Source organism: Leptinotarsa decemlineata, unplaced genomic scaffold (assembly GCF_025532065.1).
Source record: "Leptinotarsa decemlineata unplaced genomic scaffold, Ldec_3_MD MMD2_tig00000232_RagTag_RagTag, whole genome shotgun sequence".
Classification (NCBI taxonomy): Eukaryota; Metazoa; Arthropoda; class Insecta; order Coleoptera; family Chrysomelidae; genus Leptinotarsa; species Leptinotarsa decemlineata.
Window position 1 is genome coordinate 614,952 of NW_027412546.1, and position 119,002 is coordinate 733,953.

General features: G+C 35.9%; 1 protein-coding gene and 1 long non-coding RNA gene across 3 annotated transcripts; one reads left to right on the forward strand and one right to left on the reverse strand.

Moving 5' to 3' along the window:
• The first annotated feature begins 907 nt into the window (after positions 1-907).
• LOC111504026 (calcitonin gene-related peptide type 1 receptor) lies at positions 908-118,405 on the forward strand. 2 transcript variants are annotated; one of them, XM_074173377.1, is made up of 10 exons: positions 908-1,563; positions 69,834-69,944; positions 85,655-85,890; positions 85,965-86,056; positions 88,849-88,975; positions 94,297-94,517; positions 101,406-101,482; positions 101,579-101,796; positions 112,169-112,375; positions 116,394-118,405. In XM_074173377.1, the coding sequence occupies exons 2-9, from the start codon at positions 69,848-69,850 to the stop codon at positions 112,370-112,372; spliced, it is 1,272 nt and encodes a 423-aa protein (XP_074029478.1). In that variant the 5' UTR covers positions 908-1,563; positions 69,834-69,847; the 3' UTR covers positions 112,373-112,375; positions 116,394-118,405. The 2 variants fall into 2 exon arrangements, with proteins under 2 accessions (XP_074029478.1, XP_023014267.1); XM_023158499.2 differs by lacking the exon at positions 116,394-118,405 and having other exon boundaries at positions 909-1,563; positions 112,169-113,300.
• On the reverse strand, positions 35,844-38,222 carry LOC141481604 (uncharacterized). Its single transcript, XR_012465051.1, has 2 exons — positions 37,513-38,222; positions 35,844-37,410 (listed from the first exon to the last, which is right to left on the reverse strand). It is a non-coding gene; the product is annotated as an uncharacterized lncRNA (long non-coding RNA).
• Positions 118,406-119,002: the final 597 nt, after the last annotated feature.

Here is a 119,002-nt window from a genome sequence, read left to right on the forward strand (position 1 = left end):
AAACATAAAGATGAACCATATATATCTTAATCTGACGCGCTTGAATATTTCAAAATGGCGAATTTTTTTGCACATTACAATAATGGCCGCGAGTTTGCGTCAGATCGAAATCGTCAGATTATTGAATGAGAGCTTTTTTTGTTACACTTAACACCCCCTTAGAAAATCTGACGCCCTCGATTAAATTTTATTTCTTTTCACTTTTAATCCTTATGTAAAACCACCCACATCATGCAAACGATCAGATTAACATACGAACATTATTAAAAATACGTAGGACATTGATGCTATCAATATCTGATGCGCTTGAGCATGTCCATGCATTAGAATTTTTGTACATATTTGAAAATCTATGCTTCCCCCACCGATGAAAAGGTATATATTATATAACATTTTTCTTATCATCTAAGCTTTGCAACCTAATATGTCTCAATGACGCTCAAGTAAATCCCCATTTTGCATTGTGGGCTCCCCTGCTATTAGGTGATGCACAAACTTATATCAAGAATGACTTTTTGTCAAAAAACCCTCAATAAATAAGTTTCCCATATGGTACATACTTTGGGGATGACACTGTAGATATACTTATGAATGAACTTATGTTCCAACACTAGACAACACCGTTTCGACCCGACAAGGTCTCATCAGTAGTGCTCGGCTAAACCACTGAACTGTCCTAAAAGCAACAAGTTTGAAAGTAAAGGAGATGTCGTGTCCCACTACGAAAACGCCATCTATTGGATCGATCAAGAACTCAGTCCTCAAAACTACTTTCCAAATTGATCAGTTGCAAATCCAAGCTTCGTCTGTCTTTCACTACAAAGCTAGTTCATTTAGTTGAATATTCTTTTGTGTGAAGATGGAGGAGTGCAAAGCCAAACAAGTTTTCCAATTAATGTTAGACTAGTTGATAAGGCAACATTGTGATATTCAGTAATATTCAAAGTAAAAATTTGCCAATGGAAATTACGAAGCCCGCGAAATTTGAGCGTTCACCTTATTTTTTGAACGGACCTCGTATATATTGATGCACAATGAGTGTGTGATGTGTATGTCTGTATAATTTTATTTAGGTGCTTTACCAAAATGATCAATGAAGATTATTCTTATTAATAATCCGTGAAACCAAAACCTACGCTCGGGTGAATATCTCGTTGACACTATTCCGTTTATATTTTCGAATTTTTTTTCGATTCGGGGCTCACAGACGGCCTTAGTCACTCTGGCGTCGCCTCTGTCACTATCCTCTCTGGGCGCTTAGAAGCGGGAACAGTTTTCATTCGATCGCGAACAGAACATCATCCGAACGGCGAGAAAGTTCTGCAACTTCCGAAAGTCGCATCAACTTCGTGTGTGATAACGGAAAGCAATTATTTTTGAGCTAAGTGCAACACCTGCTCTAATGATTCACTCAAAGAATTGATTGTACTGGAAATGGGAACAGCGAATTTATATTCGAACCTTCCGTGAGGAAACGTGTTTCAGAAAATTCAAAAAATATACTGTGGAAAGTGAAAAAACTCAATCTTAGATCCAGTCCACCTTGCTGAACATTTTCCGAAAGTAAGTACAAATATACAGACGAGGAAATTAATTTCTGGGAAATATCTCGTAAATTTGATGCGATTTCACATTTTATGAGGAATGAATTACAATTTGGAAGCAGTAAAGCAATAAATAGGATACGGATTTAGTGTTAATCATCATCTTGAAATATATGATGTTCAATTATGTTGGGCGTAACTGTTTTTAGGAGGAATGGCTTCAAAAATAATGATTTGTCCGTATCATTTCATCATTATTTCACAGAAAAATATTTATCAACATACCTGGACGATTTTTCTTCTCGTTATTATTGATCTTACCTCAAAACTTTTTGACGAGTCAGCATTAAAAAAAATCAAGAATATTTTCTCTCTGAAATTTTAGGTTTTTAGAACCCTAAATTATTAAAGTTACTTGATATATTAAAAATTTCAGTAACTCTTCTAATAATAAATGATGTGTGCATACTCGTATTTCAAAAAACTGAAAATTCCACTTAACATTACGTAAAGTCTGAAGTAAAAATTCCCATAGGTTTTTTCTAATGTTTCTGAAGCGAGTAACGATATGCATATCGAAATAGGGTACAGAAAATGTTATTTCTGGATAAATAATAGTTTGAGAATCTAAGAAAACATTCTTTGATAGCAACACATACTAGATACATAGATAATAAGTCCTATGGCTTGATGTAACTAATGAGTCTTAATGAGTCTGAAATCTGAATAAATCTATTAACAATAAAACTGTTTAAAGCGTAGGGTGCTGAGTATCCATTGGTTCAAATACTTGATTAGGAGTTGTTTGCCAGATTGACAACCCACGCTTCTTCACTACAAAATTAATTTTATATATTTATTCTTATTCTGGAAAAGAAAGTTTTAGGCTTCCTACTACTCCATCTTGATACAAAAAATGTGGGAATCTTCCAAAGGAAGGAAGAAAGTAATCAATTTGAAAATGAGTAACTCCATACATGGAAGAAAGCCCATCCTGAAGCAGCTACTGTCATATTAACATTGTGTCTGGAAGTTGCTGCTTTACATGATCTACACAGTCAGTCAAAATCTAGTCCAAAGGAGTCTCAGGAACGGGATTTTTGTTTTGGTCCCTTTTTTGATCGTTAGTACACATGTATTTGACAAGAAATGTAAAGTGTGGCTGAATATTTCACATGTTTCAAAATGTGTGACACACTTTTTACGTAATTGCGATTGAAATAGTATCATTTTCTGCCTGAAAGATTTGATATTGGTGTATGAATCAGGGAGAAGCTGATTTTCTCCTTGCAATCTCAAATTCAGTTCGTTCATATGATTTGTCAAATCGACATAGAAGGCTAACTTCCACATCCAATCACTATTTTCTAAATCGGCAAAAGGGCGCTGCTTCTCATTTAAAAAAATAATCGATCTCTGCTCGAAGTTCAAAAAAGCGCTTAAGGACTTTTCCGCAACTAAGCCAGCATACGGCAGTATGATATGGTAAATCATTTTCTCCAATCTGTTAAATAGACTCGCGGAATTGTCGGTGATTCAGCCCAGTAGATCTGATAAAGTTAACAACTGATATGACTGGTTTTAGAACTTCAGACATATCCAAACATATTCCGCACAAGGACTGTTGATGAATGATACAATGTAAGACTAATGGTTTTGAACCACTATCATTTTCTACAGCCTTTGACACAAGTGCAACCACTCCTTTATTTTTACCATACATATTTTTGCCTCCATCAGTTGTTATAGATTTCAAATTTCTCCATCGAAGGTTCTTTTTATTAATGGCATTTTCAACTCCCTTGGAAATATCTGCCCCAGTTGTCGTGCCGTGAATACTATCAATATCAAGAAGTTCTTCATACACTTCATAGTTTTTATCTACTCCGTGAATAAAAATCAACACCTGAACAGTATCTGACACATCCGTTGACTCACCCAATGCTAGAGAAAACCACTCATGATGTCCATTTTTGTCAGACAGTTGAGATGATATATTTTTTGCGATGTCTTGCACCCTCCGAGCCACGGTGTTTGCTGACAAACTGACACTTTTAAATAAATTTACATTTTCGGAGCATATTTCTTCGGCTACTGTTATCAAGCATTCTTTTATCATTTCTCCATCGGTGAATGGTTTGCCACGTTTTTCGATTTCAAGAGCCACACGAAAGCTGGCGCGAGTTGCGGACTCACGTTCAGTATTCACTTTGGTAAACAAAGATTGCTGCGATTTGAGTCCGCGTTTCAAAGATTCAAATTTTTCCTTCCGCAAACTTCCTGTATAGTTGGAGTAAGTTTGAAGATGTTTCGATTCATAGTGTCGTTTAATGTTATAGTCTTTGAGAACAGCTATGGTTTCATTACAAATTAAACATAGCGCCTTATTACTGGACCCAATCACAAAATACTGAAAGTTCCATTTTTCTTGGAACGTTCTACGTTCACTGTCGATTTTTCGCTTCTTTTCCATACTAACAAATCACACATAAAAACAATAAGTCAAATCAAAATACTTTTATTGACGGGTGTTACTTTATTTCACAATTGACAGTTTCGCTTCCTTCGCCTTTCCTACGCAGACTAACTCGCAGTTGCGCCGCTAGCCTTTTTATATGCAATTATTACTGCCATCTCGAGGGGATCGGAATACACTGGCTAGTACCAGAACTTTCGCGAACCAACGCGGTAATTCCAAATATTTAATTACGCCTAATGCCACCTAGCGGGTAGCTGAAAAAGATAGTACATAGTACCACTACTCGCCAATAGATGTCGTTAAGTGTTACAATACACAATAATAATTGAAATGCAAAACAGCGTAAGTTTGCTTAGGTCACGAACTTTGCGACTATCCTAGTCTAGAAATATAGTTAAGGGCAGAAATTGGCCCTTGGAACAAACTGAAAAAATCATTATGACCCGAAGGCTTGGAGACCCCTGATTTAAACGATCGGCAGAAATTGTCAGGTTACGATGTCTGTTTTTTTTGTATAAGGTTGGCACCAAACCATCACATCAGAGTCCTATTGAGGGGTAGTCGATGAAATGTATCAAAAACTGCATCAGCAACAGCCGGTATTGGTCAAAGAAAAAAGTCCAATCGGCTGGCAAGGTTATGTTATCAGTATTCTAGAATGCACATGATATAATATTCATCAACTATCTTGAGAAGGAAAAACATTCAACATCGACTATTAAATAGCGTTATTGGAGCATTTGAAGGACAACTTTGCGGAAAAATGGCCCCATTTCACAAAAAAAGAAGTGCTGTTCAATCAAGACAATGACCATATCACAAATCAATGAAAACGATGGCAAAATTGCATGAATTGTGCTTCAAATTGCTTCCGCATCCACAGTATTCTCCAGATCTGGTACCCAGCGACTTTTTCTTTATCTCAGACTTCAAAAGAATGCTCGCTGGAAAGGAATTCAGCCCCAATGAAGAGGTTATCGTTGAAACGGAGGCCTTTTTCGAGGCTAAAGACTAATCGTACAATAAAAATGGTACCGCTATAAATTGGTGTATCGCTCTCAGGGACAACTATGTTGAATAATAAAATAAAATTTGAAAAAAAATCACTAAGCATACGAAATTATCAGCCCAACTTAACTCTCCACCAAACCAGTTGATAAAGTTATTTCAAAGTTACAAGCCACATCGAAACGTTCCCCAGCTTTTAGTCTGTATACATTTGGGATTATCATTGAGAAAGTAATGTCTAAAGGACGAGATGAGAGAGGAGAAATAGTTTGCGAACAATTTTATCAATGGATGTTTGCATGGATGGACAAGCTCTGGAACATTGTGGCTAAACAAACTTTCATCAAACTTCATATCAAACGTTTGGGATTGAAATCGACCACATTTATGCCAGGATGTTACGAAAACGATTACCGCTGCCTTTGGTATTTCACAAGCCTTATTCCTTGAGGGAATGATGTAATTTACAGAACTGGACCAGCTTTTGATCGATTATGGGAATAATCATTAAGGCAGTCGCCTTTTCCATGTAAATATCTCTCTTGATTTCTCTATTTTCTCGTGACACATTTCGAACCTTCAGCTTTTGATAAATTGGTTGAGGCTTCAGCTTTTATTAGCATTCCATCGTTATTAATCCGGGCCTTCGACAGATTTAAGCTTTAGGTTATTTATCCAGAAATCTCATTGTTGGAAGCAGTGCACGTTTAAGGCAAAACCCTTGAAAGCGGGGAAAATTAATAAAATTCGCATTCCCCGAAAATAAAACTAAAAATTAATGCTTCAAGAACCTCTTCCATTCAGTTTACCGCGAGATGTGTTCGCTGAAGCAGCAATATTCAGTAACATTCTCTGTAATTGCTTAAAGTGTTAGCCGACGGAATTCAAGGAACGAAAAGTGGAATTTCTTGGATTGGAATTGGTTATGTGAATTATAAATTTTTCACTTCAACTTCATCATAATGTAGGCACTTTAGTGTTTCGAAACAGGTTGATTAAATAACGTGATGAGCCACTAAACACGTTACTGTGTTGGAAAAAGTTTTCAAGTGTCATGACAGGTGTTTTAGATTGCTTCTTACATGACAATTCCAGTTCAGATTGTCATCCAGTGGGATACTAAGTAGATTAGCTGAGTATCCATTAAATATTACTGGAGTTTTCTCCCAACACCAAACCGTTATTTTAACACCTCGACACGTTTCGATCACCAAGTGATCATCTTCAAGAGGAAGCTCAAACTTATCTTCCTGGGTCTCAGACCCAGGACTGTATTTCAAGCGGAAATTTACGCTATTGAATTGTGTGCCGAGAGATTGGAAGAATCCAAACTCATACACAAGTCGATTAAAAATATTCTCAGACAGTCATGCGGCGTTGGAAGCTTTTGGTTCCTACAGAGCAACGTCTAAATTGGTAGGAAATTGCCAAAAACAACTCTCTTCGATTGGAAAACTTAACAGATTCTCTCTGAATAACTTTTTACGAGATCAATTGCCGTAACACCAAACTGATATTTTTGCACCTGACGCGCGTTTCGCCAACAAAGTTAGCATCCTCAGGAGAAGAGAATTGTTACCTAGTCTAGTCTGGTTAGTCTTTATATACTAAAATTTGTTACCTGAAGTCCAATATGGAATTTCTCGGTAATTAACTACCTGCAAGTTCTTAGTAATTATTCTCTTCCTAACAGAAGATTAAAAAGCTGGCTAAACGGGATGGGTCCCTTATCGCCATTCATGCTGTTATTACATTTTGCTATTTCAAGACTCTCACATGCATCGAGTAGTCTGGTGTCATGCACATGCTTAATCAGTTTCAGATTGTTTGGATATCCTTGTATCCACTATAGCAAATATATCATCAACATACCTGATCCAGACCCTAGGGAAGTAACTGAGTTCTTTCCCAGCTTCCGTTTCAAACCTACCCATGGATAGGTTCGCTATAAATGAAGACAATGGGTTACCCATAGCCGTTCCTTCACGCTGTTCATAATATGAGCCATTGAATTGCATGGTATAAGTGCAAGCTTCCAGTAAATGTGAACTATAAACTGTTAATACACCAAGAGTTATAAAGCATTGACGACAACTGGTTCTCATATCAATACTTTCCATAATTTGAATTGCGTATTCTTGAAGAATGAAGATCCGATTCATAGCGGCACTATTTCCCCAATTCAGTATACCGTACTTCATGTGGGAGTGGAAATGTGCAAAGTAGAGCGTAAGCAAGATATTTTTGCTGCAGTGGTCTTTCATATACTTTATGCTGTAGCAACTACTTCTCAGTTTATTAGACAATAGTTCTATATGACTTGCCCATTGCTTATGTTTGTCGAAAATTACTCCCAGAAATTTAACCTCATCACTACAAGTTATTTGTTTTTCTGTATTTTTGAATAACACAGGTGATCTTTGTTTGGAGCGCCCAAAGAATACTGTGACTGTTTTGTTATGATTCAGTAACAGACAATTCTTTTCAGAAAAACGAATGATATCTTCATAAATCTTCTCAGTTTTACTCAGTAGCATGTCTATGTTTTTTACAAAAATTAGTAAATTAGTATCGTCTGCGCAACACACTATTTTTATATCGTGGTTTCTTTCTATCAGACGGATTATATCATTTACAAATATATTGAACAATAAAGGTCCCAATACAGATCCTTGTAAGTACTCAGAACTCCATTCAGCCTAACCACCTGAACTTCTGCCATTTTAATATGATTCAAATAATTTTAGCGATATCCCTCTGATTCCATACGATTCTAACTTACTACATAAAAGCTTATGATTGACTAAGTCGAAAGCTCTTGAAAAGTCAATGAAAAAACCCAGAGCAAATTTTCCCTTATCAAGATTGTCTAGGAGACATTTTTGAAAATCACACAGAGCAGATTCTGTGCTCATATTTTTACAGAATCCATGTTGATTTCTGGATAACAGTCTCTGACTCCACAAGAATGATGAGAGTTGATTAGTGATGTCCATTTCAATGAGTTTAGAGAGACTTGATAATGAACTGATGGCTCTATAATTGGAAAAGTCATGAGAATCACCTTTTTTGTATAATGGCAGAACCACAGCTAACTTCAAGCATTCTGGGAAAATTCCTTCAGAATAACAAAGATTAATGAGGAAAGCCAATAGTTCACATAAGCCTGCATACGATTTTTTCAGTAGGAAAAATCGAATTCCAGCATGAAATTGTTGTGACAGGATTTTTCTTTCTATGAGTTTCGATTTATTTTTCATTCATAACCCCATTTGACCCCCTTCGACAGGCGGTCTCATATTGTGATTTCCACAGATTGTTATTATGATCGAATTCGATTTTTCCAGCATGAAATTTTCGTGACAGGATTTTTCCTTCTATGAGTTTCGATTTATTTTTGTATTCATAACCCCATTTGACCCCCTTCGACGGGCGGTCTCATATTGTGATTTCCACAGATTGTTATTATGATCGAATTCGATTTTTACAATATGAAATTATTTTGACAGGATATTTCCTTCTACGAGTTTCAAATTATTTTTGTATTTGTATCCCTGGGCGGTTTTATCTTTTGCTTCTCACAGTATAATTTCATTTTCAAAATCGATTTTTCTAACATATAATTAAGGTGAGAGGATTTTTCCTTTTATGACTCGATTCAGTTTTGAATTTTATCCCCATTTGACAGGATTTTTTCTTCTAGGAGTTTCGATTACTTTTTATAGGTATGTCTACATGTGACCCTCTTCAATTATTTCACTATTTGAGCCCTTCTAACTGCTGGTCTCATCTATTACGTCTGATAACAAAACATGTTTCCAGTGATAGATCATTTCTTGCAAATGTACTCATCCCCTATTTATAATTTTTTTTTTATTCTGCTTTTTTAGTAGGCACATTAGAAAGAGTTGCCGAGGTGTTTGTTCAGCGATAATAATAGAGCTTCTAATGATTTTCACCTTTTTAATGTTTATTTCTCCGTAATAATTTTTCGACGTACGTCTATGTGCGCTCGGGTCTTTTGGATTTTGGCTTTCAGCTGCCAAGTTCACACCGGTGATGGGTATATTGTTTTTACAACGTCCTTACAAATTATTAATAATTTTCCATACAGTTTTTGATTTATTATTTGCTTTCATTATCAAATCATCATTATATATTTTCTTGGCCTCTGGCAATGCTTTGCAGTAACGTTTCTGTAGCTCTGCACTTGGTTGATGATATATAAGATGATATATAAGAAGTTGCTAAATCCGATATAAGAGTTAATTGTTGCTTTAAATACAGAAGTTCCTCGTTGAACCAAATTCGCTTTTCAGCTCTTTTATTAATGAGTACAATTTCAATTTCTTCCTAAAAAGTTTTGTTATCTGAACAAATTTTGCTTTTTTCATACGTTGCAAATTCAAAGAAACCTTCGCTGGACATGAAAAACGTTATGAAACACGAAAGCATAAATTCGAATCCAGTGTTTATAAATCGCTGACACATTTTATAACTTTTATTGCTCGTAATGAAACTGTTTATTTGCACTTACCGTTTCGAATGGTATTTGATACAAACATCATACAAGCCTACTATTTCTCACGAGAAAGTAATTAAAGCCGGTTATTTTCAACTCTAGCGAATTGAATTAAGTAAAACGAAAAGAATACGTAGATGAATCAAAAGTTTTCTGTGCAGGTTGCAGTAAACGGAAAGGTATTGTTACTTTACAGATGGGAAGTGAATTTTCATTTTTCTCAAAAAGAATTTATTCATTTACCAATTTCTATTTTGTCCCTTCCAAAGTAGTTCCCTCAGATATGAATATAGGACAGGGAAAAATAACTTTAGTCTAATTTCTACTGGGATTTCTATTTGATACGACTGGTTTCAGTTTATTAAACCATTTTAGAGTAAACTGGTGCAGATTGACAAATACTTCCTTGAATATACAATGATATGGTCAATGTCCTTCAGGACTTCTAAGGGTTGTCGTTCGTAGGGGTGGCTGGTTAACGGAAAAACATATTCTAAACATATTTTTCTCAGACTTGATAACAATCCAGCAAGAAGAAAAATGGAGTTAACATCCCAAATGTTCCTGGTACCTTCATATGAATTATCCCAGTGGTCGCCAACCTCTTCAATGTGTTGAGCTACTTTGTTAATTTTGGAATAAACAGCGAGCTACCCATACGGAAGCCACGTAACGCAACGTAAATGAAATAATCCACAGTTAATTTATCATTATATGGTAATACATAATACATAAGTACTAATAATAAACTAATAACAAAATAACCAATATTACTAGTACGTACTTGTTCATAGCTACATTTCTACCTATCAAACGAAGGTGTTTGAAAAATAAACACAAACTTTTATCCAGCCACAACGGCATGTCACGTATGATTTAAAAATAGTTAATAATAACAACAAAAAAGTAACGCACTATCATGACCATAAACATTGAAAAATAAAAAAGCACGTTCAATGAGAAGGCTGACACTCAGACTCATCGATAATTTTTTAATGTTTGCAGTATAATTTGATGCAGCCATTCGAATACAATTATCCAAATGTTCATCTGTATGTCGATTGCGATATTTGTTCTTATTAAACTTCATATTGGAAAAAGAAGATTCACACAAATAGGTTGAACTGAATAATGCTTTCACTTTCAAGGCATCACGGCATTGAACTGAATATTTGTCTTTACTTACAATAGGCCAGATACATTCAGTACTTGAGACTAACGATTTTAAGGCTAAATCATTTTGAAACTCAATTACTTCCATTTCTGTTGCAGCGATGTCTTCGCCAAAGTTCTGCATAACACAAGTTGCAAACTGTTGGATATCAATTTCCATAAAGGGTGAAACAACAAACTGCGCTAATAAAGCCATTTCATTGAAATCCTCAAAACGATTTTTGAAGTTATTCTTCAGGGTAGACATTATTTCTACATAATATTTGTTGTCATAGGATTTTGAGATATTTTTTCTGAAAGAATAGGAAAATGCTTGGCATCGCTGTTACTTAGGTTTTGTTCCCAAAACTCCAGCTTCTTGATGAATGCTTTTATATCAGAAATCATTTCCGCTAGTTCTTTGTCTCTCCCCTGAAGCTGCAAATTGAGTTCGTTTAATTTCTCTGTAATGTCCACGAGAAAACCAAAATCTCTAAGCCAGATTGAATTTTCTAGTTCCGGAGTCGGTTCATCGCGTTGTTTGAAAAATTGAACTATACCAGATAGGACATCACTAAAACGGTTCAGCACCCGTCCATAGGACTTCAGAGTGAAGGAGTAGGTCCCCGTATTGACAGTCAACTTCATCGGCCAAGGTTCTGAATAATCTTCTTTGTAACGCTTGAGCTCTAATCTTGTTCACAATTTTTACCACCAGTTTCATAACGTTGTTTAGTTTCAGGAAATTTCAACATAATGCTTGCTGATGGATAATGCAGTGGTAACAGAGAAATTGCGGAAAAGTTTCATCTTTACGACAGAACGCCACCAGACCCTTATCACAACCCACCATAGCTGGAGCGCCATCGGTTGTCAAGCCTACCATTTTCGATATTGGAATTTTCTCGGAAGAAATAATATTTTTTAAATGAGAAAACAACTCATGTCCAGTAGTGTGTCCTTTCAGTGGAATGAACTTCAAAAGATCTTCTTTAATCGTAAAATCACTAAAAACTATCCTGACGAACACGGCCATCTGGGCAGTGTCAACGACATCTGTTGATTCATCCAGTTGAAGTGAAAAATAAACACAGTTATCTGAGTCAGTTCTTAACTGTAAAAAATATCATTGCTCATTACTTCTACACGTCTTATCACTTATCACTTTATTAGCATAAAGTTGCATTGATTTTATAGCTGAAACTATCTTTATTTCTAAAGTTGGCAAATAACGAATCAGCAGCTTCTAAAAACGCCTGTTTTATCATTTCCCCGTCTTCATAAGGTTTCTTTTTTTGTGCAATTATCTGGGACACACGGTACGATGCTTCAGTTGCAGCCTTATTTTTGTCGACTGTTCTTGAAAATATTGATTGTTATCCAATTAACTGCTTTTTTAACTGTTTCAGCTTCTCCTTTCTGGCGGCAGAATGTAGTGGAAATGATTTTTCAAAATTAGAATGTACAGTTTCATGATGTCTCTCAATATTTCCTTTTTTAGCAACGGAGACCGAAGTATTACATAACAAACACACATTTTTATCTTTAACTTCTGTAAAAAAGTATTGTTCTTCCCATTCCGAATGAAAGTGGTATGTCTTTACCTTCTTACAACTGCTTGCCATAATATTATTTTTATTGTTCTCTACTAACCCAACCGCTGGACGTTGGTTACGCGTTCAGTTTTAAACTAAGCGCAATGCGCCGCGCCGTGCGTATTTATCCCGTTCAAAGCAATCCAGATCGTTCTCGAACACTAACGCGCTGGTCCGGCTGGTCGGTTCTAGCCGATTCTAGCTTGATGGCATCAGCGGCAGATCGCTCACCGCAACGTTGTCGCTGTTTATATTTAATATTATGACAATTAGATTTTTTTGTGGAATTTTCGGAAGCTTCTCTGATTCATGCAGTTTGAATTTTTTAAATTAAAATCGTTGTGAGAGCTACCAGAATTGCCTCCGCGAGCTACCGGTAGCTCGCGATCGACAGGTTGGCGACCACTGAATTATCCAATAGAGCTCATTATCATAATGAACGAACTGACCCGTTAGTATCCATGATAATAATCACACACTTCTACAAACATGTTTATTTCTAGACGCTTGCGTAAATATGCTCATTATTATCAATATTAAGAGAAATACAAACAAGATTAGTTTCGAAGAGAAACCATTTGAAAAAATAAGAAAGATAGACCTAGGAAAACTTGAAAAGAAGATGGCATTGCTGTAGCACGAGAAAAAAATATTTCAATGAAATTAAACTCTCTACATATCCAAACCGAAGCAAAGCATATTCGCACCATCATAGTCCGTATTTCACAAATGTGTGGATTATCCCAAGTTTCGTTTTGTGCGTAACCAAATAGTTTCATCCAACACTTAATCCCGTATCAAATTGAGTCCCCCGCTACGTTCGGAAGGGTCCAAAATTAAAATTCGGTTTGATAGATGGTCGGACATTCTCGCATAGCTCGGTCATTCAAGGAATGACCACTCGTTGATAAAAAACATTCCGCGCAGGGATAAAATTGATAAATGACCGCATCCTGTGTCGGCTTAACAGCGACATGAGTGGAGTCGCTGTCGTTTGGGAGTACATCAAGGTCTACAGTCGAGTGGAAATTTAGTGGGAAATTTTGAGTTTTTGATTATTTATTCACCGCTGTGAGAAATACATAGCTTTTGTAGTAAATGAGCATTAGGCTAAAGGGCGTTATTTCTTATCCCACCAACATATTCTTTATCTCAAATGAAATTCCCACTATTCAAGTACTTAACACTAGATTTGCCAAGCTGTAAAAAGTTCGAGTTCAATTGAACTTCACTTTTCGAACAGGAAGAAATCGGTATTGAAATCGCTTCATAGTGACCATGTTCATAAAATGGATGACAAACAACATTGTCATCCATTTTCAAAATTTCAAATTTTTCGCAAGATACTTAATAAATATAAACTTCGAACTTATAATAAAACTAGCTGTCGCTCGCTGCTCCGCCCGCGCAGAGTTTGGTTCGTCACATTAAGTTTCGTGACACACCATTTTTTAAACATATAGTTACAATGTTTGTTTGAATGTGATTGACAATATTTCATGATGAATTTCACTAGTTCGGACTTCCATTGTCTACTATATAAAATGATTTGAAATCCCTGAAACAACTAAAAAAGAAGAATTAAAAATTAATAGCTGAAAATAACAATTATATTGAGCAAAATAAACCTGAAATGAAATAATATCGAAATAAACTACAAGTAAAAATAGAACAATTGAATAAATGAAAAACAAAATAAAAATAAAGGAATGAAAAAAAATAAAAATAAAAAGTGTAGAGATTTCAAGTCACGTTAGTTCACGACGTTTCGATTGTTAGTATCTACAATCGTCTTCGGGTGATGACTGGACTGATTCCTCCGAGAGATGACTATTTATAGGTCGTTCGAGTGCTTTCACTTATCCCCGCTTTCCATTTTCCGCTTCACTGGTTCCGTGGGAGATGACCGTTTGGCGGGAGTTGACCATTTTTCGCTTGATGATGGGTTTCCATATGTTGCGTATTTCTACGCTGGCCTGGCTGAATACGTTGTTGGACAACATGTATGCGGCTTCCTTGAATTTTCTCCTAAACCAATGTTCCTCTCTGTGCAAGATCTCAGCTTGGGACCACTCGATGTTGTGTTAATGAGTCCAAACATGGTCTGCTATTCCTGATTTGCTGGTTTCCCCTCGCTGTGTGTGTTTCTTGTGCTCGGCAATGCGAACATTCAATGGCCTCTTAGTTTCACCAATATAGGATTTTCCGCACTCACAGGGTATCCGGTAAATGCAATTCTAGGAATCGCAGTCCGCGTTTGGTGGCCTGGTTTTCGTGAGGCTGCTACGGATAGTGTTACCGGATCTGAAGCAGGTTCTGATGTTGTATTTGGAACCAATTCTTCTTATCCTCTCCGATAAACCTCTGATGTAGGGAAGTGCAAACAGTTCATCTCGAAAACGGTTCAAAATAGAAATAGTATTATCTGAACAAAGTTAATCTAAAATTGGATGTAGAGCTCAAAAATGTTGAAATATACAGGGTGTTCCATTTGAGAAAATTGAGTTCCACTCAATTTTTCATGAGATCAAAGTATCTGCATTTTTTGAAGACCCTGTATGAGGCAAATGAAAATATGACTCGGAGTGAAGATTCTCATAGTATCACTCCACTCCATTTCAAATTTGATCGTTTTAGTGCAAGAGAGTTCAAGATTATCAGCATTTATAAAAGTTCATGTTTGGTAAAAAAAATATCGAAATTAATTTATATCTTCTAAACGGTAACAGATAGGTATAGAGAAATAGTATATGAATTTGATGACAAAGTGATAATGAATCATAATATGATATTATATACGGGGTGTTCCATTTGAAAAATCAAAGAAGCCACTACTTTATAGTAGAAGCGACAACGCAGCTTCGTCTGAAATTTTAGGCGTGTAGGTCATATTGATTTATGCATACTGTGAAATTTTCAGCTTGATCCGTTGAATAGTTTGTCAGAAACGGCTAATTAACGCTCATCATGAAAAGCCCTGTATACATTTATCCATCTTCAGAAATGTTCACATTTAATATTAGTACAGATATAGATTCTCATAAACATATACTTCAGCAAGAAACTTTTCAGAGAGTTATGTTGGCATTTCGACAGCTGGTGACTATCAAGAGAGTTAAACCACGCAGAAAGTTGACTTTGTGTCTGTTTCCCTCTTTTCGCAAGTTGCTTCTCGTGGAGTTGATTTATGACTTCATTAATATTCATTCTTTCTCATTCAATAGTGCCGAACAATAATGTTTTGAGGCACGACAGGCATATACCAGTATACATTATTTTGGTTGAATTATTAATGAGCTGTCGATATAGGTATCGCGAGAAAATGTTATGAATATGTTTGTTTGACTCGATAAAATGAAAGAAAGACTTACTGAGATTCGTTTCACTGTGTTAATGATTTTTTTCTGTGAAATGAACTCGATTTTTCACCAGGAAATAATTTAATTATATCTGTTTCATTTTTTATCAATTTTATGAATTCAGAGTGCTAACAGAAATCAAATTTGTCTGATCTCTGTATATCACAAGGAACGACCATGATAAAAGGTCATAACGTGGGCTTCTGGTGAACAAAATACAATTGATTTTCGATTGTGGTTTCAACAAGATGGCGTAGTTTGTAAACGGAACTTTTCCATATCAGTGCATGTAAAGAAAAAGTAACAGTGGAGAGGCCCGCTAGACCTACCGAATTCAGTACCTCAGACTACTTTTCGAAGAGACTCGGACTGTCGGAAGACAGTGTATGTCGCCTCTGTTTGGAAAATGATGAAACAGCAGAGCATTTACTTTGTGCCTGCCCCGCTGCAGACCGAATCAGTACCAACATAAACAAATTCAAAAATCGCGAAATTTGAACACTCACCTTATTTTTTCAACAACTCTGGTATATTTAATATGTATGTGAAATAACTTCATTTTGGATCGCTGAAAACTTTCATATTCAAATATTCATCAGTTTTTGCTTGCTAAGTGATACGAAAACGAAATTTGTTCTTTCTAATATCTTCAATTCATCGGCAGGAATACAAATTTTCATTGATAAAGAAACGTATTCTGATTAGCTTGAAGAAAATGATCTACTACAAACATATTCATGATGTTCAATGCATTTCATTAGTTTGGAATTCCATTGTCTAATATGATATAAATTGATTTGAAATCCCTGAAAGAATCTATAAAAATTAAAAATATTAGCTAAAAAATTACAATTATATTAAGCAAAAATAAAAGAAATTACAATGAAATTAAATACAAGCAACAATTAAAAATTGAACTATTAACAAGAAATGATAGACTGCATGCTCAGGGGAAGATTGGCATACACAACCATTATGGGGGAAACAGTCGTGGCACGGGTAGCAACGGGCTGTCCTCAGGGGGGGTTCTATCCCCTCTGTTATGGAACCTTGTAATGGACGAGCTACTATGTCTCTTGGACCATAATCCTGTACAGCGTGACTCACGGTCGATGGTAGGTTAGACGTTTCTGGAAAACGCAAAGCATGATTTTTCTGAAAATTCCACCTCTCACATTTCCTTACCTGTTCTATCGATCTAAAATATTTTCAGCATTGCGGCGTTGCCACTTCCATCAAAAAGTCCTAGCAACTTTTTTTTTAATGGAACACCCCATATATTAATACATTTTTGGAATCGCTCTGGTATTTTAATACTTTTTTGTTACTGATGTCCTATACCTATCTCTATCTGATTTCGAGATAAAAAATAAATTGTGCTAAATATGGTCCAAAGCATAGCCTTAATTGAAATTAAGTACATCAGTACTCTCATTTCATGAAAAGTTGATATTTTGATGATAGTTTGGACAAACTCGAAATATTCAAATAACACCAATAAATCGACTGCATATCATACAGGGCGTGCTAAAATTACTATTATTTCAATTGTGCATAAAAGTAGTCAAAAGTTCATTTTTCCAAATGAAACCCCCTGTATATTACTCGATAAATTGAAAGATAGTGAAAAACGCTTCAAGATGATATATCATGTCCCTATACCTAAATCGTCAAGTTTTCTCAATAAATTCGCTTCTTCTAGAAACATAATTTTTTTTTAGAATTTGGATTTAGGTAGCAGTGGAATTATCAAGCTTATAGCAGTTCGGTTACTTTTATAAGTAATTTACAAAGAGTTATCGACGGTGTCTCGAATCATCTTCCAAACTGAATGCAAATATCGATTATTCAAACGAAGTTCTTATGAAATTATTTATTATACACATGAACAAAGTGATCAAATCATTGTCAGAACGTGTAAAAAATCCAACCAAATGTATCCTGAATTAACACCAATGAACGAGAGGAAGTTTGTAAGGTTACAAAATAATTTCCTTAACTATGGCTCAAATTTTCCAGGGAACAACTGTACCAAAAATCAGTCATTTTTAGGTAAAAAGTAAGATTTTGTGGACTAAAACATGTGAAAGTACAGACAATAACGGAATAGGATGATTCAAAATAACAAAATATCATATTTTCACAATAAATGCTGAAAATGTTGTCCATTACATTCTAAACACTTCAAAACGTTTTTTGTACGCGACTTGTGGTTGCTTTTTCAATTTCCTGGGGATCCAGATCTTCAATACTCCGCACTATTCGCCGTCGCAATTCTTCTTTGGTAGGCACTGGAGTACTGTATACCCTTTCTTTTAAAACATCCCATTAAAAAAAGTCAAGTGACGTGAGATCAGGTGATCTCGGTGGCCAATCCCACGGCCCTGTACGCCTAAACCAACGATCGTCGAAGAGTTCGTCAAGTTTCCTGGAAACTTCCTGGGTGGAATGAGCTGGCGCTCCGTCCAGTTGAAACCACGAATTCCTATATTCCTCTAAAGGCAAATTTTCAAGAAAATCGGTTACAGTCGTCCTTAATATTTGGAGATATCTCTCTGCATTCAGTGTGTCTTCATAAATAGAAAAGCTAATTTTATTTTTCTTCAGAATACAGAAAACATTCAGGTCAAATGTTTCTTTAAAACCCATTTCTTTTGTAACATGAGGATTGTGATCAGACCAAAAATGTTTATTCCTTCTATTGAAAATACCATCTCTCGTAAATTTAGATTCGTCGCTCCAAATTATTTTTGACAAAAATTCCCGATCTTCCTGTGTATGAATCAAAAGAGATTCACAAAAATGCATTCTACGTTCGAAGTCTTCTGCTTTTAGAGCTTGAACTTTGGTAAATTTATACGGATGCATGCAAAATTCGTTGTACTGAAGCATGTGATACACCTAAATATTTTTCTGCACTGCGAATGGAAGCTTCTGGATATGCATAAAAATATGCCAAAACGTTAACAGTATTGTCCTCATTTGAAGTAACAGGTTTTGGTAATGTTGAAGGCGCTTTTAACATGGAGCCATAGTTAAGGAAATTATTTTGTAATCTTACAAACTTCCTGTCATTCATTGGTGTTAATTCAGCATACATTTGGTTGATTTTTTTACACGTTCTGACAATGATTTGATCACTTTGTTCATGTGTATAATAAATAATTTCATAAGAACTTCGTTTGAATAATCGATATTTGCATTAATTTTGGAAGATGATTCGAAACACCGTCGATAACTCTTTGTGAATTACTTATAAAAGTAACCGAACTGCTATAAGCTTGATAATTTCACTGCTACCTAAATCCAAATTCTAAAAAAAAAATAATGTTTCTAGAAGAAGCGACTTTATTGAGAAAACTTGACGATTTAGGTATAGGGACATGATATATCATCTTGAAGTATTTTTCACCATCTTTCAATTTATCGAATAATATAGAGGGGGTTTCATTTGAAAAAATGAACTTTTGACTACTTTTATGCACAATAGAAATAATAGTAATTTTAGCACGCCCTGTATGATATGGAGTCGATTGCTTGGTGTTATTTCAATATTTCGAGTTTGTCCAAACTATCATCAAAATATCAACTTTTCATGAATTGAGAGTATTGATGTACTTAATTTCAATTAAGGCTATGTTTTGGACCATATTTAGCACAATTTATTTTTCATCTCGAAAACAGATAGATATAGGTATAGGACATTATTAACAAAAAAGTATTAAAATACTAAAGCGATTCCAAAAATGTATTAATATACGGGGTGTTCCGTTTGAAAAAATATAATTGCTAGGACTTTTTGATAGAAGTGACAACGCCGCAATGCTGAAAATATTTTAGATCGATAGAACAGGTAAGGAAATGTGAGGGGTGAAATTTTCAGAAAAATCATGCTATGCGTTTTCTAGAAACGTCTAACCCACCATCGACCGTGAGTCACGCTGTATAGGTCCTGAACCAGCTCTGGGGGTACCAAAATCATTGGTACGAAACCAGATTGGGACATGGACCAATAAGAAGCACACAGAGTACTGGCAAAAGTACCTGGCAACACACACAGTAGAACCTTCATTAGGGAACCGTCCTAGAAAAGAACCGAAGAACTACTTCAATATAGTAGGGATCGGCTCAGAATAATTACAGGGTTACTAACCGGTCATTATCCGCTTAGAGGACACCTGAATAAAATGGGGCTGTACAATGGAGACCTCAGCTGCAGATTATGCAACGAAGGGATTGAAACAGCTCTGCACATCTTATGCAAATGTGAGGCACTGAATCACAGGAGGCAGGCAATATATGGACATACAAAATAACGCTCAGAAGAATATGACGAACATCCAACACGAAACCTGTACAAACTAGTACAGGGAACGAGACTGATGAAATGGGTGTCATGAGAAGATGAGAGAATAAACGCAGTGTTTCTGGAGACTTCAACTAAATGGACAAATCAGACAGCTCCCAAAGTACAAAAAAAATTGAAAGATTCTAAGCCAAGTTACTTCTCGACGTTTCGAATGTTAGTATCCACAATCGTCTGCGGGTGATGACTGGACTCCTCCGAGATCTGACTATTTAGAAGTCATTCCAGTGCTTTTACTATCCCCTCTTCCCTCTCTCCCCTTCATCGAAGGAAACTTGTTGACTCACCCTGTATAGAAAATATTTCAGAGCCTACGAAACCTCTATTACTACTGAAGTGAAATTATCTGAACGACAACTATGAGAAATGGATGGATGTATTCGCAACTTGCGTCTAAAATTTTCCAGCAACCACTTCCGCACTTGCAAAAATAACACCTGCTTTACCATTTCTAATTCACACACTTCAGAAACGGATTAGCGAAATAGATGATGCTGGTAAAATCCTTCAATTAATATTCATAATCCTTGGAATTGCATAAATGTGGATCGTTAGCCATTTCCACCGCAGCTGGAAAATATGTTTCTAATCCAAGACATCCATTAATTCCAATTCAGAGCTTCACGTAACTACAATTATAAGAGATGATATATTTTGTTGGGAAGTGAATTTTGTTGAAGCTAACAATACGTAAGCGGATCATGTCGAACACTTTATTGTACGCTACAAGACCAGAGCGTGCCACAATTGTGTGTGATTAATAATAATAATTAGTATGATGAAACTTTCCTAATGGAACACGAAATTCAGCGTTTCGGGGAGCTTTCAAAATGCCTATTGTTTCCTTATGAAAAGCAGTGGGACTGAAATAATTGGAAAGTTAAAAGTTCGCTTTGTAGGTATATTCAAAACAGCTTTGATAATTCCGTTGCCTAAAAAAGGTGATAAACAAGAAATACAGGGTGTTCCTTAAACACATGCAAATATTCAAGGAGGTAATTCTTAGACCCATTTTAAGGAAAAAACGTCCTATGGACGTATGTCCTAAACGCCTTAACTTTTGAGATACAGGGTGGCAAAGTTTCCAAAAATAATCAGTTTTTTAATAATAACTGAGATAATTTTGTAGACATCTTTGGCATATTTGATACATATGTTTCACGCCTCAAGGCGCATTTTCTGATGTACAATTTTCTTAATTTTCTCTGCCATTGCGTACGTACGAGTTTTGAAATGTATATTTTTGGCGAAAAAAATACTACGCCACTGCTTTATCTTGAATTAAAAATTATTTTTGAAATCTCCATACATTTTTGAGCACATTTGATTTGTTGGGTTTTCTTTGTCCGACGCATGGTTTTCGCTCAAAAAATTAAAAATCGCTTTACTTAAGGATAAATTCCTTAAAAATGTGATGTGGTATCGTGCATCGACTGAAAGCAAACTAAGAGATCAGATTTGTTGCAAAATAATTGAGGATCGAAAAGGTATTTGTTTGTTGTCAGATGCACTGTTCTCAATTAAAATTACGTCATAACGCAGCACCGCTTAATAATTTTTGAAAACATAAATTTAGTTATCCTGGAATAAATGACGTGTAGCAGAATTTATTCACTGCACCTCTTGGAAATATAGAGTTTGTCGATATGTGATTTCTTTTAAAGATTAAAAGCAGAAAAAACAGCGTACACACCATAGCAATAAAAAACGAATTCTCTGTATATACAAACGTCAGTAGCTAATATTGATGTTGGTTTAAAGTAAGGTGTTGGTGTTAAAAACTGTCACAGCGCGTTTTGATTGATTTTGAAGTGTTATTGAAGTTATTTTGGTAGTCCGCTGTTTTTCTGAATATCAGTAATATAATATCAGTATACGAATGCGGAAATGGCGCAAATGCATTACGTATATGGCCTTGCCGATGGTAATGCAACAGAAGCCAGGCGCATTTATCAGGAAAGATATCCTAATCGTGCCTTACCAGATAGCCAAACCTTTTCAAATATTCATCGTCGACTTGGGGAAACTGGTAGTTTCAAGAAAGGGACTCCGGAAGGTAGACCTCGTGTAGTAAGAACTCCTGAAATTGAGGAAGCGGTGCTGCAAGAAATTGAGGAACATCCTGAGACGAGTACGAGGAAGATCGCTAGAACTCTGGATATTTGTGATCAAATTGTTTGGCGTATTTTGGTTGATTTTTTGTTATACCCATACCATATTTCAAGAGTGCAGGCATTACTCCCCAGAGATTTTCCACAGCGTGTGAACTTCAGTTAGTGGTATCTACAAAGTATTGCACTAAATCCGCAGTTTGAGACACAAATTTTGTTCACAGACGAAGGAAATTTTTCTCGGAATGCCATTCAAAATGCCCAAAAATATTCAATGCGAAACCCGTAGGGATGCCACTGTTTGAAAAAATAAAAATTTGTTTACATCAGAAAATGCGCCTTGAGGCATGGAACATATGTACCAAATATGCCAAAGATGTCTACAAAATTATCTCAGTTATTATTAAAAAACTGATTATTTTTGAAAACTTTGCCACCCTGTATCTCAAAAGTTAAGGCTTTTAGGACATACGTCCATAGGAAGTTTTTTTCTTAAAATGGGTCTAAGAATTACCTCCTTAAATATTAGCATGTGTTTAAGGAACACCCTGTATAAACGGCTTGTTGCTACTTAATCATGTTGTGCAAAAAATTGATGATGTAAATCAGGTTGTATTCCCTGTATTTGACCTGTCGGAAGCTTTTGATACTGTGGATCCTCATAAATTTCAAGCTGAGTGATCTAAAGTTTCCTAAATATGTGATAAATTGGATACCTGAACACATGACAGCACGAGAGTTGTTAAAGAAATATGATAATGTTAATTCCAAAAAAATATCCTGTGAAACTGTGAGTCCCCCCAGGAGACTTCTTTTTATCATTTTCATTAACAACCTACCCATACGTATGAAGGCTCACATAAATATGTACACTGACTATACTACAATTACAATTGTTGTTGTTGAGGAATTTGGATCCTGATGTCAACGTAATTCATTAATACTTGATGGAGATAAGACAATGACAATACGATATACAATGAACTGGATATCAAACCATCTGAGAAATTTTTTAAATCACAGATAGATAGTCAGCCAGTGACGGCTCGTGCATTGGAGAACAGGGGAGGCTAAAGTCATAAAGACTATATACACACAGAAAAGCCCGCCGGAGACGCGAACATTTTTTGGGGTACCGCACCTATTTAAAGCAAAATACGTAATATTTGCATAAATGCAAACAAAAATTGAGTATTGCCGAAAATTATACGTATAAAACTGACCATTAAAAAAAACAAGGAAAAAGGGTTGTCTTTGAGTTATTCAATATAAATGAACTCTTCTTAGTCAATAAATAATAGTTTTCTCTTCTAATATAACAGTTTTCTTAAAAATTTCTAAAAACGATTGAAAGTTGTGATGTACAGGTAATATCAGTAGATTCATCAATTTCCCATGCAAAAAAAGAAACACTTTCAATCTCCTTGCTTATATTTTCCTTAATAATATATGCCACACTGTCTATAAGCTAATTTTGGATGGTTTTTGAGGTGTCCGAAGAAACGCTACCGTTTGAAAAAGTGCCAAATTGTGAATCATATTTGCCCCATAACATTAAAATTTCCTTGCAATTACCGCGATTAATCGAATCTTCGGTTTCATCGTGTCCGCGAAAAGCTAATCCTTGCGAACCCAAATGAATCGTAATATCGATGAGTCTTTTTAAATTCGACCGATTTTCCCTAACCCATATTTTGTTTGCTGAACACTTTTAATTTACAAGACGAAAATATATTCTCCTTAGATTTAAAATGTCTTTCTGTAGAACGAGGCTAGCCGCCTCTAACACTATAATTTCTGCAACTAAATTTACAAATCGGGACGTATATCGCTGGTGCCTGTGGTGCCTGTGTTTCTTGAAGCAGTCGGAGGCTTGACTCCCTTGTGACATTTGTCATTTATTATTTCGGGTTAATGGTTTATCATTTATTCATTCATGGGCGATGCGTTTGAGTTTTGTTGATGCAGGATACAGTGTGGTACGTACTACGTAGTGAGTGATAGTGTTTTTTCGGGCATATCATGTATTTACATTGAAAATTAATGGAAAAGTAATTATACCCAAGCATTTTTAGAAGAAAATAATCATAATTGTTTGTTAATATCTTTTAATTTATTGCGATGAATAGCCTAAAATTTTATGGGGAGGCTAAACCTCCTCATAAAACTCAATCTAGTAGTTTTATCAACTGCTAATTGATGAAATCCTAATGAAAATCCGTTAGCTACTTTTTGAGTGTGTCACGTTTAGACGAAGAGACAGAAGCGGCAAGGGAACTTTGTTGTTTGATATGTAATGACTGTAATGCCTTTTTTCTGCTTGGATTTCCAACCAGCAGCATACTTCGGTCGGTCGGTCGGTTGAGCCCAGATCAATTCCATCGGGCTCTACTCGCAATGGTAAGGAGGAAGTCTCAAAATGGTGATGCCTTCAGCACGAGCTACTGTATAAACCACATGCTGGCGATATCTGTCACGATGCTGTTTGATGACACTCATAAACTTCAACCATGTCCTCGGAAAATGGAATTCCTTCTTGTCCTAACCAACTCTGCATGTCTGCTTTCCTGGTGGTCATAGATGGCAGCTGTGTTATTAATCGGCTGTGATAAGAAACGTTATCCATTACTATTACTGAATTTGGCTCGACTCGTGAAAGAAGGGATTCAAACCATCCTTTAAAGCGTTGAGCGTCCATGTCTTCGAGATAATCCCCCGTTTTTTTTCTAATAAAAAAATTAGTGCACTATTATCAAAAAAGCCACTCTCGCTACTTATATGGGCAACAATTAGTCGTTGTCCTTTACCCGTTGGTCCGCGTAACCCTGTTGATAAACCGTCCACAAAGGCTTGACGATAACTATAGTCCGTTCATAATTTGTTGATAGCTCACTGCAAGTTTGACTCTCATTAGAGAACTGAAATACAGAGAGGACAGCTAATATGATATAATAACAAAAACCAAACTAAAACTGGCAGTTTAGATGTTTTCGACTAACCCACCTTGTATCTGAAGAAATACAATACAGCTATAAAACTTTTAATCCGATTATGTAGGTATTTTGAGTGGAAATGAGTGACCAGTGTCGTAGAGTATATGATTAAAACATTAGTTACTTTAAATAAATAAATATAATAATATTCTTAAACTGTAGGTACTGTAAACTGTATTTTTATTTAAAAAAAAATCTTTATTTTATTCAAAAATAATAAGTTACTTGCAATTTGTAAAAGATACATTTATTTAATTAATACCTATTTTTAAATGATATAAACTACGATTACTTACAAAACTATTCAAATTCAAAATAAACAGGATCATCTTCGGAATCCGAGTCGTCTTGCAGGTTAATAATTAGCGGTTGTGTCTCTACAGTCGCATCAATTATATTGTCAAGATCCCACATTTTTTGTTCTTCTTCTATTGCATGTCTTACTGCATCTCGCCAATTTTGTTCTGTAATATGTTGTAAAGACTCATATAACAATTCACGTACAGCTTGTATTTTATATGACGTATTTTTTCTAGCCAGATAGCTTTTCATTTGTGCCCAAATGAGTTCAATTGGATTTAATTCGCAGTGTTAGGGTGGAAATCTGAGGACTGTGATGTTTCGTCTTTCCGCCATTTTGTCAACTACGTATTTCTTGAACTTAGATTTGTGTTGCCGAGCAATTTTTAAAAGTTCTGCTTTAACCATTCCATCTTCGTAAGGCAGGGACTTATTCCGCAGCCAGTCAATGATATCCTGTTTCTTCCACGCAGTCGTTGGAAGTCTTTCAACTAGTCGTGAATGATAAGGTGCATTATCTAATACTATAATTGAGTTTGGTGGTATATGTTCAATCATCTGCTCAAAATACTCTTCGAAAACATCAGCTGTCATCTCCTCGTGATAGTCTTTTGTGCTTTTGGATTCAAATTCCAACAAACCATGCTTAGCAAATCCTTTTTCACTGCCAATGTGAGAAACTATTAATCTACTGCCTTTACCAGAGGGTGGGGAAATACCAGTAGACCAACCTTCCATAAAGGCTTGCCTGGAGCTTGATATATTTTTATCTGTCCAAATTTTTGTGAGAGTATGACCTGCGTTTACCCACGTTTCGTCCTGATAGTAAATTGGCCTTCCTTCAGCCCGAAATTTTCGTATAGATCTTAGATACTTTCTTCTCCAACATATTATCTCTTCCCGGTCAATCAAAAGTGATTTTCGGTCTGATTTCTCCCACCGGAAATTTAATTCTTTCAAAACTTGCTACAATTTGGTTCGTCCGACATGAGGCAAATCCGGGTCGTCTCTAACTTCTTGTAAAATTTTGTCTAAGTTGGGTTTTTTTTTTTGTAAAAAAATTCGTGAATTTTCCTTCGAATACCATTTTTGGCAAATTCATCAATTTCAATAGGTTTTCTCCCCCTCTTTAAGTATTCGTTTGTATTTGGGTTAGCTATACCTTTTTTTTTTCTTTCTGATAGGAACCTATATATTGTTGACTCCCCTACGCCCGTCATGTTGGCACAACTCTTGATTATGTTCTGAACAGTGTTTGTGGGATTCTGAGAAACCAGAGCATCGTGAACGTTCAAAACAATAGTCTTCTCTCTTGGTGAATAGACAGACTTACTGACTATACGCAACAGTACCGGTGTAAAACTTGATGATGTTGATGATGATGACGAAGCCATCGCAAGCAATCAAACAAAACAAGCAGGAACGAAAGGTACGTATATGTTTGTAGGAATATGAAAAAAAGTTACTCACGCACTGCACAAAATTCGCAAAATAAATATTAGAGACGTTAATTACTGCCGTAGACGCCGAAACACCAACGAGCCGTAAATTAAATGCGATTGAAAAATGTACTAAACCAAAAATTATTTTCGTTCGTAACAACTTCACCCTTTCAAGGCAAGTTTCGAATATAAACTGAAGCTTTATATTTAATGAATAAACACCTCAGGAACCTCCGCCTATGATTTTACGAGTTTTACGACCGTTTTATGACTTGGGCCCTCATTTTGTGCTATCGACAAATTATGAACGGACTATAGTTACAGTAGTATCTTGCCAGATCTTAGATATTGAATGACCGTCATTCACCCACGTTTTGTCCAGATAATAAATCTATTAGCCATTAGACATAGCCATGTCCTCCGAAAATGGAATTTCTTCTTGTCCTAACCAACTCTGCATGTCTGCTTTCCTGGTGGTCATAGTTGGCAGCTGTTCTATTAATCGGCTGTGATAAGAAACATTATCCATTACTATTACTGAATTTGGCTCGACTCGTGAAAGAAGGGATTCAAACCATCCTTTAAAGCGTTGAGCGTCCATGTCTTCGAGATAATCCCCCGTTTTTTTTCTGATAAAAAAATTAGTGTACTATTGTCAAAAAAGCCACTCTCGCTACTTATATGGGCAACAATTAGTCGTTGTCCTTTACCCGTTGGTCCGCGTAACCCTGTTGATAAACCGTCCACAAAGGCTTGACGATAATTAGTTACAGTAGTATCTTGCCAGATCTTAGATATTGAATGACCAGCATTCACCCACGTTTCGTCCAGATAATAAATCTATTAGAGAGCAGAACGCATTTTTCTAATAGAGCGAAGATATATCCGTCTTCTCTTTCTATTAAGACATATTTACGGGATCGTTTGGCATATACAGGGTTTCCCTGGACTTCCTCTTTTCCTCTCGGGAATGTATAGATGGTGTCAAAATATCACCAGTACTTCATATAACTTTTTTTCCTAAAAGTGTTCGTAACCAAGTTACGGGCCCTCGAAGTTACAAAATGAAAAATGTTTTTCTTTGATAACTTTTCAAGTGAATATTCAAAATCATCCAAATTTTGGTAATTGACCAAACAAATGAATTCCGTCGATGAGCTTTCATGCAGGAGTCAGTTGTTTTGCTACAAAGTCAGGAACGGACTACCCCCGATGGTCCACACCCCAAAACTTTGAAATGACAGATATTTTTCAATATTTTTCAACAAAATAAGGTTACTTGGACAATTTTATGAATAAAAGTACTGGTGTGGAAAGTCGATCGGAGCAACGAGTCTTGATAAAAATGTAGTTCTACTCGACGACATCAAACCCGCTCGTCCACCATTATTTGAAATGAATAATTATCAAAGCAGAAATAATAATGATAACGTTAATTCAACAACATTTATAACAGGAATAATACAAAGTATGCTAAAATGAAGTCGTAAACAAAAAGTACAGTACCTATATGGAAGTTTAAGTCACAATTGTGATAGCAGATATTTTTTCAAAAGAAATATCAAGTTCTGTAGATTCGTGGTGTTTTTAAACTAACAAGCTACTCTACTATGAAATATCGAATTCATTCCATATTTTGTATGTACATAATACGTGTGGAATAATCACGTTTCGTGTTGATCAGTTATCTGAATCTCATGAAACTCAACATTCGAATGTTTCAAATTCTTCTTTACAGCTAAACTGTTGAGGAGTTTCACTGATAATTATAATTTTATGGGAGAAATTCTTCAACACGAATCTAAATTTAGCTGAAAAAACGCACATCGGAAAAATATTTACTATACTAATAAAAAGCAAACGAATGAACTACAAAAACGGCTGCACATGATCAGGTGAAAAATATCCAGGGAATAATTATGTTCCATTTCTTTCACAGATGTTGACAAAAAAACCTTTTAGAAAGTTTTGATAAAAAATGAGAAACTGGAATGCGATTTTGTTTTGTTGAGTGGTGCGTTGTCATATGACTATCATTGTATTGTCAATATTCTATAGGATATTTTGATTTTTTTTGATATGGCCGAACAGTTTACATTCAATGAATATGCAGATATGCATGTATTTTATGGACGAGCATTTTGTAATACTGCAGAAGCTCGTCGTCTGTATTCCGAGCATTTTCCCAATCGAACGGTACCGTCAAGAGAAACATTCGAGCGTGTCGATCGCAGCTTGAGGGAGACAGGTATGTAATAATTGATAATTAATTTGAGCACGTTGTTTTATTTCGATATTATTGTAGGTACAGTTTTGCCAAAACGAGGTGGTGAGGGCGCTCCTAGGACTGTACGTACCGTTGTATTGGAGGAAAATATTTTGGAAGCCGTCGCTGATGATCCTTCAATGAGCATCAGAAATCTATCAGAACAGTTCCATACATCCAAGTCCACTATTCATAGAATAATTAGGGAACAACTGCTCCACCCATTTCACATCCAGAAGGTACATGCCATGACACCTCAAGATTTTCCAGCACGACTGGAATATACCAATTGGTTCATGGATAGGCAAAGAGAGGATATGACTTTTATTAATCGAGTTTTATTCACTGATGAAGCAGGTTTCAGTAGAGATGGAGTTATCAACTCTCATAATCTCCATATATGGGCCGAAGAAAATCCCCATGGGATATTGCAAACCAAACACCAACGGAAATTCAACGTGAATGTTTGGGCTGGTATCATAGGAAACCATCTTATAGGACCATTCGTTCTACAGGACCGATTGAATGGAGAACGTTATTTGGAGTTCATTCAGAACGATTTGAATGGACTTTTGGAACATGTTCCATTGCAAACCCGAGAGATATGTGGTTTATGCATGATGGCGCTCCTCTTCATTTTAGTTTGATTGTGCGTGACCATCTGAACCAAATTTTCCACAATAGATGGATTGGTAGAGGTGGGCCATATTCATGGCCATCGCGGTCCCCGGATTTAAATCCATTGGATTTCTTTCTGTGGGGGCATCTAGAAAGCCTTGTTTACGCTACACCTATTCACACAAGAGATGCATTGTTGAATAGAATAACATTACAGTGTGAAGCCATACGAAACGACCCTGGAATGCTATTTCAAGTACAGAGAGGGTGTCTTCGCAGACTAAGAAAATGTATAGAGAGAGAAGGTGGTCATATCGAGCAGTTTCTGTAGCGGATTTTTCATTTCTGTTTGCTCTTGAGGCTCTTGAGTTTCGTTAGTTAAACGTGTTTGCATTATAAAAATTCGTTATGAACATTTTACCTATCATTTCCATTTTCCTTAAAAACTAATATTTTCGAATAATGGTAGACATCTCAGGATAAATGTTGTTGAATTAACGTTATCATTATTATTTCTGCTTTGATAATTATTCATTTCAAATAATGGTGGACGAGCGGGTTTGATGTCGTCGAGTGAAACTACATTTTTATCAAGACTCGTTGTTCCGATCGACTTTCCACACGAGTACTTTTATTCATAAAATTGTCCAAGTAACCTTAATTTGTTGAAAAATATTGAAAAATATCTGTCATTTCAAAGTTTTGGGGTGTGGACCATCGGGGGTAGTCCGTTCCTGACTTTGTAGCAAAACAACTGACTCCTGCATGAAAGCTCATCGACGGAATGCATTTGTTTAGTCAATTACCAAAATTTGGATGGTTTTGAATATTCACTTGAAAAGTTATCAAAGAAAAACATTTTTCATTTTGTAACTTCGAGGACCCGTAACTTGGTTACGAAGACTTTTAGGAAAAAAGTTATATGAAGTACTGGTGATATTTTGACCCCATCTTTACATTCCCGAAAGGAAAAGAGGAAGTCCAGGGACACCCTGTATAAACTTCAAATCTTCTTTCATTATTTTCCTTAACTTCTCTTTGCTCATTTTTGAAATGAGATCATTATCCATTACCTTTGTCCTAATTGAGTCGAGGGTCGAGAAAGAATGGATGGTACAGCATACAACATTTTTCTGGTACTCGCCCAATTCATTTTTTTCTACCACGACAATATACTACAATATATACGAATACAATTCGTATATATTGTAGTTCAATATAAGTGTCAGCAAGTCCCACTTTCATAACGTAGTAAATCAGGCCGCAATCATATTGCAAACATGAGCTTTCATGTGAACCTCAATTTATAGTTACAGTTTCCCAGAGCCGTAAACACGAAAAGCAATAAAAAAATAAGCACCCGCGAGGCGGCCACCAAAACGGTACCTAATAATCTTTTATGTATCTACAAATATTATTCTTAGTTATCATTTTGATATAAATTTATCACGTAATAGTAACTTTGTAAATATTATTGTTGAGGGTTATTTTGGCCGCAGGTGATCTAAAGGGCGCACAAGTTTACTCTCAAGTATTTTTATTGAAAGTAACACAACAAAACCTCAAAATCTCATCGATACATTTCTGTTTTTCACCGAAACCTGTGTTATTGAGCAATACAATGGTTTCATTTATTTGCTGTTTTTCTAAGGACAAAACATAAGCACTACAAGAAAATACTCAAGGTGCTCTAGAGCGGTCTCTCCAAATGAGACAGTTTTTAAACAGTGAAATTCGAGGTGTATCCAGTTGAACCTCAAAACGATGAGCAGCCATAGTCGATCTCGTATTCCTGATATGCACCGCTCTTGGTGGAATCAAATGTACAAAGTCACTTTAAGACCTCTCTTGAAAGTATCCATAGAAGAGAGACAAATCCCCAATTGAGGCTGAGCCTATGGCAAGAAGAATTTACTGCGCAACTTCTGCTGCAGGCAACCAGTGATGTAATTGAACCCAGGTTTGTGTTTAATAAACCCCAGAAAATACAAATAAAACAGAATACAGATGCTATAAGTCAGATGCTATAAATGCAATACGAATATGCAGGGTGTAACTGAATAAGTGTAAAACATTTAAGAAGGTTATTCCTCATCGAAAAAAAAAGGATCTTCCGTATGAAAATATTTTATTGGAGCATTCCTTGTTAAGATACAGCTCCTTTAAGGGGGTACATGAAATTTGTATAACAATTTTTTTACACGAGCACTGAAAAAAGTACAATATTGAAATCAACCTGACGTTTTGTACTACCAAAAAGACACTTAGCCAGTAATTTATTTGGTTTACTCCTTGGTTGTATGGGGTGGAAAACGCAACCCCTAAAATTTATTTCCAATGTAACTTTTTGTCTTATTATTTCTTTACCATTTGAAAATTTATTTCCGATAGCCTGTTTTATTCTAAACAAAAGATGTCTCCTGGGTTTTTTGCCCAAAATAAACCAGTTCGCAGCAAAAAGTTATTTTACGAAAAACTACAGAGATACATCGTCATAAATGCGAACTGGATTCATTGTTATTTTATAGTTAGTACCTGCATTAAACGATTAAAGGGTAATGAACAAAACTAATTTATTAATAACAAAACCCACAACATGTAGAAATCATAGTAAAGGTTCAATATGTCTACCTTCAGACATTACACATGCGTCTTGACGTCGGCGCATTTATTTATTTATTTATTTATTTGAACTTTGGTACATTGAGTACATGTGCTAAGTCATATTAAAAAACAAAATAAAACTACAGAAGTTGAACAATACAAAAACAATAAATATGGTTCACGTCCACAAACTTTCACAACATAGAAGTATTATATAAAAAAAATTGGAGAAGCTCTAGCAAATACTCTCAAAATGTCATGAAAAAGTGTCGTGCAAGAATTCCTCAAGACTGTAGTAACACTTCTGTAAGAGAAGCTTTTTCACCTCAATTTTAAAAAGTTTATCTGACTCGATTTCCCTAATAGATGCCGGCAAGTTATTATAACAGTTTGTTGTATTAAATAGTGGGGAGCATCTAAAGTGAGCCGTTTTGTGTGAGGGGGTTCTTAACAGTTTCCCATGACGGGTGTCTCTACCATGTATATCCGCATTTGTGACAAATTCAGTTATATTGTTACGGGCAAAAGTTACACTTCAAGATAAATAAAGAAGGTGCCGTCAATAGGCCCTCTCTTAAGGAAATTGGTCTACAACTATCTTGAAAATCTATATTAAAAATTAGTCTCAGCAATCTTTTCTGAGCAACAAAAACTCGTGGAAATTCCCTTGCACATCCCCAAGAAATGATATTAAAGCTGATGTGAGAATAAGCCATAGAAAAATAGACATTCATCAATCCAAAATTATCTAGAGTGTTTTTCAATTGTTTGATTGAGTAATATGCGGAATTGAGTTTGTTGCAGACCTTCTGAATATGACCGCTCCAGGTCAAATTTTCGTCTAAAGACGTTCCTAAAAACAAGACTTCGCTGGAAGATCGAATACCATTTATTGTGGAAGAGTCACTGCTGAAATTTTTCCTAATAAATGATTTCATTGAAACAGATTTGGATTTATTCAGAATAAGTTTGTTACGTTGACACCAAGCACTGAATTTATCTATTATTTTATTCATTTTGTCTGACAACTCAACTTCGTTTTTGTCGGCCACAGTAATTGCAGTGTCATCCGCAAACATGGTTATGTGACACTCAGAAAATAATTCAGACAGGTCATTTATGAAATTGAGGAACAACAATTGAGCCACGTATTCGCTCAAATATTCCTGGACGCTCTCTGATGACCCTGCACGCATCGATGATGCGGTTTCTTAAGTCCTCTACATCGCGAACAAGAGTACGATAAACCAAATGCTGTAAATGGCCCCAAATAGAGAAATCGAGAGGATTGAGATCCGGGGATCAAGCGGGCCAGTTCTGTGGTCCTCCTTGACCTATCCACTGATTTGCATATGTTTCAGTTGAGTGCCGACGTGCTACTTGACTAAAATGGGCGGGAGCCCCATCATGCATGAAAAACATATCCCTTCTGACGCCCAAAGGAACTTCCTCCAGCAGTACTGGATGCACCTCTCTTGAAAATTGAACGTATGCCCCACCATTTGATCGAGGAGGTAGAAAATGAGGCCCAATTAAATCATCCCCATTAACTGCGAGCCACATGTTAAGAGAAAACTGTTCTTGATGGTTAGTTTCGACAATAGCGTGAGGATTTTCATCCGCCCGAATGTGGTAATTATGAAAATGAATAATCTTGTCCCGAGAAAAACTACATTCGTCTGTGAATTATATCTTCTTCAGAAAGTCTCAATTTCTTCTAGTCATTTCCAGCATCCAATTGCAAAATTCATGACTGTTCGGAAAGTCTCGCGGTAACAGTCTCGTTGCAGATGGTAACGGTATAAGAGTTGTTCCTTTAAAATTCGAAACACCGTCATATGATAAACATTTAGCTGGAAAGCAATCTTTCTAGTACTGGTAGTAGGTTGTTCTTCAATCAAATTGAGTACTGCTTCCTCAAGCTGTGGTGTTCGTACTTCTCGATGGCGACCACAATCCTGCGTTCTTTTGTCGAATGAACCATATTCTTGTAATCATTGATGAAGTCGAGCAAATATTCTATGTGAAGGATGCTTTCATTGAGGATAGATTTCAGCATATCTTCTAGAAGCTTCTAACCCATTCCCTTGCGACAGACCATGTGCATATGTGCATATCAGTCATGTCCTCATTTGTATATGTCATTTTAATAACAGGTGAATTTTATTGAAGTAACAAATTAAGAACAGAACAACAACACAAAATTAGCATTAATTCAATTTCGAAAATTCACAAACTGACAGCGTCATACCAATTCAATTGTCACTATAGCTAATAGCGACCTACTAGATAGATTAGTTTCGTATTTTCACATTTATGACGGTGTATCTCTGTAGTTGTTCCTAAAATAATTTTTTGCTGCGAACTGGTTTATTTTGGGTAAAAAACCCAAGAAACATTTTTTGTTTAGAATGAAACAGGCTATCGGAAATAAATTTTTAAATGGTAAACAAATGATAAGACAAAAAGTGACATTGGAAATAAATTTTAAGGGTTGCGTTTTCCACCCCTTACAACTATGGGGTAAACCAAATAAATTTCTGGCTCAGTGTCTTTTTGGTAGTACAAAACGTCAGGTTAATATCAATATTGTAACTTTTTTAGTGCTTGTGAAAAAAAATGTTATACAAATTTTATGTGCCCCCTTTAAGGGGCTGTATCTTAACAAGGGACGCTCCAATGAAATTTCTCTATATGAAAGGTCCTATCTTTTTTCGATGAGGAATCACCTCTTTAAATGTTTTACACTTAATTAGTTACACCCTGTATACAGACGGTTCAAAAACCAAAGAAGGCTCAGGATCTGGAGTGTACTCCGGATCATTGAGCTTTAGTCCGGCCGTACACGGACCACAGATTTGCAGTTGAGGCAACCACAACATTGTGGCCACGTTTACTGCACTTCGCGGTTGACCCAACCACATTTTTGTGGTCGACCAGCGGTCATATAAACCGCACTTGTAGTTGAGGCAACTGATATCAATTACTGAATGCTGTGAGACCAATACGAAAAAAAGTACACGACGGTGTACGCGGTTGGGTATGACTGCAAGTTTGTGGTTAGTGTACGGCGAATGCCGCGATGACATCTCGGCGGAGATCAGCAGCAAGTTGACTGCAGACGCATGTTTTGACTTTTGTCAAAGTTTACCGAATACTATAAGTTGGTTCACTCCAAGGAATTCGTTTGTCGGTACGGCTCAGGATTGCATTTTTTGCGATTTCCATAAATCATATCGCCGACAGACGATGTCTGGAAGCCGCCGGCCGCATGACAGTTATACGACGGCAGTTCCTATTCGCGATATCTACAGGGGACGTTCCGAAGTTGAAACTTCGCTTGCTCGGTTGTATCAGACAGATAAACAAAGATACGAAAGTAGTTGTTTGTCGATCAACTTCTAGAAACATGATAGATAAACTCATGAATAAATGATCTAAGAAACAGATCAGAGTGATTTACTGATGAAATGATAAACATACATTCAGAAAAACATGTTTTATTAACAAAAATAATACAATTATATAATGTTATATGTTTATAAATGATTTAAAATATTCAATTTTACATTGCATGATTTATGTTTCCTAACAATCTTCATGTCCTGGTTCATGAATTTTAAAGTAAAGTATATCCGAACTCTTGTATATAAAGATATATAATAATCGAAGAGGAATTTTTGACATGGATGTGAGAAAAGAATTTTCGAATATTTTGTTTTCAAATACTGTCCAATTCCCTTCTCACTGCCGATTTTATCAAAATTTTCAATGAATATGTTTTCCATCTCTATTACATGGTCAACAATATCTCTTGATGGGAACTTGGGAAGCCAACGTGACTTTCATTTTTTGAAAATTATTTCGATAAAAGTGGTCATTATTAAGTTTAAGAGCCAATTTATATTGTTTAGTTCTATCATAATTATACATTGTTTCTATGTAATGTTTTCTTGTTTCTCCACCCTGAAGTAAAAACTGATAGGAAAACAAATTGTTTCGTGTCGACTTCAGCAAGTGCGGGATATCAAACAAATATACAAGTTTATGATCGTCTATCAGAAATATGGGATTTTCGTCTGTAACATTCAAAGTTTTCACCAACTTCTGAAAATTTGAACCCTGATCGGAAACCACCCCCATGACATTTAGGCCTATACTTTTGCATCTTCGTACCGTTTTGAACAAAATATCTTTCAAATCATCAGAAGTTGCTGATGTCTTATAGAAAAAGTATGCAAGTGGTATTTTCCAATTGCTTGCCAAACCTCTGAACATTACTGTTAGAGCACTACTTGCTATGTCAGTAGAGGTCCCATTCAAACTTGTTTGGAAACCTACTATTTTGTCTCTGGAAATATCATAATAAAGATGAGATTTCAAAGATATTTCGTCTAGGCATAAAATACAATATCTTTCATTCTCCTTCATGAGCCCAATCCTGAATTCAATAACACGAAAAATAAAATCGTTGAAGCCTGGTTCAACAATTCAATTTTTCGTGAAACGATGAAGTGTACTTTTTGACGGTAATCTACAAATTGTTGAAAATTTTTTGTATGCTTTCGGACCAAGAAAATAAAGAGTCAATGCAAACTGTTTGAATTCGTCACTATACCTGGACCCTTCTGGTGCTTTATTTATCAAAGAAAGCTGTGCTTTCAAGAGCTTACAATATTGCTCAGGATATTTTCGATCCAGAAACTTGAAAACATCATCCAGAGTAATTCCGGTTTCGTCCAGTGCTCTTTTTGATGTTGAAGCTACTGTTTTCTCTAGTGATACAATTTTTTTTCGTAATGCCACTTTTCTTGGAGTTCCCGAAGAGAGTTTAGCAGATGTTTGGCTGCATTCATCTAAAAGAAAGATGTACGTACTTTCAATAATTGTTTTCTTGTCATCGTTTTTTTTTTCCGAAGCATATAAAAATAGATCAGGTAAGTATATAATATAACGAAAAGATATTTCACCTCGTGATCCTAATTGATCCGTTTGAACCTGAGCATCAATGTAAATAAAATCCTTGCTAGTACCGGCAATGGCATCATCATCTGGAAGGTTTAAACAACAAAATTGATATTGTAAATTTCATATGTTAAAAAGTGGAATAAGATTTTTTCATCATTTGAATCTATAAACTTCACTGAACCAACCTTTCTGAGAACCATCTTGAGGCAGACGCAATGAAGGAACATCATAGCTATGAATACGAGAATTCACAATATCATCGGCTCTAAAATGTAAGCTGCAAATTTTAATTCTATTGTGACTCTGCTCTGGGGTAAGAGTAGCATATCTATGATTCCCAATGAAGCCTAATACATTTTTCCAACGTTGACACCTAAAAAAAAATTCAAGTATATCAATCGATAAACTGAACATTTTGAAAAAAGATTGAAATGAGTTTGGATTGGCAAATGCCGGCGGTATATTTCGTTATGAATAATTTTATACAACAAAACCATAAAAGGTATAGATAGGTAAAATAAAAATTGATGGTGAATATATTGAATGCATACCTTTCACTGTACTTTGGGCAGCGGAAAAACGAAATACCTGGGCTTCCCACCGTACTCAGACAACCATCCACTGAGCAATACGTCGACATTTTCACAAAATAAATATTTCGAACTCCGAACGAACACAACACTATCACAATACCAAAGTTTACTGATTCTGTAGTCTTTGACAATACCAAACAATACGGACAACCTTTATATCTCGTGTGCCGACGAGAACTGGTAACTTCAAGCGATACACTGTACTACCTCGGCTGGTAATTACCCGCTGTCGCTAGCGGGCGGCGAGATTTCTCAGATGTCGAAAAATGAGCGAGTGACACGTCTTATAGTATTCTGTAGTCTTTGCTTTTGTGAACGCCCGTCTACGAGTAGTACAGTATTTCTTATGGGCGGCTTCAGTTCGCTGGAACGCGACTGCATTTGTGTGGTCGATCCGACCGCAAAATGTAGCTCGTGTACGGACGCTCTAAGGATTAAGTGGGGAATGGGAAAAATACCAGCGTGGTCCAAACAGAACCGGCTGGTATCTCAATAGCCACAGAAGAAATAACCAGGAATGGAATTCTGGCAAAAACATTACAATCTGCACTGGCAGCAGACGAGTCCTATTAGCCTTGCACAGACAACGTGTTACCTCAGGGCTAGTACTAGAGTGCCATCAAGGTTTAGCCAAAGCCTTGGTCCCCATACGAACCCATACGAACCCATACGAACCCCCATACAAACGACAACTCTCAGAAGTTGAGAAACTTGTGCGAGCTAAGGACTAACGCGGTCTTACCTTTTAACGTGTGATTCCTAACACGGTAGATAATAACATTATCCTGAGGTGGGTTGAAGGGTCCGACAGGAGTGAAGGTAATCGCATTGCTGACTCTTCAGCCAAGGAAGCGGTTGGACTAAGAATTTTAGTACTCAGTGGCACGTACGGCCTGTTGACTTCGACAATTGCGGAACCAGCCAATAGTTACACTCACTCACCCTTTTTACTCCACAGATACAGAATGTTCGGGTATATGGTAGTTTGGGGCTTTCTTCATTATTATTGATATCACTGATAGCAAAGCGACTGATTTTTCTTGTTTTTTTTTGGGAATAGGCTGAACTAGAGCAATTTTCCAACAAGAAGGAAATAATTAGGGAGTATGAAAAAAGTTTCAGATTATGGAAACGACAAAAAAAAGAAATACAATCATGACATGGAATTTTTAATATTTATTAAAATAAACTCTTTGCTTTAATGATGAATATAGCATAGTCGGACTCACACATTACAAATATCTGCGACTTTTTCAATAAGTTTCTCCTAGGATACTTATTGTAGAAAGCCTAGATTGTGGTATAGGTGGGTCGAAGAGCAAAGCGACTGGTGTTGTTTTTGGCCAAAAAATCACGAACAAGTAATGTTAGGTTAAGTTAGACCCCGTTAGTCCTCAGCTCGCATAAGTTTCGATTTCTGAGGGTTGTCCTTTTCAAACTTTACATCCCATAAACAACTGAACGTCGCCTTGTACAATGGTTATGTTATCTGGTATTTCATTCATGAGAGAGCTAATAGTAAAACTGAAACCATAAAAATCGAAATATAACCGAATAACCTGCACCAAAGGAAGTTATCAGATCATATCCTGAAATGAATATCCCATTTACAAAAGTAGAAGATCAACAACATCAACGCCCACTATAACACATTCAAGCACTGAACGACGAAGCTTATCTCTACATTAAACCAGATTTAGGATCAATTTTGCTAATCCATCATGTGGATTAACGTTGTTGAAAGTTCTAATGGCTGGAATGAGCCAATTTGTTAGACACATAGAATCGAGTTCGAAAAAAGGTTAATTCTCATCAGCTCAAGTGTGATCATTGCAAAAACATGTGGAGCGGTTCATTTCCTGCATGAATTTGCAGAGTTACTGAAGAGTTTCTACAGTCCATTTCCTTGAGTAGCTGAGTAATAAATCATTTTAAGATAGCGTACATAATTGAGTCGAATTTCACTAGTTCGGACTTCCACTGTCTATAAAATGATTTGAAATCCCTGAAACAACTAAAAAAGACGAATTAAAAATGAATAGCTGAAAATAACAACTATATTAAGCAAAATAAACCTGAAATGAAATAATAGTGAAATAAAATACAAGTAAAAATAGAACAATTGAATAAATAAAAATAAAGAAATGAAAAAAGAAAGAAAATAAAAATATTTTGGTTAATATAATTGTTATTTTCATCTACTCATTTTCAATTCTTCTTTTTTAGATTTTTCAGGGATTTCAAATCATTTTATATAGTAGACAATGGAAGTCCGAACTAGTGAAATTCATCATGAAACATTGTCAATCACCTTCAAACAAACGTTGAATACCCGGTACGGACCCGGAACCAGCGACTTATTCCGAGGATATGAGAAAACTATGGTCAAGCTTACAAAGGAAGAAACTCACCTCAGTTTTCTGTGCAGAGCGAGAGACAACAACATCATCCCCAAGGGTTTTCTGCTGAAATCGCCAATCCCAGGAGAGAGAGAGAGCTAAACGCATATTGGAACGCGCCAGTCGAGCACTAATAAGGTCTCAAATCAATTATCACCGTTGGAAGAGGTCAACTTTGTTGCAGGATGCCACGGAACGATTTGAAGGGATAAGAAGAGAAACATTGGAAGATGATCATGGACCAATCTTTGCCAAGATTGAAAGCACGTGCTTGAAGATCCGCCAAGACATGGATAATACCCACAACAGAAAGTGGGGGAAGTTAGTGAGGAAACAATGCCCAAATATAGATCGACAACAGGACAACTATGAAGCCGCCAACGTCATCAACATGAGTTCCCGCCCGCTCACGGGAATAGAGGAATCCTTGTTGAGATTACGCCATTACGCCAACATCTGTGCCCACTTTGGAGATAATTACTGCAGTGGAATCCACCAGTTCCCTTATTAACCAGACTGAGGCAGAAGAGTTCAGATGGAAGATCGTACGGGATCCTACTGCATCAATCGAAAGGAAGTTGTACCAGATTTAAAAAAAACACCAAGTGTTTTTTTTAAATCTGTCTCCGGACAAGGAGAGATCATCGCTAACACCGCACCACAGTAAGCCCCCTCACTTATATGGACTACCCAAAATCCACAAGAAGGACGTTCCGCTTAGACCGATCATCAGCTCCAGAGATTCGGCTACTCAAAACTTGTCTAGATTTTTACTTTCCTTAATACAACCATTACAAGGAGAAACATCGTCTTTCGTGAAGAATTCCAGGCATTTTGTCGAACTACTGGGGTCAATTGAGGTCACACAGGAAGATCAACTAATTAGTTTCGACGTGGAAAGCCTTTACACCAACGTTCCGGTCGAAGAAGCACTCCAAATCATCCAGAGAGAGCTATCCGAAGACGGGATCCTAAAAGAGAGAACGAATCTACCTATAGAAGTAATTATGAAATTACTAGGATGCTGTGTACGTAACTGTTATTTCCAACTGAAGGACGAATTCTTTACACAAGATGAGGGACTGCCAATGGGATCGCCACTTTCACCAGTCATAGCCAACATATATATGGAGTGGTTTGAAACTCTAGCCATTGAAGAAGCCCACAAGAAACCTCGAGTCTGGTTGAGATATGTTGACGACACCTTCATAATATGGAACCATTGGAATACTGAACTGAAACACATCAACAGCGTGAGACCTTCCATCAATTTCACAATGGAGAAGGAAATTCACAACTAATTGCCATTCTTAGACGTTTTGGTGAAGAGGACCGACACTAAGTAGGAAACATCTGTATATCGAAAACCCACTCATACGGGACAGTATCTGAACCACGAATCCAACCACCATCAATCGACTAAAAGAGGAATCATCAAGACTCTATTAGACCGTGCTTTTAGGCTCTGTAATACGAAGGAAGGTGTCGAGAAGGAACTAGACGTCATCAAAAATGATCTTCAATGGAATGGCTACTCCAAAGCGATGGTAGAAAAGACTTTGGCTAGGCAGGAGCCTTGCAAGGAAGAGAAGCCGTCACAACCAGTGCTTGCACGTCCCTACATCAGAGGATTATCGAAGAGGATAAGAAGAATTGGTTCCAAGTACAGCATCAGAACCTGCTTTAGATCCGGCAACACTATGCGTAGCAGCCTCACGAAAACCAGGCCACCAAACGCGGACTGCGATTCCAAGAATTGCATTTACCGGATACCCTGTGAGTTCGTAAAATCCTATATTGGTGAAACTAAGAGGCCATTGAATATTCGCATTGCCGAGCACAAGAAACACACACAGCGAGGGGAAACCAGCAAATCAGGAATAGCAGACCATGTTTGGACCCATCAACACAACATCGAGTGTTCCCAAGCTAAGATCTTGCACAGAGAGGAACATTGGTTTAGGAGAAAATTCAAGGAAGCCGCATACATGTTGTCCAACAACGTTTTCAGCCAAGCCAGCGTAGAAATACGCAACATATGGAAACCCTTCATCAAAACGGTCATCTCCCACGGAACCAGTGAAGCGGAAAATGGAAAGTAGAGAAAGTGAAAGTATTTCAACGACCTATAAAATAGCCATCTCTCGGAGGAATCAGTCCAGTCATCACCCGAAGACGATTGTAGATACCAACAATCGAAACGTCGTGAACTAACGTGACTTGAAATCTCTCCACTTTTTTATTTTTATTTTCTTTCTTTTTTCATTTCTTTATTTTTATTTATTCAATTTTTCTATTTTTACTTGTATTTTATTTCACTATTATTTCATTTCAGGTTTATTTTGCTTAATATAATTGTTATTTTCAGCTATTCATTTTTAATTTTTCTTTTTTAGTTGTTCCAGGGATTTCAAATCATTTTATATAGTAGACAGTGGAAGTCCGAACTAGTGAAATTCATCATGAAACATTGTCAATCACCTTCAAACAAATAATTGAGTCGGTTAAAAGGTGAAAAATATATTATTTATTTTGAACATTCAATTTCATGATTTGATAGTCTCAAAAGACTTTTTATAGCTGTTTTGACAACGTACCGTGCGCTTCGTCCATTTTACGGTCGCCATAATAGTCCTATCGAGAGAAGTATTCGCAATGTGGTGGTCTACTGGTTCAGTAAACGATCGATCAACACTCGTACGTCGACGAAGTGCAAGATCTGCCGAAATAATCGCTAACGTCTGTGAGAGTGTGCAGGAAAATCCGTAGCAGTCGATTTCACGTCGCTCACAAGACCTTGGCCTTTCGTAGACCATAACGTGGCAAATTTTGTCACGTGACTTGGGCCTGCACCCGAGCAAAATTCAATTAACTCAGGGAATGAAGGTAAACGATCATAGAAAACGCTGTGTGTTCGCTAATTGGGCTCTGGAGCAATTGACAACCGACCCTAATTTCCATCATCTTCAGCCATAACTGCCATGAGGCCCATTTCTGGATGAATGGCTGCGTGGACAAACAAAATTGTCGAATTTGGGATGATAAAAATCCACATCCAAGAGCGTCCAAAGCATATACCCAATCATATACCCAAATTCAAACATTTTAGTCATGTTTATCCTAAATGGTTTCATTCTGATATCATAAAGAACACTAAACAGAAGGCTAATTCAGAAGAAAATTGAGGAAATTTAGATGTGATGAGTATAGATTTGAATTCCAACGTTTGCGTGCTTTGATTAAAACCCAAATAAAAACCGCACATGATAACTATCTTGCAAACATACAAACAATGTTGTCTAGAGATCCTAGCAGATCCTCTCATATGTTCACTCTAAGAATAACAGCACAAGAATATCAGGATCAGTAACCTACTTAGGAAACAAACTCGAGAATCCTCAAGATATTGTTGATGCCTTCAGTAATTTTTTCAGTGAGGTGTATTCAAAATCTGGCTCACTTTTGAACAAAGTTGGTACAGTGGATAATAATGTTCATATTCATTTTTACCCCATTCAAGAAAATGAGGTTGTATCTGCAACTAAAAAACTGAAGGACAAGCTGACATCAGGCCCAGATATGATCCCATCATTTTTGTTGAAGGATTGTGCAGGAGCATTGGCAAAACCTTCAACGGGAATTTTTAATTCATGTCTGATATCTGGAACATTCCAAGATATTTGGAAATTAGCTAAAGTATGTCCTGTATACAAAAGTGGTGAAAAATCATATATAGAGAATTAGAGACACATATCTGTTTTATGTATGTTTTCTAAAATTTTCGAGATTATTTTATATAATTGCATATATGCTTCTGTTCAACGGCAACTATCTCAACATCAACATGGATTTGTTACTAAGCATTGTACTGTTACAAATCTAGTCATTATTATTCAATTTATTTCCTAGGCATTAGATGACAATGGCCAAGTTGATGTTATATACACGGATTTATCTAAAGCATTTGATGGTTTGATGGCATGGTATCTTGCTCAATAAACTGATGAGTTTTGGTTTTTCAAATACTGTCTGTCAGCTGATGCAATCCTATCTGACATGTAGAAAACAATTCGTCTCCTACAACGGTTATAAATCTAGAACATATATAGCTTCTTCTGGTGTGCCTCAGGGCTCCAACCTAAGTCCTCTTTTGTTTCAATTGTTTATTAATGACTTATGTGAAAGTTTACCTTGTGAGTGGTTATGCTTCGCGGATGACTTGAAATTATTTTCTATAATTAAGGAAGTAGGTGATTGTGTAAATCTTCAATCTCAATTTAGACTTTCTTGAAACTCAATGTGGAGAAATGTAAAGTAGGGAGTTATAGCCGAAAAAAGAGGTTAATACATTGCCGTATGTAATACAGGATTCAGATCTGCTGACATGTATTGATATCAAAGACCTAGGGGTAATATTCGATCATAAATTAACATTTGGAAGACATATTTCCAAAATGTTTCAAAATCTCTCAGAGCTTATGGTTTCATTGTTAGAAATTGCAGAAACTTTCATAATATTGAAGCCATGAAGCTGTTGTATTTCATCTACGTACGTTCGAAGATGGAATATGCAAGTATCGTCTAGAGTCCATTCTATGAGATTCATAACATAGCCATTGAGAGAGTTCAAAGAAAGTTTTGTAAATTTCTAATTTTCAGAATAGATAGTTCTTACCCTGGGAGACGTATCAGTAATGATGTCATATATGAACGTTTGGAACTTTTTAGTTTAGAGCATCGCAGAAAATGTGCGTCGCTCATATTTTTATTCAAGTTAGTGAATGAGAGAGTTGACTGTCCTATAATTCTTGAACGAATTAACTTTAATGTACCACAGCCAGCTTCACGATCCCAATCCATTTTCAGACCTCTCAGAGCAAGAACTAACCCAAGTCCCCAATATATGTTATGTGCACAAATTTCAATAGTATTTGTGCCCGTGGTGATTTATTTTTCACTGACCTTTATAACATTATTAGAATTGCTAACATGTACTTGAAGTAGGTTGTTAGAATTAGTTTTTCTTTTTTGTTCATTTTATTTTTCGTTTATGGTTAAGTATTGTGAATAAAATTTTATTTGTCCTGTAAATGGGTAACTGTTGGACAATAAAGCTACTATTATTATTATTATTATTATTATTATCCTGAAAAAGTCACTGTTTGGGCTGGCAACGTCATCAGTCTATATTTCTTTGAGTTGAAGATAGGAAACGCCTAATGATAGAACCTATATTTCACTGAAGATAGACTAAAAGCAAGAGTAGTTTTCAAATAATCATCCTCTATAGTCATTCGGCAATAAACTCGCAATATTTTCGTTGAAAGAGCAAACTATAAATCAAGATGCGGAATAAATATTCAATGAACGAACAGTGACAGGAGCATTTACTTCGACGTGGGAGAATTCTCAGATGTAATCGTTTGTTTGACACATGTCTCTTGAACAGACGAAACTAGAATAGATTTTGGCTGAATAAATACATATCGAATCAGTCACCGTCTGGAATGTTTCTCGAATTTTGTTAAGACACCGATAAATGCATTTGTCACGTGAAAAGAGTTTGCATGATCGTCAATGGTGATTTATTTTCTGAGGCTTGGATTGTCATACCTAGTTCTGGTTATACTTCGGTAAATATTCGTTTTGAGGGCATCCGGCGATTTTGAAAAAATGTTTGAGTGTACTTACGTATTTTGATGCGTAGATTACGAATCCGAAAGAAAAAAGCGTTGCTCTCCCTTATTTACAAAGTCACGGCCCTTCAAAGTTCAGAAAAGGGCAACTTTTCAGCCTTGTTTTTCACGAAATAAACTATTTAAAAACACAAGCATTTATTCACTAGGTCACCATTACACCTTATTTCTCCTTCCTTGACACTTTTCACTTCAACAGTCAACACTTTTCCAATAAAAATGTTAAAAAATGTACGGAGCTGCTCTTTGTTTATATTGTATTTCACGTGTTTAAGGTTAATGGCATAGTTGGTACGACTGATGCTCTCAATATTACTAAAGTAATTCAAATATTTTTTGCCTTCATTCTTTACATCGTAAATTGGCTTTTGGTGGTTTATAGCACTTTGTTTATAATTACAACAAATGTACTGAGCTTTCTCCTTCAGTATTTTGATTTTCCATTTTTTGTTAGGTATATCTATACAGTAAAGTGTCATAATTCAATTTGCACTCTTCATTGCATTTGGTACAACGTATTGTTGCTGCAAACACTCCTACTTGAACTAAATGAAGAATTAAATTTTCTCTTACTTTCAATAAATTATTAATTTCGTTGAAGTTCATTTTGTGTTTTCTAATCACTAATGTCAAACTAAAAATCCAAATCCACGAATTTGAAATAGTAGGTGGCGGCAAATACCAACCGCTTTTTTCTGAAACGTCACTAGTAGGTAACTAACCTAAAAATAGAAAAATGTCACCAGAAGAAGAATTCACTTTTAAATTAAGTGTTTTATAAGAAAAATGTTGATTGTTGAATTGAAAAGTGTCAATTAAAGAGGAATAAGGTATAAAGGTGACCTAATGAATAAATGCTTGTGTTTTTAAATAGTTTATCTTGTGAAAAAAAAGGCCCTTCTCTGAACTTTGAAGTGCCGTAACTTTATAAATAAGGGGGAGCCCCGATCTTTTTCTTCGGATTCGTAATCTACGCATCGAAATACGTAAGTACACTCGAAATTTTTTTCAAAATCGCCGGGTGTCAACAAAACGAATATTTACCCTTTAATCGTTATGTGATTTACTTGATCTCACCAGGTGATGGAATCATTTCTATCAGCAAAAAACCAGTGTGCTTCAGACCACACAACTGAAGTAAAACTTCTTTAGTTCCATATTAATTGTGTACAAATATTTAAATTCATTATGGATTTTCATTGATTATTTATTTATTATTTTCATCATCGTATACATCAGTAATCACTGTGGTTGATTGTAAGACCGAGACACTAAGCTTATAATATGAGAAATAAAATACATATGTTTTCAAAAATTAGAAATATTTCTAGAGAAAGCAGTGCATCCAATTTTATTCAATGTCTTGTGTTAGGCTCATTTCAGAACACATTGCAAAAATAAATTTGGATAGGCAATATTGTGAAATTAATTTTTATATAGCTGAAAATTGTTTTATACAAACATATATTGTAAAATAATAGATAAGGAAAAATTGTAAAATTAATTTAGGTTGGTATACCTGTATGGTTGGTACGCCTGGATAGTTTACCTGTATGGGTTACCTTTATAGCATAAATAGGATTAGCTCGCATTAGTTTCCAGTTTTAATCTTCCTCTTTGAAGATGATGACTTGGTGATCGAAACACGTGTCGAGGTGTTAAAAATAACGATTTGGTGTTGGGAAGAAACTCCAGTAATATTCATTATGTAGAGAAACAAAAATTAATTTAAGAAAAAAGTCTTGCATCTTTGTTAGATCTGAAACCTATCAGACCAACCTCATATGTGCATTTTTCCAAATAAAAAATCCAAAACGCTTTCCAACCCGCGATCGATTCATCACGATGGAATGTATTCAAATATGCCGGACGCCGAACAATCTGTCTATCGGGTTACACTTTTGTGAAACCTCGTAACATCTGTCAGCACAAGCTGTCCGTCCCTTTGTATCATTAATTCCGGAAACCTGAATTCAATTCTGATTTATCGAGTTAATGCACATGTGTTTGCATGGCTATCTCGATGACAATAAACCAATTAAGGGCTGCGATTTGGGGAATACATGAAATAGTCATTTGTGAGACGCACAATTACTAAACAGAACGTAGATGGTAATGATATTTCATATATGATAGACAGATGGAATGTTTATTTCCTGAAGTTAAACTATCACAAATTCCTATGATGATACTATTTCTGTCAGGAAAAATACCAGGAATCGATCATTTAAAAAGCCTGAGTGAAAATTATTTTTGTAGCTAGGTTGGCACAACTGTCCTCCATACTAGCGCGGTGTTTGAGAGTCATCCATCATTTAGTTTATTCACAGTATCCAATATGTTAATTAACTTCAAACGTGTTTGGCGATTTTTACAATGGATAAAAATATCGAACAAGGAATTTGTCTATAATGTTGCATTGCAGTTGGGATTTCGTTTCTACAATGATCGTGATGGGTTTTGTGTAGGTGTAGGTTTGTTCTATTCCTCTTCTCCTGTCTTCAAATGCATCATCATATTCGTTTTTTGAAATTGTCGTTCCGCTTCTCTCTGATAAACATCCAAAAAAGGCCATTATTACAATCCCTGATGACAAACATTAAAAAGGTTATACAAGTTTCGAAGTCTGTGGCAAAAACTGAGATGAATGATTAGGGTTCAGGTTAGGTTAGGTTATGTTAGTTTCAAGTTTGATTCGGATTCAGCCTAACAGCGATTTTGAGCAATTTTTGTGGGGATGATTAGGGTTCGGGTAAGAAAAGATCAAATTCAAGTGGAATTCAGTTCTGGTGGCAAATATTCGTTTTGAGAGCACCCGGCGATTTGGAAAAAAATTTTGAGTGTACTTACGTATTTTGATGCAAGATGAAAGAGAAAAGCGGCGCTCTCCCTTATTTACAAAGTTACGGTCCTTCAAAGTTCTTTTTCACAAGATAAACTATTCAAAAACACAAGCATTCATTCACTAGGTCACCTCTACACCTCATTCTTCCTTAATTGACACTTTTCAATTTAACAATCAACATTTTTCTTATAAAAACTTAATTTAAAAACGAATGCTTCTTCTCCCGGTGACATTCTTCCATTTCTAGGTTAGTTACTAGTGACATTTCAGAAAAAAGCGGTTGGAAATTGCCGCCATTTGAATTACTTCAGGAATATTGACAGCATCAGTCGTACCAACTACGCCATTAACCTTAAAAACATAAAATATAGAGATATACAGTGTCACACATAAAGTCGGCAGGAAATGGGATTTTTTTTGTGCATCTTTTCAAGCAACTTTTGATATCTCCATTAGGTTGTGCTTTAAAAAAGTGATTTTTCTTCCCTGTCCAATTTGACATTTTTTCCAAAAAAAAAAAGTTCAGAAAAGCAGTTATTGCTCGAAATTTCGAAAATCTGTGAAGAGAAAAGATTATTGTTTTTTCATTTTTTACCCATATACCAATTTTTAGCTCTCTAGTACAAATTCAGTGTTTTTACAGTTTTTCGAAAATTTGACATTTGCCGATTTCTCAAATTCAGCCAAACCTCAACAAAGTTAGTGCTTTATGTCTAACTTATATTTCCAACGCATTTTTATCACCAATTGCAATTCTAAATACAACTTATTTCGCAAAAATTTAAAACACCAGAAAAAAGTATGCCAAAAATGATGCCTAATGATACAGTTTTTAAAAACAGATAAAATTTGATAAGGAAAATGATAATTTTCTTCTTTTTCCCCTTGATACCAAAAAGAAAAATACAAGCGCATATCGAAGTCCCTTCCTTTTAATGTATTGATAAATTTCGGTTTATAAGGCGTAAATTTATTTTTGTGTAAAATACGTCGTACACTCTCTCGGTTAACATCTGTTCTATCTGCAATATCTTGAATACTTGTTTTTTTATGTTCTGCGACATCCAAACATATTTCAAATTCCACTTCTTCAGTATGTCTAGAAGGCTGATGTGCTTTTCTAAAAATACTCTCAACCGAGCCAGTAGATTTAAACTTAGCTATTATCCTACTAACTGTTGACTGATGAATATTTCTTGCAGGATGTCTGGGCATTGAAAATATCAGCTACTTGTCGGTGACCGGTATTCTTGCCGCATATTAAAACGATTTCAATTTTCTCTTGAAGATTCAGCATTTTTAACAACACACTAGACAACGAATAAACTATTTTAAATCTAAAACTGATAAACACTATTTTGAGTTATTCAACAAATGTCATATGACAATAAAATATTTTGCTTATTCAGTTCAGTTCAATTGTTTCCACAGTATCCTTAGTTTAATTGCGTTGTAATTTTTCGTAATTAGTAAATCAAAGTTTAACTGCTTGAAAAGTGCAGTAAAGAATAAATTATTGACTTTTCATTGATATTGTTTTTTAATTATGCTTATGTTTCAAGCTATTTCGCAAAAAGTAGAAATAAAGTGAAATATTTATGTTTTTAAGAACTGTATCAACTTTGCATCATTTTTGGCATAATTTTTTCATGTGTTTTAGATTTTTGCGAAATAAGTTGTATTTAGAATTACAATTGGTAATAAAAATGAGTTGGAAAGATAAGTTAGGCATAAAGCACTAACTTTGTTGAGGTTTGGCTAAATTTGAGAAATCGGCAAATATATTTTCGAAAAACTGTAAAAAAACTAAATTTGTACTAGAGAGCTAAAAATTATTATATGGGTAAAAATTGAAAAAACAATCATCTTTTCTCTTTACCGATTTTCGAAATTTCGAGCAATAACTGCTTTTCTGAACATTTTTTGGAAAAAATGTCAAATTGGACAGGGAAGAAAAATCACTTGATCGGTCATATGCATGTCATTTGGCATCATTTTTAAAGCACAACCTAATGGAGATATCAAAAGTTGCTTGAAGAGATGAACAAAATAAAATCCCATTTGATGCGGACTTTATATGTGACACTGTATAACCAAAAAGCAGCTCCGTATATTTTTTACATTTTTATTGGAAGAATGTTGATTGTTGAAGTAAAAAGTGTCAAGGAATGAGGTGTAAATGAGGTGCCCTAGTGAATAAATGCTTGTGTTTTCAAATAGTTTATCTTGTGAAAGAAAAGGCTGAAAAGTTGCCCTTTTCTGAACTTTCAAGGGCCGTAACTTTGTAAATAAGGGAGAGCGTCGCTTTTTTCTTTCGAATTCGTAATCTACGCATCAAAATACGTAAGTACACTCAAAACATTTTTTCAAAATCGCAGGGTGCCTTCAAAACGAATATTTACCCATAGCTATTTCTTCCAGAAATGAGTAGAAATACAATAAGCAAACTTTAAAACTCCTATCAATGCTTGAGGTCCTACTTGCTCACACTATTTGCAACATCAATAACCCAGAATTAATCTAACGTGAAAACTAAGTGGGAATATCTCAGCAATACCAACTGTAGTGTGTCAGAAAACATTAAAAAAACACCCTAGGTATTACATCACGCCCTGATTTATTTGAACCACGGTGACAAAGATCATTAACAGTATGCACTGGATACCCAAGGTTTAAACAACGAAATCATAGTGTTGTTCTTCTGTGTATGTGACAGTGACAATGGCTTTATATGAAGTACGAAGTACAAGGACTGCAGACTAACTAACTAACCTAAGATAATCTGGGAAGAGCAGGTACAAGCTTTAGATTCGGAACATAGCAGTAACTAACAATTGAAACTGTCAGTTTGCCATAATCCTGTCTAGATTTAACACATTTTCTCTTTGTGAGATCTGGCATAGCATTTTGTTGACTACTATCCATAATTTTCCAAAATTCACAAATGCCTTCTTCCGGCAAATTCTGAATGCTCAATACTCTCCTCCTTCGATACATCCATTTACAATACATTTTCGTCCCAATCTAACCGACTTGAAACAGAAGTGAATAAATCATACAAAGTGAAGTTATTCCTCCAGATATGCAAAGTAACCTCTAGAAGAAACGAATAATGAAAAATGGAATTCAAATTGGTAACATTTCGTTAAAATCCGCCTGTTTGCCAAAATCTCCACAACCTCTAGACTCATATTTCAAATTCACCGGCATGTACCGAACTAATGAATAATTTATAAAAAGGATTTTCGATTCTTTCTGTGAATGAAAAATGTTTCAACACAAGATACGGGAACTTTATTCTTCAGTAGCTCGCCTGTTGAGTTTCGAAAAATAATGAACGGAAAAGCCATTAGTGATTGTCAGTAAGACGGATACGTTTCCGATATCGTTACTGAGAGGAAACTCCAACGAGCAAATTTAAAATGTTTGTGACAGCAAGATATGAAACATTCTGCATGATATGTATTGAAAGTTATGCAATTATGCAGCGGATTGGATATTTGAATATTCGCTATCTCCTTTCTTCTTTTTGCGTCATTGATTTAGCAGAAATCTATCGCTATCTGCTTGATTACAGCTTTCCATATGTTGCGTATCTCTATGCTAGCTTAGCTGAATGAGTCGTTGGACAACATATGTGCAGCTTCTTTGAACTTCCTCTTGAACCAGTGTTCATCCTTGTGGATGATCCCAAAATGCAATGCAGTCTGCGTTTGGTGGCCTGGTTTTCGTAAGGGTGCTACGGATGCTGTTTCCGGATCTGAAGCAGGTTCTGATGATGTACTTGGACCCAATTCCTCTTATCCTTTCTGAAAATCATCTAACGTAGGGAAATACAAGCACTGGTTGTAACGGCTTCTCTTTTTTGCGAAGCTCTTGGTGTATTTTAGCCAAAGTCTGTTCCACCACTTTGGAGTAACCATTCCGTAGAAGATCATTTTTGATGACGTCTAGTTCCTTCTCGAGACCTTCCTTCGTGTTACAGAGCCCGAAAGCACGATCTAATAGAGTCTTGATGATTCCTCTTTTGGTTAATTGATGGTGGTTGGATTCGTGATTCAGATACTGTCCCGTGAGTGGGTTTTTGGTATACAAATGTTTTCCACTTAGTGTTGGTTCTCTTCACCACTACATTTGAAAATGGCAAATCGTTTTGGACATCCTTCTCCATTGTGAAGGTGATGAAAGGTCTTATGCTGTTGAGGTGCTTCAGAAAGGTGTCTAGTTCTGTATTTCCATGGTTCCATACTATGAAAGTGTCGTCAACGTAACTCAACCAGACTCGGGGCTTCTTGTGGACTTCTCCAATGGCTAGAGTTTTAAACCACTCCATATATATGTTAGCTATAAGTGGTTAAAGTTGTCATACCATGGTAGTTCCTCATCTTGCGTAAAGAATTCGCCCTTCAGTTGGACATAGCAGTTCCATACACAGCACCCTAGTAATTCCATGAATTCTTCTATGGGTAAGTTTGTTCTATCTTCCAGCTCCTTGTCTTCGGATAGCTTCTTCTGTATGGTTTGAAGTGTTTCTCCGACAAGAACGTTGGTGTAAAGACTTTCAATGCGAAACTGATCAATTGATCTTGCTCTATAACTTCTATTGCCTCTAGTAACTCGACAAAATTGAACCTTGAATTCCTCACAAAAGATGGAGTTTTTCTTTGACATGGTTGTAAAAATCTGGACCAGTTTTGAGTAGCTGAATCTTCAGAACTAATGATCGATCTGAGCGGAACACCCTTCTTGTGAATTTTGGGTATCCATCACAACAGTAGCGTTTCCTTTATCTTCAGATAGGATTTTGAAGGTGATATCTCTTCGTAGGTCATCCAGAGGTCTTCCTTCTTCATCACTGGTGTTGGATGTTGGAATTGGTTCTCGATACAGCTGTTCTCTGATTTTCCATCTGAATTCTTCTGCTTAGGTCTGGTCAATGAGGGAACTGGTGGATTTCACTGCAGTAATTGTCTCTAAAGTGGGCACGTATGTTGACGCAATGGACCTTTCTTTAACAAGGATTCCTCTATCAACTCCCGCCAAACTGTCAACTCCCGCTAAACCGATTAAGCGAAAAGAAGAAAGAGAGGGTAGGTGAAAGCACTCGAATGACCTATAAATTTGTTTTATTTGTTCTTTTACAGAATTTGAATCATATTAGACAATGGGAGTCCAAACTAATGAAAGTTCTCGAATTGTTGACGAAAAGCGAATGTTTCGTTTCTATCATCTTGATTCGTTGATAACGAATAGAATTTTGGGGTGCTGTAAAATTATCGAACCCCATTTTGTTGCAGGTCATTCCTTATACAATCAGCCGTCTCTCATATTCACGATATTTATCTCTGTTGAACTAGACTATAATCAAAACAAGAGTACTCCTGAATGATTTTTTTTTCAACCTGTTCTCAGAGTTTGGCTAGGGTCGAGCGAATATAATGAAGTATCGACCATCAGGCACAATACTACGTCGTCCCTCACTGCTAAAATAATTTCGAATACATTTTCCGATTTGGTATGGAAGCATGGCTCTACATTCCGAAAACTCCGGAAAGGGCTTTATTATTTGTAGAACGCATCAGTGGGAAAGGAAAAAAAAACGTTTTATCGGCCAACCCTTTTAGGAGAAGGATTCATTGATGTTTTTCGCTGCCGGAATCTTGGGGTCAGTTATTATATTATCACTGAGAACGCTTTCATCTCTCCTGTAAAAGTGAGAGCTACTAATATCAGGGATTGAAAACCGAACCAGACTTATATGAACGCGAAAAGAAGATGAGTTGAGGATTAAGAGAGGAAAGTGACAAGGGAGGTACAAAAAAACAGAAGATAAAAAAGCATCGTTCATAATCAAACAAAGAACAATTCAAATACAGTGAATTAACGACAAAAATAGTATACATTTAATTCACCATTCACAGTCATTACATTCTTAAAGTATATTACAAAATGAATTCATGCAGCTTGTATAAAAAAAATGAATATCGCGATTGTATATCAATTTGAAATTCAACTTGAGTTCAGTATTTATAATCCTCCGAATATTTGCTGCCACTTAAAATACAGAAATGTTTGACTGAAATGGAACAACCTGAAGTAAAACTAATTTCGTCATCTCCTGATGGTATTTATTAAGGGTGATTTTTTAAGAGGTATAGGATTTGATTTTCAAAATAACACAAAAAATTTGAAAAAATTGATGTAATCCAATTTTTTCTAGACATTTCAAAAGTTTCTCGTGACAGACAGTATCAAATGCCTTAGCTAGGTCGACGAAAATGCATAGGGAAGGTCTAGTTTTATATAAATCTTTGTATATTTGTGTTGTTACATATACCATTGCATCTTCCGTCGACCTACCCTCTGTAAACCCAAACTGTTTGTCTGATAGAATTTTGTGTATATTTAAATAATTTGTTATTCTTTCTTTTAGGATTTTCTCGAATATTTTAGCTAGATTGCTCACGAGCGATATTGACCTATAGTTAATTATCTCTTCCATACTTCCGGATTAGTTATTCAAACATTTCCCATAACAATTTTCTTCACTTTCTCATGATTTTAAATGGTCGTTGATATGCTAGGGCGTCCAAGGCGAGCGTCGTCATTCACATATTCTCGACCTTCTATGAGCAGCTTGTACCATTTGTAAACATTTTTCTGACTCAGGGTACAATCACCATATGCCACTGTCAATATGCTGAATAGCTGAAACTGTGACCATATGTTCGAGACGAGTGTACCACCATAAAAAAAAAGCTGATCGAATATATCTAGCCGCAAAATTTGCTTATTTTTTCAACATACCTTGTACATTATCTATATTAAGAGTTATTTTGTTCTCTAACCCTTCATTCACTAACATTTTAATCATTATTGCCTGAATTGAATGTTTGAAATGATACGAAATAAGCTCGTATTTTCTGTGAATCACAAAACTACGAAAGCTTGAGAAAGCTAGAGCCTAATGGAAATCAATGAAGCTATTCGACGCTCTTCAAGATCAGCAACCCACTGATGTAGTGCTGATAAACCCCGTCGGGGATTAAATCCGACCCCGTTTTCTGCGTTTGAAGGAAATTTATGTTTATCTGCTGAAATGACATGAAGGGTTAATCAATATCGACTTTCAGCGATCATTTTTCATCAGTGTCTTGCCCCTTTTCAAGAAACATCATTTGGTTTATTTTGATGAATGCTGCTCACATCATTTTTCAGATTCCATCATTTTCTCATAGTGAAATGAATATTGAGTTCGATTCAGTCTGATTTCAATGGAAAATTCAAACCTTGAAGATTCACAATCTTCTGAATATACCACTGTGAGAAGACGATTTTCAAAAAGAACTGATTTTCAATAGGAGATTTCGGGAATTACTTAAGCGCGACAGATTAATATACAGGGGGATACCTTGTACCCGGTTAGGTACCTCCACCAAATATGAGCTCCATATATAATTGATCATCAGAAATTCTCGAGCGCGTCAGATCAAGGTAGGGTGAGTTAATTACCTACTAAAAAGTGTATATTCCAGTAATCGCATTTGTGGGGATCCCCTATACAAGATTTAAGAAGCAATTACGTTGCTGAGTGGGTGTACAACTTGGACCTAACGGTATTTATTTTTTTATTTTTTTTTTTTAATATTTATATTCCAAAAAAGACATAGTACAATATGTATAGGAATAGTCGGGACAACAAAAGGTAAAAAAGTAAAAAGATTGATAAGCTAGACAGTAACAGGCTCATCACCAACTACATATTAAAATATTCATCCAATGAATAAAAACATTTTTCAATTAAAAATTTTTTCAGTATCTTGTTGAATTTCCTACATTCATTGACATTTTTTATATCGTGGGGTAGTCTGTTATAGATTCTCAGCCCCATATGATCAGGTGAGTTATAAGTGATTTTATATTTGCAAAATGGAATGTAAAAATGATTTTTTTGACGACTGTTAACGTCATGCAGGTTTGCATTTCTGTTGAATTTAGTTTTATTTTCATGAACATAATTACAAAGTTCATATATGTGGAGTGAAAATAATGTCAATATGTAACGATGGAACGTTATTGCAACTACTTTTTTAAGGAGTATTTGGTTTGTTTAGGAAAATCGTCTCCAAACAAAGATGAAGGAAAGAAGTAGTTGACATCTTTAGTGTTGACTACGAATAAAACGTCAGAAATATGAATTAATCGATTGGCTATTGGCACGAACTGGTTGTTGATTTGTGGAAATCTATCCTGAAAAACAAAAGTTCAACATAAACTGCAGGCGCAATCTCAACAAACTCAATATTTTACTCCCTGACAGCTGCAACTAATTCGTTTTCCATTTTCCTGGAAATTTCACTCGCTACGCGATAATATCGCCGGGTTCGCGAGACATGAAAAATCGAGTCGGTCACTAGGTCTGGCTCGTGATTCACTAATAAAACTTCCATCAAGAAAAATTTATTCAGGAAATATTTGAACGCTACGACATGCGATCCGCGTAAGGTTGATTACGGGCTTTCTGAAAGCTTTTTATGAAAGTTCAGACGGACTGGATGATGCGAGAAGTGAAACCCGAGATGTTTAGCTAACGAGGCGTTATAAAGCTTCGTTACAGCAGATTGCCGCTTGAATAGAGGTCACCTTGATTTAATCCACTCTCTAAATATGTTATTTTCATAACCAGGTTATGATGAACATGGCCGCAAGAAGTCGCTGATGACACTAGCTTCAAATGTGCATTTTCTAGTTTTCGAGAAGTTGGTTTTGAAAAATATCATGCAAACTGAAAAATTTGTTGTGATTTTCGAAAGAAAAATGACTTATTGATATTATGTTATAATACTAGCTTAGTACAATGAAATTATTTTTTACGAACGAAGATGGAAACGTTGAAGCTGGTATAAAAATCCACTGGATTGGGATTTGAAGGGGAAGGACTTTGAACTCGATTAAAATTTTCGTACAGTTGATATTAAGCAAAAATCAATACAAAAGAATTAATTTTAAAATTTATTATTATTTTTATTTGATTTTGTAACAAATGAGTAATATTACAAAGTTGTTAGTAAATAACATGTGACACTTAAACTTATGAATGAGGTAGGTAGGGAAGATAGTCTTAAATCTCTAACAATAATATTCATCATTTTGAATTACAAATACTTTTAATTTCAATTTAATTCAGCACTAATCGTTGCACAATATTTTTGGTTAACCTGTCTTTAGCCAACACAAATAGATTCGACAGTTTCTCTACACGTGAGCATGCAACATACAGTTGCCTATGAGAAAAACATGAATTTTCCAAAATCTAAATCACAAATGGACATTGTTTGGCCTTGAGACTCATTTATAGATATGGCAAAAGCTAAACGAATTGGAAACTAGACTTCTCAAGGAATGGTGGAATCTGACGGTATACATGGTGTTACCATAGTTCCGGCTATGGTAACACCAAACATTTATAAAGTAAAAACTATTGAATTTGACTATTGAATTTTACTACGAAATGAATTTAACTTATACTTCAGCGTCAACAACACGTGGTGGTTATGCTATTGAATTATAGCTTATATGACACGTTTGTAGGTTTAACATAGCAGCGCCATCTATTGATTACCTACTCAATCCAGTCAACAGATATCGCCATCTGTTGAAATCGTTTGGAGTTAACAGATAATTGTGAATGTCAAATAATAGACAAATAATTTGTAATAAAATAATATTGCGGCTATGAATTGAGATGTAAGCTATTCTATCTTTCAAGATGGCTCAGACCGCACACGGTGTGCGAATTTGATTGAATTCGGTCGAATAGTTTAGGAGTCCATCGCGGACAAACAACGTGACACGTAATTTATATATATTAGAATATCATATCCTATCATACCATATTATATAATTCGATGGTATAATTGCGTTCTTCGTTAAAAATTCTGACATATCTTCTACATTCATGGCTTTTACATCAGGAAAAGGCACTGCTTTTTAGTTATTTTTTCAACTGAAACAGCACTGTAATCATGTCTCAGCCACCGTATTCACCAGATTTGCCCCCTTGCTAAGTTTTCCTGTTCCTAATATTGAAAAGACCCGTGAAAGGGCGACGTTTTGCGACGATTGAGGAGATGGAAAATGAATCGTTGAGGGATCTAGAAGACATACCAAAAAGTGCAAATCAGAACTGCTTGAGGGTAGGGAAAAACGCTGACACAAATGTTTGAGTATCTGAGGGGGCTACTTCGAAACGGGAAAAATAGAAATTGATGATAAAATCAATATTTTTTGAGAAAAATCAAAATTCTTCTTATTTTTTCATTACACGCTTTATATTAGCTTCACCTGTATGTATGATTGTATGTATGTTTGTTTATTTGTCAGTTTGTTTGTAACTCTCAAGCTCGGGATCTAAATTTGACACAATTATCGACGAATTTCACTAGTTCGGACTTCCATTGTCTACTATATAAAATGATTTGAAATCCCTGAAACAACTAAAAAAGAAGAATTAAAAATCAATAGCTGAAATTAACAATAATATTAAGCAAAATAAACCTGAAATGAAATAATGGTGAAATAAAATAAAACTAAAATAGAACAATTGTACAAAAATAAATTAAAATAAAGAAATGAAAAAAGAAAATAAAAATAAAAAGTTGAGAGATTCCAAGTCACGTTATTTCACGACGTTTCGATTGTTAGTATCTACAATCGTCTTCGGGTGATGACTGGACTGATTCCTCCGAGAGACGACTATTTATAGGTCGTTCGAGTGCTTTCACTTATCCCCGCTTTCCATTTTCCGCTTCACTGGTTCCGTGGGAGATGACCGTTTGGCGGAAGTTGGCCATTTTTCGCGTGATGATGGGTTTCCGTATGTTGTGTATTTCTACGCTGGCTTGGCTGAATACGTTGTTGGACAACATGTATGCGGCTTCCTTGAATTTTCTCCTAAACCAATGTTCCTCTCTGTGCAAGATCTTAGCTTGGGACCACTCGATGTTGTGTTGACGAGTCCAAATATGGTCTGCTATTCCTAATTTGCTGGTTTCCCCTCGCTGTGTGTGTTTCTTGTGCTCGGCAATGCGAACATTCAATGACCTCTTAGTTTCACCAATATAGGATTTTCCGCACTCACATGGTATCCGGTAAATACAATTCTTGGAATCGCAGTCCGCGTTTGGTGGCCTGGTTTACGTGAGGCTGCTACGGATAGTGTTACCGGATCTGAAGCAGGTTCTGATGTTGTACTTGGAACCAATTCTTCTTATCCTCTCCGATAATCCTCTGATGTAGGAAAGTGCAAGCACTGGTTGTGACGGCTTCTCTTCCTTGCGAGGCTCCTGCTGTCTTCTAGCCAAAGTCTTTTCTACCATCGCTTTGGAGTACCCATTCCGTTGAAGATCATTTTTGATGATGTCTAGTTCCTTCTCGAGACCTTCCTTCGTATTACAAAGCCCGAAAGCAAAGTCTAATAGAGTCTTGATGATTCCTCTTTTAGTCGATTGATGGTGGTTGGATTTATGGTTCAGATACTGTCCCGTGTGAGTGGGTTTTCGATATACAGATGTTTCCCACTTAGTGTCGGTCCTCTTCACCAAAACGTCTAAGAATGGCAATTCGTTGTGGATTTCCTTCTCCATTGTGAAATTGATGGAAGGTCTTACGCTGTTGATGTGTTTCAGGAAGGCGTCTAGTTCAGTATTCCCATGGTTCCATATTATGAAGGTGTCATCAACATATCTCAACCAGAACGTGCTTTCGGGCTTTAAACATATTTTTTTTTAAATATTTTTAAATTTTCAGTTCGATGTTCCTTTAAAGCGTATTTTTTAAACTATATGTTTCAAGGGGCAGCGAATACCTACCCATTTCTATTAAGAAACAAGAAGGACATTTCAGTTTGGCTAAATTTTCTCAACACCAAAACCTTCAAGTATTTTTTTTCAGTTCTATTCCATCAGGAGCTCGTTGGAATGAACTGCCACTCCAGTTGAAAGATCAATTTTATAAATACAGGTTTCATCTGCCGCTATTTTCTGTTTTGTATACATATGTCTATTTTAATTGATCATTGTTAACATTTCAATAACTCTTTCGTATACATTTAGTTCAATTTGATATATTCAGATATACTGGAATTGCAAAACAAGCAATACATTTTGTGAGATGTTTGATTGCTTCTCTAAAAATAATTTCAGATTAATCGAATTGCTGCAGGATCGAATAATTCCTTCAAGTCCGAGCTCTTTCATTGTTGGATCAACAATCAAACAGTTTTTTTTTTGAAAAATGGTTGATGTGTCACATATTTTTTTCGTTTTCACCATTATGTAAATCAGACTTACCAGCTCTCTCATGTCCGGAGAGGAATATTATGTTTGCTGTTTCAAGTCGTCTAAAAATACAAGAATGTTTGTTCGCATCAATTTCCTTCTTAATGCGAAAATAGAATATTCGCGTGTTTATTTTTCTGGTAATTTTTCAACGATTTCTTGGAGCTCCTGTGTGAATTAATATAAAAATAAAGCATTTCTTCTGATGTTCATCATGAGTTGACGAATGAATTATTGTTATATAAACAATTGAAAGGTGATACCAGAAGCCTAGTCGATAAAACGGTTTCCTTTCCGATATTTGAAATGTCATGGACCGTATCGGAAGAATTTCCAGCAAAATTTGATGTTCGGTTCATCATTATAATAGGGGAGCCCACGATGCAAAATGGGGATTTACTCGAGCGTCATTGAGACATATTAAATCATCTAAAAGAACAATTCGTTCAGGCCAGCCTCAACACCCTACACAGTAGGTTAATGGACTGACACCTATCAGAAAACAACTACTCCCCTGGCTAATACCACGAAGGGCGTTGGATTATATCCGACAGGTGTCAGTGCAGGATTCTTCACTGAAGTTATTCCTGCATATGCTGTTGGCGATACAACTGCCGCAATAGATTTTCAATTATTGGAACACACTTGCAGACCGGTTTCGGGCTGTTTGGCCACTCGTCAGTGCAAGGTAGTGTATATCATCAACATAAAGTCGATGATTTCCGATAATTGAAAATCGAATTCCGTCAGAGTATCATTCCTCGAACTAAGCTGAAGACTACAACAAACAACAGGTTTGTCGTCGCTCCATCTGCCTGCGAACGAGGTAACCAACTGCATATCCAAATTTGCCCAATTCCTCGTAAAAGGAAAGAAATCTTTCACGTATAGTCAGTGGGCATACTTGAAGACTGGCTATAAATCAAATCATCTAAAAGAACAATTCGTTCAGGCCAGCCTCAACACCCTACACAGTAGGTTAATGGACTGACACCTATCAGAAAACAACTACTCCCCTGGCTAATACCACGAAGGGCGTTGGATTATATCCGACAGGTGTCAGTGCAGGATTCTTCACTGAAGTTATTCCTGCATATGCTGTTGGCGACGCCCTTCGTGGCAACGCCCTTCGTGGTATTAGCCAGGGGAGTAGTTGTTTTCTGATAGGTGTCAGTCCATTAACCTACTGTGTAGGGTGTTGAGGCTGGCCTGAACGAATTGTTCTTTTAGATGATTTGATTTATAGCCAGTCTTCAAGTATGCCCACTGACTATACGTGAAAGATTTCTTTCCTTTTACGAGGAATTGGGCAAATTTGGATATGCAGTTGGTTACCTCGTTCGCAGGCAGATGGAGCGACGACAAACCTGTTGTTTGTTGTAGTCTTCAGCTTAGTTCGAGGAATGATACTCTGACGGAATTCGATTTTCAATTATCGGAAATCATCGACTTTATGTTGATGATATACACTACCTTGCACTGACGAGTGGCCAAACAGCCCGAAACCGGTCTGCAAGTGTGTTCCAATAATTGAAAATCTATTGCGGCAGTTGTATCGCCAACAGCATATGCAGGAATAACTTCAGTGAAGAATCCTGCACTGACACCTGTCGGATATAATCCAACGCCCTTCGTGGTATTAGCCAGGGGAGTAGTTGTTTTCTGATAGGTGTCAGTCCATTAACCTACTGTGTAGGGTGTTGAGGCTGGCCTGAACGAATTGTTCTTTTAGATGATTTGATTTATAGCCAGTCTTCAAGTATGCCCACTGACTATACGTGAGAGACATATTAGGTTGCAAAGCTGAGATGATAAGAGGAAAAAAATGTTATATAATATATACCTTTTCATCGGTGGGGGAAGCGGCTATATATTTTCAAATATGTTGAAAAATACATGCTCGAGCGCGTCAGATATTGATAGCATCAATGCCCTACATATTTTTAATACTGTTCGTATGTTAATCTGATCGTTTGCATAATGCGGGTGGTTGTACGTATAAAAGTGAAAAGAAAAAAATTCAATCGAGCGCGTCAGATTTTCTAAGGGGGTGTTTTGAGTGCAACAAAAAAAAGCTCTCATTCAATAATCTGACGATTTCAATCTGACGCAAAATCGCGGCCATTATTATGATGTGCAAAAAAAATCGCCATTTTGAAATACTCAAGCGCGTCAGATTGAGATATATATGGTTCACCTTTATGTTTTAGATGTGCTGTCTCATAATCTGACGATTATCTAGAGGGATTCGTCCAATCTGACAACAATTTTTTTTCATCATTGAAATTAATCAATTGAAAAGTTTAGGAAATAGCATGCAAATAATAAGTGTATGTTTTTTTAAGTAGAATACTTGTATTTATGAGAAAATAATTTTTTTAAATGCTCAAAAAAATTTCAGTTGAATAATTAATCATCATCTTCATCACGAACGAGTCTCTATGATCGACTGTGATGACGTCATGGCAATAGAATTCAGAGTGGGTACTGAGTGAGAGATTGATAGATAGAGAAAAAATGAAAGAGGAATAGAAACTCGGAGAGGGAAATATAGGTATCACACAGCGGCACGCATTAAACTTTAACGACGAATTTTTGTTATTTCGGCTTGCGGAAATCGTCAGATTATATATTTTTTGTTATCCTTGAATTATTTCCTTCAAAATGAAAAAAATTAGCTCGGGAATGTCGAAATGACGTTATTTCCTCACAACTTTGCTGACCTCCCCTTTCTTTACGTCACTCTCAAATTGTCAGATTACTGGAATATACACTTTTTAGCAGGTAATCAACTCACCCTACCTTAATCTGACGCGCTCGAGAATTCCTGATGGTCAATTTTTCTTAACTAATCTGATCCTTTATCCCTCACAGGCGGCTTTATATATGGGGCTCATATATTTGGTGGAGGTACTTAACCGGGTACAAGGTATCCCCTGTATATTAATCTGCCGCGCTTTAGTAAACCCCGAAATCCCCGCTTGGGCTCCCCTATTATTATTATTTTTCCAGCGCGACGACAACCACAGAAATTGCTTGGATTTTGTGATGCTATTTTGCCTTTTTTCTATGTTTTTGTCGTTTCAGCTAACCTAGCCCAGTGTTTCCAACTTAAGGATTTCTTCCCCAAATTTAAGGGGTAAATAAGTGAGATGGGATTTTATAGGGGTATTTTCAGGTATTTTTTGACTTTCATTTTCTATTATTCAATCGTATTTTTGAATAAGAAAAATGAAGGTATGAAAATTGGGGCCTGGAGTTATTTGATCTAGCCAATCACATTCATTTGCTGATCAACCGGTTCAGCAACATCTAGTACTATTCCTCATGATAACCGTTGTAATCAGTGTTCATTTTATGTTGATGTTTGTTCATCTCTATATCTGTAGCATAGAGAGGGTGAGTGTAAGCCCACGCACTTAGGCCACATGTGACCCATTGAACATCCTCCCGAGGAGTTGTCCTCCTAGGTCGTCGTCCATCCTGTCCCTTCCAGGAAGGTGGACAGGTCGCTGGGAGACATCTCCTTTATATCGGCAGGTGTAGGCCAAGACTCGCCGAACACACACTCTCTTATTGACGATAACTCCGGGCACTCGCACAGGACATGCCTGATAGTCTCATCTTCCTGTTCACACTTCCTCTATAAAGGTGTGTCCACCCCAGCCCCATATTATGGAGGTGTTTCCTTAGTCGACAGTGACCAGTCAGAAATCCTACTGTTAGGCGTAGATTTTTCCTGGTCATCGCCAGATATTTCTTCGGCGCCAGCTTCCCAGGGTCGCCCAAGGTGATCCTGGCAAGATTACATCCTTCAATTCCATCCCATCTCTTTAGGGATTGAGCATGGGTATAACATTTGGCTAGTTCCGCAATTGTCGAATTCATCAGGCCGTAGATGCGACTGGGTCCTAAAATTCTCAGTCCAGCCGCTTCCTTGGCTAAAGAGTCGGCAATGTGATCACCTTTACTCATGTCGGACCCTTTAACCCACCTCAGGATGATGTTATTATCTACTGAGGCTTTGGCTGAATCTTGGTGGCACTCTAGTACTAGCCCTGAGGTAACATGTTGTCTGTTCAAGGCTAATAGGGCTTGTCTGCTATCAGTGCAGATTGTTATGTTTTTGCCAGAAATTCCTTTTCTGGTTATTTCTTTTGTGACAATTGAAATACTAGCCAGCTCTGTTAGAACCACGCTGGTATTTTTTCTCTTTCCCCACTTAATCCTTAGGCTCAGTGATTTGTAGTACACTCCTGCCGTGCCCTTACACCCACCTCAGGATAATGTTTTTATCCACCGAGGCTTTGGCTAAATCTCGGTGGCACTCTAGTACTAGCCCTGAGGTAACACGTTGTCTGTTCAAGGCTAATGGGACCAAGGACTGAATCCTGCGGAACCTCATTTTTAGAGTATTCCAATATTTCATATACGATTATCGATTTGAGAGGTGATTTATATGACTACTCTTATACTGACTGATGTCAGCATATTTCATTTCTTTTATTACCTCTGTCACTATCAAACAATAGTGTTGAACCAAATAGCAACATGCAAATGAGTTCGTGGGTGATGAATTGAATTATGATGTATCAATAAGTCTGGTGAGAATTATGCGAGGCGTGTTGTCAGATCGCAAACCATCTAGTTGAACGCGAGCATCAAAGACCTGTTATTGAAACTAATCAAATTTAGCCTCAGCGTCGATCCATACCTTTCTGCTCGCTGAATATTTCAAATTGCGGTGATTCGTTGTCTTTGTTTTCGAATTGGCTGCGAATAGGCGTGCGACAGCACGTTCTATTTTCGTGACATCGGTGTAAGCACTTTCCAAAACTTTGATAATTAGTCTCCCACGACTACTTCAAATGACAGAGACATGTTCCTGAAAATATTATCTCAGAAAGAGAGTTTAATGGTCTAAAGAGTGAAAATATTATCTCAGGATCGATCAATTTTCACTTGTTATCATCCAACCCGTGTTAGGAATCACACGTTGAAAGGTAAGACCTCGTTACCATCAAACGCGGACTGCAATTCCAAGAATTGCATTTACCGGATACCCTGTGAGTGCAGAAAATCTTATATTGGTGAAACTAAGAGGCCATTGAATGTTCGCATTGTCGAGCACAAGAAACACACACAGCGAGGAGAAACCAGCAAATCAGGAATAGCAGACCATGTTTGGACCCATCAACACAACATCGAGTGGTCCCAAGCTGAGATCTTGCACAGAGAGGAACACTGGTTTAGGAGAAAATTCAAAGAAACCGCGTATATGTTGTCCAACAACGCAATTAGTCAAGCTAGCGTAGAGATACATAACATATGGAAATCTTTAATGAAGCGAAAAACGATCAACTCCCGCCAAAGGGTCATCTCCCGCCAAAACCAATGAAACGAAAAGAGGGAAGAGGGGATAGGTGAAAGGTGAATAATATTTTTAATTTTTCAATTTTTTCAGCTTTTACTATTATTTCAATTTTTATTTGTTTGGTTGTTGTTGTATGATATTTCTTTGTAATTTCAGTTTTTTGTTTAATAAAATTGTTATTTATGGTTAATCTTTTCTATTTTTTTCAGGGTTATCAAATCAATTTATTGATAAATTTCTCTACTAGTTCGGACTTCCATTGTCTACTATATAAAATGATTTGAAATCCCTGAAACAATTTAAAAAGAAAAATTAAAAATCAATAGTCGAAAATAACAATTATATTAAGCAAAATAAACCTTAAATGAAATAATAGTGAAATAAAATACAAGTAAAATAGAACAATAAAAACAACAAAAATAAATAAAAATGAAGAAATGAAAAAGAAAATAAAAATAAAAGGTTGTGAGATTCCAAGTCACGATAGTTCACGACGTTTCGATTGTTAGTATCTACAATCGTCTTCGGGTGATGACTGGACTGATTCCTCCGAGAGATGACTATTTATAGGTCGTTCGAGTACTTTCACTTATCCCCGCTTTCCATTTTCCGCTTCACTGGTTCCGTGGGAGATGATCGTTTGGCGGGAGTTGGCCATTTTTCGCTTGATGATGGGTTTCCATATGTTTCGTATATCTACGCTGGCTTGGCTGAATATGTTGTTGGACAACATGTAAGCGGCTTCCTTGAATTCTCTCCTAAACCAATGTTCCTCTCTGTGCAAGATCTCAGCTTGGGACCACTCGATGTTCAGTTGATAAGTCCAAACATGGTCTGCTATTCCGGATTTGCTGGTTTCCCCTCGCTGTGTGTGTTTCTTGTGCTCGGCAATGCGAACATTCAATGGCTTCTTAGTTTCACCAACATAGGATTTTCCGCACTCACAGGGTATCCGGTAAATGCAATTATTGGAATCGCAGTCCGCGTTTGGTGGCCTGGTTTTCGTGAGGCTGCTACGGATAGTGTTACCGGATCTGAAGCAAGTTCTGATGTTGTACTTGGAACCAATTCTTCTTATCCTCTCCGATAATCCTCTGATGTAGGGAAGTGCAAGCACTGGTTGTGAAGGCTTCTCTTCCTTGCGAGGCTCCTACTGTCTTTTAGCCAAGGTCTTTTCTACCATCGCTTTGGAGTAACCATTCCGTTGAAGAGCATTTTTGATGACGTCTAGTTCCTTCTCGAGACCTTCCTTCGTGTTACAGAGCCCGAAAGCACGGTCTGATAGAGTCTTGATGATTCCTCTTTTAGTTGATAGATAATGGTTGGATTCGTGGTTCAGATACTGTCCCGTATAAGTGGGTTTTTGGTATACAGATGTTTCCTCACTTAGTGTCGGTCCTCTCCACCAAAACGTCTAAGAATGGCAATTCGTTGTGGATTTCCTTCTCCATTGTGAAATTGATGGAATGTCTCACGCTGTTGATGTGTTTCAGGAAGGCGTCTAGTTCAGTATTCCCATGGTTCCATATTATGAAGGTGTCGTCAACATATCTCAACCAGACTCGAGGTTTCTTGTGGGCTTCTTCAATGGCCAGAGTTTCAAACCACTCCATATATATGTTGGCTATGACTAGTGAAAGTGGCGATCCCATTGACAGTCCCTTATCTTGTGTAAAGAATTCGTCCTTCAGTTGGAAATAACAGTTTTGTACACAGCATCCTAGTAATTCCATAATTACTTCTATAGGTAGATGATTCGTTCTCTCTTTCAGGTTCTCGTCTTCGGATAGCTTTCTCTGTATGATTTGGAGTGCTTCTTCGACCGGAACGTTGGTGTAAAGGCTTTCCACGCCGACACTAATTAGTTGATCTTCCTGTGTGACCTCAATTGACCCTAGTAGTTCGACAAAATGCCTTGAATTCTTCACAAAAGACGATGTTTTTCCTTGTAATGGTTGTATTAAGGGAAGTAAAAATCTAGACAAATTTTGAGTAGCCGAATCTCTGGAGCTGATGATTGGTCTAAGTGGAACGTCCTTCTTGTGGATTTTGGGCAGTCCATACAAGTGAGGGGGCTTACTGTGGTGCGGTGTTAAAAAAAACAATTTATATTATATCAGACAATGGAAGTCCGAACTGATGAAATACACCACGAAACATTGTCAACCACCTTCAAACAAACCTCGTTAATCCTTAGCTCGCACAAGTTTCGACTTCTGAGGATTATCGTTCGTAGGGGTGCGACAGCTGGTTAACAGAAAAACATTTTAAACAGATTCTTTAAACAGGAAGAGAATTTAATTGTCTAATTGTACAGATGTTCTGATCTTTCAGTATCAACTCCTCTACTTTAGAGAGACATGATAGAATTGTAATCAGTCTCAGATCAGAAAGGGCTACGGGTGAGTTACACTTAGCCAGAAGGATAACCAATTCAAACTTCCAAAATTTTGAAAATCGGCAACCTGTGATGATAGAGTTTATGAGAATGGTGAAGTGATTTATCAAAAAGGAGTCAATGAGATTGATCATTTTGAGGAATTTCCGGTCTAACCCCTCAGCCGCGAAAGTCTGAACCATTTTGTGGCTCTCTCATAGCAGATGGAAAGTTTGGTACTTTAGATTTCATTTTACCATGGCCTACTAGCTCGGATTTCATTCTCTCCAACATGACTCCGGCAGGGAAAGTCTATGTTAGGCAGGAATACAATTCACTACTTTATAAATGCAATACTTTTGTAGAAAGTCACTTCTTGAGGAACTCAACTATTTTCTAAAATAAACTTGTGAAAGCAAACAAGCACCAACCTTTTGAAACAACTCTGCTTGATGAAATCAGCCGTAGGGACTCTTACTTATCTTGGATATGCAAGGTTCAAGTTTTCTGTTTTCTGTATATAAGGAGAAATGAGCATGCTCACTCAAAATGAGGGTTGTCCCTTCAGGACATCTGAGTCCAACAATCAATTCGCGGTTCTGCCTAACATCACTGATGAATCCTGTGGCAGGTCGAAACGGCGCTGTCTGATGTTTGTTGTTTTCAGTCTCTGATTTCGTCGACAATTCAGGAGTCAATTGTCGGAAATGATATGTATTCGATGAAATAAAACTTGAAAGAGTTATATAAACGACATTCGCGAAACATAACAAAAGAAACTCCACTATATTCGATAATATTTCGGGAAGAGAGTGTTCCTTCTTATTAGCCACCAGAATAAGAAGACCTTTTGAAATTTGATACCAATTTTGTATTTGTTTCAGGATACTCCTGAGTCATGGAAAGCATATCCCTCAACGGTTCGCTTGAAGAAGAATCCTTGAACATCAGCCAAGTTTACAGAGACTGCGGAAACAATCAGAATGTAACGCCAGGTGAGGAATTTTATATGACATGATCAAAGAAAGTAAGCTTTTACGGCTATGAATAACTATATCAAAGGTATTTTTTGAGATTGTTGATCACTGTCTGCAGGATTTTATACCTGATGCTTCGTCTAAAAATGTGGCAAACATTTTAGAAGACGATGAAATGTAGTAGTTGGGCACACAGCTTTTACTTGGTCAAAATTCAGCAATTTTTGAACAAATTTCGCTGCCACACGCTTCATGACCAAAATTTCCGAAGGAATTGCATGAAATGAGCCAACTTATATGCCGACATCCTCAGCAATTTCTCTAATAGCGATTCGATAATTGTGTATAACAATTTTCTACACTTTCTACACACGTGAACCACTTGTACCACCTCTAATTATTTATGACTCAGAGTACAGTCACAGTATGCCACTGACAACATTTCAAGTGTTTTTGAGCGTATATTTCCATTTTTTACACAAACTTTGATGCTAATTCTCTGATCCATGAACATATGAACAGTCTACGTAAGAAACGGTCCAAGTTGTGGAAGAAAAACTCGTGGATATTGCACCAAGATAACGCATCTGCCATTACGCGCTGTCTGTGTAGCGGTATTTGGTCGATAAACGCACTCCAGCGCCGTACTCGCCAGATTTGTCACCGTGCGACTTTTTTTTGTTTCCGAAGATGAAATCTGCTTTGAAAGTGACCCGATTTGAGTCGATGGAAGCGGTAAAGTAGAAAACGGCAGAGCTCCTAAAAACAATCTCCAAAGAAGACTTCCAGCACTGCATGGATCAATGGAAAAGACGTATGGAAGAGTGTGAGGCGAAGGGAGGGAGTATATTGAAGGGGAGCATTCGAATGTAGGATAATTTTCATAATGAAAACCTTTTTCATAACTGATCTCGAGTGGCGTAATATTCTGTCTGTTTCCCCTTAATATTATTTGAAATCATGAAGCAGAAGGCATAGTAAACTTGTACTAGTTTTATCATAACATTTTGTTCAATATTTATTATAAATTCAAATGGAAGAGTTTTTATTACCATGTGAAAACTAACAGAAAAATTTGCGAAGCGTGCAAAGTTATGTTCCTATTGTTCCTATTGAATGTACAGAGTATCGAAGGTACTTGATTGGATAAGGTTATAGAAAATGGTTATCATGGGTTATTTTTAAGATATGGACATATCTGTTATCTGTAGAGGAGGAACGGTGAGTGTAGACTTACTGCACTTAGGTCACATGTGACCCATTGTACATCCTCCCGAGGAGTTGTCCTCCTAGGTCATCTCCTTCATATTGGCAGATGTAGGCCAACACTCACCGAACACACACCCTCTTTGGCAATCTTGAGGTGCCTCACGGTGACCTCCACGAAGGTTCTGGAAGGTGCAACGTTATTGCTGTCGTTGCCAGAGGTAGGCTGATTACAATGAGGTTTCGCTCAGTTCTCCAAGGGGATCGTTCGTGACCGCATTTCTCCCTGCGCTGCGGCCATTTAGCTGTCGGCACGATTACTTACACCTTAGCTTGGGTGCCATGTTTTGCAAAGGCTTTTGGGGAGTTTCAGTTCCACTCACCATATTTATTTCTGCCACTGACCAGGAGTCCGGCGACCCCGTCCGTAAGGCCATATTGGCTTCCCAAATAGGGCCTCTAGTCTCCTGGCCGTTTCCCTATCCTCCACCTGGGGACGCGCCCGAAAGGTAGCCCAACCCACGGGAGATGGACATACAGTGTGTCTCACTTCTCATGGAAACATCCCCGTATCTTCCGTAATATTCAAGGTAGAACGATGAAACTCTCAGGACTGATGGAAATGCTCAAAATGAACCTACCACCTGGATGGGGTTGGCCAAAGTGATATACACTGTCCGCCACTCGCGATGGAACACCCCATTTTTACGGTAAAACATATTAGGGGGCAGAATAGGCTCAAAATTCCCTAAGATTCGTGATCCGGACTACCAGCTTACTAGGAATACACTTTTTTCCTGAAAAAATTTCAGTCCTGAAAAATCCGAATTTGTCTCACTTCTCATGGAAACACCCCCGTATCTTCCGTAATATTCGAGGTAGAACGATGAAACTCTCAGGACTGATGAAAATGCTCAAAATGAACCTACCACCTTGATGGGGTTGGCCAAAGTGATATACACTGTCCGCCACTCGCGATGGAACACCCCATTTTCACGGTAAAACATATTAGGGGCAAAATAGGCTCAAAATTCATTCAGATTCGTGATCAGGACCACCAACTTACTATGAATACACTTTTTTCCTGAAAAAATTCCAGTCCTGAAAAATCAGAATTTGTTTCACTTCTCATGGAAACACCCCCGTATCTTCCGTAATATTCAAGGTAGAACGATGAAACTCTCAGGACTGATGGAAATGCTCAGAATGAACCTACCACCTGGATGAGGTTGGCCAAAGTGATATACACTGTCCGCCACTCGCGATGGAACAACCCATTTTTACGGTAAAACATACTAGAGGGCAAAATAGGCTCAAAATTCCCTAAGATTCGTGATCCGGACTACCAGCTTACTAGGAATACACTTTTTTCCTGAAAAAATTTCAGTCCTGAAAAATCCGAATTTGTCTCACTTCTCATGGAAACACCCCCGTATCTTCCCCCGTATCTTCCGTAATAATTGAAGATTTTTTTTTGGTTTTGACATCAAAACATGAACGGAATTGTTTAGAAACTTGACTTTTGTTTTCACATAAATAATTTATTTTTTGTTTTGTTGTCAGGAAAGTTATTCCTTCTCAATAAGAGAGAAAATGGTAATTTTGTAAGAGGAACGGAAACATGTAATCAGTGAGGTTTTAGGATGGTTAATGTTAGTTCATATTCTCATTTTCCCATTAAAAAAAAAACAAGGATATTTTGTGGCGAAAAATGTTATGTAGTTCAAAATTCTTTCGAAGTACTACTTTCAAAATCACATTTTCAATTGAAAACAAAACAATCAATTTCAAATGATTTAACTGTTGACAATTTTATATTTTCGTGCCTTCTATGAAATTTCCTTCCAATCGAACACATTTTTCTATGCGCCTTCTATTATTTCCTCCAACTCTTCTCAGTTCTCTAGGTGTGATTTCTCCACACGCTTGTAAAATTCTTGCACGGAGATCTTCCTTATTTGTTGGCCTATCCTTATAAACTTTTTTTTCAAGTTCACCCATAAATAAAAATCCAGTGAAGTTAAATCTGGGGATCGTGGTGGCCATACTACGAGAAGGCTATTGGGTCCTATCCATTTCATAGGTAGATTCCTATTCAACCAAACTCTTGTTATGCCACTATTGTGAACTGGTGAACCATCTAACTGAAAAATCATGCTGTGTCTCACATCCAAAGGTAGTTCTTCCAACACATCGTAAATGCATTGTCGAGAAAATCAACGAATGGTCGTCCGTATAAATTTTGATCGAAAAAAAATGGCCAGATAATATTTTCGTTCAGGATACCACACATTAACTTTCTGAGATATTTGTTCTCTACAATTCACCACCCAATTTGGATTTTCTTCAGCCCAAAACCTCATGTTCTGGGAAGATACAACACCATTCGTGGTAAAGGTAGCCTCATCACTGTATCAGATACACTTTAAAAAATTCCTGTCATTGAGATAATTTCCCTGCATCCATAAACAATACTCCATACGACGGATTTCATCTCCTTTGCGCAAAGTATGTAAAAATTTGGGTTTGAACGCATGCATTTTATGCCTCTTTAAACACCTCCATATTTTACGGCGGCTCATATTGAGTTGAAGCGATAAGTTTCTCAAACTAACTCTAGGATCAGCTTGATGAGCCGCCAATATCGTATCATCATCAATATGATGTTTAACAATTTATCTGTCCTTTGTTACTTGGCCGGTGCTCACGAATAGATTATCTATTTTATGTACAGTTCCAGGGTGTACATCTACCTCTAGCGGGTGTCTTCTATTAAATTCAGCGGCCGCTTCACGATAAAACCTCGCCCCTTCACCAACAATTAAAACAATTTCAATTTTTGCTTGAAGTGACAGACGTGCCATGTTGAACTTTGTCAATCAAAATGAGCTGATATCAGTTAAAATGGGAACTTCAGAAATATTAAAATATGAACATGAACTCAGGAACAGAAAACAACTGGAACACAGGAACAATATCCAACACAAATACAGGAACAATAAACACAATGGGAACAAAAACACGGCAGAAACAACAACGGTGATTCAAAGAACAACAATACTACAACATGTCGCGTCTTCGAATACTTGAAAAATAATAAAAATGAAAACAAGAGTGGACTGTAAGAATTGTGGCATGAAGCGAACTCACCGGATTCCTCGCGCAAATCCCTGCTTCTGAAAGGGCCCTTTCTTGGAGTGTTCTTTCTTCAGCTTCACTGGATTGTACAACAAAACGGGAAGTTGAAAAGAGGTACCAAACAGTCGAAGATGACACAGAGTCTAGAGCACACGCGGTGAAATAAGTAATTAGCAAAAATAATAGCGATTCACGTAGCGTACTTAGCATGAGATCGTAGGTAGGTCTCTATTCATGTGGTTTAGATAGATAAGCATACTTCAATTGAGTTTTGAGCATGCGCCCTTAGAAGTCGCTCCATGCCAACAATAATAATACTAATAAAAATAGAAAATTACAAATAAAGACGCAACACAACAAATGCAATGAAAACTGGTCTGGGGGTTAATACAACAAGATATTTCAACAATATTGTCATGTTGACATTAAATATTAATGATCAACTGTTTTCCATGGTGATTTCAGGACACCGCATGATTCAATGAAACTGATGTATGTAATTCAATCCCTTCTAATGATTTCAGACAACAATTCAGCAAGTAGGTAAAATAATCTAAATTCTACCTGTTCACCGAGTGCGATTTTTTCTTTAAAAATTAACAGTTGTTTCGGTGTTGCAATGAGTATGAAGATTAATTTTGTTTCGGATGGTAAAATGTTTTTTCAATATTTTGATGAAGAACCCCGCACATTTCTTATGAGAAATGGCTTGTCTTGAATTTTGCCGAAATTTTGATATGCTGTAGTTCTTGATGTGCTGATTGAAAGTGTCCACAGCCAAAGCTCAGAATTGTACTGTTTTCGAGATGTGAACCTTTGAATATAGATTTTTTCCATTTTTTGCAATTTTTGCTCATCAATGGAGAGCTCTCGCTTCCGGTTGGGATATAATTTGGATGTTCAGCAACCAGAATTAGTTTTACGAATAATATTCTTCAGTTATAATAGATGCCGCCATCGATAATTTTTCATACACTGCTTCACACTATCTCGATAATCTGAGAATGTGGTGCTGTGACATTTTCCTCAGATAGGCTCAAAATGGATGATAGCATCTTACAGCATCTGTATCTTTCATATCTGGAAGTACTCTCCAGATGGAATGAAGGGGTTCAGGTATTGGAAGCGAACTATTTTGCGCCGTAATATGTTTTACCTAAAAATTGGGTGTTCCATCGCGAGTGGCGGACAGTGTATATCACTTTGGCCAACCCTATTCAGGTGGTAGGTACATTTTGAGCATTTCCATCAGTCCTGAGAGTTTCATCGTTCTACCTCGAGTATTACGGAAGATACGGGGGTGTTTCCATGAGAAGTGAGACACACTGTACCGGGTGTCCCACATTTTATGTGACAGGCAATATCTGGTTTGTTGAAGAAGATACACAAAAATGTTTCATACAAAAGTTTCAGGAGTTCATGAGAGCTATATTTTGATATAATATATATATATATATATATATATATATATATATATATATATATATATATATATATATATATAGTGTGACCCATTTAAGATGGAAGCACCCTTATAAAACTTACTTTTTTTAACCGATTGGAATGATTTTTTTTTGTTAGGTAGATATTCAAAAAGTCTATTAGGACACCAAATATCATGAATAAATCTCAATTTCCAGGGCCAACTAATCTTATTTTTCAAGGTCAAAAATCTAAAAAAATTACTAGCGATTTTTTTAGAAAAACTCTGACTACACCACTGGATTTGTGACTTTTCAAATGGGTAACATGTAAATTACGTTGAAATGCGTCAATCAATGAAAAAGTTATAAAGGAATGAAATTTGAAAAATATGCCGTTTAATCAACCCACCAATTCATGTTCAGGAATTTTATGAAAATTCTGTATACTCCACTGGATTCAGGATGTCTTGAAATATTACTGATCACAGTTTCATCGAAATCTGTTCGGTAATAAAAAAGTTATAAAGGAATAAAATTTGAAAAACATGTTGTTCAATGGAATTTTAGCAACGTTCTTACTACACCACTGCATTAGGGGCAATATTCAACAAAATATTATTTATTCAAATAAAATTCATGAAACGTTTATGGAGAATCAATTTCCTTTCATAATGTATGTCGAACCATATCAATCAATCAGTTTATCACAACAAACTTTAGTGTCAATAATTTCAAATGAATCTACAAAAAACTAACTGTAAGTACATTTTTCTAATTGTTACAAACTAGCGGAAAACAATTTTTCATTCACAATCAATGTAAAAATAGAAACCAAGAAGATACCGAATTGAAAAATAAATGAGTGCAATTCATATTCTGGTGGCCTCCACCAAACTTCCATCCAATTCAATGCATTTATCATATCGCTTACGAATATTTTTTAAAGTATTCCTCAATTGTTGTGGAGTAATTGCATCGCAAGCTTGCTGAATTGTGGTGCACAGTTCCACTCGATTCCGTGGTCGTGATTTGTAAACCTTTTGTGTAACATAACCCCAAAGGAAAAAATCGAGTGAAGTAAGGTCAGGCGATCTTGGTGGCCATCCAATTAATGTACTCCCCCTTCCTATCCAACGATTAGGGTAATTTTGATTCAGCCAACTCTTCACAATTCCCGCATTATGTATGGAACAACCATCTAACTGAAAATATAAATTTCTTGTTTCTGCAAGGGGAAGTTCATCTATTGCGTCCAAAAATTCATTCCTTAAAAATTGTAGGAAAATTGCGCCATTCATGTTGCCGTCGAAAAAGAATGGTCCAATTATCCTTTCATTCAGTATTCCACACCAAACGTTAACTTTTTCTGAATACTGCCTTTTACAGTTTATCACCCAGTTAGGATTTTCAGTGGCCCAATAGCGAATATTTTGTGATGAAACCACTCCATTTTTTGTGAAACTAGCTTCATCACTAAATAAAATTTTCTTTAAAAATTGCCTGTCATTAAGATACTCGCCCTGGGCCCATAAGCAGAATTCCAATCGTTTTTCTTGATCACCTAGTTCCAGAGTATGTAAAAACTTTGGTTTAAATGGCCTCAATTTATTTTTCTTCAGACATCGCCTAACATTCTCCCTAGGTAAGTTTAAATCTAAGCTGGCATCCCTCAAACTACTATTTGGATTATTTCTGAAGTAATCTAATATAGTCTGGTTATTTTCGTTCCTTCTTCGTATATTGTTCTTTAAAATATATGTGGTTACTGCTCCAGTCCGATTGAAAACTTGGTTTATTTTATGTACCGTGCTGTTACTTATGGCTGGACGATTTGGGTGTCTTTCATTGAATATTCTAGTTACTTCTCTTTCACTCCGGTAATCATCACCGGAAAGACGTATAATTTCGATTTTTTCTTGAATTGACAATTGAGCCATTATCTGTTTTTATTTTGAAACACAAATTATTCAGTTCACTAATGGTGCGTAACAAAATGACAATTTAACAAAATGACAATTCATGCGCGAATAAATAGATGAGAAACTGTAAGTCACAGCTAACTTGTTTATTTCATTAATGCATTCTGAATAACAGGCAGTTAAAATGGCAAATCTCATTTTTTGCTATTCAACAAAAGGAAGAAATCACAGCTGATGTTACCTACTGGAATGATAATAATTATTATCCATTGCATATTTTTTCCGTTATAATTTCTATTGGGAGTACATTAGACTTATCTTATATTGTTGAAATTGTTTTCATGAAGATTAACCAGGAGTTCTCTCCTGATTGTACTTGTTTATGTATCCACTCCACTTCGAGAAATACCTATAGACTATTTTTACCATCATGATTTTCAGATGTTATAATTGTACGACATTGCAATAATCACCCCAATAATTTTTTCAATAATCAACAGTGGTGTAGTAGGAACGTTGTTAAAATTTCATTTTACAACATATTTTTCAAATTTCATTCCCTTATAACTTTTTTATTACTGAACAGATTTCGATGAAACTGTGATCAGTAATATTTCAAGACATCCTGAATCCAGTGGTATATTCAGAATTTTCATAAAATTCCTGAACATGAATTGGTGGGTTGATTAAACGGCATATTTTTCAAATTTCATTCCTTTATAACTTTTTTATTGATTGACGCATTTCAACGTAATTTACATGTTACCCATTTGAAAATATCACAAATCCAGTGGTGTAGTCAGAGTTTTTCTAAAAAAATCGCTAGTAATTTTTTTAGATTTTTGACCTTGAAAAATAAGATTAGTTGGCCCTGGAAATTGAGATTTATTCATGATATTTGGTGTCCTAATAGACTTTTTGAATGTAAAAATTGTAAGTTTTATAAGGGTGCTTCTTTTGGAAATTTATCTTCAAATATCATAAAACTTTTTCATAATGAACAAAATATCAAAATATGCCAAAAAAATATTAAAACTATAAAGAATTTGAATACCAAATTTAAAGATAAAACGGATGCTACCAAAAAGTCAAATGTGATTTATAACATTCCTTGTAACAATTGTAATTTGGATTATATCGGAACAACATCTAGAATTCTTAAAGATAGAATAACTTCACATAAAAGTGATATAAAGCTTAATAAGAAATCATGTGCATTAGCGCAACATTCTATAGAAACAGGACATAAACCAAATTACTCTAATATCACAGTTTTACATACAGAAAAAAATATTTCCAAACGCCTTTTTCTTGAAATGGTTGAAATTAATGAGTCTTCTAATTGTATGATAAGAGAACTGACATTGATAATCTCAGCAGTATATACAGTAACTTGCTGGAACTATACCAAAACTCATATTGATAATAATGAAAATTGTATCAATCAACTTTCTCTTTAGAGTCAAAGATTGTCAAATCATCATGCCCATTGAAAAATAACATTTATGTGAAGGTATGCCATTTGTCAAACCAAAAAAACTCCATTAATGTTTAACTTTTTTCGTCGATTTATATGTATAATTAATTGTTTTTTACTCATTTTTACTGTATGATTTGTAATTTTATTCATTGGCAAAAAAACCCACAACTCAATAAATTATAGGCCCTGAAGAAGCTTCCCACTAGAAGCGAAAGCTTGGCAAAGTGAAGCAGAGTTTTTGATTTTTTGACTGAGAGACCCCGTTATTCCATTCTACTGTACATTTCTCCAGTCGCTAAGATTCTCAACTTTATATATACACAGATATAGATATATATATATATATATATATATATATATATATATATATATATATATATATATATATATATATATATATATATATATATATATATATATATATATATATATATATATATATATATATATATATATATATATATATATATATATATATATATATATATTATCATTAGATATTATACAGGCTTCGAAACGTCGAATCACTTCTCTCGTACAAGTCGCTCTTATAATATCAGGCGTAATATCACTGCACGCTAGTCGAATTTTCATTTTCAAATCATCCACATTCAAAGAGGGAGTAGTGAAAACAATATCTTTTGAATAACCCCATAGGAAAAAATCAAGCGATAATAAATCTGGGGAACGAGCCGGCCACCGAATTGGATTCTTATTACCAATCCATCTATTTGAGTACGTTCTATCCAGATATGCAGTAACAACTTGTGAATTGTAAGGAGGAGCACCATCTTGTTGCCACCAAATTCCTTGTCGTTCTGCTGTGGGAATATCTTCCATCAACTGGATCAAATCATTTTCTAGAAAATGTAAATATCGCAATCCATTGAGATTTTCATTGAAAAAGTAAGGTCCTATGATGCGGCCATTGAACAATCCACACCATACATTAATACCCCAAGTAGTTTGAAAATTACTTTCGCGGACCCAGTGGGGATTTTTTTGAGACCAATAGTGACTGTTATGTCGATTCACAACTCCATTATTGTGGAATCGCGATTCATCGCTCCACAAAATTTGACTGAATATGTTAGGACTTTCATGTAATATTACCTGAATACAAGCAATGAATTCAAGTCGTCGTTCATAGTCCGTGGTTTTCAAACCTTGTACCAACTGAATTTTGAATGGGTGGTATTTATTTTCTTTCAGAATTCTCTGTACATTAGATTTACTCACACCGACTTCTTCTGCAAGAGTACGGATAGAAACATGTGGATGGATAATAATATAAGCCAACACATTGATCTCTAAATCTTCAGTTCTAACAGATCTCGTATGATGACGATGCTTTATAGTAGAAGGAAATGACCCAGTTCGTAATTTTTCTATAACTCTCGAAAAAGTCATTCGTGACGGAATGGGTCTGTCTGGAAAACGTTCTTGGTATAGACGTTGTGCTTAACGGCAGTTTTTCTGACATTCCCCAAAAATTAATAACATATCAATGCAATCACTTGGACTAAACGCGAAAGGCATACTGGAGTTTTCGCACAAAGAACACAGTTACTGTTTTGCAAAGAATCACTGAATCGAACTGACAAGTAGATACAATTCAACAACATTTGTTACTATGGCATCAACAAGCATAAGCTACTTGATGAAATTGTGCAATATAAAGCAATTCACCCTCAAGTTAGTCACATTCTCAAGAATTTCAATATTATATTCAACTGATATCGATATCGTATCGTAGAGGTGAGAATAATGGTTTGTATTCAGTAGTAGTCTAGTTCAATTTAATAAAAGATATAGACTGGATTCGTGTACGAGTAAATAAGTTTTTTTGAAACTTTATATTTAAGGAAAAGTGCAATAACTCAACAACGCCGTAACCGAATTTCAAAAACCAAACATGAAATGATATCAGAATTTAACGTAGCATCTGAATATGTAATGATATACAGGGCGTTCTATTTTAAAAAATGGAATTTTGGTCTGTAGCACCTACACCAAACACCCTGTATATTTAAAAATTATATCAAAATATAGCTCTCATGAACTCCTAAAACTTTTGTATGAAACATTTTTGTGTATCTCCTTCAACAAACCAGAAATTGCCTGTCACATAAAATGTGGGACACCCGGTATACTATCGCGGACTTTTTTGTAGATCTTTTCAAGGTGTAATATACTGTAGTACATTTTATGATCTATCTCATATAGGGTTCAGCCGTCGTTTGTAATGTAAGTGCAGAGAGATGTGTTTATTTACATCACATTGGAGACCTATAAAATTATAAACTTTTCTGTTGAATCAATCATTCTATTAAAAACCCCGCCTCAAATTCCGTGTTGAGTAGTTTTAAAGATCTAAGCATACATAGGGGCAGACAGCGGGAAGCGACTTCCTTTTATACTATGTAGAGATTTCATTGAAAGCGGAACTGCAAAATATTGGCGGCCATTCATCTCGCCATTATTGTTCTCCATCAGACTGCCTTGTGGTGAATATAAACTAGTGAATGAATGGCGTGAGAAAAGATCAATTTGGCTGATAACAAATAGCGAAGTATTCAACGGAAGCCAGAGGGAAATGAAAATAATCACTTATCGAAAATAAATTTACTTTATACTTCACAATCCTTATTCAATTCGAAAATAAAGTGGTGTATTTTTGGTTTGAGTTGATGAATTGGCCGAGAAGTGATATCTCCCACACACGAACAGTTTTGGCAATTATTTTGAGAACAATTTTTCTAGCTTTCAATAATCAAATAATTTCAGTGGCCAACACTTGTAGCAGATTATGGAGATTGAATGTGTGTGCTGTGATATTAGTCTGGTTCAAATGTGAAATTTTACAGGAGGGTCCAAAAATCAAGACCAAGGTGTCATTGGATTCGTATTTTTACCTATAGTCCGTTCATAATTTGTTGATAGCTCACTGCAAGTTTGACCCTCATTAGAGAACTGAAATACAGAGAGGACAGCTAATATGATATAATAACAAAAACCAAACTAAAACTGGCAGTTTAAGATGTTTTCGACTAACCCACCTTGTATCTGAAGAAATATAATACAGCTATAAAACTTTTAATCCGATTATGTAGGTATTTTGAGTGGAAATGAGTGACCAGTGTCATAGAGTATATGATTAAAACATTAGTTACTTTAAATAAATAAATATATTAATATTCTTAAACTGTAGGTACTGTAAACTGTATTTTTATTTTAAAAAAATTTCTTTATTTTATTCAAAAATAATAAGTTACTTGCAATTTGTAAAAGTTACATTTATTTAATTAATACCTATTTTTAAATGATATAAACTACGATTACTTACAAAACTATTCAAATTCAAAATAAACAGGATCATCTTCGGAATCCGAGTCGTCTTGCAGGTTAATAATTAGCGGTTGTGTCTCTACAGTCGCATCAATTATATTGTCAAGATCCCACATTTTTTGTTCTTCTTCTATTGCATGTCTTACTGCATCTCGCCAATTTTGTTCTGTAATATGTTGTAAAGACTCATATAACAATTCACGTACAGCTTGTATTTTATATGACGTATTTTTCCTAGCCACATAGCTTTTCATTTGTGCCCAAATGAGTTCAATTGGATTTAATTCGCAGTGGTAGGGTGGAAGTCTAAGGACTGTGATGTTTCGTCTTTCCGCCATTTTGTCAACTACGTATTTCTTGAACTCAGATTTGTGTTGCCTGGCAATTTTTAAAAGTTCTGCTTTAACCATTCCATCTTCGTTAGACAGGGACTTATTCCGCAACCAGTCAATGATATCCTGTTTCTTCCACGCAGTCGTTGGAAGTCTTTCAACTAGTCGTGAATGATAAGGTGCATTATCTAATACTATAATTGAGTTTGGTGGTATATGTTCAATCATCTGCTCAAAATACGCTTCGAAAACATCAGCTGTCATCTCCTCGTGATAGTCTTTTGTGCTTTTGGATTCAAATTCCAACAAACCATGCTTAGCAAATCCTTTTTCACTGCCAATGTGAGAAACTATTAATCTACTGCCTTTACCAGAGGGTGGGGAAATACCAGTAGACCAACCTTCCATAAAGGCTTGCCTGGAGCTTGATATATTTTTATCTGTCCAAATTTTTGTGAGAGTATGACCTGCGTTTACCCACGTTTCGTCCTGATAGTAAATTGGCCTTCCTTCAGCCCGAAATTTTCGTATAGATCTTAGATACTTTCTTCTCCAACATATTATCTCTTCCCGGTCAATCAAAAGTGATTTTCGGTCTGATTTCTCCCACCGGAAATTTAATTCTTTTAAAACTTGCCACAATTTGGTTCGTCCGACATGAGGCAAATCCGGGTCGTCTCTAACTTCTTGTAAAATTTTGTTTAAGTTGGTTATTTCTTTTTTGTAAAAAAAATCGTGAATTTTCCTTCGAATACCATTTTTGGCAAATTTATCAATTTCAATAGGTTTTCTCCCCCTCTTTAAGTATTCATTTGTATTTGGGTTAGCTATACCTTTTTTTTTTCTTTCTGATAGGAACCTATATATTGTTGACTCCCCTACGCCCGTCATGTTGGCACAACTCTTGATTATGTTCTGAACAGTGTTTGTGGGATTCTGAGAAACCAGAGCATCGTGAACGTTCAAAACAATAGTCTTCTCTCTTGGTGAATACACAGACTTACTGACTGTACGCAACAGTACCGGTGTAAAACTTGATGATGTTGATGATGATGACGAAGCCATCGCAAGCAATCAAACAAAACAAGCAGGAACGAAAGGTACGTATATGTTTGTAGGAATATGAAAAAAAGTTACTCACGCACTGCACAAAATTCGCAAAATAAATATTAGAGACGTTAATTACTGCCGTAGACGCCGAAACACCAACGAGCCGTAAATTAAATGCGATTAAAAAATGTACTAAACCAAAAATCATTTTCGTTCGTAACAACTTCACCCTTTCAAGGCAAGTTTCGAATATAAACTGAAGCTTTATATTTAATGAATAAACACCTCAGGAACCTCCGCCTATGATTTTACGAGTTTCACGACCGTTTTATGACTTGGGCCCTCATTTTGTGCTATCGACAAATTATGAACGGACTATAGAAAGTTCAAGGAAAGGCCCGAAAAGACGCTGAAAAAAAATTACAAGAGTTATAAACAATTAAGTAAAACAAAAATGGAGCTTTAGTTTTTTTTGAATATCTCGAAAATTTTTCAAAATTTTGGAAAATTGAAAAAAGATCTGAAAAGATCAATAAATTTGCGAAAAAAAAGTTTGGAATCCCGAAACTGTATCTCAATTATTTATAAATTTTACAGAGCCCTGAAAATAGAGCGAGAAACGGGTAGTATGGCTTCCGCGAGCATTCCGTCACTCTGACATAAAAACAAAAAAATGATTAAAACATATTAAATGCGAATATTAAAGAATGAAAAAATTCATGTAATGTTGGGATACATCAATAAACAATAATCCGCTGTCAAAAATTTTTCATCTCAATTTTAACATTAATCATGCATTTGTTAATTAATAACTTTTTTTGAATTGAAAGTTAATATAAAAACCCCTATAATTAATAAACTAAAACACTGCCATTTTTTTCCTTCGGTGAAGTTTTTCTCAATAGGCTAAAAAATAGATTTCCGTTGCCAAAATTAAAAAAAATTCATTTTCTACTTTTTTATTACCAATTGAAAATTATAAATTAAAAAAAAATACATATTTTTTTTATTGTTTCAATGTCTCATGGTTGAAAACTACCTCAATATTTCTTTATTTTTTACTGCTATTATTAATGAATTGATTATAAACAAATACATTGTTTTTAAGAAATTCGAATTTTTTTTTTGCATTATGTTAATTGAAATAAAACATCATTTTTAGAAAAAAAATGGTTCCTTAAAAAATGTCTTTGCTGCAAAAAATGCGTTTGTTAATTAACAATCGTTTTTTGTGACTAAATATTAAAATTAAGGAACCGTTTTTTTATCATGAATTCTATTGTTCTTCAAAGTTCTGAAAAAAGTTTTTTTAATTTTTTTTTCAATGACTACCAATTTCCACATAAAAAAACATATTCATCATGTAATTCAGTGAATTTTTCCAATTCGCAAATCTATCAGTCTATTAGTCGTTGTTGAAGTCATACACCTCTGCCAAAACGTTGTTTGCAATTGTGAAATTGGCCCTGTGTTCTTTTATTCTTTGGAAAAAGGTTTTCCCCGTTTGACCAACATAAAGTTTTGAACAAGGAACACGAGTCAACCTGACCTACCAGACATTGAAGATTTGTCTATACAGTTTTTGATTAATTTGCTTGGATTATAAGTTTTTCTGTGAGCTAGGTTCCAGTCTTTCTTTTTCAAAAAACGAGCGGTGTTATTAGTGGATTCACCAGAGTATGTTGGTGTTGGTTCCATTCCATTCATAACCATGTATATTGACTGTAGGGTTTCCTTCACCTCTTCCTGGTGAGAGATTTGTAGAAGATTTTGTAGGAAGGTTTGAGTTTCATATCATATGTGTCATACCAGTAGTTTTACTTATTTCCAGGTTACTGTCCAGAAGTTTTCGATACACTTCTATACCTTTACTTGCACTCTGAGATATGCTGGCCCGAAACAGCTCCAGGAACCAAAGCCAGCCACAGTTGCCCAAGAATCAACCAACTGGGGTTTGACTCTTCCAAATTGGCCTACAAGGAGTGTTTGGAAAATGGCACATGGTTCCAAATAGAAGGCAAACAATGGGCAAACTACAGCGGATGCGTCAATATAGAGGAATATGAGGTGACGATAACCACTAGAATATATACCAACAGAAATTAAGTTTGATTTTGAATTCATTTGCTGTTTTTTTCCAGTTTTACGCCATGATCAACAAGCTACACGTCATCGGATACTCGATTTCATTAGTAGCTTTGAGTGTGTCGTTAGCCATATTTGTGAGATTCAGGTGAGAGCGATTTGACGTTCAAAGGATTTTTCACACTTCCAAAATTAATCCTCACCATTCATGTTCATTATGAAATTCTTGCGATATGATTTTTTCATGGAAATTGTTTACAGAGCTGAGGATTATTTTTTCTAAATTCTACATAAATCCTAATATTTCAAAAGTTCTAACACTATGGATCTAGATTTATAATACTCGAGATATGTTGTGTTATTTTTTTATTTAAATGTCTTTAAAAAATATATTTAATTTTCATTGAATTCGGCCCAAATAACATTGTACAATGACAAGAAATAATGCTCTTTTTATTGAAAGAAAGGTTTCAGTTTCCAATGAATTGATTGAGGAAATTTTCGAGTTTCACTGGTGGACCACACATAATTCTCCAAAGTATATACAGGGCTATTCAAATTCGTTTCTGTACATGGGGATCTCGTAAACAATAAGAGATAGAGTGTCGGTTAAATTGTGGCAAAGTTAAGTATTTTAGAGACCTATTCAATGATGGGAACAAATCAAATATAGCTGTTTCTGTTATGAAGATATACAGGAGAAACCAAAAAATCCCAAATTGTTTTTTGCCTATATTTTCTTTATTCGCAAACATATTGAAAATCTGTCCACATTTTGCTATTGGCACTTGATGTGGGCTATCAGAATATATCCATGAATTTTTTATACAAGGTGTCTTTTGGGGCACCCCCATCTTTGAATTTTTGAATACGGACCTGTATTTTTTGTTGTAGTTTTTGGATCGTAGACGTTCACTTTATACTGAGAAATCAAATTCAATTTTATATTTCGGGAAGTTTCGGTAATATTCGATTATAATGGTGTGAATTATTCCCTTTCAAATTACGGCCCTGGAAATTGGTTGAAGAAATTGAAATGAAGTGATTTATATAGGTATCCAAAAAAATTATTGGCGCAATAAATGTTCGAATTGGAGTCCTACCATTTCGAGACATTTTTAAACTCGGTGTTTCATATTATTTATTGCCCTAAACACACTTATTTGCTACGTTTTTACGAAATCATTCAAAATCCGCAATTTCGATTCTTCCACATTTTATATCTCTCTGCTAGCGTAAATCCTATTTTTCAATGTCCCCCATAGAAAATAGTCCAAAATAGTAAGATCTGGTGATCTTGCAGACCATCTTATTGTCCAATTATTATTTGTCTCGAAATGGAAGGACTCCAATTCGAACATTTATTGCTCAATTATTTTTTTTGTGTACATAAACTATTTACTTCATTTCAATTTTCATTATAATTATAGTGTTCGTTTCGGATATTATTATTGCTACCATTTTTTTTGCTCGTCAAAACACATATGATATATTTTTGTTGTAGATATGTTTCAGATATTCATTAAAGGTTTTCTCATTCGAAGTTCATTGTAGAAAACGCTCAGAGCAATGGAAAAAATATGAATAGATACCTAAAAATGTAAAAAAAAGCTCTCGAAAAACTCTACGGTACATAGGGAGACGTGAAAGTTGCTATTGTGTTTTTATTCAACTCAATCGAATATTACCGAAACATTCCGAAATATAAAATTGAATTCAATTTCTCAGTATGAAGTGAGCGTCTACGTTCCAAAAACTACAACAAAAAATACAGGTCCGTATTTAAAAATTCAAAGATGGGGTGTGGCCCAAGTCAGATGACACCCTGTATAAAAGATTCATGGATATATTCTGAGAGCCCACATCAAGTGTCAATAGCAAAATGTGGACAGATTTTCAATATGTCTGCGAATAAAGAAGCTATGCACAAAAATATAATTTGGGATTTTTTTGTATTTCCTGTATATCTCCAGAACCAAAAGAGCTATATTCGATGTCTTTACAACATTGAATAGGTCTCTAAAATACGCAACTTTGCCATAATTTAACCAACACTCTATCTCTTATCGTTTACGAGATCCCCATGTACAGAAACGAATTTGAATAGCCCTGTATATGTAGACATATTGTTTGAAGAACTAGGCAAATCTTCTCTAAAATCGTCCAGTACTTCAATATTCACTATGAGTGGGGAAAGAGTATCTTCAATGACATCTAACAAGAGAAAAAAATGATTCAGAATCATCTGTTGTAGAACAAAAAATCTCAAACCGCTTTGAACAAAACCTCTCTTACTGTATGGAGAAATTTTGAATACTTGTTAGAGCTTGCCGAACAAGGAAACATGTGTTACGCATTCATTATACAACAAATATCTTCTACTTGATCGAACAGAATGAAAATTATTTCAATTATATTCCTATTCATGATTTTCGAGTGGCGTTTTTCCTATATAGGGGTTAGGTTAGGTTAGATCCAAAGTGAGTGGGTCTAATCGACCCTCCACCACAACCCGCAAGGGTTCATTGTGGCTCACACCTATTTACACTCGGACAAATAAACCCAGCTGCTTAAAGAAACCGAATAGTTTGCATGGTGCATGGTCTGCATTGAATTGATTGGTGAGTTCCACATTCCGTAACAGCGAAATAACAGTCGCATTTCTTTTTTAACTTTTTTGTTCAGTAATAAATTTCTGCGCTACATTGACTGAAATAGTCAGTCATCCGTTTTTGTCAACTTTGACGGTATTCGAGTTCGTCAAAAACACTGAGATTTATCAAAAGAATAGGTCACCCTGTCCATGGGCAATGTGTTTTCCTCTTCAACGCTTTTCCTATTTTTCTCGACTCTCCAATAGCCTGCAAACTCTTGATATCCCGCTGTGTCAGATAAACCGAGAGCGCTATGAAAATAATTTCATACAACATTCATTTCTAGGTCGTTGAGATGCACCAGGATCCGAATTCATACGCAGCTGTTCATTTCGTTTATCCTGAATAACATAACCTGGATATTGTGGTATAAACTGGTTATTCCGCATCCAGAAGTGACGCAAACCAACCCGGTGAGTAGAAAATATAAATACATACAGTGTGATACAAAACAGATGAGTTCAAATGAGAATGGAACAGACGTATCTTTCCCGCCGTAACTGTTAGTGGCTCAGGCTCAGGATGTGGAGTGTACTCCAGTTCACTGAGCCTAAGGATTAAGTGGAAAATGGGAAGAAATACCAGCGTGGTCCAAACAGAACTGACTGGTATCTCAATCGCCACAAGGGAAATAACCATAATAGGCCCTATTAGCCTTGAACAGACAACGTGTTACTTCAGGGCTAGTACTAGAGTGCCACCAAGATTTAGCCATAGCCTTGGTAGAGAATAACATTATCCTGAGGTGGGTTAAAGGGCATGATAGGAGTAAAGGTAATCGCATTTCCGACTCTTTAGCCAAGGAAGCGGCTGGACTAAGAATTTTAGGACCAAGTGGCACCCACGGCCTGATGATTTCGACAATTGCGGAACTAGTCAAATGTTACACCCATGCTCAATCTTTAAAGAGATGGGATGAAATCAAAGGATGTAATCTTGCCAGGATCACCGTGGGCGACCCTGGGAAGCTGGCGCCGAAGAAATATCTGGCGATGACCAGGAAAAATCTACGCCTTACAGTAGGATTTCTGACTGGCCACTGTCAACTAAGGAAACGCCTCCATAATATGGGGCTAGTGGACACACCTCTATGCAGGATGCGTGAACAGGAAAGTGAGACCGTCAGGCAGTCCTATGCGAAAGCTCGGAGTTATCGCCAATAAGAGAGTGTGTGTTCGGCGAGTCTTGGCTTACACCTGCCGATATAAAGGAGATGTCTCCAAGTGACCTGTTCACCTTCCAGGACGGAAGGACGGAATGGACGATGACCTAAGAGGACAACTCCTCGGGAGGCTTTACAATGGGTCACATGTGGCCTAAGTGCTCTGGGCTTAAACTGACCCTCTCTACTCTACAGATACAGATCACTATAATAATAGGTATGAAAGCATTCCGACCAATTAGTCTCACATCGTTTTTCTAAAAAACCATGGAGAAGCTATGTGAGCGGTATATAAGAGATGAAGTACTTGTTAACAACCCACTTCATCCGAATCAGCATGCATATACCCCGGGAAGGTCTATTGATTCGGCCCTTCACCATGTGGTTGGCAGAATCGAGAGATCATTGGACAACAAAGAATCCACCCTAGGTATATTCATAAATATTGAGGGAGCGTTTGATAAAACAACCTTTCCAACAATTACCCAGCAACTACACTCCAGGAATGTACCCCTGGTAGTAGGAGAATGGATACTCCAGATGCTCTCTAGCAGAGCAATAAGTATTAATGTAGAAGACATCACAGTAAAAGGACTGGTCATGAGGGGATGTCCACAGGGAGGGGTCTTATCACCCCTTCTCTGGAACATAGTTCTGGATACCCTAATTAATCACCTTAACAAAAATGGATTCTACACAATTGCATACGCAGATGACATAGTTATCTTGCAGACCAGCAAATTTGTAAACACACTGTGCGATAAAGCGCAGGATGGGCTCAAATTGATAGAAACATGGTGTAAGGAACACTCACTGTCGATCAATCCCAAGAAGACTGAGATGGTCCTTTTCACCAGGAAAAGAAGTTTAACGGGCTCAAAATCTCACGAAATCTTCAAAAGCCAACTAAACTTCTCTGAAGAGGTGAAATACCTTGGTATTATCCTCGACAAGTAGCTAACATGGAACTCTCATCTACAGAGTAGAGCAAAAAGAGCATACGTGGCTTATGAGCAATGTCGGAGGACAGTGGGACGCGCATGGGGTCTTTCACCCCGTGTAGTCGCCTGGATCTACACTGCAATAATAAGATCTATGTTAACGTATGGAGCCATTACATGGGGACCGAAAGTTCTACAAGCAACGGCCATTCAAAAATTATATCAAATACAGCGACTGGCTTGTTTAAACATCACAGGAGCCATGAGAACAACACCAACCGCGGCAATGGAATTAATCACGGGTCTGACCCCTCTGGATCTGTACGTTAAGGAGGTTGCGTTAATGGCCATGGTACGATTGCACACGGCTGGTGTAAACCTAGAAGTAGGAATGGGTCGATTGAGGCTGGGCCTAAGGCGGGAAGCGCTTACTGCGTAACCTCTGCTGCAGGCAACAAGTGATGCAATTGAACCCAGGTTTGTGTTTAATAAACCCAACAAAATACAAATTAAGCAGAACACAGAGTCAGATGCTACAAATGCAATACGGATTTATACAGATGGCTCAAAAACCAAAGAAGGCTCAGGATTTGGAGTGTACTCCAGATCACTAAGCCTAAGGATTAAGTGGGGAATGGGAAAAATACCAGCGTGGTCCAAACAGAACTGGCTGGTATCTCAATCGCCACAAAAGAAATAACCAAGAAAAGAATTTCTGGCAAAAACATAACAATCTGCACTGATAGCAGACAAGCACTATTAGCCTTGAACAGACACCGTGTCACTTCAGGGCTAGCACTAGAGTGCCACCAAGATTTAGCCAAAGCCTCGGTAGATAATAACATTATCCTGAGGTGGGTTAAAGGGCACGACAGGAGTGAAGGTAATCGCATTGCCGACTCTTTAGCCAAGGAAGCGGCTGGACTAAGAATTTTAGGACCCAGTGGCACCCACGGCCTGATGACTTCGACAATTACGGAACTAGTCAAATGTTACACCCATGCTCAATCTTTAAAGAGATGGGATGAAATCAAAGGATGTAATCTTGCCAGGATCACCTTGGGCGACCCTGGGAAGCTGGCGCCGAAGAAATATGTGGCGATGACCAGGAAAAATCTACGCCTTACAGTAGGATTTCTGGCTGGCCACTGTCAGCTAAGGAAACACCTACATAATATGGGGCTAGTGGACACACCTCTATGCAGTATGTGTGAACAGGAAGATGAGACTGTTGTCAGGCATGTCCTGTGCGAGTGCCCGGAGTTATCGTCAATAAGAGAGTGTGTGTTCGGCGAGTCTTGGCCTACACCTGCCGATATACAGGAGATGTCTCCCAGCGACCTGTTGTCCACCTTCCTGGAAAGAACAGGATGGACGACGACCTAGGAGGACAACTCCTCGGGAGGATGTACAATGGGTCACATGTGGCCTAAGTGCGTGGGCTTACACTCACCCTCCCTACTCTACAGATACAGATACAGATACAGAATAGATATGAAATGTTCGCTACAACAGCGTATATTGAACGCCCTTGAACAATCTCAATTTCTTATTCAGTAATCGATATTATTATTATTCATCGTTTACCAGGCTCTATTGAATTTTAGTTTTAGTTTAGTACTTGAATTCTCCAACTCCAAAGACGTCAACATCTGAACTTTCAATGTGGAAATCGGTTGTACAAAATGTGAAGACCTATCGTAAATTGGAGATACAATGAAGCTCCCATCATATTCATAATCAAATTGCATCGTGTCCGAAAATATGGGCTACAATGATAACTTCAATTTTTGGAACTATAATGACACAGAACTACCATGGATCAGTATCTCAACTACGAATACAACTACCAAGAAGAGGATCATGGGGAAATCAATAGACCAGTCTCTGTAATATCAATGAAAGTCTGGGCAATGAAATGATTACTCCAAGAATCTGAAGAACAGATATGGATATAGCCCTATCAAAAATCATCAAAGGATAACATATCCTTAGAATAGTCCAAGGAATAGTCCCTTATTTTTGCCGCATGTTTAATAAACACCCTGTATTTTGAGAATAATACTCTTTTCGTTAGCAGAAATAGTACAATTGCTTATTCTTTTCACTGGAGAGGAAACTTAAATAGCCATTTATAATCACACACTGATTATAATTAACTGATAACAACACTGGATAAGACGCATTATTCTTCAGGTGTTGAACCGCTTTCATAGAATGTATCGAAAATTTTAATCGGAATTCAAAAGTATAAACAATTTGAACTATATAAACAAAAATTAAAAAGTATTTCAACATTTGTTATACGAGTATCAAATTATACAACAATGTTCAAAATTAATATATTTTCAACTCTTCAACCGACTCATTTATGTGCGCCTATGAAACAGCGACTTGAAAATGATTTATTACTTCGTTGCTTGAGGAAATATGCTATAGACCCCTATAAATATGTCACAATTTGAAAGCCCAAAGAATATTTCCGGATCTACAATGTTGCTAAGAATGAATGCTGTTGATAATTGTCAAACAAATCGAGACATGAGATTGTGATTGTTAAAAGATTCACTTTCGCCCTACTCGATATTCTGAAAGCTTTCTTTCAATTTAACTTCGAAAATATTCCCTTCAGATAATAAAGGAACAATTTATTCAAGAGGTTCTAAAGTAAACACCATCGGAACTTATTTTCATGAGACGCCGTGGAAAATCTGGAATATTCGGGACACTTGATTACGGATTCCAAAGTAGAAAGCAAAAAAAACTTCTCAAGAAGAGCAAACGTCGACGTTGTTTTTTAATCTCCAGACGATGGAAAAAACGAAATCAAGCATGGTGCAAGAGACGAAACGAGTCTCCTCGAACAATCTGATTTGTGGGGCACTCGAAAAACAACGGAATTCCTAAACAAGTGAAGTTGAGAAAATTGGAGAGGTTTCGGAAACATCAGTATTTTCTTTCGCGAACGGAATTGAATAAATCACCAAAATCGTCAAATTTGTTTTCTTTTTGGCACTTACGAGGAGTGAAAACAGTATGGACGTCCGCAGCTTTGGTTCTAGGGGAGGGCAGCCCCTCTTTAAATTACATATATGAGAACATAACAACAGCAACTATTTCAAATTACAAAATTTTTCATAAAAAAAACATGGGATTGGGAAAAAAGCCTACCGCGCCGACGACCGGGCTTCAATTCTCTAACGGATAATTTTTTAAAATTTAATTTCCCTGAAATTTCCAGCCGCCGATGATCACTAGGACCACGTGGCGGGTGAGCTTGGATAGGTGGGCTGTGTCGTTGAAGTGAGAACAATTTGAATTTCCCGATGTATGCGCGGTAGCTTCTGATTGGTCGAGTGAATGACGGCAAAAGTGGAGGAGTGGGGGTGACTACGTCACACATCTTTGCCAGTCACTAACGTCTCTCTCTCTCTCTGAATCACTTAACAATGACGCTTGACCTTAAAGTGGGCTTTGAAGGTCGAAGGTCGTAACGTAACCAGAATGAAGCGCCATAAGAAAAAGCATGGGATTCTGGTCTAGAACTCCTATGGCTATACTACTCCTACTCTTCAAAGACGCCCTTGCGCATAATTATATTATTTAACTTTACCCATTGCTTCAATTCTAGATTTGGTGCCAAGTGATTCACGTCATGGCAGAATACTTCATGGTGGCAAATTACATGTGGATGTTGTGCGAAGGACTTCATCTCCATTTGGCTCTCATCGTGGTTTTTGTTAGAGAGGAAAGAACCATGAAGTGGTTCTTCGCTATTGGATGGGGAATTCCCGTTTACATTGTTGCACAACATAGTGCCGTCAGGCTGTTCGTTACAGAAGACACCTTCATGTGAGTATTTTTGAAGGCGAAGAAGTAGAATCTTATATGACATCAAAATCAGCAACATATGAGACTTCTTTGTTAGCTTTTTGTTTTGAATTAGACCAATAGTTCGAACACTCATCGTAAATTTAACAGACGATTTATTCAGGTAATTTTAAGACGAAATGTTCATATAAACATGGGTCCGGAAATCCTTCGTTCTCAAGATACGGGGTGTTAAAATAAAAATAAAAAAAGTTATTCGTAAATATCTTAAATATCCTTTACCTAATTTTGTTGTAATTTGGCAATAGTATTTATAACATCAAGAAGCTAATTTAGCCCGAACGTGATTCAATTTATTAAGTCCAGTGGCGTCTTGAGCGGGATTTGAACGAATATTTTTGACTTGAAAATGTATGCCACTGACTTTCGTGCATATTATTTAATATTTGTTGTTATTGTTACATAATTAGTAATGAAAAATTGTAAAAATAATGATTTCCAAAAAAAACATTTAATTCCCCATATTATTCCTTGTGAGGTCCAGGAATATGCAATTAGGTCGACTTTTTTTTTAAAAAACTAAGCAAGAAACGAAAAAAATTCAAGAAACAAAACAGTTGTATTTCTAATTGCTTAATCCAATGAAATAATGAAAATGACAAAAAAGTCAGTGGCGTATATTTTTAAGTCAAAAATATTCGTTCAAATCCCGCTCGAGACGCCACTGGACTTAATAAATTGAATCACGCTCGGGCTAAATTAGCTCCTCAATGTTATAAAAACCATTGCTGAATTACAACAAAATTAAGTAAAGAATATTCCAGATATTTACGAATAACTTTATTTTTATTTTAACACCCTGCATCTTGAGAACGAATGATTTGCGGACCCATGTTTATATCAACGAATCGTCTGTTAAATTTATGGAACATACTTAATCAACACCCTGTATGTGTCAAAACCGACATGTTTTCATAAAAACATTCAAATGTTCCAATGAGTGATTTAAAAAGTTGCTTCTTATGCAATTTTATGTTCATATTCCAATGGAGTTCATTCAAAAAAGTTTTCCATTCTAATATATACTTTCCACTTGAAACAATTTATGAAAATCATGAGAGAAAAATTTATATATTTCACCCGAACTAGAATAAAGTAGATTTGACTAATGCTTTTTCAGATTTTTTTTATTATCTGATGAATTGGAAGGCTGTACAAAATTGTTTGAAAAAGATTTTTATGATGTACTGATGAATCTTCTACTCAAATCAGGAATTTATGATGCACTGTTTGGAACCATTGGTGTAGTAACGAATATTACGGGAGTTTTTTCCCAACACCAAATCGTTATTTTTAACACCTCGACATGTGTTTCGATCACCAAGTGATCATCTTCAAGAGGAAGATAGAAACTTTTATCTCTTTATCTTATTTTTTATCTTCCTCTTGAAGATGATCACTTGGTGATCGAAACACGTGTCGATGTGAAAATAACGATTTGGTGTTGGGAAAAAACTCCAGTAATATTCAAATCAGGAATCTTTGCAAACAGTCAACTCGGACTTTGGAGAATTAGTCTTTAGACAGAAGTACTCGGCCTGACCTAGAGATGGCGGTAGTTGTTTGAAAAGTATCACGGTATTATTAACCTACACTGTAGGTTAATGAACTGATGCCTATTGGAAAACAACTACTCCCCTGGCTAATACCACGAAGGGCATTAGATTATATCCGTCAGCTGTCAGTGCAGGATTCTTCACTAAAGTTATTCCTGCATATGCTGGTGGCGGTTCATCTGCCGCAGTAGATTTTCCTGAACGGCCATAAAAGTTTAAATTATAAATGATTGTAATGTTTTGAATAAAAAATCTATTTGAACCAAAACTCGTAGGCATTTACCAAGACCTCTGAAATGTTTATGCATCCATTTTCTGCTTGCTAATGAGAAATGTCTGAGTGAGCTAATTTCTAATGATGATGGATTGACCATCTATCAAACGTTGTCGAAATACTCCCGAGGGTGTCAGAAATGTTGAAGACAAATTATATTTCCAATTATGGAAGGGATTGGGGGAAGCAAGTATAATTTCCTTCCGAAATGTTTATCCGTATATATTTTGTCGCCACTTTGGTGGAGAGTATCTAGAGCAAGTCGGTCGTTTATAAATAGAGTCATAAATAATGGATGTCACTCTCAAATATGCCATAAACGTTAAAACGTGATTATATCCCCAGATGATCAAGTGCTAGGGGGATGGAATGATTACTATCTGGATGAATATTCGTTTTGAAAGCGGTGATATACGTATCCACGATGTGCTGATTGACAACATTTCTGAAGGTTTGACTGAGTAGGAAATTATCGCATTTGATTTTAGTTGGACGTAGGCTCTTGATTTTTAAACTGAACTATACCATAAAAAATTCTCAAAACATATAATTTAACTTTTAACTTTGATCAAAGAGTGTAAACTTTTTCGGCTTGAAGTAACTATAGCAAAGCTATTATACGGGCTTTCTGGTCGCAGTCTGCACATTTTTATGCGGTAGACATCATCAAAGGCGAAGTGCTCGTCTCGTTCGTAGTTTCCACTATTATTGCTGAGTTTGAATGTGCCGATATAAATTTTCAATTAAGTTTTAATATCTTGAAACCTTATTTTGAGTACTGATTATTTTGCTCAATGCACGAAAACGACGGAAACATTTAAAGCTATGAAACTCATTAAGGATTGTGCAGCAATCGAACAGATCTGCAACCAAGTTAAATGAACCTGTCTCATAGATCTTTTTTCTGGTATTTTCACCTTTCAAATCTTGGCTAACCATCTTATAGTGGGATACGCCTGGTTGTCCACAGAAAATTCAAATCTCCCGCCACGATGTTCTGAGATGCAGAAGCGTGCACTCTGATTAGCTGGAGAGCTGCTTGACAATTTTAGACCGCTACATGACAATTTGGTACACTCTGATTGGTTCACCGCTCAGCTAGCTGGGTGACAGGACACCACGTGATAATTTGGTGCACTCTGGTGGGCGAGCTGAGAGGCTGCCTGACTGGTGTATTGACGTCACTGGCTGCTTGGCTACGTTCGTTATCTTTGAAACGGATCAGTTCGTTGCCATCTCCATCTCTCTCTCTCGCCTCTCACACCACGTGACTGTGTACTCTGGCTGGATTTCTGGCTGGTGTAATAGCGTCTCGGTGAAGTGGGGTTAGATCTACTGGTTCTGGGTACTGGCGAAATTGCAACAGACTAATTTTGAAAAAACTCAATGTAGGTACTACATCACATGTTTCAAAAGTCAAACAACAACATTATCATATGTATTTCATATCTCAAAATCTCGTCAACATCTGTCGCGGACATTTTGAAATAAAGTGAATGAATTAAAAACTGTAAATATCATTAGATTTTCCAATTCTGCAGACGTAGGCGAAGTTTAGCCTCCGAAACATTAAGATGAGTATCTGTGTTTTCTTTTCAAGAAAAAAACACAAGCACTACAAGAGAATCTTTGAGGCGCTCCAAGAGCGGTGCCTTTGGGAAAGTAGCAATTCACATTCAATTTGAACCGCTGAAGATTACATCCATTTGGAACAACGTTCCCAGGAAGTTTATTCCACATCAACGCAGCTCTCTAAATGAAAGAGTTCTTAAGCAGTGAAGTTCGGGGTGTACTAAGTTGAACCTCAAAACGATGAGCAGCCACAGTGCGTCGTATTTCTGATATGTACCGCTGTTGGTGGAATTAATTGGTGGAATCAAGTCACTTGAACACTCCCTGTGAAAATATCTATAAAGGAGAGCAGTAGATGAACAAAGATATTTTCATTACATCGGAAATTCAACTGACAGAAGCAAGGTATAACGGTCGAAAACTGTCGAAATCACACGCAAAACAATTGAAGACGCACGCAAAACGATCGAAAACGGTCGAAACAAACGCGAACGCGTGCGTCTTCGATTGTTTTTCATGTGTTTTCGATCGGTTTGCGTGGGATTTCGACCGTTTCTAACCGTTATATCTTTGTTCTGTTAGTTTAATTTCCGGTGTTATGAAAATCTCTTTGTTCATCTAATGAGAGACAAATCTCCAAGCTTTCTTCGATGTTCCAGACTGCCGAGGTTGCATGTTCTCGTCTCCAATCAGGCGGATGGCTCCTTTCTGGATGAAATCCAGCATCTTCAGGGTATTCCAGCGACCGGAGTGTGCCAAGACATATTGGTGGGCATCTTAACTCCCAACAAACCTATCGAAACAGAAAGCGGAACTGTCTGTCCTGACATTACTATATCAGGTTCAGAGACATTAATCTTTTTGGCGAAAACCCATGCCTGGGTTTTTTGGCATTGAATTGAACCTAATTAATTTCACCCCAATTGGAAATCACTTCTAGATTCTCATTAAGATATGCAACCTCCTGCTGCCGGTGAAGATGTGCCTCCCTAACCGATGTCCTGGAATCCAAATGAAATAACAAGACAATTGTGCTATCGTCAGCAAAGCAATATATTGGATTCTTCGTTTTTTCCAATAAGTCGTTGATATACAATAAAAAGAAGGTTGAAGACTTCCCTGCAAGTGTAGCGGAATGCAAATTGTCCAGCCAGTAGATTTTTTTATGGCTGTTGTTGAAAACGAACCATCCGCTTGTGTGTAAATTCTTAGCTCTAGTTTTGTTTGACGAATACTTCAAATAACTCATGAATAAAACACATTTCATTCGGGAAAAAAACTTCTGAATTTACACAGTAACTCATCGGGCTGATCTGAAGAGTTTTCCTGTTCTAAATTCTCCTCCATTACAAATAACAGGCATAATTGAACTATACCGGGTGTCCCACATTTTATGTGACAGGCAATATCTGGTTTGTTGAAGGAGATACATGAAAATGTTTCATACAAAAGTTTTAGGAGTTCATGAGAGCTATATTTTGATATAATTTTTAAATATACAGGGTGTTTGGTGTAGGTGCTACAGACCAAAATTCCATTTTTTATAATAGAACGCCCTATATATCATTACATATTCAGATGCTACGTTAAATTCTGATATCATTTCATGTTTGGTTTTTGAAATTCGGTTACGGCGTTGTTGAGTTATTGCACTTTTCCTTAAATATGAAGTTTCAAAAAAACTTATTTACTCGTACACGAATCCAGTCTATATCTTTTATTAAATTGAACTAGACTACTACTGAATACAAACCATTATTCTCACCTCTACGATACGATATCGATATCAGTTGAATATAATATTGAAATTCTTGAGAATGTGACTAACTTGAGGGTGAATTGCTTTATATTGCACAATTTCATCAAGTAGCTTATGCTTGTTGATGCCATAGTAACAAATGTTGTTGAATTGTATCTACTTTTCAGTTCGATTCAGTGATTCTTTGCAAAACAGTAACTGTGTTCTTTGTGCGAAAACTCCAGTATGCCTTTCGCGTTTAGTCCAAGTGATTGCATTGATATGTTATTAATTTTTGGGGAATGTCAGAAAAACTGCCGTCAAGCACAACGTCTATACCAAGAACGTTTTCTAGACAGACCCATTCCGTCACGAATGACTTTTTCGAGAGTTGTAGAAAAATTGCGAACTGGGTCATTTCCTTCTACTATAAAGCATCGTCATCATACGAGATCTGTTAGAACTGAAGATTTAGAGATCAATGTGTTGGCTTATATTATTATTCATCCACATGTTTCTATCCGTACTCTTGCAGAAGAAGTCGGTGTGAGTAAATCTAATGTACAGAGAATTCTGAAAGAAAATAAATACCACCCATTCAAAATTCAGTTGGTACAAGGTTTGAAACCCACGGACTTTGAACGACGACTTGAATTCATTGCTTGTATTCAGGTAATATTACATGAAAGTACTAACATATTCAGTCAAATTTTGTGGAGCGATGAATCGCGATTCCACAATAATGGAGTTGTGAATCGACATAACAGTCACTATTGGTCTCAAGAAAATCCCCACTGGGTCCGCGAAAGTAATTTTCAAACTACTTAGGGTATTAATGTATGGTGTGGATTGTTCAATGGCCGCATCATAGGACCTTACTTTTTCAATGAAAATCTCAATGGATTGCGATATTTACATTTTCTAGAAAATGATTTGATCCAGTTGATGGAAGATATTCCCATAGCAGAACGACAAGGAATTTGGTGGCAACAAGATGGTGCTCCTCCTCACAATTCACAGGTTGTTACTGAATATCTGGATAGAACGTACCCAAATAGATGGATTGGTAATAAGGGTCCAATTCGGTGGCCGGCTCGTTCCCCAGATTTATCACCGCTTGATTTTTTTCCTAATTTCTTTCCTTATTTCTAGGTACCTACCATTCTTATGAAATGATTTATCAAGTTATATTATTTACATTGTTATTAATTAAAGATTTGTTTTCGAATACACCTCTTTCAATTTCGCAATTGTTTCATATTCAAAATGATTCCTGACTGAATTCCACAACTCAAAATTGAAACCATTACTTCGAACACCCAAAATTTTGACTGATTTTCATGTGATCTGATGCAGAGAGAATAATTGTATGAGATATTTTTAAAAATAATAGTCGTTCTCAAGACTTTACATTTTAAGCAATAACTCAACAACGCCGTAACTGAATTTCAAAAACCAAACATGAAATGATATCAGAATTTAACGTAGCATCTGAATATGTAATGATATACAGGGCGTTCTATTTTAAAAAAGTGGAATTTTGGTCTGTAGCACCTACTCCAAACACCCTGTATATTATAACCCTTGAATATTTTTATCTAGAGCACAGTGATTATAGAATTGTTAATTATTTTGTTTCATCACCTCTCAAGATGAAGCTCTCGTTCCGAATTATATGTTAATATTTTGAATCCAACTATTTTTTTCAGGTGTTGGTTACATGAGTCTTCCTTCAGTACTTGGTTTCTTGGTGTTCCAGTGCTGATTACTCTGTTGCTGTGTACAGGTAAGAAACCCAACAACCTTCCAAGGTATCAATTCTCCATCGTTCACGAATATTTTTAAGGTTCAGTTTATAATTGAATTCCGTTTCGATTTTCAGTATTCCTCATCTACGTTCTGTGGGTAATACTGACCATCATGCATCCAAACTCTCCGAATCCGGCTCCCCTGGGGATCAGAAGAGCAGTTAGAGCTGCTCTCATACTGATACCGCTTTTCGGGCTACATTTTCTGCTGTTACCGATGATACCGAGTCCAACAGATAAAGCTTTGTTCAGATTCTATCTCTGGCTCGGAGTCATCAGTGTCCCCTATCAGGTGAGTTCGTCATTTCATTCCAATGAAAAGCCTCCATTCAATCATCAATGATGCTAAAAGAATCTAACGTATTTCAAAAACACACTTCTATCAACTTTAGATAATGAAAATGTGGGAAAACTATGAAATAGACTTCTAATCATCGTTTTTTACATATTTTCCTCAACTAAAATTGGTAATCTTTGTTTTATTTGACCTTATATCTATTAATAACGAACGGCATATCAGGGCTATTTATAACAAAATGTGAAGATAATTTGATACCATCCCTTTTTCACATTTATAATGTATCCCTACGGACAGGAATATTTCCCAGTAAGTGGAAATCATCTATCGTCATACCACTCCTCAAAGGTGATGATGATAAGCGTAACATTGGAAATTATACTGTTAGCAAACTATGCATTCCCGGTAAATTGGTTGAAAAAATATTGCATGGAATTATTTTAGGTCATATACAAAATGAAATAATAGTACAACAACATGGTTTTTCTTCTGTAGATCCATTGATACTAATTTAACAGAGTTTACAGATTATGTAGTACAGAGTATGGAGGGTCAGATGCAAGTGGATGTGATTTGTATGGAATTCAGCAATGCTGTCGACAAAATAAGTCATAACTTGATCATTGAAAGCCTTGCGGATATCGGCATAGATCAGCATCTTCTGGTGTGAATTATTTCTGATATTTCAGGAATGCACCAAGTTGAGGATGTTAATGGTTACCAGTCAGAACCTTTTGTGGTTGCATCAGGTGTAACAATATATTCAATAGCCGTGTTGATTGCCCAAAGTTGATAACAAAAATTTCATTGAATACACCTTGCAGAGACTTGAAACCATGATCACTTTGCAACCCCATTTAGAAAAACCAATTCAGGTGAAAACTCTCCTTTATAAAAATAGCGATTTGTATCCAACAGAAGTACCCAGTTACAGGAAATGCTATTATTACAAAGTATATATGAAATAAATATTAAAAATAATGGTATATAGAAATGATATATGAAAGTAACTGCTAAAACAAAGTATACATAAAATATTCGTATAAGTAGAATTTCAAAAGAGGAATGAGAAATTGAGTATATAACACAAAAAGTTACAAATCATGCAATGTAGCAGTACTAACACTAATTTTATATATAGTACTATTAAAAGTGATTGTGGATACATGATACCAAGGCGTTCAGAGAGTCGAATTGAATATCGCAGTGTTCACAGATTTTATTGAAGCTACTGCACATAAAATTCAATGGTGATCGTAGCATAACATTTGCGCGTGATGCTTCGCAACAGAATTTCAGATTGTGTCGACCTTCACTTCTTGGTACTAAGAACCGTACTGTCAATATTATTGTTAAGTAATTTATGCAGAAATGCATAATGGGTTTATTATTATCAGTTCGTGTTTCAGCGTTAATAAAACTATTGTTTGAAGAGAAGTTTCATTCGATGGTTGAGGAGTATTTTAATAATTACCTTTTCATTGTATTATCTGTGACTAATTGAGAAACATCAAACGAAATCTGTTTTACAAAAATGAGTGATGAACAAGGAAACCATGTCAATTTCCGTTTGAAATAGTTTATCTCGAAAACGGTTCAAAATAGAAATAGTATTATCTGAACAAAGTTGATCTAAAATTGGATGTAGAGCTCAAAAATGTTGAAATATACAAGAGTTCCATTTGAAAAAATTGAGTTCCACTCATTTTTTCATGAGATCAAAGTATCTGCATTTTTTGAAGACCCTGTATGAGGCAAATGAAAATATGACTCGGAGTGAAGATCCTCATAGTATCACTCCACTTTATTTCAAATTTGATCGTTTTAGTGCAAGAGAGTTCAAGATTATCAGCATTTATAAAAGTTCATGTTTGGTGAAAAAAATATTGAAATTAATTTATATCTTCTAAACGGTAATAGCTAGGTATAGGAAAATAGTATATGAATTTGAATTTCACTAGTTCGGACTTCCATTGTCTACTATATAAAATGATTTGAAATCCCTGAAACAAGTAAAAAAGAGAATAATTAAAAAAGAATAGTTGAAAATAACAATTATATTAAGCAACAATAAACCTGAAATGAAATGATAGTGGAATAACCTACAAGTAAAAATATAATAATTGAATAAATAAAAATTAAAGGAATGCAAAAAGAAAATAATAAAAAATAAAAAAGTGTAGAGATTCCAAGTCACGTTAGTTCACGACTTTTCGATTGTTGGTATCTACAATCGTCTTCGGGTGATGACTGGACTGATTCCTCCGAGAGATGACTATTTTATAGGTCGTTGAAATACTTTCACTTTCTCTACTTTCCATTTTCCGCTTCACTGATTCCGTGAGAGATGACCGATTTGGCGGGAGTTGGTCATTTTCCGTTTGATGATGGGTTTCCATATGTTTCGTATATCTACGCTGGCCTGGCTGGCCAGGCCAGCGTAGCGGCCTGAAGCGGAAAATGGAAAGTAGAGAAAGTGAAAGTATTTCAACGACCTATAAAATAGTCATCTCTCGGAGGAATCAGTCCAGTCATCACCCGAAGACGATTGTAGATACCAACAATCGAAACGTCGTGAACTAACGTGACTTGGAATCTCTACACTTTTTTATTTTTTATTATTTTCTTTTTGCATTCCTTTAATTTTTATTTATTCAATTATTATATTTTTACTTGTAGGTTATTTCACTATCATTTCATTTCAGGTTTATTGTTGCTTAATATAATTGTTATTTTCAACTATTCTTTTTCAATTATTCTCTTTTTTACTTGTTTCAGGGATTTCAAATTATTTTATATAGTAGACAATGGAAGTCCGAACTAGGTGAAATTCATCACGAAACATTGTCAATCACCTTCAAACAAACAGTATATGAATTTGTTGACAAAGTGATAATGAATCATAATATGATATTATATACGGGGTGTTCCATTTGAAAAATCAAAGAAGCCGCTACTTTATAGTAGAAGCGACAACGCCGCTTCGTCTGAAATATTTTAGGCGTGTAGGTCATATTGATTTATGCATACTGTGAAATTTTCAGGTTGATCCGTTAAATAGTTTGTCATAAACGGCTAATTAAGGCTCATCATGAAAAGCCCTTTTTTAATGGTAGGTATACTAAATTACGAATATTTCAGGGCTAGTTTCATTATTTCGTAACTTTCATAATTTTCAGAATTTCATCACCACAGAAGTCTCATGAATATGCCATGAATCCGAAACTTACAGTTACATTTATTTTCTCATCGAAAGAGTTGCAAAGTACGGAAAGTTTCCAGATCATCAACTTCCATATTGTTCAGTTTACTGAAAATCCAGTTGAACTCTTCACTGGTGTATTGGACAACAACTTTCGAAATAATTTCCCTCTGGAAAGGTGGGATAATACGAAAGGTTTCTCAGAATTTACATTTTCTAATTGGGTCATGGATCAACTTGGACGGATGCCGAATTTTCCATTCATTTCATATTGTGATCTGTTACTTGATGAAAATTAATAATAATTACACAATTCTCTTCAAAAATTATTCACTAGATGCTTTTCAATACATAGTAGTTTCATCAATTGGAATTTGTACATCAAACAATTCAACAATGTGTTTCATTGTTGTTACAAAAGTTACAAAACTCAATTGAACAAGTGGTTTATTCTGGTGAAACAGGAAGACAAAAAAAAATACAATGCAATATCACTTCAAAGGGAACATATACATAATTCATAAATATGGTGATTTTAGACATTTTATTTAAAACAAATACCTTAAACTTTCATAGACTCAATGACAATACCGATTTTTAAGCCATCAGGTTATGCAAAATTAATATCAAACTTTTGACCCATAACTCAGATTGATTACACTTTTAAAATATTCAAAAATGGTTAGAAAATAGAGTTATACTATTTTACAATGATATGCAATATTTTTTCTCAATTACAATATGACTTTGTGTAAATTAGATCAATCAAAAACGCAGTTTTTGAGATTGTTAACCAAATGTTAGGAATCACACGATAAAAGGTAAGACCTCGTTAGTCCTTAGCTCGCACAAGTTTCTCAACTTCTGAGAGTTGTCGTTCGTATGGGGGCGACAGCTGATTAACGGAAAAACAGATTTCAAACAGATTTTTTTTTAAACAGATCAACAACTGTTTCCAAAATCTGTCTTTTTGGATTTGGCCAAGGCATTTGATACTGTCGATCATAATATACCTCTTCAACATCTAGGACAAATAGAACATAAACTGTTAAGATGAACGATTCTCTCTCAGCGACCCCAGGGAACTGTATTGGGACCCATCTTATTTCCCCTATATTAGAACAAGATCTTCCAAATTTATAATTTCAATGGTGAAATAACTTCATTCACTACTGACACAGTTATCACTTTTGTTGGAAAAACGTGGAATGAAGTATACACTTAAGAAGTATAATTCTCATTTTTCGTTTATTAGAAAAGTCCAATAGGTCAGTATATTTCTTTGCTGATGACATCAATGGGTTTCAATAGAAAACTATGTCAAACTCAACTATTAATTAGTTTGCCAAATGAAAATGATGCTAACGAAAACTCATTCATGAAATTTTGTTTTTACTGGCTTGTTGTTTGAAAGAAAACATTTACAATCGGTTGAAACATATATGTTTTACAAGGGCGCTTCCATTTCAATTGGGTCACACTTTGTATCACTCAATTCTACTTCATGTGATACGAATCTCTCTGAGTTCGACAAAATTCTCAATTAGTTTTCACCTTCATTTCAAATTAAATTTTCAGTCAGGCTACACCTTCCTAAGAACCGTTGTTCCTGTGATTCGAAATTAGATATAGAACACTTTGCTGAAGTTGAAAGTAATATGCTTGCTACATGATTATACCCAACAGTTAATCTGTTCTTTCTGCAGCACTTGTTAGCAACTAATTGCTTTGAGATCCATTTACAATCTTGTTGACGGCTTTAAAATTAAATATGTCCAGATGAACGAGACTACAGGATTTGTCACAAACTTTAAATGGAATTTTTTAATTTTATTCAGGGTCCTTGAATTAGCTCTCATTTTGCAAATAATGGCACAAAAGGAAAAAAGAACAACCCCATGTTCAAAAAATCTGAGTAATCCTTCCGCAACCTGGTTCCCTCATGGTTTATAAATCAGTTCTCAAATGGTATTGTCTTCAAGAACACCCTATTGATTTCCTTTTTAGGAGCTTCATTCTTCATTATGGACTAGAAAATAAAGTCAATGTTAAAAAATATTGCTGATAAACTATCAAATAGGCGTTTTCTAATAATTCTCAGGATTCGTTTCAATTCGAAATCAGTATTTTTCTTTTAATTTTTTAGGGAAAAATAATTATAATGATTTATTTTCTCAAAAAACATACAATGTTTATAGCAGGGAAAAAACGATAATTCAAAAACTAACTATAACATAACTAAGTACGAACAGAGCAACACAAGAAAAAGATGAATATAAATATACATATTTTACTATTAATGTAAGTTACAAAAAAAGGATTTGAAGCTCTATGACTTCTATTTGATTATCTACGAGCGTTTTCGACAGCTGGTCGTGCTGTCATCTTCTAGACATTCTTCTATCCGCAGATAGAAGAGTACCTAGAAGATGGCAGCACGACCAGCTGTCAAAAGCGCTCGCTGATAATTAAATAGAAGTTACAGAGCTTCAAATCCTTTTTGTTACTTACCTTAATAGTAAAATACTGAAAATAAAGGAAATATTAGTTGCATCATCCAAAAAAACATATACATATATACAAACATACATATACATGCACACATATATTCGCATATGCTTGAATATGACTATCAACATACACATAAATGCACTTATGAAATGATGTATCTATACAAACAATAAAAATTTTTTCAAAATAATCCGGAATTCTTGTTTATTGAATTTTTCGAAGCATTTGGTAGCTCATTGTGAAAATTGATACCTTTATAATAAATCGAATTCTGTCCAATATTTGTTTTCATTTTCATTAATTCCAGATTTCCTGAATATCTTGTCAAATGGTTGTGTAGGTCACCATTGATTTTGAGAGTCAGATTCGAAAGTTTGATGTTATTTTTGACCAAATGAATGAAGGTACATAATTTGAATTCATGGAAGGATGACAAATCTGATAGTTTTTTTGTTTATACAAGTTGACTGTAGGCTCTCTGTGGTTCAACTTGAATATATATCAAATCAAATCAAATCAAAGCATGCTTTATTATCTGAAGAATAGAATTCTTATTGACAAAGCTCCTAAATATAATAGTACATAAATCCTAACTGCTTAAAATGAGCAGGAAGTCATGATAATTAAATGAAATTAAAATTATGCAAACCAATATGGATTGTCGGATGTTAAAAGTGGATGTACTTAATGTATATATACAGTCATGTTTCTATAAAATATTTTCACAACAATACAGTAGAATAGAAATAAAAACAGTTTTCCCTAATTTATTCTATATTAATTGGTTATAAATACAAAACAGGAAAGAATTGTCAGATGATAAAAACATTAAAATAATATATATACATATATACACATATACATACACATACGCATATATACACACATATATACACACACACAGACATATATACATATACACACATATACACGTACATAGACCCATGTACACACATATAATAATTTTATAAAATGTTTGATTTCTTAATACAGTTAATATGTACATACATATATAGTCATACATACACACCTACCTTTAAAACTATTTAGTGAGAGACATAGATACGACATATTTTGTACTGCTGTCACAACTATTCAAAATTTTGTTCAAAAAATTCCCTCAAATCATAAAACGGTCTTGTTATTAAAAAATTTTTTACAGCCCTTCTGAATTTCGGAGTGCTATGAATATTTTTAATTTGCTTCGGTAGATGGTTGAACATTTTCGTACCATTGTAAACAATTGAATTTTGGTATTGGGTGGTATATTTATAATTTTGTTCTGAAATTTTTTAATTGGTTTCAATAAGGAATTTCATAGCACATATGTGCTATGTGCATTGCACACTTAAAATATGGAAGACCTGAGAAATCGGCAGTTGCCCATCATATTTTGCAACAAAACCATTCCATAGACTTCAGTTCATTAAGATTAGTTAGACAAGTTAACAACAACAGGCAACTAGATGCCTATGAGAGTGTACAAATAAGTAAACACAATAATATTATGAATAACGATGACGGACCTATACCAAAGAGCATACTATATAGCTCGTTAAAATAAAATAATGTTGTTGGGTTTACTGATTACTAAATAAGGACACATTGCAAAAATAAATTTGGATATGCAATATTGTGAAATTAATATTTATATAGCTGAAAATTGTTTTATATTAACATATATTGTAAAATAATAGATAAGGCAAAATTTTAAAATTAATTTAGGTTGGTATACCTGTATGGGTGGTACGCCTGGATGGTTTACCTGTATGGGATACCTATATAGCATAAATAGGGTTAGCTAGCTTCAGTTTCGAGTTTTAATCTTCTTCTTTGAAGATGATCACTTGGTGATCGAAACAGGTGTCGAGGTGTTAAAAATAACGATTTGTTGTTGGGAAAAAACTCCAGTAATATTCATTACTACACCAAGGGTTCCAAACAGTGCATCATAAATTTCCCATACTGAATTTTGGAGTATAGTAATGAAAAATAAATCAATTCAAGGTATTTTAGGGGTACAACGTTTTTTATTTCGAATAAAATTCCAATTATGGGAATTCATTATTTTCTCATTATTTCAATGTGTTGTTGTCATGATAGAATAAGACCAAGAAGTTTAGCACTAGGAGAATATTTAATATTTTCATTATTGAATTTAATTCAATCTTTTGAATCAATTGATATGGACCTTTTTGATATGAATATATATGAAGATTTCTGAAAATTCAGACGTTTTATGGCATTGAAGCCATATAGAATTTGATCTGGGACTTTTGAAATATTAAATTCAATTTCTTGTACACAATTCCAATTGTATCAACGTGACTAGTTCTAGTTATCATTTGATAATTTGAATTTATGTAGTGAGGTATTTTGATTTCATGTTTTGTTTGAAAAATACTGGGATTCTGAATTAAAAAAATGTTTGAGTACAAATATAGACTTTTATAACATCAAAGGACTTCACTTGCGTTGACACGGTCGCGGCTTCCCATTTAGCCGGAAATTCGAAGTTTGCTGGATCTGCAGCATTGTCTGGCAAGAAATTGAAAAGAAAAAAATACCACAGTCTTGGAAACAACTATCTGTTCCATCCAGTAGCGGTTGAAACTTTTGGTGTTATGGCCCGGAGTCTCTATTATTCGTTCATGAACTCGGAAGGAGAATAGGCCAAGCAACGAAAGATCACCGTTCTACCTCTTTTTTGATATAAAGAATTAATATTGCTATTCAACGTGGCAATGCTGCTTCGGTCCTTGAAAATATTCCTCCTTCACATAATTTTGATGAGATCATGCATTGCCCTAATTTCAGTACGGAACTGAAACCTCTTCGAAACAAGCCGAGATATGTCGATATTCATCAGTCTCCTATCAAGGTTAATTCACAAGTGATTGATCCACCTCCTTCTTTTTCAGTGCGGTCAGTGGACTCAGGTCATTCTTGCTCCCCAAATATGAGTTGCAGTCCTCGTAGTTCTGGTTCCCTTTCAATGGAAGAGCTTCATGAAGCAAGAGCCGAATCGATCCCTCTACGAAACCCTTCTTCACTTGGAAGGATCGATCGCAGCTTGAGAAATGGTTCTTATGGAGATTCTGTGAAACGTGTTCTTCCTTACGAATCAGTAGAGAGTTGTCCTGAAAATCTAGAGAAGAAAATTGGATTGGATAATTTAGGAAACACTTGTTACATGAATAGCATTTTACAAGTGTTGTTCATGACGAAGAATTTCAAGAACGAAGTTTTAATGATGAACGAGAACGGGAATGTTTCCTACTTATTCATCAAATTCAAACACCTGTTCATGCAGCTGCAGTTTCGTAAGAAGGTATCATCTTTCCCTCCAACCGATTTCCTGGAGTCTTTGAAGTCCACTAGATACTCTTTAGGACAACAAGAGGATTGTTCCGAATTCTTGGGGTTCTTGTTGAATACTCTTCGTGAGCAAAACAATAGCAAAATCAATACTCCTGACCGCTCTGGATTAAATAATAAAAGTACAGTCCATCTCATCTTGTGTTTGTAAATCTTTTGCTGGGAAAATCCTCACTTGTTCACTTTGTAGTAAATGTTCAAGAGGTAGCGAAAACCTATGTGAATTTCTGGAACATGATCTAGCTTTTCCTAATATGACTAATAACCAGTCCGTGCAGAGCTTATTGTTAAATCATCTGAAAATGGAATTTTCAATAGGAGATGATCGACTGTATTGCCAAACATGCGCCAAACTAACTGATTGTTATAAGGAAACAAGTATAGCTGAGGCACCAGTCAATCTAATAATAACACTGATGATCTTCAAACAAGACTCAACCTCTGACGGAAGCAAGAAACTCTTTGGAAGCAAACCACTATTATAATATTCATGCAGTCATTGTTCAGGTTCTGGCGTTCAATTTGGTCATTATTACGCCTTGGTCGATGACGAAACGGACTGGTTTAAGTTTGACGATAGTCGTGTCACGAAGTGTTCTGGCGATGCATTGAATCTATTGGAGCCTCTGGAGACACCCTACATTTTGTATTATAAGAGAGAGGACATTGTTAGATTAAGATCTTCAGATGATGTGGTGCTGCAGGTTTAACCGGGTTTTCCTGCAGCTGAAAAAGCAAATGCGCCACTGGAATCAATGAAGTCGCCCCGGAGCGATAATTAATTTCTATTGTTGTTTTTATTTTTATCGTTGTTTTAATAAACATGAAACAAAGCATCAAAGGTTACTACAGAATTTTCAGCAACTGATGTTCATTTCCATTTTTACAACATTCAATATATATTTTTTTAAGTCAATTTTAACAATAACTAAAGTTGGGAAAGCAGGTAAATACGGGTAAAAAATGTGAAAATACTTATCCAATGGTAGAATTTCATATTCATTATTCTAGGGTGACAAAGAATGATTTTATGGTAAGAACATATTGAGTAACCGGAAGTAATTGAACTCAATTGGATCGTTCTTGAGCTTTTGTAAAATTTGGTACTTATTGATTTCCATACTATCCAGACGGTTAAGTTTCAAAACTATCTTTTAAAAATGGTTGAACTAATGCCTCTTATGTAAGGAGGCCAAACTGGAAGATCATTCAAAACACGCATTAAAGAACACAGAAGCGGTCAACACCAGTTTACTAGTTTCCTTCTCGTTCCAGGGCCTCTGCTGCGCTTGCCTGTTCTGCTTCGCGAACCAGGACGTGATCCAGACGTTGAAGGGCTTCATCCACCGCAAGATGCACCGCCGCCACGCCAACCGCTGGAGCAACTACCGCTACACGGGGGCAGTCGATAGTGCTGGGGTGTACGTCGTTAATGGTCACAGTAGCCACAGGAAGTCGACGGACATGACGAGGCTCTAAAAGGTTGACTTATGACTTTAACGTAAATAAAGGAAACGAGCGCTTGGGTGGGCCACGGTCAACATCGTCTTTGGGGGGATGTTTGTCGGGGGCGGCGAAAGCGAGGCCGGGAACGACATATTTGAATACGGGTTCGTCGTGTGTAGCTTTTTAATTGCGTGAGGTGGAACGTGAAAGAGATCAGGGTCAGTCACTAAAAGCTTTCAGGCGAGTTTTCTCAAGGTCAGCGACGCTGAAAGGACTCTCCTAGAATTGTTGAACTTTTGATGTGAACTTTATCCAATTCATTTAAAATACAGGGTGTATCATCGACGCCTAGCTAAATGATAGCTGCTTTCCTGTTTGATATACAAAATAAAAAAAATTGTACAGAGTGGCCCAAACTGGACACTCTCAAAGGGAAACTCCTCTTTTCAAACTAGATAGATGAAAACTGATAACTGTGTCTGAGGGTTAAATTTCATGAAAAACTTAATAGTGAGAACCACAAATCGTTATCTATCATCGTTTTTGAGTTACAGTATGTTTTTCGAAAATGTACATTTTCGAAAAGTTGTTTTTTGTTTCTATGAAAACTTTTTGAAATATTATTTTAGGTATGATTCAGTGGTGTAAAAAACTTATTATATACACCCTGTATATTCCTGTATATTTCAATAGAGCTCAAAATTAACTTTCCAAATATGTAACACATTTGATGTTTTGCTAGAGTCATCTTTGAAATACAGAGCCTTTAGGTTTTTTCATGTAGACTTTGAAATGCCCAAGTAGGCTTTGGAGCATGCGGCGATAAAACAGAATATAAATCTTTACTGATAGCTGTAAAATTTTGGTTTGAGCAGTAAAGACGCAGTAAAAACAGAATGTAAATCTCTACTGATAGCTGTCAAATTTTTGTTTGAGCAGTAAAGACGCAGCAAAAACAGAATGTGAATATCTACTGATAGCTGTCAAATTTTGGTTTGGGCACTAAAGACGCAGTTAAAAACAGGATGTGAATATTTACTGATAGCTGTCAAATTTTGGTTTGTGCAGTAAAGACGCAGTAAAAACAGAATGTATATCTCTACTGATAGCTGTCAAATTTTTGTTTGAGCAGTAAAGACGCAGTAAAAACAGAATGTAAATCTCTACTGATAGCTGTCAAATTTTGGTTTGGGCAGTAAAGACGCAGTAAAAATAGAATGTAAATCTCTACTGATAGCTGTAAAATTTTGGTTTGAGCAGTAAAGACGCAGTAAAAACAGAATGTAAATATCTACTGAGAGCTGTAAAAGTAAAAATAGAATTTAAATCTCTATTGATAGCTGTAAAATTTTAGTTCGACCAGTAAAGATGCAGTAAAAACAGGATGTGAATATCTACTGATAGCTGTCAAATTTTGGTTTGGGCAGTAAAGACGCAGTAAAAATAGAATATAAATATCTGCTAATTGCTGTGAGTACTAAAGACGCAGTAAAAACAGAATGTATATATCTACTGATAGCTGTCAAATTTTGGTTTGAGTACTAAAGACGCAGTAAAAACAGAATGTATATATGTACTGATAGCTGTCAAATTTTGGTTTGAGCAGTGAAGACGCAGTAAAAACAGAATGTATATATCTACTGATAGCTGTCAAATTTTGGTTTGAGTACTAAAGACGCAGTAAAAACAGAATGTAAATCTCGACTGATAGCTGTCAAATTTTGGTTTGAACAGTAAAGACGCAGTAAAAACAGAATGTATATCTCTACTGATAGCTGTCAAATTTTGGTTTGAGTACTAAAGACGCAGTAAAAACTGAATGTAAATCTCTACTGACAGCTGTCAAATTTTGGTTTGAGCAGTAAAGACGCTCTTCAGTTAGTGGTTTTTATTCAATTTTCAAACAGATTCGCAATGAAATATGAGAATTATGAAAAATGGAATATAATAATCTGTTTTATACCGGGCAAAATGCAAATGCAGCAAACAATCTGTATCACGAGAGGTATCCGGAGAGAAGAAAACTTTTTAGATATTTTCGCGACACTGCAACACAACAAAATTATATGAATCAAATAGGAATAAGGAGTTGGAAGAAATAGTGGTTTTAGGAGCTTTTGAAAATAATTCCAAAACGTCAACGCGGAATTTGAAAATATCAACAGGCCTGCCAAGAACTAACGATAGGAGGATTCTGAAAAAACTCATTCTGAATTCAACTCATAGAGGACCAGAAGAGTTCATCAACTCAGACTGAGAGATTTTGAATGCCCCACGGCTTTTTGTCAGTGGTTCCTGGAAAGTTGTAAGCAAGTGCGTGACTTTTCTTTAAATTGTATTTGAATAGACGAAGCTTATGTGTGCAGTGCCGGCATTTTCCACCGCTACAATTCTTATACTTGAGCACAACAAAATCCTCATTCCATTGTGGAGCAGAGAAGTCAAGGAAGATTTGGTTTCAGTATAAGGGCAGGTGTTGTTACTATTTTTTGGCTGCGAATTGAGGTAATAATTGAATAGCCAACCAAGGACCAACCGTTGGCCGCTAAGGTCACCGGACCTAACTGCTATGGACTTCCACCTCTAGGGTTGAAAGATCTTATTTTTGAGTTTTTGACCAATTTCAAATACGAATTGGAAGCGGCAGTGGCACTCCTATTGAACTTATTAATTCGACAAAAAACGTCCAGAAAAGGTATCGCCTGTATGTAGAAGAAGCTAGTATACATTTCTAACACCTTCTCTGAAGAAATATATTTGATTGTTTGTTCTTTATCATTATTATTATTGTTGCTGACGTTTCATTCATTAGTAGTAAATATAGTATAAATTGTTGTCAATTTTATTGAAACTATGCGTTGCAAGCACTGCTGTGAAAAGCTTTCTCAATTTTTGATAGCTACTACTAAACAATTTCTTTCTGTTTTATCCCCACGTCGCGCTTCGTCCAAAGCGTTCTTGATTAAAGTGTGCTCTGTATTTCAAAGCTGACTCTAGCAAAGCATTAAGTGTGCTATATTTCAGGAACGGTAATTCTTAAGCTCTGTTGACATATGCACGAATACACAGGGTGTCATTTAAAAATAGTTTTCCATCAATAACTATTGATATCTCATATCAATAATGCACCTTTTCGAAAAACATGCTGTAACTCAGAAACGATGATAGATATCGAGATGCGGTTTTTTCCGTTGAGTTTGTCAGGAAATTTAACCTTCAGATACAGCAGCAGATTCAGTTGAGATATATATACAGTTTGAAAACAGAAATTTTTCTTCAAAAGTGTCCAATTTGGCACACTCTGTACAGTGTAATGTAAGGTATGTTAACAACGAATATACAAGGCACCCAATTAACATGTTGTGTTTTTTAAATCAGACACTCTATATGACTTCGAATAATTTTTTTCAAAACGATGCTCCCAAAACAGAGTGTTATTTTATATTACAACTAAAGGTTCCTCAGTGATGATGAGATTTATATTACAAATTGGATTCGGTGTTACTATTTTTCAGCTTTGAAGTCCGTATATTTTTGAAATGACGAGACAAGTGTGCTGTCGTCAGCGAAACGATATATTGGATTTTTTTTCAATAAGTCGTTGATATACAATACATTACTACCAAACCCCTCCAGCATGAATAAAAAAAATCCATATTTTTGAGAAAAATTATTTCAATTGAGTAAAAATGTATTAGGTATTCCTTGAAAATAACACAACTTTGCTAAGTCACACGTTTATCGAATACCCGGTATGTTGGTAATTGTTTTTATGACATAACTTCCATAGCTCTCTCAATATTTATGCGAGGGAAGCAACTAGCGTCCAGCCACGCATCTTTGATACACTCCGTACGTAAACAGCTGTTTGAAATACGAGTATATGATTTCACCAGCCTATGTTAGCCTAACTTTTGATTATTGAATAATGATCTGCATAGAATTGGAATCTGCAACAAACTTCACTAGAAGCATTCAATAAAAAAAATCATATTGAAGATTCCTTAAAACCACTTTATTTTCCAAGAATTTCAAATTGTTTTTTTTTTTTCAGGTGTACCCTGAATAATTTGAAGAGCTGTTTTCACACGTTTCATAGTTTTTTCTACCGATAGGTTGAATATTTCATCTGAATTTTGTTGTGGTATTTGTTCTTGTGGTACTATTTCAATTCATTTTTAACTGTCTGATATATGTGAACTTTTTTCTCCATCCAAAAGTTTTCAGGTATATCCACTATTGTTTTTCAATGTACAGTCATTTTCTTTTGGCTTGTTTCATCACAGAATTCGAGTAAAATCAATAAAAATATTTTGAGTACTACATGAACAACTGATATTTCAAAGTATTGAATAAAAATTTCAAAATATTTCATACAGGGTAAACATTTGCAAACAGGGTGAAGCACAAGAATCTAACAAAGGGATGACTCAAAGAAGACACTTCTATATCTCTATTTTTTTGATATGTCTCACTGTATTTTAAATGTAGCATGTATTTCAGCACAGTACGGTGCTCTCGTTATATCCATGTAAATTGTATGTGTGTGAACAAAAAACTGTCTGCAATCCCTTGAAGCACAAAGTAGTTCAAAAATATATCAAAAATACTGTAGAACTATTTTTTTAAATCGAATTTTTATTTTAGAAAATACCTATTATTGAAGAATCAACGTTACCTCGACATCCCATATGCATCGTTTATACAGTGTGTAACAACGAAAACTTAACAGAGCCGTTTTTTGAATATAAAAAGTAGGATTTTTAAAAAAGCTCGGACACGTCGATTTCTAATTGAAGGGGGACACCTTTCAGACTTATCAGATTTTTTGTAGTACGCACCCCCTCGGAGGGGTGCGTCCGACGACCCTTATTTAGATAGGGAAAGTAGGTCGAGTGGCACGTTGTTTCAAAGGTCTTCCGAATACCTTTACAACTCTGTTGAAAGAAAATTTTTGCCCTATCTAAATAAGGGTCGTCGGACGCACCCCTCCGAGGGGGTGTCAGCATATTTCTTGAACTATTTGCGAATGATTTTTTCCTCTTGGAACCTCAAAATCATTTTTTTCATCTCCTAGATAATGCAAATAGGAACAAGGTCGACGTGAACAAAATGATAGTGATTTGATAGCTGATTATAAAGTTATAGGTACACATTCTGTTAAGATTAACACAAGTGGTTCTTTGGCTGAAAAAAATTGGAAAATTATGTTCTTGATATGCAGAATGATAAGTAAGTAGTTTTCTTGTATTTGGTTTTGCAATCTTCCTATGAAACTTATTTCAATACATCAAGTTTACATCATAATATACTATATTTTGTTATCATTTCAGTTAAATTAGTCTTTGATTTTTCCATTTAAAACGTTTTCAATAGGGATGTTAAAATCATAGCCCAAAATATTTAAATAATGTTTCAAAACAATTCATACTTCAAAAATCAATAATTTAATTCACATTTAAAATGTTCGTTATGAAGTAATATATTCAGGAACGCTAATAAACTGGTAAAACGATGTACAGCGTTTTTTCAATGAATATCTATTTTATGGTTCTCCAGTACCATGATGAAAACACCTGAAAAAAACGTAAAATGTATAGAAATGCACGAATAATAAAATACCTCAAATGGACCACCATGAAACAATCAATATTCAGTAAATTCGAGTTGCCACCTCTATATAGTCAACCATTTAAGGGAAAAATTTGAAGTGTAACTGTAGATCTAATTCTTCTCTGAGTGATCGCAATTGGTGATTTAAGAGAGTATTTATTATAAAACGAACCAAAAAGCATATAAAAAAATTAATAATCTACTACCATCACAAATCATTTGTGGTACTAGTAAAGCAATATTGTCGAGGTAACTTTGTTCAGGGATCCCATTGCTATGCAATGTTTGTAGATAACCACGCATCAATTAAGACTAGTCATAGAAATACGATATTCAGAGATAAATTCAAATGGGAGACTCAAGACGCTTATACTCCTCATCACATGATGAAAACACTAGGTTTAAGTTCTTGTTTAAATACTATGTGTAGTTGTCTCATTAAAAGGCTATGAACATCAAATGTTGTTTTATTTATCAAAATAAAAACCAAAAATAGCATAGCAATACCTGTTAGCATCTAATATCGTAAGAGTTAACGGAATCATTGCTTTTCTTGTTGAAACGAAACAAACCCTTTTCGTCTGGCGTACATCAAGGCTCAATACCAGGCCTGCTCTTTTTTTCAGTGCATAACAATGATTTGGCAGGCATAAAAATATCTGGACATTATACACCATCATAACATTGCTCAGTTCGGATATAGACTCCTCAGATAAATCAATTCATAATGACGTCAACATAATTAGAAAATGGGCCTTCTTTCAATGTCTCAACAGCGACTGGCGTCGCTTCCAGAGGTCAGATTGAAAATGTTAAAGTACAGGCAAATTTAAAGAGATATCGGGATGAAAGGAAAGGACAAATACCTGCTCTAACGCGTTCTAAACGTATCAAAGAAGATAAAACGTTCAGTTTGAGTAGAGCCATGAAGATGATAGAGCCTGCTATCGAAAGCGCTCGCATATAATAATTAGAAGTTATTAAAGCTTCAAATTCTTTTTGTGAACAAGTGTTAATATTGAAATCATATATAAGAGTAACTATATTAAA

What these genes read in the sequence shown, in the direction of transcription:
- LOC111504026 (XM_074173377.1), top strand. Translation starts at nt 69,848, where the DNA reads ATGGAAAGCATATCCCTCAACGGTTCGCTTGAAGAAGAATCCTTGAAC. An exon ending in CAATCAGAATGTAACGCCAG is followed by an intron (nt 69,945 to 85,654) that starts GTGAGGAATTTT and finishes ACTTATTTCCAG; the next exon opens with GTTACTGTCCAGAAGTTTTC. An exon ending in AAGTGACGCAAACCAACCCG is followed by an intron (nt 88,976 to 94,296) that starts GTGAGTAGAAAA and finishes CTTCAATTCTAG; the next exon opens with ATTTGGTGCCAAGTGATTCA.